Raw genomic sequence first — 135599 nt, forward strand, 5'->3', positions numbered from 1 at the left:
ATACACATTGTGAAATGATCACCACAATCAAGTTAGTTAATACATCCATCAGCTCACATGGTAACCATTTTTTGAGATCTACTCTCTTAGCAAGTTTCAAGCATACAATAAAGTATTAGTCACTACAGTCACCATGCTGTACATTACACCTCAGAACCTATTCATCTTAAAACTGAAAATTTGTACCCTTTGACCAGCCTCTCCCCATTTCCCCCACCCCCAGTTCCTGGCAACCCCTACTCTACTCTTCATTTCTATGAGTCCTACTTTTTAGATCCCACATATAAGTGAGAGCATACATTATTTTTCTTTCTGTGTCTGGTTTATTTCACTTAGCATAACGTCCTCCAGATTAATCCATGTTGTCACAAATAGCAGGATTTCTTTCTTTTTATAGCTGAGTAATATTCCACTATGTATATATACTACATTTTCTTTATCCATTCATCCACTGATGGATGCTTGGGTTGTTTCCATATCTTTGCTATTGTGAATAATGCTACAATGAACGTGGAAGGACAATTATCTCTTCAAAATACTGATTTCATTTCCTTTGGATATATACCCAGAAGTGGGCTTGCTAGATCATATGGTACCTCTACTTTTAATTTGAGGAACCTCTATACTATTTTCAGTAGTGGCTGCACCAATTTACATTCTCACCAACAGTGCACAAGGGGTCCCTTTAGCCCATACCCTCATTAACCCTTGTTAGCTCTTGTCCTTTTGAGAAAAGTTATCCTAACAGGTGTGAAGTAATAGCTCACTGTGGTTTTGATTTGCATTTCTCTGATGATTAGTGATGTTGAGCACCTTTTTAGGTACTTGTTGGCCATTTGTATGTCTTCTTTGGAAAAATGTCTGTTCAGGTCCTTTGCCCACTTTTTAATCAGGCTATTTGTTTTTTTGCTGTTAAGTTGTAAGATTTCCTTATATATTTCAGATACTAACCCCTCATCAGATATATGGTTTGCAAATATTTTCTCCAATTTGTAGGTGGCCTTTTCATACCTAACTTATGCAAAAACCAGACTTAGGAATATTAGATTCTGAATGTTTAAAAGCTGAGGCAGATCTATCTATACATGATGACTTGAAAACAGGACGAAGTCATATTAAGTGAAAAAGTAAGTTGGAGAATGTGTGTAGAATATGAGCATATTTGGGGGGGTGGTGGAATAAAACACTTGTATGTGTGTTTACATGTATACAGAAGAAATTGTGTTGAAGTAGAGAAAAATGTCTGGCAGAGTATGTCACCGGGGGAGGGGAGATAACTGTCACTTTCTTTTACAGCCTTAAAAAAAAATGCCAAGGACTTCCCTGGCGGTCCAGTGTTTAAGACTCCGTGCTTCCATTGCAGGGGGCACAGGTTCCATCCCTGGTCGGGGAAGTAAGATCTCGCATGCCTCGCAGCACGGCCAAAAAAAAAAAAGTGTCAAGTTATGGATGATTTTTACTTTCTTTTGCGTGTGATTTTCTACAATAAAATGTGTTGAATTTGTAATCAGAAAATTTTAAGAAACAAAAAAAGAAAAATGTTAAAAGTGAACGGGAGGGCTTCCCTGGTGGTGCAGTGGTTAAGAATCTGTCTGCCAAATGCAGGAGACACGGGTTCGAGCCCTGGTCCAGGAAGATCCCACATGCCGCGGAGCAACTAAGCCCGTGCGCCACAACTACTGAGCCTGCGCTCTAGAGCCCGTGAGCCTCAACTACTGAGCCTGCGAGCCACAACTACTGAAGCCCACGCGCCTAGAGCCCGTGCTCCGCAGCAAGGGAAGCCACCGCAATGAGAAGCCCACGCACCACAACGAAGAGTAGCCCCGGCTCGAGGCAACTAAAGAAAGCCCACGTGCAGCAACGAAGACCCAACGCAACCTAAATAAATACATTTATTTCTTTTTAAAAATCTCTTTATTAAAAAAAGAATTGAACAGGAAAAAATGAATTGGATGAAAATATAGGCACTGAAGAATGGAATGGATAAACCCTTGGAAGATCTGTTGCTTTGGGAAATCTCCAAACTTTCTGGAATAGGGTAGATGCCTGGTGGCTCCCAGGTCACCCACGTCCTCCGCCTGCCCCGCCCTTCTTCCTTCCCGGCCTGAGCTGAGGCTTGGCTCGGCTTAGTGCTGCCACCTGGAGGTCAGCGTCAGACATAACTTCAACCGCTATCTGTAGGGGCAGCCCCTCCAGTGGGCAGTTTACAGTTTTCATTCTCCAGTGGGCAGTTTACAGTTTTCATTCTAAGTCCTTAGGTTTCAGAGCTGAAGATGGAGATTTGTGGGAACTTCCAGAGTGAAGAGAAGACGGGAGGAAAGAGCAAGGCAGAATGAGATAGAGAACACCTGTGTGTGTGCATGTGTTCAAAAATTATTAAGCATTTCAAAAGCACGACAGTAGATCATTAAACTGAGTGTGGGGTCCCCGTAAGCGTGACGCCCTGTGCGACTGCATGAAGCCATCCCTGCTTGCACACTTGAGTCTGGATGTGTGCGTGTTTGCGATGCTTTTCTATGCCTCGTATATGTGTATGTGTGTACAAACACGTGTATTTGTGTGTAAGCGTCATGACCACGTTCAGCCATCTGTGAATACACATTTGCTCCGGTGACTGTGTATGTCCATGATGGTGTATTTGTGTGTGTTTGTGTGTGAGAGAGAGCAGGTTTCTGTATTGCAGGACACGAGAGCCTCAGGTCTCTGACTCGGGCTGCTGGGGAACGGTAAACGGGCTGGTTGGCTTCCTGGGTATCACATACAACAGGGGCAGCTGGGCTGCCGCTCAAAACTGCAGAACTCTTAGCGCATAAAGACTCGTGCAAACCCCTGCACTAAGAGAGCTGACCAAACTCTACCATGGCTTCTGGCAGAGTAAGGCTGTGCCCCTAGGATGACCCCAGGCCTCCCACTGAAAGGCCTGCCTGAGAAGTTTCACGCTGCCCAGAGAATGTACTGTCCTTTGCAGCCAACACCCAACCGTAGGTCCCTGTCCTCTGTTTCTTAGAGAGGTTGCCGGAAAGCGCTCACCATGACAAATCCCTCCTCTGTCCCTTTGAGATGTCTCTTTCTCCTACAACCCAGGAGTATCTTCCTCAAGGACCTGAATGAAAACCATCCCTCTGAAAAGCAATCACCAGGGAGGCCAGTCCTGTCTCCCAGTATCTGTGGGAGGACAGAATCTCAGCCTGTACGACTGCCCACCTCCAGGCACCCCCTGTCTCATCGCATTTACCTGACCCAAACCTTTGCAACTTTTCACTTGAGCCCCATTTCCCCCCTCCGCACCCCCTCATTCTCCCTTTAAAACGCCCAGTTGCCTCTGCAGAAATCAGAAGGGACTCAGCTCTTTCCCTACTGTCAGTAGTCACTGCGTAAAATCTGTTTTCACCCCTTTAACTAATGTCAGGCTCTGTTTATCTTTGACACCCCCCTCCCCTGCAACAGCTGCCCTAGGAGGTTTTTTTTTCTGGCTTTCCTGTTACAGGTGAGGACCCCGGGGCTCAGGGCAGCCTTAAGTAACCTGCCCAGGGGCTCACACCTGTTTGGAGGCTGAGCTGGGCATCCCAAGGAAGAATCCTGAGACCCAGCTCTGCCCGCCACCATGAGCTGAGTTAGCAAAGGTAAGGAAGGTCACTGAGAGGTCATCGCTTCACTTGATTTTGTGTGCCTCAGTTTCCCCATCTGTTAATTAAGGGGGTACAAGGGTTACCTAAAGTCCCTCCAGCCTTTGCCCTCATGCTCCTTTTTAGGGATGGAGCACAAGGTCTGATGACCTCAGGCCACAGTCCAAGATGCCCTGCCTGCCTGGTAGCCTGTAAACATAACCCAGGTTAATTTTCTTTGTGGATGTTGTCTGGCTATCATTCAGATCAAGTACTTTATAGCTCTCCTCCTCCTTCATCCAGCTTTAAAAGATCAATGGCATTTCATCATCAGGAAGAATTTAAGGACTAGCAGCAAACACGAAAATCTCTGTGTGAACTTCCTCCTCTGGACTCTGATACAAACATTCTAGAAGCCTCACTCCTGTCCACACTAATTCCTGAGAAAACCACCGTTTACATTTCCTCAGAGCAATGTAACCTGTGGTTAAGGGTGAGGACTTCAGAGTTGGACCCTCGGAATTCAAATCCCAGCTCCATCACTTACCGGCTGTGTGACCTTGGACAAGTCACTCGACCTCTCTGTGCCTCCATTTCCAGATCTGTAAAATGGGGACAATAAGGAACCTACCTGGTAGGGGTGTTGTGATTGACTGGATGCACGTAAAGCTCTCAGTGCTGTTTTCTAAATGGGGTCACCCTGGGTTTCTAGTCCCTTAAGTTCGAGGACATACAGGCTCTCCACAGTGACTCACCTTTTCTGTGGTAGACTTTACCTCCTTGTTATCCAAGGAGGTTGAGGAGTGGGGAGTTACCCTGGGCAAAGGGGTAAATAGACAGAACTGAAAGGAAAGCAAAAACCTAGGGAATATCTCTTAGGGGTCATGGGTTAAGATCTGTGAATGAAAAATGTTGCCTGCCATATCAGTAAACAAAGGGTGTTGCAGCCATCAAGCCACTACAGCTCCCCCACCCATGGTGAGCCCTGAGGGGACTCAGGATGGGAGAGAACGGGATACTGGCCCTAGATATCCAAGGTGCATATCAAAGGAATGATTTCAGTGAGCCCAGACTCTTGCATCTTCTCATACATAGAAAAATGCTAAATTCCTTAACTTGAGATGTCTGGTTTTCTTTCATTAATGCTAATCTTTCGATGTTCCGACTACCTGGTCTTCGTTGCAGAAACCCCTATGTATTCTGGCTCCTCCCTTACCTCTGGGGAGAAGTTCCTCAGAGCGATCTGAGAGTCTGTCCCCCCGGGCTTGAAGTCCTCAGAAAGTCTACCAAATAAAACACAACTCTCAACTTCTAGGTTGTGCTTCCCGCCCCCCCACCCCCACCCCAAGTCAACAGGTCAATGGAAGGAAGAACCTTCTATTCACAGGGCTTGAAGGCTTAGAGACAGCCGAGGGGAAGGGCTGCGGAGACCAGTTGGGGACCAAATAAGCAGCTGTGGAAGTCTTCACTTCTGACCTCCAAAAGATCTCACAGATTTCCTTCCCCCAGATCTGGAATGATCTACCCCACTGAGTCTCTACCAGGACCCTGGCCGGCTCCATCAACATTCACCCTAAGTCTCCTGGGGCCAGGGCAGGGCTTCATGGTTCTTCATGCTCACCCTGGAGGCCCTGGGCAGTGAGCTTCCAGCCCCAGCGCCCTGCTGCACCATCTCCTGACCCTCTCACTCTGTTCCGTGCTGGTCTCAGCCAATCAGTAACCAGTGCTGTGGTTGGACCCACCATTGTGGTTCTTATTATGTGATTCTTATTATGATTGCAAGACGCCCCTCAGCAATAACCATCAGGAAATGTTGAAGAAATAAAGATTTATTCCTTACAAGACCAGAAAATTACACAGTACACTGGGGCCATACAGCGAAGTCCTGGGGAGGAAGAGAGAGAGAAAACAGGAGGGCCTGGGGTCCTGCTTTTATTGGGGTCGAAAGTGGGGGCCTAAGGTTCGAGGACTCACTCTTTATTGGTGAATTTAAAATGCAAGAAGGGAAATTTTTTGTTTTAATTTTTTGGCCACACGGCATGTGGGATCTTAGTTCTCTGACCAGGGATCGAACCCATGCCCCCTGCATTAGAAGTGCAGAGACCCAACCACTGTATTGCCAGGGAAGTCCCCAAGAGGGGAAATTTAAAGCACGGGAACAAGTGACCCAAATGGTCAGTGATTGAAATCAGTCAAGATCTCTAAGACCAGGAGCCTCAGCGGGGGAGGTGACCTTGCTCTTTATTTAGTTGTATGGCTGGCAATGTGTTTATTTGTTATCATCTTTGAAGTTGATGCCTCTGCAATCAAAGCTTAAATCAAGCCCTTGCATTACAAAGAATAAAAAACAGGGCCTTCCCTGGTGGCTCAGTGGTTGAGAATCCGCCTGCCAATGAAGGGGACACGGGTTCCATCCCTGGTCCGGGAAGATCCCACATGCCACGGAGCAGCTAAGCCCGTGAGCCACAACTACTGAGCCCGCGTGCCACAACTACTGAAGCCCGCACGCCTAGAGCCTGTGCTCCACAATGAGAGAAGCCACCGCAATGAGAAGCCCGCTCACCACAACGAAGAGTAGCCCCGCTCTCCCCAACTAGAGAAAACCTGCGCGCAGCAATGAAGACCCAACGCAGCCAAAAATAAATAAATTAAATAAATAAATTTTAAAAAAACAAACAACCTTCAGGGCTTACCCTCTACACTCCCTAGCATTCTGCTCACCTATGTCCTCCGTTATTATCACCCCCAGCCTGGAAGCCCTCTGAGCACAAGGACTACTCATCCCTGTCTCCACCCACGGTGCCAAACACCAGCACATACTAGGTGCTCAGTAAATGCAAGCCCACTGGAGAGAGGTTAGAAATAGGAGAGACATAGCCCTGCCTCCTGGCCACTGCCTGGATCACGTCACCCTCTAGCTTGTAAACCAGGGAAGCCAGAGGTACAGGACTGGGAGCAGGAGGCTGGGCTAGCCCTCACTCAGCCTGATTCACCTGCGACCACCGTCAAACTCACCACCTTGTCCTGAGGACAGGCTCACACGCCTTCTCTTATTACTTATTTGCTCCCTAGGTGGAATGTCTGCAGGCTTGGCCAGAGGGAGGGGGCCAGGCCCTTAGGCTTTGATAATGAGCATCTTGGTTGACACATCAGTCCACCCACCACCCCACAAAAAACAAGGCTCCTCTCCCCCAGATGACTTCCCAGGTTTCTGAACATGCAATTTTAACAAAATCATTTTTATTGTCACAGCTCTTGGTGGCTTGCTCTGTCTGTACCAGCATAGTGGGGGACAGTGAACACTAGACAATAATTTGGGGTGACACAATGAATCTTAGCATATTCCAGGTCCTAAGAAGTCTTGTACGAAAGAAAACTGTTCAGTGTTATTTAAATCAGCATCATCCATTTGACAATGGAACAATTTTTTACATCATACCCATTAACATGTCCCAGTGTTTCTTGAAACATAGTTGGGAAACCTAGGCCTGAAAGAAAAGAATAAGCACTTGTTACATGCCTGGAAGAGGGCTACACACTGTGCCTTGTCCTGGATGTGCATTTTCTCAGGCAAACCTGAGATTGATATTATTACCCCTGCTGTAAATGAGAACGAGGCTCTGACAAGCAAGTTGGTCTTCCCAGGGACTCGAGTCCAGGTAGAGAGTAACTTAGGGCTGCAGAGTCTCTGGTTGCCTCTTGGAGTTCCTCTGGACTTGCTGCAGCTCCTGCTAGCTCCCATTTACCACAGAGACCATGATTCCTGGAGGGAGAAGGGGGAAAGTCTCTGCCAGCCACACTGGACCATCACTGACAGATTGGATTTGCAAAGCTGACCACATGGACTGTTCACTTCCAAATTAAACATAAATTCACTCAATTGGGCTTTAGTTTCCTCATCTGTAAAATGGAGATGAGTGGGGAGCAGGAAAGGCATGGTTAGAAAGATATAACTAAATGGTTTCTGGGTCCCCTCCTTAGCATGTACGTCCTGGATCTCTAAGGCCTAACTACTTTGCCTGCAATTTAGAGACACTGCCACCAGGGGGCAAGCTGGACCAGGATAACTGCCAGGTAAAGCAGGTCACCTGAAAACAATAAAAGTTGCTTTTTTTTCTTTTTTTCTTTTTTTGGCCGCATTGGGTCTTTGTTGCGCACAGACTTTTCTCTAGTTTTGGCGAGCGGGGGCTACTCTTTGCTGTGGTGCATGGGCTTCTCATTGCGGTGGCTTGTTGTGGAGCGCAGGTTCTAGGCACACAGGCTTAAGTAGTTGCAGTGTGTAGGCCCTGGAGCACGAGGGCTGCAGTAATTGAAGTATGTGGGCTCCATAGTTGCAGCATGCAGGCCCTAGAGTGTGTGGGCTTCAGTAGTTGCAGTATGTGGGCTCAATAGTTGTGGCGCACAGGCTCTAAGGCACACAGGCTTCAGTAGTTGTGGTGCGCAGCCTCAGTAGTTGTGGCTCGTGGGCTCTAGAGCGCAGGCTCAGTAGTTGTGGCACACGGGCTTTGTTGCTCCACAGCACATGGGATCTTCCCGGACCAGGGCTTGAACCCGTGTCCCCTGCATTGGCAGGCAAATTCTTAACCACTGCACCACCAGGGAAGTTCCAGATCCGACTTCACATTTTCTATGATATCCAAGTGCCACCTGAGGGAGGAACCTATAAAAGCAACTTCCAGGACTTCCCTAGTGGTACCATGGTTAAGAATCTGCCTGCCAATGCAGGGGGACACAGGTTCAACCCCTGGTCCGGGAAGATCCCACATGCAACAAGAGAAGCCACCACAATGAGAAACCCGCGCACTGCAACAAAGAGTAACCCCCGCTCAAGGCAACTAGAGAAAGCCCGTGCACAGCAACGAAGACCCAAAGCAGCAAAAATTAAAAGAAAGAAAAGAAAATATGAAGACAGATCTGAATCACTATGAGTAAATGAGGCCCTGCATGAACTGAAGGATGAATAACTTCACTATATGTGTTAATGCTGCTTAAAACCTGGTCCCTGTACCTCCTTGAAACTTAAGAATCACCATGAATTCTACCATCCAGTGACCTCAGGAACACAAAGAACAAGGAATGCTGCTGGAAACAGCACCAGTGAAATAAAGGTCTTATTTAAGTTTTAAAATCTATGCATGTTTTATTTTGCCAAGATTACAGCTTCTCTCTCTCCAAAATATTCAATGTTTAATTAAGAAGGGCTTCTCTTAATGTCCAGAGAGAAAATCTTTAACTGAGGCAAAGTCATAAAACGTACCACATTTGTTCATTTTGTCCAAATTGAAATTGCTCGTTTAACTTAAAATCAGTTCCCCTGCATTCTGTTACTCGGTCGCTCTTTCTAGCATCTGAGTTCTCTTGGAGGGCATTTTGCCAGCTCTCTCGTGCAGTTATAGGAAGCAAAGCTGTGTCTGAAAAGGGCTAAACTAAATATAATGTGAAGTTGAATTTCTGCAGTGTCCTTCCAACCCACCTTCCATACTCTGATGAGCGATGGAGAGGTTGGGTGTATGCTTTTTGAAGGTTACTTAAATGGCATGTTTCATACCGTAGGGCTCATTCTGCAGGCTGTCATTTCCACCCACTATGATATATTGGGAGATCCTTCCATGCTGGTGTATGTAGATGTGGTTCGGCCCTTTCCACTCATAAATTACCCCCCTTGTCCATTCTTCTCCTAACAGATGTGTGCGTCGTTTTGCTGTTGCAAAGAATGCTGCAATGACTATCTTTGCGTGAGGTTCCTTGTGTGCATGTTTCAGAGTTTCTCTAGGCTACGCAGCAGTGGAAGTGCTAGCTTGTAAAATTTAGTTTCAGCGTTGCTAAATTCTTCCTTGCTGTTCTGTACTCCATGATTCATGGAGTGTATGAGAGTTCTCATTTCTCTCCTCACCTACACTTGCATTTTAATGTTTGCCAACCCGATGAATTTATTGTCTTAATTTGCATAATGATCTCTCTGATTATTGGGGATATTGAGCATCTTTTCAACTCAGCTGCGTGGTTTCTTCTGGCATTATTAACTCTTTGTGTTCCATCCAGTTCTCAGTTCCTGGAGGCAGGGCTGGGTCTCACATCCAAAACACAGCCCCATCCAGGTATAGTTTCTCTTTCTGTGAACCTTTCCCACCTGACCTCTGTGCCCCACCTTGGAGCCCTACCCTCCAAGCTTAACAAGCCTCTTGCAGCTCCGTCATGCTGGGTTTGTGCTCACACAGTGCCTTCTGTCTGGAATGCTGTACCTCTTCCAGACCACCTGAACGTACCTACTCATGTCCCAAGATTCATCTCCAGAGCTTCCTCCTCTATGAGGTCTTCTATGACCCCCAGCCCTCCCTCCCATCTCAGCATCACCTCTGTGCTTCCACTGGCCCCGTACGAACTTCTCACTGCATGTGTAAAACTTCTGAGCATCTAATGACTCATCTGTCTCCCCACCAGACTCTGGACTCCTTGAGAACAGGTGCCATGTCTTAACCATCTCTGAACTCCTGGTTCATTGGTCAGGGCTGGACAGAGGGTAGATGCACAGTACATGTTCGTCGGATGGGTGGATGAGCCTTGAGGTCAGCTCCTTCCACATCAGTTCTCTGCAGACTGTGAAGTCCTTAAGGACAAGGACTGTATTGAATTCATACCACTGTCCCCCACGGTGGCTAATAGGGCCAAGTGTTTGTGGCACTCAGTACCTATTGTTGACATGACAGTATGATTTCCTGGTAGATCAGAAAATGACTTTGGTCAGAAATTCCTGGACTTTCCATCCCAGCTTCCTGTTGGTAAAACCCAGGGCGATTTCCTTGGCTGCTCCAAGCCCCAGTTTCCTCATCTTCATGAAGAGGATGATAATAGCTTTCAGGACTGGCATAAGGATGAAATAAGGCTGTGCATGTAAAGCATTTGGCACATAATCATATGCATCTGGCATATTATAATTTCTACATCAGAACAGGGTGGGGTCTGCTTTAGCTACAATTCTCTAGATGGCTCATTTTTTTTTCAGTTGCCACATATGATGAGTAAATAATAGCTACTCAATAAAGATGGGACTTCCCTGGTGGCGCAGTGTATAAGACTCCACGCTCCCAATGCAGGGAGCCCAGGTTCAATCCCTGGTCAGGGAACTAGATCCCACATGCATGCCGCAACTAAGAGTTTGCATGTCACAACTAGGGAACCCGTGTGCCACAACTAAGGAGCCGGTGAGCCGCAACTAAGGAGCCCGACTGCCACAACTAACACCAAACAACCAAATAAATAAATAAATATTTTTAAAATAAATAAATAAATAAAGATGAAGTCTGGTTTTTCCAGACAAGAACAGTGTCTTGCAGAAATCAGATACTCAATATTAAGGAGTGGAGCTGAGGGACTTCCCTGGTGGCACAATGGTTAGGAATCTGCCTGACAACGCAGGGGACACAGGTTCGATCTCTGGTCCGGGAAGATCTCACATGCCATGGAGCAACTAAGCCTGTGTGCCTGCGCACAGGCACAATTACTGAGCCTGCGCTCTAGAGCTTGCGAGCCACAACTGCTAAGCGCATGTGCCACAACTACTGAAGCCCACGCACCTAGAGCCCGTGCTCTGCAACAGGAGAAGCCACCGCAATGAGAAGCCCACGCACCGCAGCAAAGAGTAGCTCCCCCGCTAGCAGCAACTAGAGAAAGCCCGCGCGCAGCTACGAAAACGCAACGCAGCCAAAAATAAATAAATTAAATATAAATAATTTTTTTAAAAATAGAAGTGGAGCTGAACTCAATGCTTTACACAGTTAGGTACTCAATAAATATTAAATCAAGCCAAATTCATCTCCCTGTACTGCATCCTGCTCCAATCCTACCTTAAAGAAGTCATTCCCTTTTGTGGGAGGAGGGGCAGTCCCCCTTTTTTCTGGCAGAGATGTGCTTTTGATTTTTCCGGAGAATGATGGTCGCTGTGGCGGACTGTTAGTGTGGTGAGTCCCCAGTGAACCACTCCTGCTGATAGGAATACTCTGTGCAACCACCTCCCACCATGAGCCCGGTTTGACCCTGTGTCTCTTTGACCACAGGGAACTTAACAAGCCAGTGTTAAGACATGATAAGGTCTTACACATTGAGTCTTGTCTCCTCGAGAAGCTCCTTCTTAGAACGCAGTCACCATGCCAGGAAGAAGTCCAAGTTAGCCACGAGGAGGGGCGAGACCCGACGAAGACAAAGTGATGTCCAACCAGCCCCAAGCTGAGGCACCAGGCATGTGAGAAAAGCAGCCATCTTCACAGCAGGTGCCACGTGGAGCAGAAATGAGCCATACCCACTGAGCCCTGCTCAAACTGCACAATCATAAGTAGATAAATGATTATGCTCATTTTAAGCTACTAGGTTTTGGGTTGGTTTGGAACACGGCAAATGGTAAATAACCCACAAGCAGAGCATGTTCTGAGAGTGCAAGTCAGTGATCTGGGGGTGGGGTGTGCTGTGGCTTGGAGACCCACCAGGTAATAAGCTTCAGGATCAGATGGTAAGCATGACTGTCTAACCTGGAACCCCTTCTCTGGGGGATTCTTCCTTGGGGCCCCAATTCCCAGATCCCTCCCCTGTTGTTACCAGGGGCCCCTATCGGTTCAAGGTAAGTTTGTCTTAAACAGTAGGAAGATGCCCAGGTGCACATTATAAGAAGTCCAGAGTGGGGGGTGGTGGGCGCTTCTGGCCAGGAGGGTGGAGCAGTTCAGTGAGGTCACAGGGGACCCAGATTGTGCTGCAGTGTCTGCAGTTCCTCCAGTCACAGGGTGTCTGCCAGGAGCAGTCTGCACTGCACGGTTCTTCACTCACTACAACAGGAGCAGGGAAGGCTCCCAAGCTTTCCCAGTAGAGAAAAGAGTTTCCCAGAACGCTTCATACGCGCGCACCTTTCCTTGCATCTTACTGGTCCAAGTTGCGTCATATGCCCCTTTCTGAACCAATCACTTTGTGTGTAGGGGGAAGGGTTAGAATTCCCTGAGACCAATCAAAACTACTCCTGGATTGGAGGGGGCGTGGCTAGTTCTTCTGAAGTCCATTGGGTCTTGGGGAAGGAATGGATGTCTGGAAATGATTGGGGTTCTGCTAGGGAGGTCATGCAGGGTTAAGATCCAGCAGTGTCCACTATAGGAGCCCTCCACACAGGGCAAGGCACCCTGAGCTTGAGCAAAGTTCTACTCAGGTCTCACATCCTTTCCTGGAATTACGGGGGAAAGGTGTGTGTGTGTGTGTGTGTGTATGTGTGTGTGTGTGTGTCCCCAGGAGGGAGAGCTAGGGGGTAGTTTGGGTCCTTAGAGCGTCTATCCTTCCTCAGTAGGTCTCTGCAGCACTGCACATTGCCCCCTCCCCCAGCCTGAAGAGCGGCGCCAAGCAGAGGCGAAGGTTCAGATGTGTGCCTTTCTTTATTAGCACTTTCTCTGAGTGGAGAGCACCTCTTCTGGGTTGTATCTAGAACTTCGAGTTCTTGCTTTTGCTCTTTTCTTTCTCATCCAGTGCTTTCTGCAAGTTCATGTTCACCGCATTCTTCTGGTGCCACCGTCCTGCAGAGAGCAGGGAAGGAACCAGCACAAATCACCCAGAGGACCTCTGGAGTGTCCAGGCCCCAGTGGTAACCCATATGTCTTCTGGACCCACCCCAGAGTTCTAGCTGCTGTTGTGGTTTCTCTCTGGACCTTGGGGCCAACACACCCTGCCCAGGGAGTGCCCCCCTCCCACGCCCCCAGCTCCCCACCTACCCAGATCATCCGTCTTCCTGCCATGCCAGTGCTCTAAGTCCCTCATTGATTTCTCAATCACCTCAGGGGTGTAGGAGGCCTTCATCAGGCTCTTCATCTCCTGTGGGGCCCCTGTGGAACCCCATGAAGAAATCCCCAGAAGCCCCAAGTCAACAGAGTTCAGGTACTCCAGGGTTCATATGTCAGTTTCCCCTATGGATGGTGGATTGCGGAAGGGTGGGGTGTGGGGAGAGTTAGGCAGAGGGAGGCCGGCCTAGGCTCAAATGCCAGCTCCATCATTTATGAACAGTGTGGCCTCAGACAAGATTTTAACGTCTCAGAGCTTTGGTCTCTTAATCTATTCAAAAGAATAAAATGTTCTCACAAGATTGGGAAGATTACATTCATTGGAGCAGCTGGCATGTGGCAGTTGATACCTGTATTTTCAGAAAATGTTTATGTCTGTGTGTAAAGTTAAAACACACACACAAGAAAATAAGTTACCATGATCAAAAGTCAGAAAAATCATCAAACAGAGAACCAAATTCCAAAAGATAACAAGGATTTGAATGATCCATTACAGAATATAAAATAAGTATCATTTAATGTGTGAAGTTGTGAAAAAGAGAATAAAAGTATAAACAAAGAATAAGAAACTAACACAATATTGTAAAGCAACTATACTCCAATAAAAATTAATTTTAATTAAATGAATAAATAAAAGTGTGAGAAAAGAATAAGAAACTACCCAGAAAGAACAGACAGATTAGTAAAAGAAGCAAATGGAATTTCAGAAATGAAACATAATAGTTGAAAGGTAATGGATGGTAAGAGGCCTGGGATTTGCTTCAAAATAAACGGGTGGGAATGAATGGGTGGGTGGGAAAAAAGATGAAACAAGATTAGTCATATATTGATAATTGTTGAAGCTGTATGATAAGTGCACCATGTATTTATTAAACTATTCTAAGTTTGAAAATTGACATCATAATGTTTAAAAACAAATTCAATGAACAGGTAAAAGAGCTGATTAGATACAGCTGAGAAAAAATGGTAAACTGGTAGATATAGCTAAAGAAATTAACTAGAATGCAGCACAGAGTGGGGAAATAATGATGTGGAAAATATGAAAAAGCTGTTAAATGAAGATTAAATGAGAAGGCCTAACATTTGTCTAATTGTAGTTCTGAAGGAGAGAGAGTGGAGAAAACAGGGAGGGGCAATATTTGGAAAGCTAGTGGCTGGAATTTTTCCAGAATTGATGAAATATATGAATCCTTAGATTCAAGAACAAAAATTCCCCAGTGAGTGTAAATGAAAAGAATTCCTTACCTAGGTACAACCAAGTAAAATTTAGAACACCAGAGACAAAGAAATCTTAGAAGTAGCCATAGAGAAAAGACAGATTAGTTACAAAGGATAACAATGAGTTTGCCTAACCATCAAAGCCAGAGGAAATGAATTAACATCATCAAAGTGCTTACAAAAAGCAATCAACAATCTAGAACTGTTTACAATAACTGTCTTCCAAGAATAGGATGAAATAAAACTTTTCTGAGCTTAAAATTTACCAACAACAGAATCTCACCCCAAATATCTTCTAAACAACATACTTCAGAAAGAAAAAAATAATCCCAGAAGGAAAATCTGAGATAAAAGAAGGAATAGTAGGCAAAGAAAGTGGAAACCTTGAATAAATCTAAATACACATCAATTATGATAACAGTACCAATGTTGAATATATGGGGTAAAATGACTGTGATAGATAAGAATGTTTGAAGATTTAACATATGCTAAGCACAGTTTTCATTCAAAACTTTACAGAACTTACTCACTGAATCAGCCCTAAGGAGATGGGGGTGATTATTACCCCCATCTTGCTGTTGAAGTCACTGAAGCACAGAAAGGCTAAATCACTTGTCTAACGTGACACAGCTGGTAAGTGAAAGATGGAGGACTCAAACCCGGACCTGTGGCTCCAGAATCCACAGTTTAAACTACTTTGCTTATGTATAGTGAAAAAAAAACCTGTAAAATAATATGTTAGCTGATATGGGGGGTGGAGAGAATAAATGTGAAGCTGTCTAACATCCTTATATTGTTCAGAAAAGCTGAAATACCTCGATTAACTTTAGGATTTGCTAACTATGCATGTAAAAATGTCAAAGATAGGGAATTCCCTGGCAGTCCAGTGGTTAGGAGTCCACGCTTCCATGGTCGGGGAACTAAGATCCTGCAAGCCACACGGCGTGGCCAAAAAAAAAAAAAAAAAAATTCGGGGCTTCCCTGGTGGCACAGTGGTTGAGAGTCTGCCTGCCTATGCAGGGGACAAGGGTTCGAGCCCTGGTCTGGGAGGATCCCACATGCCGCGGGGCAAGTAGGCCCGTGAGCCACAACTACTGAGCCTGCACGTCTGGAGCCTGTGCTCCGCAACAAGAGAGGCCACGACAGTGAGAGGCCCGCGCACTGCGATGAAGAGTGGCCCCCGCTCACCGCAACTAGAGAAAGCCCTCGCACAGAAACGAAGACCCAACACAGCCAAAAATTTTAAAAAATAATAAATAAATAAAATAAAATAAAAATAAAGAAAAAAAAGATAGGCCTAAACAAACAAACAAACAAACAAACAAAAAAAGTCAAAGATAACCACTGAGAGAATAGGAAAAGTAAGGACAAAAATTGGATTGGGGAAAAAGGGAAGCTCAAATCCAAAACAAGGGAAGGAGAAAGAAAGCAGCATAGAAAAATTAGGACAAATGGAAGATACAAAATAAGATCATAAAAATAAATCCGAATATATCAGTAATTAAAATAAATATAAATGGAGTAGGCCAACTGATTAAAAAACAGATGCTCAGGCTACAGAAAATATTTTCCAGATATATATTACTTAAAGCATATTTAAAGCAAAAGGACAGAAAGAGGATAAACGTGGAAATACAGAAAAAGATTAATACCACAAAAATACAAATCAAAGCAATCTGGTCATACTATACTAATATCAGACAAAATAGACTGTAAAGCAAAAGCACTATAAGAAATAAAAACAACTCCAGTTCATTCAGGTGATATAATAATTCTAAACTAGCTGCACTGGAATAATCTTAAAATAGGTAAAGCAAAATTGACAGAGAAATCGACAAGTCTGCTATCATAGGGAAAGACTTAAAGGTACATCTTTTAGTAATTAATAGATCAAGCAAAGAATATTAACAAGGAATTAAAAGATTTGTATAGAAATAATTAGCAAGCCTGCTCTATTGGACAAATACAGAATCCTGAACTCAAGAGAGAATTTTCAAATGCATATTGATTATCTATCTATAAAAATTGACCACCTGCTGTGTTATAAAGCTCCACAATTTCAAAGGACTGAAATCATTACAGGTCGTGTTCTCTAACGATGATGCTATCAAGAAAGAAATCCCCTTTTTTTAAAGCAATTTTTATGGTGTTTCGTATTTATGGCTTTAAATGCTTACATAACAGAATGTTAAGTTAAAAACTTGGACTGAAGCCCTAAGGATGGTAGAGATCAGATATTAAAGTGAGCTGTGAATCAGACTCCTTCAGTGGGGTCACTTGGGGAGCTTGATACATAGCTCGAGAGTTTGGGGGACACCAAGGCTTGGAACAAGAGGCATTGGCCTGAGAGAGTGGGACAGAGAGAGCACCAGGGCCAGGCATACTTCCTCAAGTGCAAGGATGTACAACTGTTTCCGTGGACCAGCTGTGGGCTAGTGGAGAGAAGACCAGCCTGGAGCCATTTTCTTTTCTTTTTTTTTCCTGGCTTTTTTTTTTTTTTAACTTTTTTTAAAAAATTTTATTTATTTTTGGCTGTGGTGGGTCTTTGTTGCTGCACGCAGGCTTTCTCTAGTTGCAGCGAGTGGGGGCTACTCTTCATTGCAGTGCGCAGGCTTCTCATTGCAGTGGCTTCTCTTGTTGCGGAGCACGGGCTCTAGGCACGTGGGCTTCAGTAGTTGCGGCACGCGGGCTCGGTAGTTGTGGTTCAGGGGCTTCTAGAGCGCAAGCTCAGTAGTTGTGGTGCACAGGCTTAGTTGCTCCGCGGCATGTGGGATCTTCCCAGACCAGGGCTCGAACCCGTGTCCCCTGCGTTGGCAGGCGTCTTAACCACTGCCCCACCAGGGAAGTCCTGGAGCCATTTTCAATCCTACCCCTGATCTGATCCTCCTCAATGGTCCCCCTGCTTCTACTCCTGCCCCACTGGTAGTTCTGTCCTGTCTCAACACAACAGCCAGATGGATCGTTGGAAACATAAGTCACTCCTCGGTACAAAATCCTACAATGGTTCCCAATAAAAAGGCCAGGAAGAGCCTACATCCTCAACATGGTACTTGTGCCCGACTACTCTTCCCCAGCAAGCCACAGGCTGAGCCCCCATCCTTCTGGTCTGTTCTCAAAGGTCACCTGCCCAGAGAGGTCTGACACTATAAAGAAAAGCAAAGGGATCATCAACAAGGGTCACAAAAGTCAGGTGACACAGCTGGGAGAAATACAGGAGAGGCTTCCGAGGTCCCTGTAACACCCTCTGTTGACCTGGGAGATGGCACATGGCTATTTATTATTATTCTTTATACCGCACACATAGGTTTTATACACTCTTCTCCATGGCAGTTTTCACAATTAAAAAAGATAATGCATCTACACTGGTTTAAATGCAGGAATACAAGTTTGGTTTAATATTTAAAAATCAGTTACTATAATTTACCACATCAACAGATCAAAGGAAAAATCATATGACCATCTAAATAACAGCTATATGAATAGTTAATACAACTCAACACTCATTCATGATTTTTTTCAAAACTAAAGTGGTAACTAGGAATAAAGGGGACCCTCAGTCTGATAAAAGGTGTCTTCAAATTCTTTTTAAAATATTACATTTATTGGTAAAATGTTAGAATCAAGAAGGAGAGGAGGACTTCCCCGGTGGTCCAGTGGTTAAGACTCTGTGATTCCAATGCAGGGGGCCCAGGTTTGATCTCTGGTTGGGGAACTAAGATCCTGCATGCTGCATGGCTTGGACCAAAAAAAAAGTATTCTATCGTACTTCCCTGGTGGTCCAGTGTTTAAGACTCTTAGTGTGGAAATAAGATCCCGCATGCAAAAAAAAAAAAAAAAAAAAAAATTGGAGAGGAGGATGCCTGCTTCCCCTGCTTATTTGCACCATTGTCCTTGACAAGCCAACCAGAACAGATGTTATAAAGGTGGCGAAAAGCCTCCTGGTGGGCTTCCCTGGTGGGGCAGTGGTTAAGACTCTGCCTGCCAATGCAGGGCACATGGGCTCGTATCCCTTGTCCGGGAAGATCCCACATGCCACGGAGCAACTAAGCCCGTGCGCCACAACTACTGAGCCTGCACTCTAGAGCCTGCGAGCCACAACTACTGAAGCCCACGCGCCTAGAGCCCGTGCTCTGCAACAAGAGAAGCCCCTGCTCGCCACAACTAGAGAAAGCCTGCGTGCAGCAACAAAGACCCAACACACCCCAAAATAAATAAATTTATTTAAAAAAAAAAAAGCCTCCTGGTAATAATGTGAACTCTGGCCCCAGACTGCCAGAGTTCAAATCCCAATCCCAACTCTGACTATTCCTAGCTGTGTGCCCTTAAGGGCAAGTTATTTAACCTTTCCATGCCTCATTTTTTCTTTCTTTAAAAAAAAAGGGGGGGGCGGGAATTATAGCACTATAGCATTCACTGTATAAGATTCTTGTGAGAATTAAAATGTACATGAAGTACTTAGAGCAGGGCTTGGTGAATGTTACATGCAATGCATAAATGTAGCCATTATTATTATTTAAAAATAGTTCCAAAGAATCTACAAACAAATCATTGGAATTAATAGGTGAGCTGAGTCAGGCTTCTGGATATAAGATTAAAGAACAAAAATTAAAATTGCCTCCATGTATACAAGCAGCAAAGTTAGAAAATGTGATTTTTTAAAAGATACTATTTGCAATAAGCAGCAAAAAAATAGATAAATAAGAGATTCTTCAAAACAAGTCTAACAAAAAGCTGCATGATCTTTATAGAAAAAAATTACAAAATGTTATTGACGGATATTGAAGGAAGATTTAAATTAATGGAGTTGTAGACCATACTCATGGATTGGAAAATTCATTATCATAAAGCTGACAACTGCCCCTAAATTGAGCTGCAGGTTCAATGTTCTTCCAATCAAAATACCAACAGGGTTTTTCATGGAAATTGACAAGCTGATTCTAGAATTTATATGGAAGAGCAAAGAACCTAGAATAGCTAAGACATTAGCTGCTGCTGGTGATGGAGGGGTGGGGAGTGGGGACAGCCCAACCAGATATCAGACTACTTATAATACCTTGATAATTAAAAGTGTAATATTAAACCAGTGGGCAGAATAGAGAGCCTGGAAACTGATCCATGCACATAGGGAAACTTGATGGATACCAGCGGTACCACTGCAGGTCACTGTGGGGAAAGATGAGATTATTCAATAGAAGGTACTGAGACAATTGCTAATCCACATAAAGGAGGAATTAACAATGAATTCCTGCTTCACACTGAAAAGAGAAATCAACTCCAGATGGATTAAAGACTTAAATGTGAAAAGCAAAACTAAATATTTTAGAAGACTATGTAAAAGATTATCTTTATGACTCAGCATGGCATAGGATTTCTTCAACCCACTCCTCCTGGAACCTTCTCTATCTCAGTAAATAACAATTCCATCCTTTCAGTTGTTCAGGTCAAAAACCTTGACGTCTGGACTTCCCTGGTGGCACAGTGGTTAAGAATCCGCCCACCAATGCAGGGGACACGGGTTCAAGCCCTGGTCTGGGAAGATCCCACATGCCGCGGAGCAACTAAGCCTGTGCACCACAACTACTGAGCCTGCACTCTAGAGCCCACGAGCCACAACTACTGAGCCCGCGTGCCACAATTACTGAAGCCCACATGCCACAACTACTGCAGCCCACGCGCCTAGAGCCCATGCTCCGCAATGAGAAGCCCACGCACCGCAAGGAAAAGTAGCCCCCGCTCGCCACAACTAGAGAAAGCCCATGCGCAGCAACGAAGACCCAACGCAGCCAAAAAAATAAATAAATAAATTTATGAAAAAAAAGAAAAACCTTGACATCAACCTTAATTCCTCTCTCACACACCCCAAATCCACTGATTAGCACATTCTGTTTGCTCTGCCTTACACACGTAGCCAGACTCCTCCTGCATCAGGTCACCTTTACCATTATCTCCCTGTGCCACCATATTGCACAATAGTATCCACTAGAGTCATGCAACGCACCAACCCTGCTCTCGAGACCAAGCCTCCATCATTAACCCCACCTGGATTTTTGCAATCACTTCCTCACTGGTTTCCCTGTTTCTGCCCAGCTCCCTTACTTTTCTTCTCAGCATAGCAACAGTAGTGATCCTTTAACCTAAGTCAAACAATGCCCTTCTCTGCTTAAGACCTTCTCGTGGCCTTCCCCACCTAGCCCGTTTCCTCTCTGATTTCCCCTCCCTCACTCCTGTCTAGCCACAAGTGCCTCCCCAACCTGGAGCAGCAAATGCCAAGATCAACCTGGGCGGATGGAAACGGAGGGGGACACATGGGTGAGGCACACTGACAATTGGGTGCAGAAAGCAACGCCCTAATTTGTAGCACTTGCCAATTTGTGGAGTGTCAATGCAGTTGACCCTTGAACCACATGGGTTTGAACTGCTCGGGTCCACCTATGTGTGTATTTTTTTTCAATAAATATAGTACCTGTATTTTCCTTTTACAGATCTTTAAAAATTAACTAGGCATGGGGAAAGTTTGTGTTTGGTAGGAAGTCACAATACATGGGATCAAAAGAATTAGGGTTTGAGTCCTGATTCTACCCAAACTATCTCAGCTTCCTGGCCTTGGGTGAGTCATTTATCAGTTCTTTTGTTTTTGAGTCAGAGATATCAGTACTTGGATTTTTGACTGTGGGGCAGTGGAAGCGGGGATAGCTGGCACCCCTGACTCCCCCGTTGTTCAAAGGTCCATTGCACGACCACGGTCAATTTTAAGATCTCTCATGATGCCAACAGTTCAGTAAAATTTAACAATCGACTCTTAGAAGCTGGAGCAAGCTGGTTTGCACTGGTTCCAAGGGTTTGCCCCCTTGACACAGCTGGGCTTCTCAGGCTGGGTGAGGGGTACACAGACACTTTCTATATCATTCTTTTAAATGTATGTAGACATCACCATATAAAGGCCTACGTAAGAACTACTGAGTGATCATTGTTAAAGACAAGTGGAAGGCCGACTCCTGAGGCCCAGAACAGGACAATCTGAGCTGTATTCTCTCTTCTCTCCCCAAGCACCACCCCTTCTTCAAGCTCAAAGAAAAACCCAGAAAGGCTTCCAGTGGCTGTCTGGTTCCTCGGGTGATGGGGATCTGAGCCAGGTAGGAGGTTTACCAGGCCCTGGGGACACTGGAGAAGGCATGGAGTAAGGATGGAGGAAAGAAGCGGGCCAGAAAGACTTGACCTTTTGCAATGAGGTCAAACTAGAACGTGGGGCCGGAGAGAAGCCACCCCTTGCTGACCGAGGACCGGCATCCAAGCAATCGGTTAAACGCTTGGGAACAGGGTCCTAGCTCGGGAGGTGACCCAGTGCCGGGAAAAGACTCTGGGACTTTGGAGGCAGAAGAAAAACCTGGATTTGAGTTTCAGATCCACCTCCTAGTACTCTGGGCAAATTGTTTCCCATCTGCCTGTGATATGGAGCTAGAAGCACTCCCCTGACAAACAGGACCGAGGGGGACCCACAAGACACATTGCAGATGTCCGGGCCTCTGACCCACACTTTGGCCCAGAGGTGCCACCAGTGGGATCCGAGAAAGAAAAGTGCTGGCCTGTCAGCTACTAAGCACTCACTGTGGGAATTCCCTGGCGATCCAGTGGAATTCCATTGCAGGGAGCACAGGTTTGATCCCAAGCCTCAAGGCACAGCCAAAAAAAAAAAAAGAGGACTCACTGGGGGCTGCAGGCCAAGCTCCTCCACAGAATCCTGCCATGTTATTAGCCCCATTGTACCAAGAAGATTGGCTGAGGCTCAGAGGTTAAGGATCCTGCCCGAGGCCACACCCATCGGCTGAGCTGACCTTTGAACACAGGAAGCCTGATACTGTCACTGTAACCAAAGGTGGCCAGCCCAGGGGTGCCCCGGCCTCCTCTGGGCAGATTAAGACACCAGAGGTACAGGGAGAGTAAGGGCTGACTGCCAACTGGGAGGGACCATCTGTACAGTGAGGACAGACTCGCCAGGGGACTGGACATTCCCAGCACTCGGCACAGAGCCTGGCACAGAGGAGGAGGCCCTTGGTGGCCGTGAAATGAGTGTCCCTGGAGATGTATCCTGGGGTCTTAGATTCCTTTGGGGGTCCAAGTCCTTCCTTGCCCAGTGCCTTGGGGACTATGGGTGTTCACAGCCCCCACCCTTGCCCTTCAGCCTGACCTTGAAACAAGTTTGACCGCATGTTGTAGCCCAGATCATAGTAGTCCGAAAAGACGGAGGTGATTTCGGCGGGCCTCTGGATCCTGCTGGGCCATGAGCTTGCCCTTTTCTGGCCCTCCAAGTCTTCACCAATGGCCCTTCGAGCCTGAGTAGGGAGGGAGGGAGGGAGGAGAGACAAGGGGTAGAGAAGCAGAGTCAAGTCCCGTATCTCCCCTCTAATTTCTCCTCCCTCTGAACCTGCCTCCACCACGCTCACCCCACCCTTAGCCTGCAGCCTTCAACCAACTCCCAGGCCTGGGAGCTGGCATAGCTGAAGTCCTTCCACCCTCCCACACCACCCCACCTCCCACATGGGCCTCGGGCATCAAGGATGAGAATGATCATGAAAGCTTCTCCCTACATTGGGTACATACTGTAGAACATCACCAGGGGACATCTTTATAAGATGATATTATTCCTACATTTTATAAATAAGGAAACTGTGCCTCAGGGCAGGGACTTGCCCATCACACAGCTGGTGAACGAAGCCCTGGCTTGCCTACTACAATGGAAGCAACACACAAGTCAACTCTAGGTGGCTTCTTATATTTCACCAGGGGCAGCTCCTTCCTTGTACCAATGGGGAAACTGAGGCCCGGAGAGGTTGAGCTCAGGCCTAGGAGCCATTAAACCTGGGTTTGGGTCCCAACTCTGCTATATACCAGCTGCTGATTTGGGCAAGTCTTTGCTCCCCTCTGGACCTCAGTTCCCCTACTCATAAAATGAGTGTGGGGGCAGAACTGGGTGGCCTTTGAAGTAGCTTCCAGTTCTGATATTTGCTGGCCTGATGACACTTGTGATTTGGGTCACAGCTGGGTTAAAAAAAACAAAACAAAAAAAAACAGATCTCTTGATTTAAGCCCAGGACCACGATGGCCAGAGAGAGAAATGGCACCTTCCCAAAGCCAGGAGGTGCAGTGAGAGATAGTGACCATACAGCCAACCTCAAGTTGGGACAAGATCCTCCAAGTGGGGCAGGGAATTTAGGATTGTGACCTCCCAGACTAGCAGGTTGGTGGGGGGGGGGCGGGGAGCATCCCCACCTTAAGATGACAAAATGGAAAGGGGTCCCACCCATAGCCTTTGTGACCCTGGCTCTCCTGCTTGCTCAGTGTGACCCTGGGCAGATCATATCACCTCTCTGAGCCTCAGATTTACCATCTGTTAAAAAAGGAAACGATGACTCCTGCCTGGCCTGCTGCTCAATGTAGTCACCATGAGGGTTGAGATGGTGGCTTTGAAAATACGACTCAAGATGCCAGAGCAGGTGACCATTTGACCAGAAATGGCAGATAAGTTTCATCTCAACTTTCAGTGGATCAGCATTGAGTTCCTAGACTGATGTACCAAGTAGGAAAAAGTGCCAGAATCGATTAGTGATGTCTGCCATGAATGCAGGCTAGGACAGTTATGGAATGCATGCTCTGTATTTGCCAGCCTGATCTAGTCTAACTGCCTCACTTTACAGATGTAGAGACTAGAGCCCAGAGAGGAGAAGTAACTTATCCAAAGTCTTTCAGTATTCTGGGGCAGAGCCAGGATTCAAACCCAAGTCTTCTGATTCCCAGTCAATCCTGTCCCCTTTAGGAGACTTGAGTTAAAAGCATCTAATTCAAACACAAGACTTCTAACTGCAAAGTCATAATGGGCCAAGGCTCCAGAATCTGCTAGCCAGTTTGGATCCTGTTTAAGTTTGGTTAATTTACTTAAGCCTGCTAAGCCTTGGGCTTCTAATCCGTAAAATGAGGATAATTATAGTACCTCCCTCACTGGGAAGATTGAACAGTTAGATGTGAAGACTAAACAGTGCACAGGAGCTGGCACAGAGCAAGTGCTCAGTAAACACTACTTTCTGATGATATTGTTACAGGGACTCTGTACTCAAGAGCAGCTTCCTTAGGGGTTCTCACTGTCAGTCTCCATGCTTGACCCTCCTGCCACCCTTAGCCTCCTGTGCCCCATTCTGACACCTGCTCTTCGGAGATCAGCTGGTCCACCACGTTGCTCCCAAACTTGTGACGAATGTTGTTGGGAATACTGCTGCTACTCTGGCCCTGTGCCCCCAAGTTGGGGTCTTCCTCCAGCCCCTGGCACGGCTGAGCCCCCTCTCGGAAGGAGGCCCTGCTCTCCCTCGAGGAGGGTCTGTGGCTCTCCTTCTTCAGGGACCCCGGCTGTGAGCTCCTCTGGGGAGAGTCCTGGCTGACAGCCTTCGGGGGTGGAGGCCGGATCTCCTCCAGGGAGGCCTGCCCGAGGGAGCTGCCTCGGGGGCTGTCTCCTCGGTACATGGACGGCTGTGGGGAGACTGGGAGCTGGTACTTGAACTTGGAGGTATCCAGTGGGCTACGGGCAGTTCTCCAGGGGTCCGTGTCCTGCTGGCCTTCCTTGCTGTTGTTCAGATGGGCCCTGGTCAAAGTGGTTGTACCTAAAAAGGGAGGAGAGAGGGAAGGAAGCAGAGGAGACAGACAGATGCAGAGAGTGGAGGGCAGGAAAGAAGACGGTGATGGGGGTGGGGAGGGGGAACAGACAGACACGGAGCCCCAGAGATCCAGAGCAGGAGAAAAGACAGGAACAGAAAGAAGTCACGGGAGCCAGAAGCATGGGTGAGAAATCAGGAGAGAGACCAAGGGAGAGGGTAGTTCAGCCTGCCAAGCCTCCCACTGGACAGGGCAGCCCTCACTGTTTCTGCCAATAGGGACTGCAGCCCAAGCCTGACCAGCCTTGAGGCTAGCTGTGTGACCTTCAGCAAGGGCTGTGACCTCTCTGTGCTTTAGTGAACCTGGCTCCATTTGGTTAGTTCCCTTCCCCACCTTGAATCCCCCCAGCAATCCAGTCAGGAAAACCAGCAGCTGTGGAAGCTGGCAGAGGGCATCCCTCAGCTTGGCCAAGTTACACGGCTGGAAAAGTACTAGAGCTGGATTGAGCCGGCCTTTGCTCCCCACTTAGAGCTGCTCCCCAACCCCACTTGCCTCCTCTGTTCTCCAGCTAATGGAACGGTGTCACCGCAGCTGCTTCCGGCCTCTCACACCTCGACCGCTCCCCTCCCCTCCCCCCACCCCACTCCTGCCCTGACTCCCAGTTCCGAGGATCTCCTGCTCCCAGCTTACAGGTCTCCTCCTCATTCTCATCCCCCATCCCCGGCTCCAGCCAAAGAGACCGCCACTTCTTCCGCACCACACCCTGTGATGTCCAACCTCCCAGCGTCTGCTCAGGCTAGTTCGCTGCCCGGAAGGCCAGCCCCTCTTTTTCCCTAAGTCAAAATCCTACTGCTTCCTTCCAATGCAGCCCCACCAGGAAGTCCTCCCTGACACCCACCCCAAGCTGCCAGGGCCATCGCCTCCTCTCAGCTCCACAACTCTGTCCCCAGCACGCTCCACTCTCTGGATTTTCCCATTCTCCATCCTTGTGAACTACAAACCCTCTCATTTTCTCTCCTCCATGCAGGAGGGGAGTCACTGAGGCAGGTCCACAGGTGACTCAGTCCTGGGCCTCCCTCAGCAGCCCCCAGAGCCCTGTGTACCGGAGATGTTGGTGACACCCATCAGTGAGCAAGTGAATGAATACATGGCTGCAGGGGCGTCAGACCCAGGGTCACCCTGCACCCCATCAGTTCTAAAACGTCCTTTCTTCTCATGTGAGCATCGCTGACATCAGGCTGTGTCTGACAATCAATGGGCCCTGGTCTAACCAGCGATGTTTTCTTTCTTAGTGACAGGTAAGTAACAGTGCGTCTTACAACCCACTGGATGGAGACTTAAAATACACATTTTCAATAATGTTTTACATGTTACAATACCCAAGTAATATGTAAACTCTTTCTTACTGGGCAAAATATAGAAAACGAGTCAGTCCCCACCCTCTCCCCACTTCCAGCTGTCCCCACAATCCTCAGTCCCAGGTTGTAACTGTAAGCTTGTTTGATGACCTTCCCTCCAAAACGTTCTAGGTGGGTCCTAGCGCTCTTGAAAGATGCATGGTTTGGGGCTTCCCTGGTGGCGCAGTGGTTGAGAATCTGCCTGCCAATGCAGGGGACACGGGTTCGAGCCCTGGTCTGGGAAGATCCCACATGCCGCGGAGCAACTAGGCCCGTGAGCCACAATTGCTGAGCCTGCGCGTCTGGAGCCTGTGCTCCACAACAAGAGAGGCCGCGATAGTGAGAAGCCCACGCACCGCGATGAAGAGTGGCCCCCGCTCGCCACAACTAGAGAAAGCCCTCGCACAGCAACGAAGAACCAACACAGTCATAAATAAATAAATAAATAAATAAATAAATAAAATTAAAAAGAAAAAAACAATAAAAAAACAGAAGGCTAGTGAGAATAATGTTTAAAAAAAAATGCATAGTTTGGCTTCACTTCGGTTTATAAATGCGATCAGATTCCATGTATTGCTTTGTAACTTGCTGTTTAAAAATTTAACACTGTGCCTTGGGGATCTATTCTTGGCCACAAACACAGACCTAACTTTCCTTTCAAACCGTGCAGTCTTTAGGCGCTGCCCTGCGGGTGGATGTTCAGATGTTTCCAGGTTTCTTTTTCAGAGAAAGCTGCTGGAAATGGCAGGTTTTGCCGGCCACAGAGGTTTTTATTTCAAGCCCCCCTTGCCCACCCGTGGGGGCTGCAGACCCTTCCCCAGGGCAGTAGAGACAGAGAAAGCTGAGGTCCAGGCCTGCCCGCTTCCTCCTCGCCCTTCTCCTCCCCACCGTCCTCACCCCACGGAGCTGAAGTCAGAGTATCCTGTTCCTGCCCTTTCGTCAGCTACACAGAAGAGGAAAAACCTGTTCCCCAGAGACCAGACTGCCTACCCTCCCTCCCGTCCTGGGTTCTGCCCCAACAAGCAGATAGCCAAGCAAAGGGGCGCTTCTGGGGACAACTAAGGCTTCCAGGATGGGGACAGTGACCCTTCTCAAAAGAAGGGAGACAGAGAACCTTAAGAGCACGCAGCACCAGCCTGATCAACCACGGTCCCTCCCTGTCCTCGTGGGGAGACTGAAGCCCAGCGCAAGGCTGGGCTCCTGAGCTCATAGGTCTCAGGGCTCAGGACTCCAGGATGTGTGCTCCCATTTCTCCCAGGCTGTGCTCTGCCCGCCTCTAAACACAGTGTATGTAATTGTCGGCTCACCTTCCACCTGGCCTTTGGGCTTAGGAGCGCTGTGATGGCCAGGACCGTGTCTCGTGTCCCCTGGCTCAGAGAGCCAATACCTTCACCAATTCAGCCATCAGGCGAGCACCTACTGTGTGTCAGTGCTGTGCTAGGCACTGGGGCCCCAACAGTGAGCTAAGTGGGTCAACCCCCGTCCTCTTGGGCTTACATGTTTGTTGAATGAATGAATGAATGTCTGTAGCTGGCATTCCAAGAATCTCAGTGCAATTCCACGCTTCCTCCACTCCCTTTCCCTGTACAATGGGCAGAGTTCATCCTACTTTACTTGCTGTTGTGAGGATCAAGCGATCAGTCATCAGAGTTCTCCAAGCTGGGTCATTTTTCAGAATCCCCTGCAGGCACTCATTAGAAATACAGATTCCTGGGCCCCTCCTAGAGCTGCTGCTTCAGAATCTTCTTGGGAGAGGCTGGGATCTGAGTGTTTAACTAGGCCTCCAAGTCATTCGGGTCTTTGGAGAGAGCTTCCAGCAGGAGCCCTGCCCCAGCGTCCCTGGATGCGCCTCTCTCCACATCCCACCCTCCAGCCCCAGACGCCAGCCCCTCACCGGTGCGGACCTTTCTCAGAGCTGACCTGACCCAGTCATTCCTACATGGAAACCCTTCCCCTCATCCTCAGGGCAGAGGCCCTGCCCTTGGGATCGGTCCCAGGACCCCAGCCCAGCCTCCTCACCCACCTCCCTTCTCCAGCCTTCAAGCCATATTTAATTTCATTCAGCTTCACCAAAGCACCAGCCCACTCTCACTTCCAGACCTTTGCCCGCACTATTCCCCAGGCCTGGGACACGCTTTTCTCCCTTCCTTGGGCCATACCACTCCCTGCGTTTGGCTCACACAGGACCTACATGGACCTTCCACTCACAGAGGCCAGGTCCCTGCTGTGTTCTCCCATATCCTGCCTTTCTGGTGCACAAAGGGTTGCTGCTTTGCCTCTGAGCCTTGAGAGTGAAGCCGAGCAGGACCCTGTAGGGCCCTCCTGGGCATAAAAGCCTTTCCGGGTTCCCCATTTCTTATTTGCAAGTTAAAGGCTTCAGTCTCCCTAGACCTTCCCTGAGTTCCTAAGGGCAGATTCAAACAGCTGCTACTCAGGGACAGGAAGGAATGCAGAAACAAAAGAGGAACAATCAAGAAACAATAGTGCAGGGAATTCCCTAGCGGTCCAGTGGTTAGGACTCTGCACCCTTGCACGGGTTCAATCCATGGCCCGGGAAATAAAATCCCACAAGCCACGTGGTGCGGCCAAAAAAAAGAAAAGAGCAATAGTGCAGTGATTAAAGCAGGGTCCTGGTTCCTCCTCAAGGGATATACATAACAATATCTTCCAGTTCTTCTTCAGGAACTAAGGTGCCCACGCAGGTGGAGGATGGTAACTTCAGGCCAAGCACAAGACTCCTGGAGCACCGCCCTGTTACCTCACCACCAACCAATCAGAAGGAAGCCACACACCCTGCAGCCCTCACCCTAAATTTTGCCTATAAAAACTTCTCCCCAAAAACCATCAGTGAATTTGGGGGTTTTGAACATGAGCCACCCATTCTCCTTGCTTGGTCCTGCAATAAAACTTTCTCTGCTCCAAACTCCGATGTTTCGGTTTGTTTGGCCTCACTGTGCCTCGGGCACATGAACTTGTGTTCGGTTACAAGAGGGGACACTGCAGTGGGGTCATAATCCCCAGGCCTGGCAGATGGGAGAGGCTCAGCAATACTCCATACCCTCCCTTTTCCTTCTGTCTTCAAACAGAAGCCCCGAGGAAGTTAGGGCCACATAGTGGGTCTGGAGGCCAAAGCAAGACTGAGGGAGAGGGGGAGGGGGCTAGTCTCTGCTGTCCCCAGGGGGTCCCTCCAGAAGTCCTGCATGTGCATTCAGCATGTCCCTGGTCACCTGTCCTACCTGCTCGGTGGTCCAGCTCCATCCGCTCTTGCTCTGGGACAGGTAATTCCAAGCTTAGTTCTGCAGACAAAGAAATACACACGGTCATCTCAAATGACAGAGAGGGCTGAACAGGGCGGCCGGTGACCATCTGCCCAGCCCCTGACCAGAGGTCCCTCCGTGCTGCTTCCAGTGCTCTCAGGCACCAAGGAACCCCCGTCCCATCCACCCACCACCCCTGGCACTGGGCCTGCTTCCTGGACCCTTGCAGGCTGTGCTGTCTGTGGAAAGCCCTAGTCACCCCCATCACCTGTGCCTCAAAGACCTTTCTCAAACAGACTGGGGGCCTGGGACTCCTCTTCTTCTTTTGCAATCCTTTTCTTCTATAATATTTTCTTCCCCATCTGTACCACCCAACACTCCCCTAGGAGCCCCCAGGAGACCCCTTGCTGGGAGGGGCATTGCCCCAAGCCCCCCATCCTGGTGACTGTTTGCCTCTCTGCAAATAGAATTTTGCCCATTCTTTTACCAGCTGGTCATTCAAGGAAAGGAACCAGCTTGGCCAATGTGGAGGAGAGCCAACAGCAGGAACCGACTCTGGGATAATCTCAGTCTTTCCTCCGAAGAACAGGCCTTTGGGGCAAATTAGAATGTCAGCTCTGGCATCTTCAAAAGCCTCTGCAGCTTTCAAGTTTGGGTTCCTTTTTCCTAGGTGATCTTTTTCTTATCCATATCCTCTTATTTTATTGCAAGTTTTTTTTAAAGGCTTCTGTGACTTTTGTAATACAACTAGGATAAAACAATTTATTGTATAATTGGATAAGGAAAGCATAGAAGCAGCAAGTCAGAGCTGGAAGGGATCTTTGAGATTAGCTAATCCAGTCCCTTCGTTTTATTTATTTATTTATTTATTTATTTTTAAAATTTATTTATCTATTTTATTTTTGGCTGCGTTGGGTCTTTGTTGCTGTGCAAGGGCTTTCTCTAGTTGCAGCAAGCGGGGGCTACTCTTCGTTGCAGTGCATGGGCTTCTCATTATGGTGGCTTCTCTTGTTGCAGAGCAAGGGCTCTAGGCACGTGGGCTTCAGTAGTTGTGGCGTGTGGGCTTAGTTGCTCAGCGACATGTGTGATCTTCCTGGACCAGGGCTCGAACCCGTGTCCCCTGCATTGGCAGGCAGATTCTTAACCACTGCGCCACCAGGGAAGCCCCAGTCCCTTCATTTTACAGGTAAAGAAGCTGAGGTCCCAGGGAGAAGGAGTGACTTGCCTGAGGTCACCCAGCAAGTTGGTCTGCTGGTAAACTCAGAGCAGGTTAAGAATCAGATGAATTTTGAAAAATCACCAGGCAAAACACCCTATTAATTCTGACTTGTTTGGTGATTGTGCAGCTTCTGATATGACTTTTCATGATCCTTATCCCCCTGGTATTCATACACTATGTTCCCCACCTAACACTTGAGTGTGCGCTGGACCTAGTGACTTGCTTCTGATCAAAAGAATATGACAAATGTGAGAGGATGTCACATCCAGGATTAGGTTAGTGACTTCTGTCTTGTTCACACTCTTTCTCTGGCTCTCCTTGCCTTGTTCGCTCTGATGGAAGCAGTACCATGTTTTGAGCTGCCCTACAAAGAGACTCATGTGGCAAGAACTGAGGGTGGCCTTTGGCCAAAGCTAGTAAGGAACAGAGACCCTTATTCCAATAGTCCTCAAAGAACTGAATGAGGGACTTCCCTGGTGGCGCAGTGGTTAAGAATCTGCCTGCCAATGCAGGGGACACGGGTTCGAGCCCTGGTCCGGGAGGATCCCACATGCCGTGGAGCAACTAAGCCCGTGCACCACAATGACTGAGCCTGCACTCTACAGCCCGCGAGCCACAACTACTGAAGCCCACGCACCTAGAGCCCGTGCTCCGCAACAAGAGAAGCCACCACAATGAGAAGCCCGCGCACTGTAACGAAGAGTAACCCCTGCTCGCTGCAACTACAGAAAGCCTGCACACAGCAACGAAGACCCAATGCAGCCAATAAATAAATAAATAAATGAATAAAAATTAAAAAAAAAAAAAGAACTGAATGAATCCTACCACCTGAATGGTTCCTCCCCAGTTGAACCTCGATATGAGAATACAGCCCACCTGACACATTAATTGTAGCCTATGGCAGACCCTGAGCCAGAGGACCTAGTCAAGCCACACCCAGGATCCTGATCCATAGAAACTGTGAGATAATAAATTTGTATATTTTTTTAAGCATACCATTTTAAGCCACTAAGCTTTCTGGTGATTTTTTTAATGCAGCAGTAGATAATATGTATTTTGGTGCCAAGAGTGGGATGCTGCTGTAACAAACACCTAAAAATGTGGGAATGGCTTTGGAACCAAGCAGTCGGTGGAGCCTGGAAGGATTTTGAGCAACATGATAGAAAAAGCCTAAATTGCCTTAAACAGACTACTAGTAGAAGTTTGGTCTTAGAGGACGCTGCCCGTGAAGGCACAAAAGGAAGTGAGGCAGATGTTCTTAGATCCTGGAGTAGGACTGGTTCCTGTTATGTAGTGGCAGAAACATAGTGACCCTGTCATCAGCAGTTATGTGGAAAGCAGAATAAGTGACTAATGAACTGGGTGATCCAGTGAAGAAGATTTCCAAGCAAAGTATTGAAGGTGCCTCCTGGTTTCTTCTTGATGCTTGTAGTGAAACGTGAGAAGAGAGAGAGGAATTTGAAGGAAGGACTGTTAAATAAAAATGAGGCAGGACTTAGTCATTTTGGAAATTCTCATCCTCTCCAGATGTCAAAAGATGCTAAAATTAAGAAACAGCTTCAGAGGACTGTTGGTAAAATGTAGCCAAGGCTGTGACTGTTTGTTATATCCTTCGAAAGATGAAAGATCAGAGTATTATTCAGTCCCACAAAAGGCCCTTTAAAGAGATAAGGACATGCCTCACAAATCCTCTTAATGGAACAATAGGGCCTCTCAGAAGCTTAAGGATGCTATCCCTCAACAGAAGCCCCAGTGGAAAAGAATGTGACTTTTGTCTAATGGAGAGAATCCCTATAAGGTTCACAGCTTTTGAGAAAAGTATGTTGGTGAAAATACTGCCAGCATGGAGTGAAAGGGACAGAGATAGTACAAAAGGAAAAGAGATCAGTGAACTCCCAAATTCTACTGGCAGAAAGCAGTCTGAGAAAACTACTCAGCTGCAAACATGTGTTCCCTTAAAAAAAAAAGAAAGAAAGAAAGAAAAAAAAAGATATTGTATCAAGTAAAAGCAAGAGTCCATACATATGGCAGAGCAGAGAGCCATAGACAATTATCTCCAAACCTTGAAACCAAATCAAGGAAAGTCCAACATTTGCCTGACTGGATTTCAGAATTGCTATGAACCAGTGAATACTTCATGTCTGAATTTTCCTCATTTTTGAACAGGAATATCTATAGCTCTTATCCTATATCTGCCACACCATTGTACGTTGGGTGTGTTCAGGCAGATAGCTTAGTTTCACAGATCTACTGATAGAGAAGAGTGACACTCAAGGAGCCTCATCCACACCTGGACCTGATTTATAGGACCAGATTCTAAAATTGAAGCTGATTCTGTAATAGGATGAGATTTTTGGAGCTCTTGGGAGGGGATGAATGTATTTTGCACGTGGAAAGGATATTTATCATCGGGGGCTAGAGGGTGGACTGAGGTGGGCAGTAACATGGCTCCCAATGACCCCTATTCCTCAGTATTTACACACCTGTGTAATTCCATCACTTTAAATATGGGCTGAACCTACTGACTTGTTTCTAACCAGTAGAATATGGTGAAAATGATGGGATGCCACTTCCAAGACGAGGTTATAAGACTGTGGCTTCTGTCTTGTTCATACTCTCTCTGGCTCTTCTCGGCTCTTCTTGAACTGATGGAAGCAGTTTCTTTGTTGTGAGCTGCCTTCTGGAGAGGCCCACATGGCAAGGAACTGAGGGCCTCTTGCCACCAACTCAAGAGGAACTGAGGCCCTCAGTTCAACAATCTGAGGAACTGAATCCTGGCCATGGAAAGGGTCCTTCTCTAGTTGAACTTTGAGATGAGACCAAAGCCCTGGCCAACATTTTGATCACAGGCTGTGAGAGACCCTGAGACAGATGGCCCATTGAAGCTAGATCTGTATTCCTGACCCACAGAAACTATGAGATAATGAATGTTGTCTTAAGTCACTAAGTTTGGGGTGATTTGTTATACAGCAGGAGATGACAAATACAGCTCATGTGTTAAGTATTCTCACATCTAGTAGATTAGTCTCTCTTCACAAAGACTCAGTGAGGTGTTCAGAGAAAGTATTAACTCACCCTCTTTCACAGTTGGAGAAAATGAGCCTCAGAAAAGAAATAGGACCTCACCCAGGTGGTGCTGAAACCAAGCCCCACTTCTATCTCCTTCAAGTTCTCTTTCTGCTCCTGTCCCCATTCCCCATCCCCAGCCACCCACCTAATGAGTCCACAGGAGCTGCCCATCTGCCCCAATAGCACCCTCAGTCCAGAGTGGCCTGGACTGGCTTGAACAGAAGTGTAGACTCACTGTCAGTTTCCGACCTGGAGAGAAAATCCAAGAGATGTCAGGCAAAGAGGGAGGGAAAGTAGATCCTGTTACGGTCTGAGCATTCCACTCACAAGCAACTCTGAATAGAGAGAAGGAAGATGAAGCCTCATGTCCTGGCAGACCCCTGGCCCACCTCAAGGTCCCTGCCTCACCTCTCCACTCTCTCTCATAATGTCAGAAAACCATGAACCACCCTGGTGTGTGCTGAAGCCCAGGAGTGCAGATCTGCGCAGCACAACTGCTGCTGGAGACCAGTGGATGGTTGCTGGGGGGCAGCCCCCCACGTCCATTGGAGTTGCCATGGCAATCACTGTACACAGGGCTCTGTTACCTCATAGGAATGAGAGGCCCACCCTGGGGAACAGAGGCCAGGGAGAGCCAGTACTAAGTGGGCAACAGGGGCCTTCAGGTGTTGTTTACTCTCTCATCCACTAAAAACGTCCCCTGAGTATTCACCACAGGCCAGGTTCCGTGCCAGGCAGAGAGGGCTCAGATGCCATCAAATGTGAAGGAGGTTCTTGGGATTACCGAGCATTAAGTAGAGAGGGTGATTAGTCATTTCTGTGAAATGCCCAGCACATTGCCTGGCACAGGGTGAGGTGTCACCTGTAATTCTAAGCCAACCCCATAAGTGATTCATCAGCAAGTCCTGCAAAATACACCAGACTCAGACCGCTTTACCCACCTCCCACATCCCCCCTGGCCCCTGGTAGAAGCCAGCACCACCCCCTTGCCTGGGCTAACACATTTGCCTCCTCCCTGGTCTCCTTCTTTTGCTCTTGTGCCCTGCATTGATCATCTACTGCTCCGTAACAGCATTACCACAGGCTCAGCAGCCTAACATACTTTATCACAGTTTCTGTGAGTCAGGGTCTGGGCATGGCTTAACTGGATTCTCTGCTTTGGAGCCTCAGAAGGCTGCAGTCAAGGTGTTGGCTGGGGCTGTGCTCTCATCTGAGGCTCGACTGGGGAAGGATCTGCTTCCAGGACCATGAGGTTGTTGGCAGGACACAGTTTCCCATGGTTTGTTGGACTGAGGGCCTCAGCCAGAGGCCATCCTCGGTTCCTTGCTATGTGGGCCTCCAACACGTCACTCACTTCATCCAAGCCAGCAAAGGAAAATGCCCAGCACAAGATGAGCATTATAATCTCATGTACTATAATCACAGAAGTGTCAACTATTATAGACTAAATGTTTGTGTCCCCCCTAAATTCGTATGTTGCAGCCCTAACTCCCAATGTGATGGTATTTGGAGGTAGGGTCTTTGGGAAGTAATTAGGTTTGGATGAGGTCATGAGGGGTCCCCACGATGGAACTGGTGTCCTTAGAAGAAGAGAAAGAGGGACCAGAGCACTACTCTCCCCCTCTTCCCCTCTCTCTCTCCAACATGTGAGGACACAATCAATGAGAAGCCAGGAGGAGAGTTCTCACCAGGAACCAAATCCACTGGCACCTTGATTTTGGACTTCTAGCCTCCAGAACTGTGAGAAATAAACCTCTGTTGTTTAAGCCAGCCAGTCCTGTTATAGCAGCTCAAGATAAGACAGCATCCCACACCATTGTTGTTTTTTGTTGGTTAAAAGCAAGTTGCAGTTTCCACCCACACTCAAGGGAGGGGATTGCACAGGGGGTGGACATCAGGAGGCGGAGATTATGGGGACAACCCTAGAGTCTATCCACCAAGTCTCTTTCCCACCTCAGCAGCCAAGTGATCTTGTTAGAACTTATTGGATCATGTCAACCCTCTAATCAAAACCTTCCAGTAGCTTCCCATCTCAACCAGAGTAAAACCTGTAGTCCTTCCATTGATTTGGCAAGGCCCTACCATAGATGTCCACCCCCCTTCTCTGACCTCATCTCCTCCCCCTCTCCTGATCACTCCCTTGGCCCCAGCCATGCTGGTCTCCTCTGTTTCTTGAACACACCAAGCCCAGTCCTGCCTCAGGGTCTTTGCACAGGCCATTCCCTTTGCTTCAACTTTCTTTCCCTAGATATCTACGTGACTTACTTTTCCAACCTCCTTTGGGACTCTGCTCACCTTCCCAGACCACCCTTTAAAAAAAACAAATCTTAACCCACCCCACACTGCCCATTCCCCTTACTCTTTTTTTCCCACAGCGCTTGTGTCACCATCTTACACCATATATATATATGTATATTTGTTCTTTCCCCCAGGTAGGATGTGAAGCACACATGAGGAGGGAGATTGTGTTCACTACCATGTCACCAGCACCTGGACCAGTGCCCACCTCACAGTAGGTGCTCAGGTAAACATGTTGATGGAATGAGCTCTGGGACTGGAGAAGGAGGAGGGGGAGGAGGAGAGTCTTCATCCCCTGAGATTGGCTCTTTGGCCCCTAAAGGCTCCAATAAGGGACCTAAAGCTGGTAGGAGAAGGATGGCATGGAGAGCAAGAGGGGTCAGCTGTCCAGACTGCCCTAGCCCTCTTCCACTGCAGACGCCATGGGCCCTCAGCCCCCTGCCACTAACCCAACACCCTCAGCAGTAACAGAGCACCTGGTGGCCCCCAACGCTGGGGTCCGTCGCTGACAACCTTGGTCCCTGGCCCTACTCCTCCTGTCCAAACTTAACCCAGGATGACTGGACAGCTGGGATCAGGGAATCCCCATTAGGTGGGGCCTGGAATCATCTCGAAGCCCCAGAGGGTTTAGACAGCCTGTTTCTGGGAAACTCCAAATCCAGTCACATAGGTCCCAGTCTACCAGGTTACTTTCTTCTCCTGTAGCTTCCTGATTCCCACTGCCAGAGCTCGAAGACCTTCTCCCAGGGGCTGAAGCTGCTTCTCCAGCCCCTCCCCCCATCGCTCCCCAAAGGGTCTTATTCTGATCCAGGAAGGGCACCCAAGGTAGAGACCACCTTCCTTGGCCTACTTCTTTTTTTTTTTTTTTTTTTTTAATTTTATTGGCATACAGTTGATTTACAATGTTGTGTCTCTTTTTTTAATTAAATTTTTATTTTATTTTGGGGTATAGGTGATTTACAATGTGTTAGTTTCAGGTGTACAGCAAAGTGATTCAGTTACACATATACATATATCCATTCTTTTTCAGATTCTTTTCCCATATAGGTTATTACAGAATGTTGAGTAGAGTTCCCTGTGCTATACAGTAGGTCCTTGTTGATTATCTCTTTTACACATAGTAGTGTGTATATGTTACTCTCAAACTCCTAAATTATCCCCCCACCACCTTCCCCCTTTGGTAACCATAAATTTGTTTTCAAAGACTGTGAGTCTGTTTCTATTTTGTAAATAAGTTCATGTGTATCGTATTTTAGACTCCATATATAAGTGATATATGATATTTGTCTTTGTCTGACTTACTTCACTTAGTATGATAAACTCCAGGTCATCCATGTTGCTGCAAATGGCATTATTTCATGCTTTTTTATGGCTGAGTAATATTCCGTTGTATATACGTACCACATCTTCTTTATCCATTCCTCTGTTGATGGACACTTAGGCTGCCTCCGTGTCTTGGCTATTGTAAATAGTGCTGCAGTGAACACTGAGTTGACCTGCTTCTGAGCGTCGCCTCTTCTGAAAGGCCCCAGGGCCTGCGGGACACCTCTTTGAACACTCATTTCAAGTGAAGACCAGCTGTCTCCCCTCCCACCCCCTCCTCCTGGAGGGCTGGGCCCCACAGCAGGAAGGGGTGGTGCACCGGCTAGCCTAGGTTTCACTCTCTGTCTGGCTTCCTGGTACCCCTTCCAGGAAAGGTCCCAGCGTGCTCCATCTGACAGGTGGCAACAGGCGGCTTCCTTTGCCAAAACTAAATAATAAAGCGGTGTCCCCAGCGTGTGGGTGGGTGTGGAGGTTCCCTTCCTCGGTGGATTCTAAGGAATCTGAAGGAGAAGGGAACATGGGGTAAGGATGGAACCAAGGGAGAAACGGGCTCACACAGCTACTCGGAAAAGGCCAGGTTTATTCCAGTGTTGTTGGGAAAAGGAGCGCTCTACACATTAACTCTAAAAACTGGTTCATCTCCTTAGCCGATGAGGCATGGACCAGCTGCGGGCCACACTGGGGTCACTCCACTGGCAGGAGTTGTGGGCGAGGGTAGGAGAGGCCACTGCTCACTCCTTCCCGCCCTTCCCCTGGGACACCCGGGTCTCCGGGGGGGCCCGGTGGAACCACTCGAACCAGGAGCCGTCATAGATGGCCACATCGGGCTTGCCGCAGAGGTAGGCGGCCAGGGCGATGTGGCAGGCAGTGACACCCTTTCGGCACGTGGCGATGATGGGCTTTGCGAGGTCCACCTTCTTGGCCTCGAACATGGCACGGAGCTCCTCCGGGCTCTTCTCAAAGCCATCCTCCATCAGGAAGTCCATGAAGGGCATGTTGACTGAGCCTCGGATGTGGCCCGAGTCCAGTCCTGGGCAGGGGTAGAGGACAAAGGGAAGGACAGGGTTAGGAGCGACACAGTGGTTGGGGGTAAGTGGGGCCTGGAGGTCACAATCAACCGTGGCTATAAGGAGAGGGAGCTTTGCAAATAAAAATAACAGCTTTGCCCTTCTCAGAGCTCAATTTATTCCAGCCCTACCTACACCCAGTGCTCATGACACCACCCCCCTATGCCAAAATCTGCCTTGAAGTAGGAATGTCCTACCTGCTTGAGAGGACAGGGAGGAGTCTTGGCTCTACCATCTACTAACCTTTACCTTGGGCAAATGGCTTCACTTCTCTGAACCTCAGTTTTCTCATCTGTAAAATGGGCTCAGTGGTACGTACCTATCTCACAGGGTTGTGGAGAACAGCAAATGGGACGATGACTGCAAATGCTATGGGCTATTGCTGAGAACACGGTGGTGAAGGGGAGACACAGCCCAGGCTCTCAGGGAGGTTACAGTCTATCAAGGAAGATAGAGGTTAAACACATAACCACATAATTCACTAAATATAATGTCACTCCATTTTACAGATGAGTACACTGAGGCTTGGCAAAGTGAAAAGGCTAGTCTGAGGCCACACAGAGAGGTAAAGGCAGACCCAGGATTACACCGAGTCCCGTGGTTTTCCTGTCAAGCACACAGTGTGGAAAGAGCCTGTGACTTGGTTTTAGACATAAGTTCAAATCCCAGCTCTGCCACTTACTGGCAAGGTGACCTCAAGCAAGTCACATAACCTCTCTGAGCCTCAGTGTCCCCGTGGGTTAAGTGGGAATGAGTGTTTGCATGTGTAAGGGCTGTTGTATAGGGTAAAGCACCGACTTACTACAGCTGGCCGAGCCACCCTCAGACGCTGCTGCTTCTCTACCACTTCCCCACCTACGATGGGGGACAGGTGAGAATGGGGGCAGCGTGGTCCCTTCAGGACCTTCCTAGCAGCCCTGAGAGGCTTTGACGGAAGCAGAATGGGGGTCTAGGCTAGCTCCAGGGTCCATTCCAGAACCTTCTCTGCACCCAGTAAGGCCCCCTGCCAAATCTGGCTTCAGAATAGCCAGCATGTGGGGCAAATGGGGTTGGGCCATGGCCAGAGCTGGCGCCAAGTGCAGACCCAAGGCCTAGGTCACTCCTTGTCCTCAAGCGCCCTACACCCTGGCAGACTGGGCACTGGGATTGGGGCCCAAGGAAGGTTGTGGTGTCTATTTGGGCTCCTCTTCCTCCAGAATTCCCCACTTAACCCAGACTGTGGGGCAGGACAGGACGAGACTGGGCAGCAGTGGGAGGGAAAGGACCTGACCGGGGGTAATCAGGGCACCAGCGTGCGGCCAGGCATGCCCTGCACGTCTGAGCCTCAGTTCCCCACCTTTGAAATGGGGAGATAACCCCACATTCCTCACAGGCTTGTTGGGAAGTCAACCTCTGCAGATAAAAACCCCTAATGACCGTGGACACCCAGGAGGTGAGCAATCATGCCAGCAAAGTCCCATTCTCCTCACCCCGAGGCCAAAGAGGATTCAAAATTTGCTGGCACGAATCAAGAGTTCCTTTGATTGACTAGATGTCCTGACTTATAAAATTTTTTTTTAAAAGGATTTCATTTTTTTTTAACTTTTTCATTTTTTTTGCCTGCATTGAGTCTTCGTTGCTGCGCACGGGCTTTCTCTAGTTGCTGCAAGCGGGGCTACTCTTCGTTGCGGTGCGCGGGCTTCTCATTGCAGTGGCTTCCCTTTGCTGCAGAGCACGGGCTCTAGGCGCGCGGGCTTCAGCAGTTGTGGCACGCAGGCTCAGTAGTTGTGGCTCGCGGGCTCTAGAGCGCAGGCTCAGTAGTTGTGGGCTTAGTTGCTCCGCAGCATGTGGGATCTTCCCAGACCAGGGATCGAACCCATGTCCCCTGCATTGGCAGGCAGATTCTTAACCACTGCGCCACCAGGGAAGTCCCCTGACTTACAAAATTATAGTGATTTCTTCCTGTTGTGATTTCACTTTTTGCCTGGAAACTTTGATCTAAGATCAGATGTGTACTGACCCTACCGATGAAGTCTGTTGGCTTCAAAGGTGTTCTTTTCCAAGAAACCCAACTTTAAAATGTTTCAAGGAGTTCCCTGGCGGCCTAGTGATTAGGATTCCATGCTTTCACTGCTGGGGCCCAGGTCAATCCTTGGTCGGTGAACTGAAATCCCGCAAAAAAAAACCCCACAAAGTTTCAGCACCCAGGCCGTGGGCTGGATTTAAGTGCATTGAAGAGCACAAGTGTTTGTTGAGTCCCTGAACGCTGTTTTGTTTCTTTCCACCCATCCCTGATGAAACAGCTTTATTGTTTTCTTCGAATTAATAAAAGGCACCTCTCTGAGTAAAGAAGTTGGGGCAGGGCGTTCTGCCGACTCTAGCCCCCCACACTGGGCCAGCGTTGGGAGGTGGGAGCCTTCCCTTTCTGCCAGCGAGGGCTCAGGGCCTGTCTGAGGAATTTAAATGAGCAGGAACTGGCCGCCTTCATGGGGGGAGGGCTGAGATGAACTTGGCCAGAGAACCTCGGAGAACAGGCAACAGCCGATGAGGGGAAAGGCGCTTGGCACCCTGGGCTCCTCCTGCTCCTCCAAGTTCAGCTTCGGTTGCAGGCTTGTGGCTCTCCCTGGCCCCAGCAGGTGTGCCACCAAGCTCAAAACCTCTGGCACCAGACAATGGGCTATCTCAAGAACTTTATCCTCCTCAATCCTCACAGAGCTGGGGAGAGAGATGAGCCTCCTGGCACGAATCGGGGGGCCCAGGCCCAGAGAGGTGAGGTAACTTGCCCCATGACACACAGCACAGGTGTGATGTGCAGTCAGGTGTGCCCAACCCCAAAGCCTGTGTACATTTGACTACCCTGAGCCTTCCTGGCAAGAGTGGCTGAAGCAGGGGAATGGCTGCGATGACCTCTCCTGACGCCTGCTCAGAGGTCTGGGACTTGACGTGACGCTCCAGCTTTGGCCAAGGAGATGCTAGTCGAGTTGGTGAGCTGGCATCCCTGAGGTCACTGACAGGTATGGGTTTTCAAGGCCAGGAAACCTGTGTAGCTCTTCCTTGCTTTCGTCCTAAAGACACTAAGGAACCCAGTGCAGGCAGCCCCAGTGGGCGGCCCCCCAACGCTGGCGGCTGGGAGGCTGCCTCAGCACTCCCCCTGACCCCCACCCAGTCCCCATCCCTGGGAGGAGGACACAGGCAGGAGCCATACAACCCCATGATGCAATGTGAAGCAACACCTCGAAGCTATGACCTTTCCCCAACCCCCCCCCCCAACCCCATCCCCGTGTTTGCTTACACAGCAAGTGGCCTTGGAAATAACGCCACTTTGATCCTGCGACTGGGGTCAAGTCTTGGCCTCTGTGTCTGGATAGAGAAGTTTCTGCTCCCTTTCCCCACCTGCAAAGTGGGACCACTGTGAACCCCCGCCTGCCTCCCTGTCGGGCTGCTGTAGGTACCCGGGGGAGAATGTACATAAAGTGTCCTGCAAATAATAGTATGCATTAGGGGGTCAATATCCTCCCTCTTCACCCTCATGGACCCCCCCACCTGGGGTGGGCGGTGGGGAGGAAAAGAGAATAAGGTTTATAAAGACACTGAGCTGGATCAACTCCCACCTCTGTTCTCTCCCTTTCCCCAAGGCTTCTACAAGGTAAGCGGTGTTCCTTTCATTAGGAGGAGGGTTCAGAGGTGAAGGGGAACTGCCCGAGGCCACACCAGGCATGTAAACTCAGGTCTGTCTGACTCTCACCTTTTGCCCCTTACAAACAGGACTGAAGGCACTGGGGGCACAAAACTGAGGCCAGAGGGGAAGTTACTTGCCTGAAAGGGGCAGGAAGTGGCTGTCGGGTTTCTAAGGCCGTGTTTCCAGCTCCTCTTGGGGGTCATTCCTTCCAGGGACACCCACACTCCCCTGGGTGTTACATCTGGACAGTTGAGCCCACTGGGTGCCTCTGTGATCCCACCACAAGCGGGGGACTGTGAACTCAGCAGAGCCTCACGTGCCCTAATATTCCCCAAATGTTTTGTACGGGAGGCTTTCCAGGCGGCCCGGCCTTTGCACAGTTTCTTCAACCTTCTCCAAAATACCTTTCCAGCCACTGCTGCATTTAATAAATACACAGCCAGGTGGGTAGGGCTGGCATTACTCTTTCATTTTATAAGGGAACCCAAAGAGGCCAAGCAATTAACTGATTGAGGTCCCAGCACAAAGGAGGAGCAGGGCTCAAACTGGGGTCCATGCTCCCTGGTCTCCAAATGGGAACTGGAGGAGGGGGGAAGCGGGGCCACAGAGAGGGGGAGGGACTTTAGAATTCGGGGCTTCCAGGAGGTCTTACCTGCAGCCGCAGGCTTTTCCCCTCTCTGAGCCTCAGTTTCCTCATCTCTAAAATGGGGAGTAAGGAGATGGGATCTGGCATCTCTAAACTCTCCCCTTACTTATTCTGTCTGCTTCAGAGCAAGCTGGGGAGCAGCTAGAGAAACAATTCCACGTCTCCTCCCTCCAGCGGCAGCTTAAGTTCCAAGGAGAGAAGGTGCCTTGAACCAAGGCCAGGAGGAGGCTGCAGGAGCTCCGTGCCAGGAGTCTCTGGAAGGTGCTAAACAAACTTGAATCTTCAACTCCAGAACTTCAGAGAGCAAGCTGGGCAGGAAGAACACGGGGCTCGGAGAAAGCCACGATGGGGAGGGCAGAGCCCTGTGCTTTCCACTAACTACCCAAGTGGCCTTGACCTACTCCTTCCTCTGTGCACCACAGCCTCTCTTCTGACTGATGAGGTGACCTTTCAGGCCCTCCAGCTCTAAGAGTGTTGGAAGCAGCTTTCATAGCGCTCTCTCCTCAGAGGCGCAGAAAGGAAGGGATTTTTCAACAAGTTAGTCCAAACGTTGCACAGCAGCTGGATTCCACAGAGGCGCCCTGACTGAGGACAGAGCCGCAGCCCCTCCAGCCATCCTGAGGACTCAGCCAGCCTGGGGCCCGAGAGGCCCTGAGAGCAGTGAGGTCCTGGCCACCAGAGGTGTCCAGGCAGGGGTTGGAGGGCGCCCAGAAGGGGTGATGGCATTACCTCTGTGGTCCTCTCTGTTAGGAGTTTCTAGCTAGAACGCAGCATTTCCTCTCCTGAGACTCCCCCCCGACCTCCAGCAGTGTAGAACCCTCCCCCCCCCCCCCACACACACACCCTTTGTCCAAAGGAGAGAACGCATGAGCCATCTCCCTAAAGGTGCCTAGCGGAGGGGCTCCCTGCTGGCCCTGGGAGGTGGGGAGTGGGCAGAATGATGGTGCATCCTGGTTTAGAGCACTGGTTTGAAACTAGGCAGCACTGGGTTCAAATCCTAACTCTGCCACTTAACTGAGCAAGTAACTTAAGGAAGGTCAGGGGGTCCAGGAGAGCTGGAGGGAGGGATGGGGTGCTGGGGAAGAGCATTGTTCACGTCTCTAAGAATTTCTGAAGAACTAGAGAGGTCCTGAGGAAGCTTCTGTTCAGCGACGCATGTGTGGCTCACGGACACTTTTGGGCATGTGGTGGAGCTAGTGCCTGGGCATGGATGTGGGTGGGTATGTCATCAGTCACCTCTGCTGATGCCACGCCATGCAGATGCTAGGTCGCGCCTTAGCATGTGGCTACGGGAACACATGTGCACGTCCTCATGCATCAGAGCTTGAAAAGCCTTTAGGTTGGGCTCTACCCTTTCATTTTACAGATGGAAAGACTGAGGCCCGCATGGGGGTACTGAGGGCAAAACCTGGAGAGGGTCTCAGACATCCTACTCCCCATCTCTCCATTGGGCATTGCTCCCCAGGGACCATCCCCACCACGGGGACACCTACCTACTGCATCTGGCTCCGGCTGCGTGCCCAGGTACCGCCCTTGGGCCCGTGAATCCACCAGCTGGAACCTCTTTGATTCGAGGTTCTCCAGCACCTGCTCGTAGGTCTTGAGCAGGGAGCGGTCCAGTGTGGCTTTGAAGACAGCTGGCTCTGGGCGTGAGGGCTCAGATGTCACCGGGTGGCCCTCCTTCAGCCAGTTCCGGAAGCCACCATTGAGCACGGATACGGTGCGGTGGCCAAACACACGGAACATCCACCAGACCCGCGGCGCATAGAAGCTGCCCAAGTTGTCACCATCGTACACCACCACATGCGTGTCGTTGCTGATGCCCAGGCTGCCCACGTAGTCGGCGAAGCCCGCCTTGCTGGGCAGCATCATCTCGTAGGGCGACGCTCTGTCCCGGCACTCCTCTATGTCAAAGAAGGAGGCGCCGGGCACATGGCGCTCTAGGTATTCCTTGCGGGCCTCGCGGGTGCCCGGCGAGTACCAGGAGGCGTCCAGCACTCGAAGGCCAGGGCCCAGCTTGCCAGCCCGGACGGACTCCGCCAGCCACTTGGTGGAGACCAGCGCCCGGTACAGCACCTGCTGAACCATGGTTTCAGCTCTCCGTATCACCTGGCGCGGGTGGGAACCAGGAAAGAGACCGGCATGAGGACTGTGGGTGCAGTGGGGTGGGGCCTGGGAGGAGGAGCTTTTTGCCCACTGCACTCCCCCACGGGTGTCGTGTTTACGGCAATCAGGCAGTGGGGTTAGGTCTGCAGATTCCCTAAGGAAAGCCTGCTTCCGCCGCTCCCTGCGCCCCCCTCCCGCGCAGAAGGGGGTGGGGCAAGCGGGCTCCAGATAGGGGAGCTGGCGGGGAGGGTGTCTGGCCCCAGAAGCTACAATACTCGCCCTCAGGATCCTGCCAGAAAGTGCGGCGAAAAGATGTCCAAGATGGGGGAAGAAGGCATCTTGGGCTTAGAGCCCCCTTCCCTGGGAGGGTAGGGGAGTGGGCGCATGGGGAAGGGTTCGCACACGCCCTCGCCCCCGCCTCTCGTCTAGCAAACCTTCCTGCGGCCTCTCAGCAACCTGGGCTCGCCCGCCTCCTGAATGCCTGAGTCCGGCCCGGTCCAGTGCCCTCTGCCCCAGTTGGGTCCAGGGTTCCCGGGGCACCCCGCCCCGCTCTCGCCACCGGGACCCTCCCCCGGGTGGCAGGTGGTCCGGTCGGCGGCCCAATCCCGAGCGGCCCGGGCGCCTGCCTCCGCCCCACGCCGCCGCACTCACTCGCCCTCGCCGCCGCCCCGGCGCTCGCCCCTGCCGGCTGGAGAAGTTGGCAGGTTCAAACCCTGAGCCCGCAACTCCCTGGCCGGCCCACACCATCGCGCCGCCGCCCGGGGGTGGATCGCGCGCAGCCCGCCCTGCCCCGCGCCCCCGACGCCGCGCCGCGCCCACCCCCGGCCACCCCCCGGGCTCGTGGCGCCTCTCGGACCCCCGAGGACGCGCCGGGGGCGCCGGGCAGTGCGGGGACGGCGCGGAGCGGGGTTGGTCGGCGCGGGCATCTCCCCCCCGCCACGGCCTGGCCAGTGGAAGGCGCCGGCAGCTGAGGTTCCGAGTGGCCTCGGCGGTGGGCTGTGCCGGAGTCTCCTCCCTTTGGCCGGCCGCAGGTTGGTGGCGGGAGCAGGGGACAGCTGAGAGCGCGGGGAGGGGGCGCTCTGCGCGGGGCCATGGCCGAACCCGGAAGCCGGGAGCCCGAGACTGGGGTAACTGCTGCGGCGCTGCGCTTGCCTTTCTTTAGGGGGAGGTCGATCGTCGGGGTGCGCGGCGCCGGGCTCCCCCGCGGGGCCTGAGCGGCGCAGGGGGCCGCAGTCTCGGAGGGAAGGCACACCCCTGGCTTCACCCTAAGGATGGCTGTCCGCGGCAGCTGGGGGCGGCCCCCAGGGTGGGGTCGGGGTGAGTGGCAGGGGCAGGGGGACCTGGCGGGGGGGGGGGCGGGATCACCTGGTGCCAGCAGAGAGGGTAGGAGGGAGGAGGACTAATAAAGCCTGACGGAGAAGCCAGGGAGGCCAGCTGACCCAGAGGCTCCAGGAGGACAAACTGGCAAAGAACTTGCTAGAGTGAAACGAAACTAACATTTGTCAAGGCCTGCTTGGCGAGGCACTTTACTGGGTACTCCCGCGGGGGTCACTTACTTCCCACGACAACCCTGCGGAGTAGGCCAGAAACTTATTTAAAGACCGGAGAGAGAGAGGCCCAGCGAGTTGCCTAGCGGCCTGCGGTGGCATTGAGGCCAGGCTGTTTGTTAATCCCGGATGGGAAACCCACCTGGCAGGGGCTGCTTTTGTTTACCTTGCTCATCCCTGAAGCCACATACTTTTAAAAAACTGCCTTTGTCCTTAATTTAACCTATTTCATTGTAAATGTATATAATTTAATTTTTAACAGTGGCTGCGTTTAACAACCAGTTGGCCTAATTCCTGAAAATCTAACAACTGGTTCTTGCGAGCTGGCGGGGACACCACTGCCCCTACTCAGCTTTTACATATGCTGTTATACATGCCCGGAATGCTCTTCTCATCCCCCTTTAAAAAATTCTTTTTATTCTGAAACAATTATATTCTCACCGAAAGTTGCAAAAATTCATACTTTGATAAGCGTTTACCCAGGGAATCCTCTGAGCTTTGTGCTTTGCGGTCAAGGGAGAGAGGGTGCCAGGAAGGACGAGACTGGGGAAGGCCTTGCAGAATGCCCAGTCTGACTGGAGCCCTCTTATTCCAGGGCCCACCCCAGATGGCAGCCTGGGACTCACCCTTCCCCTAGCACAGTTGTGTACACTCTGGAGATGGGCCTGGGGCTGTCCTGCTTGTCTTGGGGTCCTCGACTCCCGGAGCAGTCCCATCTACAGCCATCCAGGCCTGCCAAGCGCATGGGGACCTGGTGCACACCCTTCAGTGACACACACAGCCTGCTCTTCTGGAACCTCCTCTACCTCCCACGGTCCTTTCTGAGAACTGCCAATCCAGCATAGGGGGCAGTGTGTGTGTGTGTGTGTGTGTGTGTGTGCGTGTGTGTGTGTGTGTGTGTGTGTGTGTGTGTGTGTGTGTGTGTGTGGCAGGATGACCTCAGACCCCTGAAGTCCCACTCAATCCTGAAACTCTAAGATTCTAGACTTGCTGCTGATGGTTCAAAGGCCACCTATGAAGTAACTTTGAAGAAATAATGGGATTTTTATGAAGCTGTTTTTAATGATGATTAAAACCAGCCATTTGCAGGGCATTATGGTGGCGCCTCAAGGTTCATTATTTAACCTTCACTGTAAGAGGTGAAGGTTGGAATCTCCACTATAAGAAATGGAAATAGCGCAGGGACCCTCACATGCCCGCTTTCACACTCCTAGTTAAGCTGGGGAGTGGGATTTGCACTGATTTGGAGGGACTCTGGCTCCAAAATCAGGGTTCTTTCCACTCTATATGGATCCTTGGGGAAAACACCAAGGAGCCTCAAGAATGGGGAGGAGGCAGGGGCCGCTGTGGCTCACAATGGGGTCTTCAAGTAGGGGCCCGCTGTATCCCCCAAAATTGTCTAGCTGCGGCGGAATCCACAGGCACTGGGACTGCCCCTTAGCCAAAGCCTCTTTGGCAGCCTCACCCTGAAGGTCAAACTGTGGTTTCCAGTTTGAGCGCATCAAATCAGTTTGGACTTCCCCCTCCTCCCACCTTCCCCAGCCTTCCCACCCCAGGCTGAGCTAGCGGCCCCCCTGTGCTCCCACTGAACTCCAGAAATTCTGCAATTACGTTGTTTCTTGAGCAGGTCTGTGGCTGCCTTAACTCCCAGGGCCGGACAAAGGCAAGAGTTTCTCAGTGTCCAGCATAGGGCCTGGCCACGTGGAAAACATGGTTCCTAAAAGCCAGGCTGCAGCGAGACTGCAGGAGGGCGCTGGGCACCAGGTAATCCCGCCGTGGACTCCTTAGGCCCTGGTCGTCCTTGACCCGGGGCTGGGGAAGAAGTCTAGCCTGAGAAGTTGCGACCTGGCTGCAAATCCTGAGGCTGCCCCTGACCAGCTCTGTGACCGAGGGCAAGGCATTTATATCTCTAGCCACCAGTGGTCTTATTCAGAAACAGGCAACCGCACATAGTCACTACTGAAGGCTGTGGTGCTCGTTAGTGTATGGCCCGCAGGGGCACTCCACAACACGCTCCGTTCTCTGCCCACCCCCTTCCCCTTGGCGGCAGGGCTGCCTGCTATGAATGCAAGGTTGCGCCCTGCACGGAGGGGTGCACAGCTGGGGGGTGAGTGGAGCTGACCTGCAGCTCACACTACACTCACCCAGTCCCATGCCCTGGTGAGGCTCTGCCTCTGCCTGGCTGAAGGGGCACCTTTCTCTACCCTGCCCAAAGGCACCTAATGGACAGGGCGGACGGTGGGCGGGGTGGGGGGGTGGGGGGAGGGGCTTGCCTAGGCGCTCCGCACGTTTGGCGCATCTCTGGAGCATCTCTGCCCTGGAAGGCCGTGAGTTGACTTGTCCAGCGGTGCGCTGGTGAACTGCTGTACTCTGAGCTACTGGCCCGCAAGGGAGAGGAGAGGGGGAGGGAGCAAGGCCCTAAGTCACTATTTCCAGAGAGGAAACTCCAGGGGCAAAACCTGACCTTGCTGGACTGCCTGGTGTGAAGCCTGGCACCACCGCTACTTCTTAGCTGTTGACCTTGGTCAAGTTAGTGCACTTCTGTGAACTTCAGTGTCCCCTCTGTGAAACAGTGAGGAGAAAAGCAACCTTCTCGAGGCTACTCATGCAGCAAATAATTGAGAGCCTACCCTGTGTCCTGCAGTGGTGTAAGGTGTGAGAATTCAAGGGCACCTAGGGAGGACTCAGTAAATTCCAGCTGCTATTCCTCTGAGGCTGCTTATATAAATGATTGATGAATGAGTGAATTCCACCAGGGACCTTGGCTGATTGCAAGCAAAGCTGAGCTACATCTTAGGGAGGGACTTTGCCCCTACTTGCCTTAAAGTGCCAGCGGGGCCTTCCCCTGCTTGGGCCCTCTCCCTATCCACCCCGAAGCAAGTACCTGTGAGGGCCCCCGCCTGGCCCCCTCCAAGGGGTCACGGTCATTCGGTCACTGCTCTGTGTATATATCCAAGGCTTAGCAGGAAAACGGAGGGGAGGTCCCGGTGACCGACGTCTGCTTCTGGGTTCACCACCGCTGGTTTTCCGCGTTCCCTGGACTCTGACCTCCCTGGGCTCCACCGCCCCTTCCGGCCCTGGCCCCAGCCCCGCCCCAGTCCCAGCGGCACAGGCGTTTCCCACCCCTGGCCCGGCCGGCCTCTTCCTCGATTCCCTCCTGACATCCTCCTTGTCGCCCAGGCCTGCAGCCCCAGTGTCGCCGCCGCCATGGCCTCGCAGCAGCTCTTCCGCGCGCTCGTGTCGGCGCAGTGGGTGGCCGAAGCGCTCCGGGCCCCGCGGGCCGGGCAGCCCCTGCAGCTGCTCGACGCCTCCTGGTACCTGCCTAAGCTGGGCCGCGACGCGCACCGCGAGTTCGAGGAGCGCCACATCCCGGGCGCCGCCTTCTTTGACATCGACCAGTGCAGCGACCGCACGTCTCCCTACGACCACATGCTGCCCAGGGCTGCGCACTTCGCCGAGTACGCGGGCCGCCTGGGCGTGAGCGCCTCTACCCACGTCGTGGTCTACGACGCCAGCGATCAGGGCCTCTACGCGGCGCCGCGCGTCTGGTGGATGTTCCGCGCCTTCGGCCACCGCACCGTGTCGCTTCTCGACGGCGGCCTCCGCAACTGGTTGCGCCAGGGCCTCCCGCTGAGCGCGGGCAAGAGCCGCCCGGAGCCCGCAGAGTTCCACGCGGTGCTGGACCCCGCCTACGTCAAGGCGTACGAGGACATCAAGGAGAACCTCGAATCCCGGCGCTTCCAGGTGGTGGACGCCCGCGCCGCTGGCCGCTTCCGGGGCACCGAGCCCGAGCCCCGAGAAGGTAACCGATGTGCGAGGAGCCCGGGAGGTCCCTGGGGTGCGGGATCAGGCGCACCCTGAGCACTGCCCTCGCCTCGCCCTTGCCTTTAAAGGCCACCGCGTGGGGTGGGGGCCGAGAATTGGTTTCTAGTCGCCTCACTGGCTTTATTCTAAAGTGGGGGCAATAATACTTGTCCCACCTCCACCCCAAACTAGTTGGGAACCCAGGGGGCCCAGTATAAGTGTGAGAACCCAAACAGCCCCACCCCAGTACTATGGATGTAGGGGTCACTGCCAAATAGGAGGGGTGGGCAGGCCCAGTTGGGGAAGAGCCCCAAAGAGAGGGGGCTTGATCAGGTCTAGGACCATCTCTGAGGTGGATGAAGCCGGGGAAGAGGAGTCTGGGGTGGAGAGTGAAAGGCCCTCAGAGGGACCAAAGTCCTGCAGAGGGCAGGATAGGGGGGCGCTAAGTAGAGAGGGAGGTAGCTGCCCCAGGTTGGAGCAGAAACTGAATAGAGCGTAGCTGCCCGCCTGGGTTGGGGCAGGGCCTTCTGCCCGTGGGCTGGGTTCCCCGGGCAAGGAGCAGAGGTGGGGAGGGGTCCCCACAACGCAGGTGGGTCAGTGGCCACTTTGGTGTGAGCTTTTTAATGATGGGTACCACAAGATGGGTACTGTTATCATACCGAAGGGGAAATGGAACCTTAGAATGGCTACCTTGCCCCAGATCTCAGGAAGCAGCCAGGCATTGAATTCCAGTACCTTTAACTGCAGTGAACAGCCAGTAATCCCCCAGCCATTTGTCTCGTGTCTGCTTCGAGGAGGGTGCAAGGATCTTGCCATTTCCTCTGGGAAGCTCTCCCTGAAGGGCATCCCCCGTTCCCCTGCGTCAGGGTTGGATGGAGCTTCTGTTTTGTCTCTAGAGTAGCTTGGGTTCACCCTGCCCTGGCACCGTTTGGGGTGACCTGAGGGCAAGGACCATCCACGCTCCCAGCACGTCCTGAAGACTAACCCGGTAGCATTCACGCTCCCAGCACGTCCTGAAGACTAACCCGGTAGCTGGACGGAGTCAATACCCCAGAGACATTTGGTGATTTCACAAGGTCCCTGCTACACGGAACCCTGCAGAGCTGTTGACATAAGGTCAAACGGCAGGAAACTGCTGATAGCCAACCTTTTTTTTTTTTTTAACATCTTTATTGGAGTATAATTGCTTTACAATGGTGTGTTAGTTTCTGCCTTATAACAAAGTGAATCAGCTATACATATACATATATCCCCATATCTCTTCCCTCTTGTGTCTCCCTCCCACCTTCCCTATCCCACCCCTCTAGGTGGTCACAAAGCACCGAGCTGATCTCCCTGTGCTATGCTAGCCAACCATTTTTGAACCTACATCGGTGGCGGTTTAAGATGGTTCAGCCTAATAGGGATGCCGCCTTGAACCCGTGGGGCACTTCAGCTCAGCCCCCTGGGTGGTGGAGCAACATAGGGCAGCGAGCCAGAGCCGCACCTGGCTTCAGAGCCCTGCCCCAGGTTGCACCGGCTGTGTGACATCTGGCAGGTCACCTAATCTCTGAACTGCAGCTTCTGCATGTCAATGTCAGGGCAGAACACAGAGCTTAAAGGATGCGGTGAGGGTCAAATGAGAGCAAGTGTGTAAAGCACTTAGCTCCGTGTTTGCACACACAGGATGCACTCAAGAAACGGGAAGTGATAAAATTAACATGTGCTTCCCTGGCTGTGGCTCTTTACAGGGGTGCTTAATGCTTACCTCAAGCGTGCTTGCTCATTCGTAAAATGGGAGGTAACAGTAAACACCCAGCAGGCCTGTTGTCAAGGTGGCTGAACTGATTTGGGTACAGGCTCCGTCTAAATCAGTGGAGAATATCACCGTCCCCATCGTCCCCACTCCACAGCCTCAGACCTGGCCAAGCGCGCCTCTAATGTGCCACATCGGTCCGGCAGGGAGGGGAAGCGTGCTTTGCTTGGTGGGGTTCGAGGTATGGGGACAGCCCTCCTCTGACAGTAGCCACCCTGGGTTGAGAGCTGAGGCCTGGGTTCAAATTCCAGGCAGCGGTTTGCTAGATGCGTGACTTTGGACAGTTGCGAACTTCAGCATCTCCGCCTGTAAAACGGGGATTCCTCTAAACAGTGCCCGGGTTTCCTGGCGGTGAGGACTGCGTGAGACGATGCTTATAGAGGGTTTAGCGCCGTGGCTGCATGGAAGGCTCTCAGTACTGCAGGGGCCATTCATACTGCCCTTGTATTTGTTCCCTGCATCTTGCTCTCCCGCTGCAGGCATCGAACCCGGCCACATCCCCGGCACTATCAACATCCCCTTCACGGAATTCCTGACCAAGGAGGGCTTGGAGAAGAGCCCCGAGGAGATCCGCCTCCTCTTCCAGGACAAGAAGGTGGACCTGTCCCAGCCCCTGGTGGCCACGTGCGGCTCCGGCGTCACAGCCTGTCATGTGGCACTGGGGGCCTACCTCTGCGGCAAGCCTGATGTGCCCCTCTATGACGGCTCCTGGGTGGAGTGGTACATGCGCGCGCAGCCCGAAGATGTCATCTCCGAGGGCCGGGGCAAGTCCCACTGAGGCGTGGCGGGACACAGGAAGCTCGGGTGACACCCAGCCACCAGCAGTGCCCAGCCTGGTGGTTCTGACTCTGCTTTGACCAGTATAGGGTTTCTTCCTCCAACCCAGGTGGCGCTTAGGGTGACATCCCAGAGGCCAGCAATTCCGCTGCCTCGCGGGCTCTCAGTGGAGGCGGCAGAGAAGGTGGTGGCGGGAGCAGGGGGAGGGGAGCTGCCCACGTGGTGCTGAGCTGGAGCCCCACCTGCCCTCTGTTGAGAAATAAAACAGTCAAGTGCTAAATCCTTCTAACTGAGGCTGCCTCAGCTCTCCTCGGCTCCTTGGCCAGTGGTTCCAACATGCCCAGCGAGGGAGCTTCGTGGAGCCGGAGGGTCTTGAGGACACTGTCCCTGCCTTCTGAGCGGTGCTGGGGTCCCAGAGCCCTTCCAGTCCTGTGACTGAATGTCTCCCAGCGAACTGTCTTCTACTTCTACTTCTATGGCTGGGGTCTCCCTTCTGGCTTCTGGGCTATTTAAGGTGAATCTGCTGTGCTCTGTCTAGAATCGCACCCAAACCCCCCACTGCAGGTAAGCCATACATCTCATTTCAAGACAGAGATGGTTCCAGAACTTAATGGGAAGCTATCCCACGCTGTGGAGTACTGTGTCAGCCCAGCCAGGATGTTCTGGAGAAGGGCAGAGTTTAGCCAAATTGGAGGAGAATCTAGCTCTCGACTCTGAGAGTCACACTTGGAGGCTAACCTCTGGGAGCTACCTGAGGGTGGGCAATTTGGGGGTTTGATCCTTTCTGCTCAAGGAGAACCCTTCCCCCAAGGCTTCCCCAGTAGGGGCTCTGTTCTTCTCCCTCTGCGTTTGTCTTTGTGCAGAGGTAGACATGGGTGTCTGAGAAGGCCCCAGGCTCCCCCTGTCAGAACCTGGGTTACCCCTCCCCATCTTCCAGCTCCCGGAGCACCTCTTGGTAGCAAAGGGCCAGGTGTCAGCCAGTACTGGGGGGAACCCTAGAAGGAAAAAAACCCAGAGGGGGCAGTGACTTACCCAAGGTCACGTGATGTGTTCACAACAGAGCTGGAACCAGACCCAGATTTCTCAGAATTGACTCTTTCTCACTTGCAGTCCCCATCACATTTCCTCTGAGGCTGAGTTGTGTCTCCTAAGACCACAGGATTTGTGGGGGACCAACAGGACAGAATCCTGGTTTTCTGAATAAGAGGTCTAAAGTAGGCCCCACCTCTCTGAGGCTCAGCTTTCTTATCTATAAAATGGGAATAATACGTACTTCAGAAGAAGGGATTTCAGACAAGGACTTGGCCAAGAGCCCCGTGCTGAGCCCCATCTTTCCAGCTCAGGGTTTCTCAACCTCAGGACGACTGACATTTGGACTGGATCATTCTTTGTTGTTGTAGGGACTGTCCTGTGCATTGGAGGATGTTTAGCAGCGTTTCTGGCCTCTACCCACTAGATGCCAGCAGCACCAACCAGTTGTGAGAACCAAAAATGTCTCCAGATACGACCAGATATCCCCCGAGAGGCAAAAATCACCCCCCAGTTAAGCACCAATGCTGTAGGAGCAGTGGCCACACTTGACCACAGCAGTCAGGACCAGTGTAGACAGGGATCCCCACGTGGAGGATCATAACCCCCTGCCCATCATAAACCCCTTCCCCTGGGGGCTGAATTTAACAGTATAGAAACTTCCTTTCGTGCTGGTTTCAGACAGACCTCATTTTCTCTGCTGGAAATGTCTCTGCCTCTTTGAGGAGCTTGGTTTGTCAGCAAACACATGTGAGGCTCTGATCTGGCTTCTGGCTCTGTTGCCCCGTGCAAGGCTGCCTGACTTTGGACACATGGCTGAGCCTCTTTGAGCCTCAGTTTCTTCATCTTTAAAATGGGAGTAATCGTACCTTCCTTGAGCAATATGGGGGTCCAGTGAGAGAATCCATAGAAACTGTTTAGCTTGGTGGCAGGCACAGAGTCAATAACAAGTGTTCTTGTTATTTTTTAAAGGGCTTTTACTTATTCAGCATGTTCAGTGCCTCCTGTACCTCCAGCATTGTGGCGGGGAGTGGGGGGGCGGGGCGGGGAACATGAGTATGAGAATTGTGTCCCTGCCCTGGAAAAGCCTCCCAGCCAGGAAGGAGAAACTGGCCCGTGGTATATTTTTAGAGAGAAATAGCGAAATGATCTATTTTACAACAGACTCAGAGATGTTGAGTGATTTGCCTAAGGGCACACAGCTATTTTGAGAGAGGAGCCTAACTGGAGTTAGAATTCTCAGGGTAGGAGCCTCTCCAGTGGGTTAGGAAAACCTGAGTTGGTTTTCCCAATTTCAGGATCAAGGCGAGAAGGGAGTGGAACTCAGGGTTTGGAAACACACATGGCAAGCTCGTGGAAGGTGGCCAAGTGTCTCCCCGGCTCCACAAGGGGACACCTTGAGCTGAGTCGTGAGATTTAAGCAAGGAGATTTGGTTAGGCTCCCACCCCCCTCCCCAGACCCACCATCCCTACCCTGCTAGCAAGGAACCCCAGCTGATTTGAGCTGGGGCTTTTTCCTCCTGGGAAGGTTCTCCATGGATCTGGACAGGTTCAGAAGCGGGAGAAGGGAGATGGAGGCGTGCCTTTCTAGGTTTCTCGGAGCTGTGGCTGGTTTAACTTTGCAGGAGTTGGCTGGGAAAGACCCAGGGCCGCCCTGAGCCCTGCCCTGCCTCCTGCATGTATGAGCTCCCAGAATAATTAATTAACCACTCCCTGCAGAGTCCAGGCCTCTGCCAGCGCCTGTCCCACCCGCCCCATGTGTTCCAGGCAGGAACTTGCAACATCGGACAACGGGGATGATGAAATTTTTGTCTACTTGGCAAATATTTGCCGAGCACCCCCTCTGTGTCAGGAACAGTTGGAAGATTGCCAACCTTGTCTCACCAGCTGCACTGGATTATGTCCACTGCCTGGCTCGTTGCCTCCAGGGATCATGGCCCGAAGAAGCCCCCACCGCACGCAGTGGGCTGAACAACAAAGCCACGTGCTTATTTGGTCCTGGCACTTCTCGAGGCCCCAGAAGGTCTGCCTTCCAGACCCTTCCTCAGTCATCGCACCTGGAAAACGGGAGCAAACTGCCCTGTCACACACAGGGTGGGTGTGATGTCAGATAAGGGAAAACTCTAAGGCGTTTTCTATTGTAGGTCATTCCTACTGGAAATAACCCCAACTAGTCATTATATAAGCAGCATGGAGCTTTATTATCCTTAACACATGGAGAATGAGTCATTCGGGAGAAGATGAAATTTTCAGGTTAACTGAAGCTTTATAATTTTAAGCACCCCCAAATTTAACAGAGGGTGGGGCACAGTGTACTGAGGGTACCCGAACTCTCTGTAGCTCTGTTTCATCACTTTATTGTGGCGGCAGTTTGCCCCTAAGCTAAATGGCCCCCATTGCTGTGACTTTCCAGTCCTCGAATCCTTGCAACTCCAAATCATCCTTGCCAACTGTCCTTCCCAGTTACTATCTGTGTTCTGCAGAGTCTCCACCTGCTTCTAGGTGGGCCCATTCTCTCTGGATAATGCCCCCTATTCTAGGCCTTAAACCACTGTGTTGAACCAGGGCTTCCAGCAGCCCGCTGGGCTCAGATCCCGGTGTCCGCTGCCTGCTGGGCCCCTCACCCTGGTCCTCTGTCCATGTCCCCTGTCTCGGTGTGCATGGCCACCACACAGGGGTCACCTGTGCCCAGACCCGGCAGCCAGTTCTCCAGATTTGGCCTCCCTTCCCCACAGCCAATCAACACCCAGGCCTGTGATTTCTGCCTCTATTCCCACTGCCTTGGTCCGAGTCACCGCCACCCCATCCCCCGGCCCTGTGCCCAAGACACATAGATGCAACCTGTCCAGTCGTTAATTCCAGCACACACCCTCGGGGACAGGCCTTGTACCAGGATCTGGGGCATGGAGGATAAAGACAGACTCTGAGAGGGGGAATTGTCCTAGTGGAGAGGGGCAGACAGACAGACAGACCATGGCAGGTATGGCGAGGGGTATCAGAGATGAAACGGAACAGGAGAGGGTGGAGTCGGTGGTTCTGGGTCTGAGAAGCAGCTCTGCACAGGCCAGTAGCCCCTTTCTGAATCCCCTGGACCGTTCCCCCTCGCTCCATGTAGAGAAGCAGCAGGGGGTAGGGTTTAAAGCCCAGCCTCTGGAGGCATCTGGACCTCCAGGTCCCTGGCTGTGAGTGTGCTTTGATTTCCTCATGTGTAATGGAATAATCCAGTACCCACCTTACAGGATCAGATTCATACAAGCACTGAGAACAGAGCCTGCACAGTAAGCCCTACATACATACATTATTCATTACTAAGATTCTGTCCTACTCAGGTCGCTCCTGCCTCCCTGTGCTGGCCTGGACGCCCTTGAGAGTAACATATTTTATTCATGGTTCTCTTCCTGGCCCAGCACAGTGACAGGTCAGGGCTTCACAGATGTTTGACGTATATGTATTCATTTATTTATGTTTTGGCCGCGCCGCATGGCATGTGGGATCTTAGTTCCCTGTGCCCCCTGCAGGGGAAGCGCAGAGTCTTAACCACTGGGCCTCCAGGGAAGTCCCTGTTTGACATATACATAAATATCCCAGCCAGGCTAAGAAAGACCCTAATAATCCCTCTTTACCTAGCACTTTCCGTGTCCAGGGAGGATGCTAAGTGTTTTGTACCCACTTAATCCAACAACCCTGAGAAATGGGAGTTATTATATCCCCTATTTTACAGGTAAGGAAGGTGGTGGCTTAGAGAGGTCAGGTGACTCGCCTGAGGTCCCAGGAAGGGTAGGGCTGGGATTGGAATTCTGGATGGCATGATTTCAACATTGTGAGACAGAACTGGGGAGGGGGTCATAGATGCGGGAGTGGGGGTTCTGTCTGGGGTGGGGGGTTTCAGAAGCCCCGTACAAGCGCACTCACACATGCACACATGCTCACACCTCTGCTCACAGGTGAGGAATAATGGAACCAGAGCCTAACTGGCTTGCCAGGCTACATGTGCACTCTGATACGTTTCTCCAGGACACTATAAAAGATGTACTTCCCTGGCAGTCCAGTGGTTAAGACTCCACGCTCCCAATGCAGGGGGACCAGGTTCAATCCCTGGTCAGGGAACTAGATCCTGCATGCCACAACTAAGAGCCCTCATGCCGCAACTAAAGATCCCGCAGACCACAATGAAGATCTCGCGTGTTGTAACTAAGACCCGGCGCAGCCAAATAAATAAATAATTTTTTTTTTAAAAGATGTACTTCCTCTCTTTAAAGAACATAATAGCAGTTGGCAGAGAAGAATGCAAGGAAGGAGGCAATCACTGAGTGCTAAAAACCATGCACAATAATTAGGTGCAAGCATGTGATAAACTGCAGAATTTTGTGGCCCAGAATGAGGTGGGAGGGGCTTCCAGAAGTTCCTAGGTGAGCTGGGTACCAGGGAGGCTTCTGGGAGCCAGTGCAATGGTGCAGCCCCTAGGGAGGCTGGTTCCTGTCCACTCTTTCTTCTCCCCTTCTTCCCCTGTCAGCCTCCACTCCCTCTCACTCCTGCCTCTTGCGGCTTTTCCCCACTTCTGAACCATGAAAGGCTTGAAAAGTCACATAGATACTAAATGAAACTGTATATGCCTTTACCTTGTGAACCAGCCATCCCACTTCCAGGAACTTTCCCTGAAGATACACCTCCAACAATATGAAAACACATGCATAATTGGGTTACTTATTACAGCAGTACAGTATTTGTCATTGTAAAATATTGGAAACAAACTAAATATACGTGTATAGGAGAATGGTTGAATAAACTCTGGTACATCCATACAATGGAGAGCTGTACAGATGTGAGAAGAGTGAGGAAGATCTCTACAAAATGATGTGGCCTGATTTCTAGGCTGTATTGTTAAGTGCAAAAAAGCAGTGGAAAAGATGCTACTTTTTGTGTAAGAAAGAAGGGGCAATAAGAAAATATGCATGTATCTGTAATTCCTGCAAAAAGAATACAGGAAGAATAAACCAGAAACTTTATTTAATGAGACTGACTACCTATGGGGATGGGTGGGAACAGTGTGGCACAGATGGGGGGGACATTTTCTACTTTTCTGTATACGATTTCTTTTTTTTTTTTTTAATTAATTGATTTTTTTGGCTGTGTTGGGTCTTCGTTTCTGTGCGAGGGCTTTCTCTAGTTGTGGCAAGCGGGGGCCACTCTTCATCGCGGTGCACGGGCCTCTCACTATCGCGGCCTCTCTTGTTGCGGCCCCTGTATATGATTTCTTGCATTGTTTTGACCTTAAGAACTATGTTATGTTTTGCACACTCAAAAATTAATTTGGGGGCTTCCCTGGTGGCGCAGTGGTTGAGAATCTGCCTGCCAATGCAGGGGACATGGGTTCGAGCCCTGGTCTGGGAAGATCCCACATGCCGCGGAGCAACTAGGCCCGTGAGCCACAGTTACTGAGCCTCCGCGTCTGGAGCCTGTGCTCCGCAACAGGAGAGGCCGCGATAATGAGAGGCCCGCGCACCGCGATGAAGAGTGGCCCCCACTTGCCGCAACTAGAGAAAGCCCTCGCACAGAAACGAAGACCCAGCACAGCCATAAATAAATAAATAAATAAATAAATAAATAAACCCAAAGTTAAAAAAAAAAGGTGTCAACTCAATCCACTAGGTAAAAAAATAGACCTTTAAATAATTAGTACTGGGACACTGGATAGTGATTTGGTAAAATAATGAAATTGAATTTATAAAAAAAAAAATTAATTTGATTAACAAGTATGGGTGGAATAAAATGTTAATACCAATAAAACAAGTAAACCTACCTCTACTTCAAATGGATAATATAACCACACTGAATAGGGGAAGAGAACTAACCCAGTAACTCCCCCCACCCTCCAAGTAACTCTTGAACATGGCTTTTTTTTTTTTTTTTGGCCGTGCCACGTGGCTTGTGGGACCTTAGTTCCCTGACCAGGGATTGAACATGAGCCACTGCAGTGAAAGCACCGAAACCTAACCACTGGACCGTCAGGGAATTCCCTGAATGTGGTATTTTGGCTATTTCGACTATATATATCCTCTCAGTCAAAAGGCAGAAGAAAAAAAAAACCTGAAAATAAATATTGAACTTTTGTTAGTAAGTTTGTTTTTCACAACGTTATGGGTTACCAGTTATGAAACTATTACAATTGAGCAAATAAGGAAATATATTGCAGATACGGGGAACTGACATTTTCCCTATTGGAGAGAGGAAAACAAACATGGAAAGTCTGAAGGCTAGAATGAAATCCGTGGTGCTGGATTGGAATTGGAGGTATCAGTGTGAACTCAGGATTTCTGAGATAGAGATACAAATAGACATGTGTGCACGCGTGCACGCATGCGCACATGTTTCCTAACTGGAACTATTCCATGAGACAGCCTGGAAGCAATGACACCCTAGTCCAAAGAGCCTAGCTAGCGCTTACCTTGGTTCTAAATACTGTTACCATAGAAAGGAACTGGAGGTGCTGGGGTGGGGAAAGTCCAATATGAGCCTGGATCATTTTGCTGTGCCAGAAGCTAAGGAAGTTCTGGTACAGCAAAAGTGAAGGGCAGGTGTCAAAAGGATACAGAAAAGGTGGGGGGGAGTTATTGCTTAATGCAGGGGTCGCCAACCCCTGGGCCATAGTTAGGACCTGGGCGGCACAGCAGGAGGTGAGCGGCGGACGAGCCAGTGAAGCTTCATCTGCCTCTTCCCATCTCTCCCCATCACTCGCATTACCGCCTGAACCATCTCACCAACCCCACCCCACCCCGTCAGTGGAAAAATTGTCTTCCAGGAAACCAGTCCCTGGTGCCAAAAAGGTTGGGAACCGCTAGTTTAATGGATACAGATTTAAGTTTTTCAAGATGAAAAAGGATGGTGGTGATGATATGGCTATAATGTGGATATACTTAATGCCACTGAACTATACACTTCAAAATGGTGAAGATGGTACCAAGGAAAAACTTGTCCTCTACCCGCTCAGGTTTGTGTTTTGGGGGCCAAGACAGATTAGCAAGAGAGAAGAGAAGAGAGTTTTGGTTGTTTTTTTTTTTTTTTTTTTTTTGCTTCGTGGCTTGCAGGATCTTAGTTCCCCGACCAGGGATTGAACCCAGGCCCTGGCAGTGATAGTGCCAAATCCTAACCTCTGGACCACCAGGGAATTCCTGAAAGAAGACAGATTTTAATCAGAGACATACATATGGGAGTTCACAAAGAAGTATGACTCAAGGAGGGAATTTGGGGCTTAAATACTATTTTAGTAAGGGAAACGGAAGGGAAAACAAATTACTTTTTTTTTTTTTTTTAATAAAGACAGTGAAATAGAGAGAAAGTCTTATTTATTTATTTATGGCTGTGTTGGGTCTCCGTTTCTGTGCGAGGGCTTTCTCTAGTTGCGGCAAGTGGGGGCCACTCTTCATCGCGGTGCGCGGGCCTCTCACCATCGCGGCCTCTCTTGTTGCGGAGCACAGGCTCCAGACGCGCAGGCTCAGTAATTGTGGCTCACGGGCCTAGTTGCTCCGCAGCATGTGGGATCTTCCCAGACCAGGGCTCGAACCCGTGTCCCCTGCATTGGCAGGCAGACTCTCAACCACTGCACCACCAGGGAAGCCCACAAATTACTTTTAAGAAAGATAAATGGGTCCTTAGTTTTGAGACAATGTCTGTTTAAGGGGTGGTTTGGACTTGCAGTCTGCAAGGATAAGAGTCAATTTTCCCTGGTTGCTCCTGGAGAGGGGATTTACGACAAGTTCTTTTGAGATTTTGGGGAGTCTCTGCTTTTGGGCTGATAAAGTAGTTCAGGAAAAAAGCCTACTCTCAAATGCCTTCAGCTCAAAATAATTTTTCTCCCACAGTGGCATATTCTGGACCACGTCAATGGTCAGTTTTATGTTAAGTGTATTTTACCACAATTTTTTTAAAAGGTGAAGCATTTTATTTAATAAAGTATTTTTAAAAAAAGGATACAGGATCCAGCTTAGAGGAGTTCCTATTGACCAACTCAGACTTTCAGCATCAAAATACAGAATAATAGTAACAGTGCTAGGGCCCCCAAGGACCCGGGCAGACTGGTGTGCCCCCTGCCGGTGAAGCCGAATCGCCGGCCACAGTCCCGCAGGGTCGAGACCGGCCGGGAGCCCACTGAGCCCCCGCCCGCTGGTGGAAGAGAGCAGCGCGCAGGCTGAGGGCTTCCAGCCGGGCCCCAGGCTGGGAAAGCGGCACGTTCAAACCCAGCTGCACTTTTGTGCAAACTGGAGAAAGGCATACCTCCCTCCAGACCCTTGGCTGCCCTTCCGCGATGCGAATGGCGCCCCCTGGAGTCTGCAGACATTACAGGCCCACAGTACGGGCTCTTCAAGGGGGGTAGGGTCCGCATCTCCATTTTGGAAACGCTAAAATCGAGCACTTGGGGCAGGCTCTGTGAATATTTGTTGACAAATTAGAGGAAGTTCCAGGTAAATGCATTGTGGCATACTTGTTATCTTATAGATATTCAAGTCTGTGGACCAGTTATCTCTGAGCCCCGTCTGTAAAATGGGTATAATAATACCCATCTGGGCTGGAATACTTCTAGCCCAGGTGTGGCACATAGTAGGTGCTCAGTCATAATAGCTAACATTTACTGCATGTAATAACACTAAGAAGTATGAATAATATTATGATGTAAATATTGCAAATTGTGTAAAGTGAGAGTTGAAGAGGTTACATAACTAATTAGGGAGGTCTCACAGCCAGGGAACCATGGAGCAGAGATGCAAACTCTGGACCATGGGCCTCTGGAAGCGTGTTTGAATACTTCTGGCTGGTCAGGACACACTCTCTTTCACTGGATATGCTGTTCTTCTGCTCAGGTGACCTGAAAAGGTGCTGACTCAGAACCAACAACCTCCACTCCAAGATAAGAGGCAGAACTGTCAGCCAAGGCAGTGATAGGATTGGATTTGATGTAAAAGAAAAACCACACACAAAAAAGGAAGAGTTGAGACTAATCAGAATGTTCTAACATTCTGAACGTGGGGAAGAGGAGTACCGAATCCAAAAAACCCAGCAGGGATGAATGACATCTTAGTCACGGAACTGACAGCAGATGTGAACAAAACCCTCAGATGTGGGGGACGCTGATTAGAAGATGAAAATGTTCAAAATAGGACACAGTGATGTGCTCAGGTGAGAACTTCAGGATGCATTTTCTGTTCCTTCAGCTCTATCCGGCAGTAGAGAGTTTCCCAGGTCCATTTAGGTCTTGGGGGTTTAGCAGGAGGAAATGGCAGCCGATCTGCTCTGGAAGCTGGGTGATTTGGGGTGGCCTTTCTCTCTGCCTCTCCCTCCGACCCCAGCAGGGAAGTGTTTGTTGGGTTGGTTCATCCCTGGCCGATGGGAAATGGATCTTAAGGGGCAGCCTTTGGCTCAGTCTCTGATCTTTGGCCCAAACGACCATAGACAGAGTGGCGGGATTGGTTTCACGAAAGCCAGTATTTACTGAGGCTTTGCCCAGACAGTGTGCTGAGTGCTCTTCATGTGGCTTCACATGTTAGCTTATTGAATCCTCACAACAACTGCATGAGCTAGGTACTATTATTCCCAATTGAGATATGGGGAACTGAGGTTCAGAGAGGTTAAGTAATTTTCCCAAGGTCACCCAGCTAGCAAGCCACAAAGCCTGGTCTGGCATCCTTATCTGGGAGCTTTGTGCCCCTTAATCACCTCTCTGTCTGGTCTCACTTCCAAGCTCTCTTCAGAGCCATGTTAAAAAATTACCACTGGCATTTTTCACAGAACTAGAACAAAAAATTTCACGATTTGTATGGAAACACAAAAGACCCCGAATAGCCAAAGCAATCTTGAGAACGAAAAATGGAGCTAGAGGAATCAGGGTCCCTGACTTCAGACTATACTGCAAAGCTACAGTAATCAAGACAGTATGGTACTGGCACAAAAAAACAGAAATATAGATCAATGGAACAGGACAGAAAGCCCAGAGATAAACCCACGCACATATGGACACCTTATCTTTGATAAAGGAGGCAAGAATGTACAGTGGAGAAAAGACAACCTCTTCAATAAGTGGTGCTGGGAAAACTGGACAGGTACATGTAGAAGTATGAAATTAGAACACTCCCTAACACCATACACAAAAATAAACTCAAAATGGATTAAAGACCTAGATGTAAGGCCAGACACTGTCAAACTCTTAGAGGAAAACATAAGCAGAACACTCTATGACATAAATCACAGCAAGATCCTTTTTGACCCACCTCCTAGAGAAATGGAAATAAAAACAAAAATAAACAAATGGGACCTAATGAAACTTAAAAGCTTTTGCACAGCAAAGGAAACCATAAACAAGACCAAAAGACAACCCTCAGAATGGGAGAAAATATTTGCAAATGAAGCAACTGACAAAGGATTAATCTCCAAAATTTACAAGCAGCTCATGCAGCTCAATAACAAAAGAACAAACAACCCAATCCAAAAATGGGCAGAAGACCTAAATAGACATTTCTCCAAAGAAGATATACAGATTGCCAACAAACACATGAAAGAATGCTCAACATCATTGATCATTAGAGAAATGCAAATCAAAACTACAATGAAATATCATCTCACACCGGTCAGAATGGCCATCATCAAAAAATCTAGAAACAATAAATGCTGGAGAGGGTGTGGAGAAAAGGGAACACTCTTGCACTGTTGGTGGGAATGCAAATTGATACAGCCACTATGGAGAACAGTATGGAGGTTCCTTAAAAAACTAAAAATAGAATTACCATATGACCCAGCAATCCCACTACTGGGCATATACCCTGAGAAAACCATGATTCAAAAAGAGTCATGTACCAAAATGTTCATTGCAGCTCTATTTACAATAGCCAGGACATGGAAGCAACCTAAGTGTCCATCGACAGATGAATGGATAAAGAAGATGTGGCACATATACACAATGGAACATTACTCAGCCATAAAAAGAAACGAAATTGAGTTATTTGTAGTGAGGTGGATGGACCTAGAGTCTGTCATACAGAGTGAAGTAAGTCAGAAAGAGAAAAACAAATACCGTATGCTAACACATATATATGGAATCTACGAAAAAAGAAAAAAAAAAGGTCATGAAGAACCTAGGGGTAAGACGGGAATAAAGAAACAGACCTACTTACTAGAGAATGCACTTGAGGATATGGGGAGGGGGAAGGGTAAGCTGTGACAAAGTGAGAGAGTGGCATGGACATATATACACTACCAAACGTAAAATAGATAGCTAGTGGGAAGCAGCCGCATAGCACAGGGAGATCAGCTCGGTGCTCTGTGACCACCTAGAGGGGTGGGATAGGGAGGGTGGGAGGGAGGGAGATGCAAGAGGGAAGAGATATGGGAACATATGTATATGTATAACTGATTCACTTTGTTATAAAGCAGAAACTAACACACCGTTGTAAAGCAATTATACTCCAATAAAGATGTTAAAAAAAATTAATTAATTTAAAACAAAAACAAAAAACCATCTGAGAGAGCTGCTCTTCCCAGAAGGGGACAGCAGTGGGCAGTGCAAGCAGCCAGCATTTGAAGTTCGGCTGTCCTCCAGGGTAACCAATCTCCAGAGAAAGTGTCTAAGGGATGTTTGGTTTTATCCTCTAAATGGAGAATACATGCATAAAACTATGAAGAGTACCAGTCTGTGATTACAAGCAGAACAGTCTGGGACTCCATGTTTTGTCAAAACCTCTCAGACTCACCTCCCCCAAACCGAAGCCCCGTCTAGGGCAGGGACCGCCTCTGGCGCCTTCATCTCTGTGTTTTGATGTCTGTCACCTAGTTGGTGCTCAACAGACAGTCATGGCACTGAAAGATGGTTGGTGGGAGGGAGGGTGTTGCTTCAGGTGGGAACATTTTAGATGCTTACTGAGGGGATGCTGGTGTCTAGGGATAGCTGGGGGTTTCTGAGGCAGGAGGTGGGTACGACTGGCTCATCCAAAGCCTTCCCCTCCACCCTGGGACCAAAAGTGCTGGCCTAGCCTCCCCGACACTTTCAGGACCCCAGCCCACGATGGTGATGAGCCCTGGCACTGGGCTAAGAGGGTCTGCCCTGGACCAGCCACGTGAGTGCGGTTTCCTCATCTGTACCTGGCGAGGTTAAGAACACCTGTGCAAGGGTGCATCGGGACTCCATGTTGGCTTGGACTTCAGAGTCAATGAGACAGGCTCGGAGGCCGGCTCTGCCCTTGGTAGCCATTCCCAGCATCACTTAGGGAGGCCCATGGTCTTGTAGCCTCCGTCTCATCTTCTGTAAGATGGAGGCGGGAACAGGATCAACTGCATGGGGCTGTTGTGAGAATTATGCACGGGCTTGGCCTGGTCCAGAGTAAACCCTCCATCGGTGACAGCTGCTGCTGCTGTTACAGAATGCCTGGGACACGGTCTCTGGCATGTTAGATGAGTAAAGGGTAGCTCCTGCTATCACCTGTCTCCCTGAGCACACCTGTTACATGGGGTGATGCGCTTAGAATGGCATCTGGCACATAGGAAGCACTGAAGCAGTGAACTAAAATACAACGGAAGCCAGTGTGAAGGAAGAAGACCAATCCCTGTCCTAAAAACACTCCCAGCATTGTGGGGTTTTTGTTCCATTCGCCCCTCCTGAGCCAGGACCAGTGACACCCATGATACAGCAGCCCAGGGATGGTGTCTGTCCTCAGAATGATCACTGAGCAGTGGGGGAAACACAAGAAAACAGGGTATGAGCAGGGAGGAGGAGGGGGCTCTGGGCAGGTCACCCCCATTTCTCCCTCCCGGCCCCAGGCTCTCACCCCAACCCGACTGTGCACCAACGCCAGATTAAACTTCCCCACGTGCCACATGGATAACATGCCTCCTTAGCTTAAAAGCTCCATGCTGTCCAAGTGTGCTGCGTGGTCCACACTCCTCGCCAGGAGAGGCAGCCCCAGGTGGGCGAGGGCTGGCCCAAGAAACCTGGGGCTGCTCCACATCCGCTGAGTAACGCCGTGCAAGTTTTCTATGCCTCCGGCCACGGCTTTGTCACATCTGCAGCAACACGTTGGGTCAGGCAAGCCCTGGGTTCCCGCGGCTCCATGATGCTACACTTCTGCCTTCTCAGCTTTCACTCCTCATATGAACTTGTTCATTCAAACTGGCCCCCTCTTGGTCTCTGGAGTATGGCTCTTGTTCCTTGCTCTCCAGACTTTGCCCCATCCTCTTCATCCACTGGAGCCACCCCCGGGGAGGGCCTTCCTAGGTTCCTCCCCACCCTAGGCTCGGGACAGCCCCGCCTCTCCTCTCCAGTCCATGCTGCTTTCCTGAGTATCACACCTACCAGGACAATTTTTGCTTGGCCCACAGGCACTGCAAATACAGGCTCCAAACCGACCTCCTCAACGCTGGTCACTCCCCATATCTGCCTCTCCTGCTTCAGGGAAACACTGTTGGTTCAAGCCGGAAGCCAGGGCTGTCAGTGTGGCCCCTCCTCCTTCCTCCTCCTCCCTCCTTCCCAGTCCCTTCAACCTTCACTTCCGCCTCCCAAGTATCCACTGAAGCCGCCCACTCCTGTCTGGCCCAGTTGACAGCACCTTGGTGGGGGCTTCCCCACTTCTCACCCAGGTGGCCTCCTGGCTGGTCTCTTGGGGCTTCGAACCATCCCCTCTGCAGCCCCCAGAGTGATCCAAGTTACGTATCTGACCACATCACTCCCTGCCTACACCCCTTAAGTGGAAAAGAAATATTCCCTGCTCTGGTTTTGTTTTAGCTGACAATGCTTGAGGACTCACCAAGTGCCAGGAGTGCCGCTGATCTTCCAAGGCCAGTTCATATCCTATAACCCATTTCATTCATTCACTCATTCATTTACTCAGTATACTAAAAGCCATGGACTATGCCAGGTGTTTTACCGACATAATTTAATCTTAACAACAATGTTCTCCAGTAGCAACTATTCTAATTCCCACTTGGCAAAAGAGAAAACCGAGGTCCAGGGAGGAAGTTGCTCAAGATCACACCTGAATTTGTGTTTAAGGGAACACAAGTTCCCAGCAGCAGGAGTCTAGCAGCTGTGAGCCATTCCCTGCCAAGGGGAAAGGTTTATGGAGAAAGCAGAGCCCGAGGGGTAACAGAACCCGCCCCCCGCCACTGCCATGCAGGGCCAGGCTGCCCAGTGTGTGGGGCCTGTGTGTGTGACACTGAGATCACTGAGGGGAGCCTCAGACCCTCCCCCCTTAATCCAGGACCAGGACCGAAACAGTGAGAGGGAAAGGAAGTTAAGGAGGACAGCTTCCCTTCAGCCCTTGTCCCTCCCTGGTCCCAAACCACATGAGGAGCCGCTGCCTTCCCACATCCTGCAGGGCCCACGATAGCAGTCCCACCTCTGAGTTATCTGGCTCAGAAGGGCACCCACAGAACCAATCCCTCTTCCCCCTCCTGAATTACAGATGGGTAAACTGAGACCTCTCCCAGCACTTCACCCTACAAAAGCCAGGATGAAACCCCAGTTCTCCAAACATTCATCCAGCACCCTCTTGACTCTTCCTCCCGAGAAATCTTTCCCAAGGAGCAGGAAAGGGGCCTTGGTGGTGGAAATGCACTTGGAACCCACCTGGGCTCATGCCAGCCTGCCACTCACCAGCTGTGTGAGCCCAGCAGGTCACTTCACTTCTGTGTCCTCATCTGTAAAATGGATACAGTAACAGCGACCTCACAGCGCTGCTAAGAGCACCAATGAATAATATTGGGTTGGCCAAACAGTTCATTTGGGTTTTCCGTAAGATGTTACGGAAAAACCCGAACGAACTGTTTGGCCAACCCAATATAATAGATACATAAAGCATCTGGAATATAGAAGGTGCTGAGCCAACTTTCAAGCCCGACTGTGCGGTCCTCAAAGAATTTATGCGGGGAAAGAACCCAGCTCTCCTCACCCCCTCCCACCCCCAAAGGCAGAATGAAAGAATATTAGAAAACAGATACAGGTAAATGCTATAGGAATTTGGGGAGGGAGAAGTTTCTTTTCCTGTCAGCTGTTTGATAACCCAAACTGGACAAAGGGAAAACAATGTGGAGACCAAATGGGAGGATCGCTGATTTGGGGTGTCACTATTTTCCCAGTGACCTCGAACTGGACCTTCCCCAAACACAGAATAACTTGGCCAAAGAGCTTTTTAAGAAACTCCCGTTTGTAGGCCTCCCAGGAAGGGCAAAGTAGGGTGGGGCTGGAGAAGGCGGGATAGAGGGCGTTGGCTGACCCTCACCCCTGGCCACACTCAGGGGCTGTAGGCGGGGAGGCGCGGACTACAACTCCCGGCAGGCCCAGCGCGCGGTACATGCCCGCCTCCAGCCGCCTTGCCGGGAGGATGCAGACGCTGGGAAGAGCGATGAGGATGGAGGCCCGCGAGGCAGCGCCGCCGGCGGGGGCGGGCGGCTGGAGCAAGTGGGTGAGGCTCAACGTGGGGGGCACGGTGTTCCTGACCACCCGGCAAACGCTGTGCCGCGAGCAGAAGTCCTTCCTCAGCCGCCTGTGCCAGGGGGAAGAGCTGCAGTCTGACCGGGTGAGGCCCGCGGGGTGGGCGGCGGTCGGGGATCCTTAGCTCGCCGGAATCTGGTTGTCCAGCCTGGCCCCCCCGCGGGGCTGGAAACCCGGCTGGGTTTATTTCCGTAGAGCTGGAGGCGGGAAGAACTGGCCGGAGGAAGGGAGAAGGAAATGGATCGGAGAGTGAGGGATGTGCCCATTGCCGTGGCAACAGGACAACGCCGGGCTGCGGCCATTTGGAGTTTTTGAGCGCTGATCTGAGCTCCCAACCCAGGAGGCTGATGGATGGGGACTCTCCCCCTCCTTTGGGGCTGTGGGGAGAGACAGACACCTAGGGCATTCTCTCCTGCCCAAACTGGACTCCTGCACCACGGAAGGAGTTACTGAGTCTGCTTCTCCCCACCTCCCTGCCCTTTGGGGTATGGGTAGCCTTGGGGTACAGGGAGCTGGGTGGAGAAATCCCGGGGTGCCTTCTCAGCTGGGCTTCATCAGGTAGGAGCGTTGGCCTGGGGCACCATTTGTGGGTTCCCATCTCAGCTCTGCTGCAAACCTCCTGCATGACCTTGGGTCAAACCCTTCCCTGCTCAGCCTCCTGTCTGTAACCCCAGTGGGCTGGCCTGGCGATGACCTCTAAGGTCCCCTCTCTCCTGTTTCCTGAACCTCTGATGCTGTGACCTTGGGCAAGTCCCCTCACCTGGTGAAGTCTCCGTTTTCTCTCTGTAGAGTTGTATTGATGCCTGCTCTGCCTCCCTGCAGGCTGAGGGTATCCAATGAGATAGTGGCTCTTTTGGAAACTTGTAAACATCCCCAGAATGACAGGGGATCTGGTGGAGACAGTGTAGGGCTGGCTTCAGGGAATAACCTCTAAGAGGGACAATTCCTGAGCCCTACGCTGGGTCAGGTGCCACTCAGACCTCACTGGATGCTCACAGTGCTCCCCAGTATGGGAAAGAAGAGGGTGGCTCCGAGAGGCCAAATCACTGGCCCAAGGTCACACAGTCAGGAAAAGGCAGAGGCAGGATTTGAACCTAGGTGTGTCTGACCCCAAAGCCTTTTTACTCCATCAGGACACTCTGTTCTGGGGAAGAGCAGACACTCCGCCCCCTCCCGCCCTCCCTCTGATCCTTTACTGGGACTGAAGTGAGAGGTCAGGCAGGGGAGCGGGGCTCACTCTTCTCTCACTGCCTGTGCCCCTCGCCTTTGTAGGATGAGACTGGGGCCTACCTCATCGACCGTGACCCCACCTACTTCGGGCCCATCCTCAACTTCCTCCGGCATGGCAAGCTGGTGCTGGACAAGGACATGGCTGAGGAGGGTGAGTTGGTCCAGGAGGCTGGCCGGGGCCCACGTCCTAGCCCTGCCCTCTGCAGTCTGCCAGGGCCTCCTGTGGAGGTCCAAAGCCATTTCTGCCGTCCTTAGGGGACATCTGCTTTCTTCCATGTTTCCTGCTTCTTCTCATTCCTGACAGGACTGAATCCCAAAGCCTGTGCCCAGGCTGAGCCTAGGGACTGTGCCAAGGTGACTGGCCCATGCTTCCACTGGGTGCTGCTGGGGAGGTGACAGAAACACCGAAGCAGAGGATAGAGGGAGCCAGTGAGGCTGGGCAGGGATGCCCTTTCCCCTGGCCTTCTGGGAAGCCAGCTGTGGGTGGAGATGGCCATGGGGAGAGGTGTGGCTCTCTTTCTCTGGGTGGTGGGGTATCTCAGATGCCTGGTGAGGGCTCACGGTCAGCAGGTGGGTGGAGTGGGTGACTCCTCGCCCAGATCCGGCAGCCCCTGCAGCACAGTTGTGGGTGGAGGCAGGGGTGGGCGGAGCCTGCTCTCCAGCAGGGGTTTGGTCCCTCCCAGGCCTGGCTGGCTGAGGCCCTGTAGATGCCCACTTCCGGGCCCAGCGGACAGTGGGGAGCCATGCCTGGGAGAAAGGCTTGTTGGCAGAGCCCCTGCCAGGAGCAGGGGTGCCAAGTCCACTTTTCCTTAGGGCACAGGGTGTGGCTCTGGGTCACCTGACCCAGCCAGGCCAGCTTGGACATGTCACTTCTCCTTTCTGAGTCTCCACTTGTGTATATAAAGGAGGGGCGGTGATCTACATTAGGGACATGTTCTGGGAAAACAGATGTCATGAGTCCCGGGGCTTGTACCCTGGAGGTGTCTAGCACAGCCCCTCCCTCCTCACTCGGGCCCACGGTCTTCCCTCCTGACCCCTGTGGGACACAGTGATCTAGAAGCCAGGTAGCTCCCCAGAAGGCCACAGCTTCAAAATCAGAGCCCACTGTAGGCGTCAGCTCTGCGGAGCCCCACAGCTTTCCCGGCAGCCCCTGGGACAGCAGCTACCATGGGCGTGGCCTGGGCCCAGGAGTAGGTCCCATGGGGAGGGGAGGTAAACACTCCAGCGTCACGGCCAACACCTGTTTACAGGTTCTGGGTTTGTCAAACCTTGGCACTCCCAGCACCTTTGGACAGGGCTAGAGCCCCGATCCAAGGGACCAGGGGATCCAGGAGGAAACTGACTAGTTGTGTGACACCTGGAAAGTCACTTATCCCTCTGTGCCTCCATGCCTGCATCTGTGGAACGGGGTGACAATAGCACCCACCTTGCTGAGCTGCTGTGAGGATAAAAGGAGCTAATGCAAGTGCGTCACTTAGCACGGTACCTGGCACTGAGGACCCGTGATGCAGAGTTAGTTGTCTGTCATCTGCAGGGCTCCACGGGGGGCATCCTGGCAGTAGCACTCACTCACTGCCTCCTCTGTATTACGTGGGTGTGGGCGCCGGGGACATCAGACATGGGCCCTGTCCCCGGGGAGCCCAGAGTCCAGTCATGGAAAGGACAGGAAGTGTCTCTGCCCTGCAGGAGCTCTGGGGAGTCCGAAGGCCGAGGGCTGTCCCCTTCACTGGAGAGCGCACTCGCTCAGTCTCTAAGACTCTCAGTCTCCTTAACTGTATGGGGACAATAACGCCTGCTTCCTCCATGACCCTGGGGCTTGTGGCGAGCACAGGAGGGGCTTTGCAAACTGTGAAGTGTAGTGATTGGAGAGATGCACATGCACAAAGATCATGCATTTAGAAGGCAGGGGAACTTGAGTGTGAATCCCAGCTCTGCCGAGTGCCAGGTGTGTGGCCTTGCACAGCTGCTGCTTTGCCTGGTCCTCGGTTTCCCTGTTTGTTCAGTGGGGGTGATGAAAGTACCTACTTCTTGTGATGAGAATTAACTGCGGTAAAGAGTGTAACATACCTGGTACGGTGCCTGGCACTTAGCGTGTGCTTCATAAATGGGAACACGTAATTGGGGGCCAGCCAAGCCCCTTCTCACTGTGGCATAGGGTCCAGTCCCAACGGGCCCACTGCCTCTGGCTAGCCCCAGACTAGAGGACTGGCAGCCATCCCTGGGTCACGTTGCTCAGCACAGCAGGGATATAGTGCCACTGAATGGCAGCCTCTCACCCCTGCTACAGAGAGTGTGGGGCCCAAGGAAGGAAGTGTTCCCTCTTGCCTGACCCCTGAACTCAGAGGCTTATCACCCTTGTGTGACTGGAGCAGGGGGTGGAGGTGGAGGGGACAAGGTGAGAACGGGGCGCGGGGGCAGTGGGAGTGACGGGGGTGGGGTGCTGCTCTGTCTGTGCCAGGGGTCCTGGAGGAAGCGGAGTTCTACAACATCGGCCCGCTGATCCGCATCATCAAAGACCGGATGGAGGAGAAGGATTATACCGTCACACAGGTCGGGGGGCTGCAGGGCAGCGGGCCAGCATCCCTGGCCAGGGCAGGGGGTGGCGGGGACGGGGGAGGGGGGTCAGGGGGAAGGTTGGGAGAGGCAGAGCTAGTTTTCCTTGGGGAGGCCAAGCTCTCCTGTAAGGGGAGGAGTGGTTGTCCAGCTCCCAAACCGTTCAACAAAGCCCCAGACTGGGAGACAGACTCTGGGTTCTTTCCCTGCCTCGGCTCTGTTTGCTGTGTGACCTTGGGCCAATCACACCCCTCTCTGGACCTTGATTTCCTCTTGTGGAATATAGAGGTGCTGAGAACTGCCCACCCTTCCCTTCCTCCCAGGCAAAATGGGGTCATTGTGGAGGTACAGGGGGCCCTATGGGAGGCAATGTGGGATTATTACATCGTCCACTTCATGGGCTCAGGTGGTCCCCTGGAAGTCATGGCACAAGCTTCTGGAGCTGGCGTTTCTGAGCTTGGACCCTAGGCCTAAGTGGCCAAGCTGTAGGAGGAGCTGGAGAGATTCTCTGCCCACCCTGGGGGAGACGTGGAGGGTGGGAAATGGGTAGTGAGGCACCGTCTCCCAGCCCCAGGAGATTAAAGAGAGGGTGCCCCGCGTCCCCTGGAGGACCTGCCTCAATTAGTGCCCCAGGATGTCCCCTAAGCCCCTCCTCCTTTCCCACTTGTATCACCTCTGTTCCAATTCTGGCTCTGCTACTCTTTAGCTGGGTGACCTTGGGCAAGTAACTGACCCTCTCTGAACTTCCATGAACATCCCATAACTCCAAGGGTTTTTGAAGGGATTAAGTGAGAACATGCACGTCGAGTGCCTGGCACATAGTAGGTACTCAGAACATGGCTCCCATCTCCCCTCCCCCACTTCTGTCCTTCTTAGGGGTAGATGGTGGGGGGAGGACAGGTGCTCTTCCCACCCCCGGGGTGCCTGGCGCTCCCACAGGTGCCCTCCACGTCGCCCCTCTGCCTGCAGGTCCCACCCAAGCACGTGTACCGCGTGCTGCAGTGCCAGGAGGAGGAGCTCACGCAGATGGTCTCCACCATGTCCGACGGCTGGCGCTTCGAGCAGGTGGGCTGGGCCACACCCCCAGGCAAAGCAGGCCCCTCCCTTCCCGCAGCCCCAGCCTTGGGGTGCCCACTGCAGCCCCCACCCGGGGTCTTAAGAGAGACTAAACAAGATTAAGAAAGGCCGCACTTGGCAGCAGACTGACCAGGAAGGAGAGAGGCGGGAAGCCCCGCTGGCCGCAGGGCAGCTCCCGGGAATCATCTTTAATGGGAGTCCTCCCAGCAACCAGGTAGTGGTCTACACCGTAGTGTGTGAGTCTCTGGCCCCCAAGCGACAGCTCTGGTGCGAGGAGACAAGATCCACATAGGAGAGCGGAGGTCCCCTTGGGGCCACACCTCGTGTAACAATTCCATAGGCATAGATTCCAGGTCCCCACGAGGGACATGCCCAGTTCCAAGCATTGCCACATTCAGGGGAGCCCAGAGCAGCGGCTTCCCATGAGGTATTTATGGTGACCTGTACTTCCTCCCAGTACCTATGTAGTTTACCACCAGGAGAGATTTTTATCATAAACGGTGTTGCCCTGGTAATGCAGCTGACGTCACACCTCTCTCAGGTTTCCAGAGGATCAGAGCCAGCAAGTTAACCCAAGGTCAAATTTGCCCTTAGAGAAGGGGAAGGGTTGGGTTACCCTTTATCCATACAAGCTCCCTTGCACCTGGAGGTTGAAGAAGGCCAGGCTTCCCAGGATGGCCGGGCAGGATGGAGGAACAAGCCCAGTCCAGGAGCTGGAAGCCTGGATTCATATCTAGGCCTCACCACTGACATGCTGTGTGATCTTGAGCAAGTCGTATCTCTCTGGGCCTCAGTTTCCTAATCTGTGACATGGACCAGTAGTGCTTCCTTTGCAGGAATGTTGCGTAGATTAGAAAGACCATGGATAAAGTCCCTAGCCCAGGGTAGGGCTCTAAACATTGGAGCTAGCTAGCATCCTGTGAATTATTAGAAGCATTTAAGTCTATAGGACCCCTGAGAGGACTCGGGGTCCCAGATTCAAATCCTGAATTTGAATCCGCATTCAAATTCAGATTCTTCCTGGCTGTGGGACTTTACCACCTCTCCAAGCCTCATCTGCCAAAGGGGCTGATTTTTCCTCTCTATCTGCAGGATGAGGGTTCCTGGGGGCCGAATGAGACCCATCATGTGCAGGGCCTTTATCAGCCAGAAGGGGCCCTGCAGGTGTGGTTATTTTAGGGACCCCAGAACAAAGGTGGGGCCACTCTTGAAAGCCTAAGGGAGTCTTTGGCAATTGCATGGGCTCTCAAAGGCTGAGCAAGCATGTCAGGGACCACTGGCGTAAGGAACGGGCGACCTGTTCTACCTCTGCTTCCAACAGTGAACAGAATATTCTACGGAGCTCCACCAGGTCATGCCAACCCCATCCTGCAACCTGGTTCTGGGGCTGCCTCAGCCACATCTGGGACAGAGGGAGACAGCCTGCCCGTTACAGGCCTCTGCCTGCTTTTAGGACGTTGCCTGCGAGATATGGGAGAGGAACAGCAGTGAAAATCCTCCTTCTCTAAGGATCAGGTCCAGCCAAGCCATGTGGGGAGGCTGGCCCTGGAAATAGACCAGAGGCATAGGTGTGGCGGGGGGGGGGTTGGGGGAGAGGACTCTGACTTTGCGCCCGAGGTGTCCTCTGGAAACCCAGGGATGGGCCTGAACGGAACAGCAAGATCAGGGCACAGTTGACAAGTGCCAGTGTCCGCCCACCCCGTCCCCTCAACCCCATCCTATCGTTTTCTCCCCATGCTCCGTCCCTCCAGCTGGTGAACATCGGCTCCTCCTACAACTACGGCAGCGAGGACCAGGCAGAGTTCCTGTGCGTGGTGTCCAAGGAGCTGTACAGCTCCCCGCACGGGCTGAGCTCCGAGTCCAGCCGCAAAACCAAGGTGAGCCCTCTGCCAAAACCAAGGGCAGCCTCTTCCCTGCCCCGACCTCGGCCTCCCTGCCTTTCCTCCCTCCCCTCGCTGCCCTCCACCTAGCCATCCGTGCTTCTTTTTCCCTCCCGCTGCACACGCCTGATCCCCTGGTCACAGCCGATGCCATCCATCCCATGCCACCCACCGTCCTGCCTGCTCACGCCAGTTACCCAGGCCCAGACTTGGGGGGCAATGAGATGAGATTATCCCCAGGGCGCGGCGACAGTGGACTTAGATGCCACTTGGATGGTGGTCACATGGTGGCCACGGGGCAGCATGGCACAAGGGGGAGTGCACTGGACTAGGGGTCTGGGCGTTGTGTGAGCGCTCTGTGTGACCTAGGACAAGTCCCGCCCCCTCTGGGCACCTTGGTTGTGTTCTCAGAGAAGTGAGAGGGGTGGACCACCAGCTTGGAACTTCTGGGATCCAAAGGGCCAATTTATTTCCCAGGGGCCTGGGCTGGGGCAGGGAAGCCGAATCCGCTAATCCTGCCCCTCCCGCAGGCTCCCTCCTAGGACTCAGCAGCAGAGGAGTCTGGAGCCCTTGGGGTCCGGCCCTGTGTCTCCACCCTGGCCTGTGAGGCAGTATCAGCTGGCTGGGGGGAGGGGGCTAATCGGAGGTCCTGCCAGCCTGGACCCAGAGCCGATCGGAAGCCTGAGGGGCCTTTGGTAGGACCAGTGGGGCAGGCAGCTAGGCAGGCTGGGAAGAAGGGAGACCGTTCCTTCTAGGAGCCTGTCCCTATGTGCTGGAGACTTAGGAACTCCGCTTCCTGTCTGGCTGTCTGCCTCCCTGGGCTGTGACTTCCCCTGCCCACCCCGCCCCCATCGGGGCCAGTGGCCGGCACGGCCTTGCAAGGGTGCAAGGTGAGCTTGCCGCTCCTGCCTCTCTGGGAGAGACCTCAGGACCTGGGATGCCAGAGCCTGGTGCTGACATCTCAGATCTGGCTGGTGTCTGCCCTGGGCCTTCCCTGGCCTCACTTCGACTCTGGGTCGGTCCTCCTAAAACGAGGCCTTCCCAGGCAGCCCTCAAGGCTACCCTAGCCACACACCCACCCCCTTCCTCTTACACCCCTCACCTAGCCTTGCTCCACGTCCCAGCAGCCAGGCCGATCCGGGAGCATCCTCAGCAGGACCCCACGCTCTGCTGGTTCCCCCAGGCCCCTCCCAGGCTTCCCAAGGGATCCGACAAGATGCCCCAGCTTCTGTGGCTGTAGCGCTCCCCTCCCCGGGAGGTCCCCCTTGCCCATCCCCTTCACGCTGAGATGGGGGCCTGCGGGGACGGCCACCAGCGGGCCCTGGCCCCCTCGTTAGCTCTGCGCTCTTTCTTCCCTGGGTCTGCCGGCTGGTTCACAGCGCGCGGAGGAGCAGCTGGAGGAGCGACAGCAGGAGGTGGAGGTGGAGGTGGCACAGGTGCAGGTGGAGGCAGATGCACAGGAGAAAGGTGCAGCCAACCCCCAAGGAGAACGATTGCTAATAAAAGCCGGTGCCTCCCGCCCGCTCCCGGCTGGAGCCCGCCGCAGAACCTGGGGTCCCGGGACGGCCGAGGGGGGCGGGCCCACCAGGGTTAGCTCAGCCGCGTGCCTGGTGCCTCACCTGCATAACCATCCCTTCTCTCACTTTCTCTTTGCAGCCCAGCCATCTCAGGATCCCGCTAACCTTTTCTCCCTCTCACCACCGCCTCCTCCTCCTCCTCCGCTTCCCGCCGGAGGTCCTGCCTCATCTTCATCCACCTCTTCTTCCTCCTGGATCTCATCTACACCCTGCCTCTTCCCTCTCTGCCCCTGTCCGGGTTTTCTCTCTGCCTGCTCACACCTCCATCCCGGGGCTGCTGTGGTCCCAGCCTCCTGTGCCCTCCACCCAGGTGCCCCGGCCCCGCATCCCAGAGCATCCCGCCTGCCGCCTCCTGCACCCCTTCTGGCACCTCCCGCCTCCGGGCCCGGGGAGGAGGGGCACAGCTGCACCTCCTTGGTGCCGGCCGACCCCGCCGGGCACATCTGAGGTCGGGCCGCCCTGCTGCAGCGCCTCACCTCCTCGCCTCCTCCTCACGTTTCCTCCTTGCAGGTTCCTGTCTGCACCCCCTCAGACCTGAGGCTGCGCTTGCAGTAAGGGCTTCTCCGGGCCCCTCGCCCGCCCCCAGCGCTGCCATGCCTGGTTTGTAGCTTGGCAGAGCTGGAGGGAGGGGCGGAAGCCAAGAGGGTGCTCAGCTCTTCTTTTTTGGACTTGAGCCGGACTTCCGGCTGATTTTCTCCCCTCCCCCAAGTTTCTCAGCCTATCTTGGCCTTGGGGATGCAGCTCTGAGATGAGACAAAAGGGGGAGGAAATTCTTTCCCACCTGCCCATCAGCATCAGAGCCACGCTGGGAAGGAGGGAAGGGAGACGGAAGCCAGGGGCCCTGACCTCATCCCTGCACGCTCAGGAGCTTCTGCGTCACAGCCTCGAGGCACTGGGTTGCCTATTTCTGCGGGGGTGGGAAGGACAGGCCACACTTGGATTCCCTTGGCCTAGGAGGAGTCAGCCGGAGCTGGCTGAGGATCGGGCTGTGGCAGAAAAAGCCCTGGCCAGGTGCCCACAAGCCCCCACTCAGTCTTATCTGCCTGCCGTCTGACCTTGGGCAATTCACTGTCCCTCTTTGGGCCACAGTTACCTCTAAAATGGGAACGGACGGCTGCTCTCTGTGACCTTCTGCCTGAGACAGTGCTGACCAGCCTCTGGGCCTTGACCCCCTGGCCAGAGTCTCGGCAGAACGTGTCCTAGGCAGCCACCCCCCGGCCCAAGATGGGGCGCGGGGCTCCCGGATGGGCGAGCTGGGGCCTCTCCCTGCTCCCCCTCCTCCTCAGCTCTGAATCCACTTTTTCTGGGCCTCAGCCCCCCTCCTTCCTCCCAGAAAGGACCTCGTGACTCACCTGACTCTTTCTCTCTCCCTCTCTCCCCACCCCTCCCTCCCTCCATTCCAATCTCCTCTCTGCCCTTCTCCTGGCCCTGCACTACCCCCTCCTCACCGGCCTCACCCTCTCATCCTCCTCCCGGTGTTCTGACCACCCCCCACCCCGTCTCCCTGCCCCCTCTTATTTTCTAGCTGTTACAAGCCAGAGGCACCCGGATGTGAGGCCCCAGATCGCCTCCAGGGACTTGGGGTTCCGTTCTGAAATCCTTTATTTTTGTACCACGGGGTGGGCCCCCAGCCCGAGGCGGAGGAAGAGCTCTCCCCGCTGTCACCTCTGTCTACACCTGCGGGGCTGTGACTTACCCCTGCCTCCGGGGGCCGGGTGGGGGCCCACTGGTACCTCGCAAGGCCTGATGTGGGCCCTGGGACCCCTGGGCAGAGCCACCTGCCGGTGGCCAGAGTGTGGCGCTGTCCAGCTGTATCTCCCAGGCCCCTACGTCCCATCCCCCAGGTCCCCCAGCTGCATGGCAGATACGCTCCCCTCCAGCCCAGTCACATCACCTCCTTCAGCCTTAGTCTCCCTGTCTGTCAAATGGGTTCACTTCCTGCCCTACCTACCTCAGGTTTGTTGTGAGGTTACCAAGAGGAGCAAAGGTCCGCGAAAGCCCTCAGGGAGGGCACAAAGCGCAGACTCGGACCTGCCTGGCCCAGGATGGAGGTTGAGGGATTGGTGGGGCATGAAGGGTGTGGGGTTAGCCCTGTTGAAGGAGGGGATGGGTGACTTGGCCTTCACCTTGGCTGCTCCCCACCCCCCTGCTGTCTGTACTGCTGGGTGCACAGTGCCCTGGCCAGGAGGAAGGCAGGCATTGGTTCAGCAGGGGCAGCGGGGCCACTCAGGACCGGTCACAAGGGAAAGGGGGACACTCCTCCCTCTGCCCAAGGGAGAGTCTGGGGTGGCAGGGGCTGAGCAAGGGGCGCCTCCTGCGCTTATGGCCTCCCCAGCTGGATACTTGCTTCTTGGCGGTGTCCAACCCCACCGTGTAATAAAACCTGAAGAAACAGCCGGCCTGGCTGTCTCCCTCTCTTTCTCTGGGCCACGTTTGGGGACAGGGGCTAAACTTAAGGTGGTGCAGACAACCCAGAGGTAATGGGGCTTTTTCATAAAGCCCAGGGACCCTGCCCTGTTGTCACTCTCCCGGGTGTGTTGGGGGGAGGAGCATCCCGGTTGGATCCTGTGTCCCGTGGCCGGACACCGAGGGTACCAACTCTGCCTTGCTGGGTGGACTTTGGAAAGTACCTTGCCCTCTCTGGGCCTCAGTTTCCTCAACAGTAAAGTGAGGGGTTGGACCAGGTGACTTCTAAGGCCCCGCCCCCTGGAGTCACGCAGGTCTCTTCCGGCCTCCAGGCAGACCTAGATTAGCTGGGGTGCTGAGGGCTAGGGAACTGGGCCTCTGGGAATCAGAATACCAGGTCCTCCCAAGCCTGGCTCCCTGCGTCCCAATTCCCAGTCTCACCTCACCATTCAGGTAAGGTGCTCTGCTTCCTGGCTTCACCCTGCCACCTCTGCTCCCTCCTAACCTAGCAGGACGTCCCCTCTGCTTCCTGCTGTGATACCTTCGGGTCACCTCCACCCTCTGCCCCAAGTCCTAGGAAGTACAACCCCCAGTCTCCCCTCCATCTTCTCTCAGAGTCTGACTGGACCCCCACCCCACCTGGCCAGTTCCTTCACCTCCCGGGTCCTACTGAGTGTCTGCCTTGCTCCCCAGTCCCGCCCCCCAGCAATTCAGCGCTGCCGGGGGACATCTCTGCAAAGCAGTGCTCCCCTTGACCGAGGTCCTCCCCAGCCCACTCAGCAGTCCGGGGGGACCTCACCACTCTCCCTGGGGCCACTCGGCTCTCTGAAGTTGACCTTGCTTTTTGTGTCCAGCTTTGCTTGCAAAAGAGTCACCAGGAGCTTTGTTAAAAGGACAGATTACCCCCTCCCCCCTAATTCCTACTAATTAAGACTGGGGTAAGGCCATGAATTTACATTTTAGCAAAGCACCCTCCAGCAGTGTTCTGCTCCCCCTCTGAGATCCCTGAGAGGCCACCCGGGGTAGTCCTGCCCCCACCCCAAAGGTGTCCCCCCATAGCGTCTGCTCTATCTCCACAGGCAGGACCCAGCGGGTGGAGGGCTCTCCACACATGGATGCGATGGCCGTTCGCTGTCTACCTTTGAAAACCCTCTCGACACTAGGTCCCCTCCAAGGTTCCCCCATTCCTTCTCCTCCCAGCTAGGCTCCAAGAAAGACTTGTCCGCCCTTGACATCCCCTTCCTCGCCTCCAGCAGGGCCCGGCCCTGTAGGCCTCCCTGACCACTCCCACTCAGGCCACAGCCCTGGCCCCTAAGACTCCACCCCCCTCAGTTCCCCTCAGCCTCCTACTCCGGACCCGCACGTCTGCAGTCTGTGTCTCCCCCACCTCCTCGGTCTTCCCTGGACCACCTTCCTTGCAGGGTGGCTCTAAAATCCCTCCTCCAAACCTCTCTCAAGCTCCGCCTGCCTCCTGGACACCTCCCTCCCAGAAGCATCCCAAGTTCATGACACCTTCCCAGAGCTTTTCCCTCCCCAGGTGCCCTGGGTGGGAGTGGTTCTGGGTGACTCCTCCCTCACATCACCCCATCCACTGAGGCACCTGGAGGACAGTAAGGGTCCTTCGACCCTATGTCCATCCCCATCGCCCTGCTCGGTCCAGGCCCCATCCTCTTCTCCCTGGAATTCTGCAGTGGCCTCCTTACTGGCCTCCCTGCCTCCCACTTCCTCCAGGCTGGTACCGGTGGTGGTTCTAAAATGGGAATCCGTCCTGTGTCACTTCCCTGCTCTAGAGCCTTCCACGGCTCCCCAGAGCGCCCAGGGTCAATTCATAGCTCCATTCCAAGCTCTTTGCCATCTAATCTCAGTTTGACCCTCCCCATGCATTCCTTTTTAGCCCCACCACCACCCCTGCCAACCTCTGTTCCAACTAAAAACAACTTACTATTCCCTAACAGGCCACTGACTTTGGGGACTGTTGCCTTTGCACATGCTGTTCCCCTGCCTGGAATGCTCTTCCCCACCTTGGCCACCTTTGACCCCCAACTCAAGTCTCCTCCAGGCAGCCTTCCCGAGTTGCAGGCTACCCCAAAGCCCCTTCACCCTGCATCAGCATCCCCACCCCTCCCGAGATCAGGAGCCAAGTTCTGTGCAGCTCTGTGACCCCAGTGCGGCCCTTGGCACGTGGTAGGAGCCTGTGAGCTGCTTGCTGAATAAATGACTCAGAATGCAGAGGCAGTGCCGTGCCGGAGGGGAAGTGGTAGCCTGGGAATCAGGAGATAGGGCTTCCGCTCCAGGCTCCACTCCTGACCCCTCCCTGGTGCGATCATGAGACTCTCTGCCCCTCAGCTTCCTTCCAAGCTTCCAGAAGGAGCACATCACTTGTCCAGCCCTCACTCTGACCCGAGGGGCACCAAACCATTGCCTTCCTGGGGTTGCTCCCTGGACCTAGGCAGCTGCCCTGGAGGCCACCGCTGTCCCCACTGACCCCCACCGCCCACCCCCCCCCCCCCCCGCCTTGGCCTTCTGGACGCTTAGCCAACAGGCTGAGCAGATAACAGGGGCTGCTCAGTCAAAGGCATGAGATTGGTGCCCAGGGCCCCATTCAATCCCCAGAACAGGACCTCAGGTCAGACAGCTTTATTCCACAGGGCAGCTGAGCTCACCTCCAGGTGAGAATGGGCAGTGAAGGCCCGAGGAACAGGTAGGCGTGGGAGGACCCTGGACCTGGGGCTCCCCACCCTTTGGCCTGCAGTGGCGGCTGGCCCACTTGGCCGTCTCCAGGGCTCTGAGGGCCCTTCCTGCGGGGGCACCTTCCTCCCCCACCCCTCAAGTTAGGCCAAGGGCTTCAAAGACTGGAATCTGCTGTCTGGAGAGGATGCTGTCCCAGCAGCCTCTGCGCTGGGGCGGGGGCAGGCGGGGGGCCCGGCAGCCACATGATTGCTGCTCAACTCTTCCCCACCAAAGTCAGCAGCGGAGGAAGGGGAAGGAGAAGAGAGAATCAGGAGGGGACAGGCTGGACGCGAACCCCCCCCAGCCGGGCCTGGTGACCATCCCAGGCCCTCAGGGGAAGTCTTGACCACCAGCTGATGGCCCTTCTCCCTCCTTGTGTCCTCACTGGGGCAGATGTCAGGCAACAGGTTGGGGGAGAGGAGAGACACCACCTCCTGTCCCCACGGGGCCCTGCCACCGGCAGAATACTTGCTCCCCTGCCTGGTGGGTGCCCTGGGCTCTCTGAGTCCAAGAGGTGGGCCCTTGCTCTGCGGGGGGGCAGCTCCTCAGGTCAGCACCTGCTGGATCCAACCAATCACACCTGTGATGCGGGTGTAGACGCCAAAATAGTTGGGCCGGCCACAGCCCAGACCCCAGCTGACCAGCCCCGCCAGGAACCAGCGGCCACTGGGCTCCTTGCACACCAGCGGGCCACCTGAGTCACCCTGTAAGAGGGGAAGAGACAGGGCCACGTCAGGGTAGAGGCAGCCCCTTCCAGGCAAGGGTCCCGACCGCTGGGGATGTTCTGAGTGACACATCCCCTTTGGAAGCCTCCGATAAATGGAGGGAGCCCAGACCAGCCCAGCCTGGCCTCCAGCAGGGCCTGGCTTTCGTGGAAGCGTGGATGTGTGTCCCCATGCCCTGCCCAGCTCCGCCTGCCTTCTGTGGGCTCCGTCTAGTCCTCTCTGCTGGGTCACTTGGGCAAAGTGCCTCGCGGAGGGCAAGGAGCAGAGCTGGGGTTGGGCCTCAGACCTGCCCCACTGGGGTCTCTTCTGATCTGGGGCCTGCAACCTGGAGTAAGTCTCTCAACCTCCCGAGCCTCAGGTTCCTCATCCATAAAGTGGGGACAGCCAAGCCCACCTTTCCGTGAGGCTGCAGCAGGCTACTGTGGGCAGAAGGCCAGGCCCTGGGTGATGTGAGCAGCGCCCTCCCTCCCCCATCTGGCCCACCCCGCAGGAGTCACCTGGCAGGCATCCTTCTCGCCCCTGCGGTAGCCGGCGCACAGCATGCGGGGGGTCACCTGGTAGCGGTAGGCCTCGCTGCACAAGTCCTGCGGGATCAGCTGCACGTCCACCTTCTGCAGACCGTTGCTGGTGGGGCCTGCCCGGTGGGGTCAGGGACAGAGGTGAGAAGATCTGAGGTGCCCGGGGCCCCCACTCTTCCCTTGGCTATTCCTCTTGCAGCTCGGGAACCCCCTTCCTCGCTCCTGCTCTGCCCACCCTCCCATCCCCGCCCTCCACCTCCATCACTCTGTTCTGGCTCCTTCTCCGAGTAGCTCATGGTGACAGACCCCACCCCAACCCTGCCCAGGGCCTATCTGGACTAGGGTCCTCCTTAGGTCCTCCCTCCCCCCACCCCTCCTGCTTGAGGCTTCTTGGCTGCCTCGCCTCCGCTCTGTGACAGCCCTGGGGGATTTTTCCAGAACACATATCCCACCCCTTCACTCCCCCCTAAAACTCATCAGCGTCTCCCCACTCTCCAGCCAGCACTTCTCCCTAGGAGCTTCAATCGATACCGTGCCTAGTCCCACCCGGAGATCCGGTCTGTTCAGCTGGGGTGGGCCCAGACATCCGTGCTTTTTCTCAAAGCCCTGATGCTTCGAGCAGGTCAGGAAGAGGACTCCTGGCTCCAGATCCTCACCCAGATCCACCGGCTCCCCTCTGGTGCTGGGTGTTCTCAGGGCTCCCTGGGTTGCCACCTGCGCTCTCATCAGAAATGCCTTTCCCCTTCGCTGAGACACTGCTGACCTATCCTCCAAGCCTGAGCTCAGCCCGCCCTTCCTCTGGGCTGCCACTGCCCCCCCGTACCTCCCCATCCGTGTCAGCTCCCCAGAGAATGTTTCCTGTTTGTCTTTATATTCCCTTTGTCCAACTCGATGCCTGGCATATAGCAGGTGCTCATAAATGTGTCATTGAATGAATGAATGAGGAAGTGGACCAATCCTTGTTTTACACTCTTCTCTATCATCTTCTTGGACATGTCACTTTTCACCTGAGCCTCAGTTTCTCCGTCTTTAAATTATCCCTCAGTCCTGCCCACCCCCAGACTGTAAAGCACAGTACGCATTTTTAAAGCCACCACCGCGAAGGGTGCAGGGCATGGCTGTAGTTACGTACAGAACTGAGAGGTGGCCTCTAGGGATGGCCAGCTCTGGTCAGTGTAGGAGGGAAGGGGAGAAACTCATGTTTCTGAGAGGCAGCAGCCAAACAGCAGGGGCTCTGGGGTCAGATAGTCCTGGGTTCTAGTCTCTGCTCCAACCCTCTCTGGCTGTGTGACTTTGAGTCACAGCTAAATGTCTCTGAGCCTCCGTTTCCCCATCCTTAAGATGGGGCCCATGATAACCAATAGCTAGGGTTATTGGATGGATTAAATGAAATCATGTTCCCCTAAAATCTAACCTCCACGTGGTGTTAATAATTAAGAGCCTCCCCCCAACACAGACACATACCCCTCCACCCCCCGCTGTCCAAGGAGCAGAGGGTTGGATCTTGCCCACGGGCTGTGGGGTCCCTGGCCTGCCCCATCACTCCACACATATCCCCTAGGATATCCTTCCATGACCTTGGTTCTCCTTAAATGCCCTTCTGGCAGGAAGGGAAGGGGAGAGGCCCACGGCCATAGTTAAAGGCTGTTTTTTTCCATGAAATCCAGCGCAATTTAATCCCAGGATTAGTGGACCTCTGGAGTGGAGCCCCAGGGCCCCTTGCCAGTTCACCTCCAGGCTCAGAAGCTGCGTGAGGGGGACCCATCCCATCTCCCCTGCCCGCAGTCCAGCTCACCACCCTCGCGCAGGGCACCCCAGCCCGTGATCCAGCAGTGCAGGCCCGGCTCGAAGAAGTGGGAGCGCGCGGGCAGGCAGACGGGGTGCACGGAGGCCGAGCGCACCACGGGGTGGTCGAGCTGCAGCAGGGCCACGTCATAGTCGTGGCTGTCCTCCTCATGGTACGGGTGCAGCAGCAGGCGGCTCACCTTGAAGGACACCTCACCCGGCCAGCGAGAGCTCTGCCACACTTTGCCCAGGAACACGGTCCACAGCGCCGGGGACGCCATGCTGAGGGCAGGGAGGGGGACTCGCTCAGCGGCCGCCTCCCCGATCCCATCCCAGGTTCCTAGGGTAGCCAGCTTTCCCCCGGGACACCAGCCTCCAACCCATCCCCGCCCTGCTCTGGAAGGCCAGGCAGCTGGCGGTACGGTGTTCAGTGGTGGCCCTGGAGCCCTCCTGCCTGGGTTCCAGCTCCAGCGTCATCCCTCCCGAGTTGTGTGTGTGCACCTCTCTAGGCCTCAGTCACCCCATCTGCAAAATGGGAATAGCATCATCTACTCATATGTTCCTGAGGGAATTCAATAAAACTGTGTATGTAAAAAAATTAGCACAGTGCCAGGCACTGGCAGATCATTCTCTCCTTTTTTTCTGTGCACTTTCTAGATGGGGCAGCTGGGAACGCCCTGAAACTTGCTGGTCCTCAGGAGGAGGGGGAGGGAGTTGAGTGTGGAGGAATTGGCAGAGACTGGGCTGTGCAGACCCCTGGAGGCCAGGTCAGCATCCAGGTCTTTCTCTACCTGTGGGCAGTGGGGAGCCAGGGATGAAGTGAAAGAAGCTGGGTAGTCAGACCGCACCCAGAAGGGCACCCGGGCACCTGGGCAGAGGATGCAAAAGGGAGCTGGGCTCTGGGCTGCCGAGGTGACCCAGGGGTGATGGTGGCAGCGTGGACAGGCAGTGGCTGAAGATGCGTCCAGACCACTGGGAGGGCTTGCGGCCTGGCTGAGTGTGAGGGAAGGGGGAGGGGTGCCCTGGTGGCTCCAGGCCTTTGGCTCGGACCCTGTAGACCCAGGACGGAGGAGAAGGTGTGGGGACAGAGTCCGCGACTGGCCGTGCTGGGGGCAGGTCTGGGGCACCAGACATCAGGCTAGGGGTGGAGAGGGGGTGCTGTCAGCCCACCACAGAGATGAGGAAGATGTCTGTGGGGCAGGGTGAGATGTCCCTTCTTGTGGCCTTCTCTGCCCCACCTCTCCCGCCCCAGGTCACAGACAGGCATGCCTGGAGGAGGGGGGTTCATGGCCTATGAGCAAGTCAGGCAGTTCTGTTTTCTACTGTACCCCAGTGTCTAGCACAGCCCCTGGCACATAGTAGGAGCACAACAAATATCGCTGAATGGATGAATGAGTAAATAAATGAATCACTGACCCAGCTGAAAGCAAGATATGAAAAGTAGAGCACAGAGAGGTCGAGCGGCCTCTCCAGGGGCACAGAGTGTGCTCGTGGTGGAGCCAGGGCCGAACCCAAGTGTCGGAACAGCCGGTCTGAGGGGCTTCCCACCGCCCTCCCCTCTGTCTGCTTAGGTTTCAGACACACTGTACCCCGTCACAGCCTTCCCTACCCCACCTCTCGCGGCCCACGTTCCCGTGCCGTCCCCCTCACCTGTCCTCCTGGAAGCAGTGGGCAGCTGTGATCACCCAGCGGTCGGCGATGAGGGCCCCCCCACAGATGTGTCGGCCCCGAACCTGGAGGCTGGCCTGCCAGGGCCACTCACCCTCCGAGGACTCGGCCCCGCCCACGATGCGGCCCGAGGGGCCCTGGAGGCCACAGTCTAGGGGTGGAGGAGGGGGCAGGGATGGACAGAGGGCGAGAGGCCGCAGAGAAACAGACGCAGAGAAAAAGAGAAGGGGGAGGCATGAAGGGAGAGCAGAGGAACGACATGAAGGGGACGGGGAAAGAGAACGAAAGGGCAAGGGAGGGAGGGAGGCGGGCAGGGCCCACACCAGGGGGCAGAGGCGGGGTAGAGAGACAGATGGACAGACGGTGAGCTCCCCCTCCAGCTCAGCAGGGCGGGCACCTCCCTCCCTCCCACGCTGGAGGGCCGAGCAGGTGGAGGGGAATGCCGCCCAGCCCAGCCTGTCGGAGCCCCCAGGCCTCACCACAGTACTGCTCGTCCGAGCCGTCCTTGCAGTCGGGGTGCCCGTCGCACTGTGGGTTGGGCTTCTTCACACAACTGCGGTCCTCACACTGGAAAGTGAAGGTCCCGCAAGGCACCCCTGGGATAGAGGGGGTGGGGGCAGGGCTTAGAGGGTGGGTCCCTGAGCCCAAAGGAGCCTCCAAAACAAGGCCAGGGAAGACAGAGCCTGGAAGAGGCCAGGAGGCGACCGGGGAGGGGTCTCTTGACCGCACTAAAGGGTTCCCTGAGGCTCCTTTAAGGTCCCCTAAAGGCAGGCCATGTCCCCTCCGCACCCCTCGCCCCCTACGCTGGTCTGTTAAGAGAAGGCAGTGTCTCACCTCTCAGACCTGGGCTTCTGACCGTAAGGTTCTGCCTCCCCCCAGGTATGGTACCTGAAGGCAGACCCGCGCCTCCACTTTCAGCCCAGCGAGGCTCCCAAGAGCGCGGCTATGCCCCTCCCGTCAGACTAAGCTCCCCTCCTAGCCTGGCAGCCCTGCAGGCCCTGCCCCGCCCAACCACACAGCAGCTCCTCACCGCCTTCACTGCGAAGGGCTTTCTTCTCCACCAGTCTTCGCCTGGTCTCCTTTCCTTCGCTACTTAAATTTTACCCCTCTTCAAGGTCCAATTCAAAGCCTACCTCTTCTAGGAAGCTTTCTCAGCCTGATCTCCTCCTCCTCCTCCAGTCTTCTTATGCTACTGGACATGATGTCCAGAAGGTTTGGGCCAGAGAGAGTCACCCATCATTTTTTTTTTTTTCTACTATCAGATAATCCCCAGAGGGCAGGGACCACTTTGGTGTCTTTTATTCCCATTTCTCAACTCTGCCTTGCATATCACTGGGTAGTCTGTGAGTGAAGGCTGGTTGGTCAGATGGATGGATGGATGGATGATGAATGGATGGATGGACGAATGGATAAAACACTGGAGACTCAGATAGGAGATTGGGCAGACCAACAAATGGGTGACTTGATGGTCTGGTAAGAAACTGACAAGCAGCTATTTGGATGGATAAATGAGTGGATGTAAGGACCAATGGACAAACACGTAGTTAGAGAGATCCATGGATGCATGGATGGAGGATGGAACAATGGACATACAGAGAGGCAGTTGGGTAAACCAGTAAGTGAGTAGATTGATGGCTTAGTGGATAGGGAGATAGGTGGTTGGACAGGCCGATGGATGAGTGAGTGAGTGGATGTATGAATCAATGGACAGACAAGATGATTGGGGAGACCAGAAGATGGATGGATGGATGGATGGATGGATGGATGGATGGATGGATGGATGGATGGATGGATGGATGGATGGACGGACGGACATATAGGCATACTTATAAATGGGTTGGTAAGTATTTGGACAAGAGGGCAGAAACCTCTGCGGAAGAAGCATGCAGAAGGGCCGGGCTATCTGGCTGAGCCCATTCTGTGGTTTCCCTCTAGATACGTGGTCATTCCCCGCCCTACCTTCCTGGCACTGCTCTTCATCACTCCCATTGAGACAGTCAGGCTGCCGGTCACAGACCCTGGACAGTGAGATGCATGTGCTGTCCTCTTGGCACTGGAATGTGGCTCTGCAAACTGTATGAGGACACAGGGAGGGGACAGGTGGGAGGAAGCCAGAGGCACCAGGCTGGGACTTTGCGCCGCCTGTGACTGTGCATTGTATCTCATGTCATGATCACAAATCTCTTTCTCAGCTACTTTACACCTGAGTGTCACTGCAACCCTGTGAGATACTCCATTTCATCGGTGGAAACAGAAATGAAGTGACTTTTCCAAGGTCACCTGGCTGAGCCAGAACTTGAAACCAGATGTTCTGGTTCCAAATATGAGGCACCTTCACAAGTACGAAGGCAGGATCAGCTCAGAGGCAGGCACATCCCCCTTCCCTCCCGCTTCTCTCCCCACATATGTAAAACTTTGATGGGATGCAGGTGGTCTGGGGAGATCAGACTGGAACAGGCTGTACTGATGGTGACTCTGGGGGCCAGAAGCCAGGATTCAGAGGCAGAGGTATTAATCCGAGAGAGCCCTGGCTTGGGGACCATCAGGACCCTGAGCCCCTTCTGCCGGGGCTGGGCAGTGTGAGCACACCCCAGGAAGAGCTGGCAGCTCCAGTCTGAACCCCTGCAGTGGAGGACCCCACTCAAAGGAGGCAGATAAAGGATCCTCTCCTTGGCCAACCTGGGTCTGCTGGGCTCTGCTTGACAGCCTTCCCCCTTCTGGTCCTACACTCCCTCATCTGCTCTGTTCTTTCTTGGACAGCTGTCCTGGCAGAAGGCTGGGGGTGATGGCCTGGTGGGGAGAAGCCCTGAGCTGGGAGTCAGGACACCTGGGTCCCAGCTTGTCCCTGTCACTGCCCCACTGGGTGGCCCTCACGCTGTGCTTCCACCATGCCATCTCAGCACAGCGAGGGAGCCTTACTTCCTGGACACTGCTAATGGGAGCTGCCTGTGGGGGGCGGGTTTCGAAAGGGTGGGCTCAGCCCAGCACAGAGGTGAGGAGAGAGGAGCGACGGGGTGGGCGGGCTGCTCACCGCAGTTTCTCTCATCCAGGCCGTTGGGGCAGTCTTTGACCCCGTCGCAGGCGGGCACACAGAGTCCATTCACAGAGCAGAGGAACTCTCCAGGGCAGGCTGGACAGGGAAGGAGCCATTAGGACACGCGTCATCATGGAAACACGTGCAGATACGAGGCACCCGTGTGCTCACGTGTGTACCCACACGCCTGAGTACATGGTCCATGTGGGCATACGTGTCCGGGCTCATGCACGCAGCACACACTCGGGTATGTATGAGTGTATATACCTCATGAACACGTATGACTGCCTTGCACACGTGAGCACACACAAAGCTGCATATGTTCGTGCACACATGCGCACGCGCATGCACACACACACACTCCTTTTGACCAGCCTCTTGGTGCTTCCAGGGACAGCTAAGAGGCAGAGAGAAGCTGCGGGGGCTTAGGGGGTCCCCGCCCCAATCCCCAGCCTGCCACACTCACGATCTGACTGGTTGTACAAGCCGTAGTGCACCTGCACGCCGGGCCCGGTGAGGGAGATCTGGGACGTGAAGTTGATGGTGATGCCAGCGGTGGCCACCACAGGGATCCTCTCGGCGTAGGGCTGCAGGGTGCGCAGGCCACACAGCCTGGGGGTGACCAGAGACAGACTCAGGGCCACACGGTCTGGTCTAAGGTGAGGGACAGCCTGGGTCCCCGTGTACAGACAAGGCAAGGACAGGGCAGTCGGAAAGGAAGGGGGAGCCACAACCCCAGCCCACCCTCACCTCCTCTGTCTTGATTTCTCCCTTGGGTGGCCACTCACCCCCAGAGTCATCTAGAAAGCAGCCTGGCTATGTCACTCCCCTGCTCAAAAACCTTCAATGGCTCCCCATTGCCTGCAGGATAAAATTTAACATCTGGATTCTAGCTCCAGTCACCTAGGAGCTGTAAGAGTCTAGCAAGTCAGAGTTCTTCTCTGAGCCTCACTTTCCTCCCTTGTAAAACAAGGGAAATTATCACCTCTGTTGACCTGACATCTGACAAAAGGCTCCAACGTGTCAGTGGAAGCAATAGTCCTTGACGGGTCTACTCTCCATAGAGAGGAAGGGATGTTCCTCCTGTGCTCGGTGTGGTGTGAGAAGGCAGCCTCGCTCCCCATTCAGGCCTTTCGCTCCCACTGAGAAGCCTCCACAGCCCTGGTGGCTTCCCTGTGACCCTCTGGGCCTGAGGGAGGCACCAGTCCCGCTCCCAGGGTCCGCAGTGCCATGCTGACGGGCAGCACCTTCTCCGTGCATGGCCACACTCGGGTGGGACCATCCCCCAACTGTGGGCGCACACTCACATCCCTGTTGGACCCCCCCCAGTCCCCACCAATGATGCTCTTGTTCCCACAGAGCAGGTGAAATTCCCCGCAGAGAGCAGGTAAGAATCCTCCCGACTCCAGGGTGAGGGGCACGGGGCTCATCCGCACAGTGCCTGGGCACACCTGGCCTTACAGAGCAAGAGGCCATGCTTTCATGGAGCAGGCGCAGCCACGCCCCCCAAGCAGCGGGACCCTCCCCAGAGAGCAGCCTGGGGTTCCCTGCCTTCCCAGGCGGGACACCCTCAACAGAACAGATGGGTCGGCCCCATCAGCTCCCAGGAATGCCTCCCACAGGGAAGGGAGTATCCTCACAGAGCAAGCAGGAATGCCTTTACAGGTGAGGGAAACACCCAGAACACGGGTGGAAAGGTCTGCAGAGAGAGGTGAAAATGCCCCCGGCAGAGAAGGTAGGAGGAAGTCAAGAGAGCAAGTGGGAGTGCCCCAAAGCATGATGGGAACATCCCGCAGCAGATGCAGCAGCCCACAGAGCTGGTCCCCTAATTCCCAGGGGCCAGAGGCTTCCTCAGAACTTCCAGAACACAGCAAGCATTTAATAGGTCAATAATAGTTGGAGGCCTCATTGCATGGGGATTTTGAGGTCCTCATAGCAACTCCACCCTGTGAGGAGGAATTGTTCTCCTCCCGCTCTGCAGATGAGGCTCAGGAAGGGAAGTGCTGAGCTGGACGAGAATCCAGCCTCCTCAGGACCCAGGAGGCTCCACCCAGCCTCCACTGTGGGGAGGTGCACCCTGACCCTCCCTGCCACATGAGCTCTAGGGGCTGAGCCCTCATGTCCCCATGACCCCCCTCAGACCTGGCCTGAGGTTTAGTTTCCCCATACTGTTTGCCTGCAGTGACCATATTCTTGCCCCCATACCAAGAAACAGTTCTCGAAGTATGGTCTGGGGACCCCTTGGGGTCCAAAGTAAAAATTATTTTTATAATAATTCTCAGGTATCATTTGTCTTTTTCATTCTCTTCTCACACAAGATAGAGTGGAATTTTCCAGAGACTATGTGATGTGTAACCCATTGAATGCGGAAGCAGGTGTGGGGATTCAGTTGTGGTCTACTAATCCAATTAGTAAAGAAAGTTGCAAAAATGTAAAACAGTGATATTATTCCTCACCAAATGTTTTTAGTTTTGGAAAATATAATTAATTTTTCGTAAAATATGGCCTTTATGTTAAAATGTAATGGGTTTCTTATTATTTTAAATGAACTGATAAATATTTTTAAATGTTCTCAGTTTTCATTTCTCATACTGTAAAGATAGGTTACAAATATAGTTTTTATACAAGGCATAAAACTCTCTGGGGCGCTCCGTAATTTTAAAGAATATAGAGGGGTTCTGAGATGGAAAATTTTGAGAACCACTGCTCTGCAGCCCAGGGGGACCAGAGCGGGATGAGGTGCCACCAGGGGGCGCTCCTGAACAAGCCTCGTCCTTATCCTTTTAAAACTAAGGAAGCACGGGGGGCGGGTGGGGGGGGGGGTTGTGGTTTGTTTTTAAAGTAGATAAACAAATGCTATCATGGATTACTATCCCCAGAGAATTGCCCTGGGGAGTGGACAGGGGATCTGGGGGCTGGGAAATACCGGGCAGGGGGAAATGAGGAATCAGGTGCATTCCTGAACATGCTTAAGGTTCAGGGGCCTGGGGCAGTGTCCCCAGACGGTCACGGGAGACTGTGGAGAGACAGGGAAGGAACCAGAGCCGGGTTGGAGGGCAGTGGAATGTTTCAGTTTATAAGAATTTGAGGGCTGCCTGGTCACCTCAAGCCTTGGCCAGAGGCTCTAAGGCACCAGCGTCTGCCGATAGGACATTTCTCTACTGGCATCCAAGAGAGGATTCCAGGATCAGCTTGTGGCTCAGCCTGGTACTCAAGAACCTGCTCAGCCTGGGCAGCATTTAGTTCTCACCCTGGAGGCCTCAGGCAGACAGGAGGTGGCAGAATTCCTGGGGCAAGGCTCTTCGTTATCAGGAGCCAGAGAAGAATTCAAGGCAGAGGCTGTAATCTGGCAACTCAGGCTGAATCACTCAGCCTAAAGATGATCTATTTAGCCTATGCAGTATTAAAAACTTTTTTTCAAATGTAGTTGCCAGCTAATTTCACATAACATCTTAGATTCTTGCTTCTGAAAAATAAGCCCTAGAAACACTGGCTGGAAGTGATCAGAGGCTGCCGCAATTAGGCAGGGCACGTGTGGCCCAGCTAACCAGGTCCCTCCCTCCCTCCCTCCCTCTCCCCCACGCAGCCTGCTTCAAGGAACTACGCACTGGCCTGGCCCCTTTGCACGTCATCGTTTCTGGTTCTTGCCGCAGTGCCTTCTGCATGAGGGTTTGCGTCCTCTGGCTCTCCAGTCCCTCCCCATCCACCAAATGCTGGCCCCTCCCCACAAACCCTCTCCAAGGAGCACCAGAAGTCTGAAAGCTGTGGAGTCCACGTCTCATCTCAGCTACTAAGTGCTGGGGGTCTGAAGGCACATTTTTGCACCAGGGCCTGCCTTGTTTTCTCACTTTTCTGGATTTGGAGAATTTTCCTTCTTGCCTCACCTAGACAAGTAAGCAGGGATCCGGTCAACCTTGCATGTCAGCAACTCTACACATGGAGGAGTTCAAGAAAGATTGGATGGTAGATGGATGGATGGATGGATAGAAGGAAGGAAGGGTGGGTTGGTGTATTGATGGATGGATAAATGGATGGGTAGATGGATGGATAGATGGATGGAAGGAAGGATTGAAGGATGGATGGAAGGATAGATGGATGGATACACACATACATTCATTGCCTTCCCTAAAGACAGGTTAAATGGGAAAGACAGTCAGCGAAGGCAAGCACTAAAAAAGGGAGGACAGCAGTCTCACTTGGTGGCCAGAGTGGTGGACCTGAAGCTGCAGAGCTGAGGCTGAGGCTGGGCTCTGCCACATGAACCAGCTGTGTGACCTTGGGCATCTGGCTCAACCTCAGCAAGCTCCCATTTTCACGTCTGTAAGATGGGGTGATAGCTCCCTTGTAGGATGTTTTATGGCCTGTGTGAGAAATGATTTCTTTGAAAACCAGCTGCTATCGTAGGGCTGTGAGCTCACCAAGGGCAGCAGCTGGAGCTCCTCCGTCCTCATCGCCAGCACCCGGCAGTGCCCGAGGAGCCTCTGTGGCCGCCCAGGGGATCAAAGGAGCAGAAGGGCCGCCCCATAGCCAGGCCGGGCCTGAGGGGCTCCAGCAGGCCTGAGGAGCCAGTGGCTCTGCCTGTCCCCATCGGTGAAGTGGAAATGGTTGGGCTGATCACAAGAAAAGTGACATCACAGGGGAGGAAGCTGGCAGGAGGCAGGTTCCCGGAAAGGGGGAACCCTGTGCCGCACTGACTCCCAGCCAGAGTGGATTCCGCGAAACCCAGCAGCTGGTAGCCGGATTTCACAGGTCAGCTCCCTCCCACGCCCCCAGGCCACTCAAAGGGCATGAGGCCTCTGCTGGGGAGAAACTGGGGAGAAAACAGGGAGGTGGGGGGAAGGCAGAAAAGGCTCAGGGGAGTGAGGTGACGTGCCCAAGGATGCCCCGTCCGTGGAGGGAACCCGGGCCAGCCTCTCCTCATCACTGTGCTGGCACCTGAGGGCTGAGACACCCTCTCCCCACACCCACCCTCTGTCGCTCCTCGTCAATGGCCATTCTGGGCCCCAGGACTGTGCCTCCCCCCCCCTACAAATCCTGTGCCTGGAAATCTACACCCTTCCCCAGACCTCTTGTGTCTTTGCCACCCACACAAGCAGATTTTCCAACAAATGCTTATTCAAAGAATTTCCCAGCAACTACATAGGCTGATGGTTATCAAAAAAGATGAGAACTAGAGGAAACGGTTTGTCCGGTGCTTACAGTCTGGAGGTACACCTCTGCCTTCCCTTCCACACTCAGACACGGGCAGGAGCCTGGGGCCAGGGGGCCACGAGTCCCCACCGGGGGACCCCGGACCCTTAACGAAGGTCTGAGAAGACAGGGATGGGACTTCCCAGGCTGCTCTCGGAGCTGGCGAGAGGAGAACCCCAGAAGCTGTCTGTCCCCTCAGCAGGATGCCAGTGCGTTAGTCGGGATGGCTTGGCCAAGGGAGGGAACAGCCGGCACAGCTGCTCGGAGGCTCTGCAGGAAGATTCTGCTTGAGCGTGAGCACACAGATGAGCACGCGTATGTGCGTGGACGTGCGCACACAGGCCCGCACGCCGCCACACACGCTCTGGATCACACTGCCTAGCTCAACTCTGGTTTCTCTAGTCACGAGCTGGGTGACTTTGTGTGAATGCCTTTGCCTCTCTGTGCCTCAGTCCCTCATCGGTCTATGAAGGAGGCAGTGCGGGGCCTGCTTCCTCACCACGTTGCTGAGGATGAAGGAAACGGCACCTGAGCTCTGGGCCTGCCTGGTGCAGAGTCCAGAGCCACTTACGAACTCATGGCCGGTGCCTTCTGGAGCTCCTGCCTATCCCGGCCTGCAGGAGCCGGCGTCCTCCACCCACGATCTCATTTACTCCTCCCTGGATGGGGACCTGCTTCATGCCCACTTTCCAGATGAGTTAGCTGAGGCTGAGAGGGGTGAGTCCTTGCTGAATAGAAGAAGAGGAGCCAGGGTTTGAACACTGCTGTGTCTCATTTCAACAGCTAAGCTCTTTCCACCTCTCCAGCCCAACTTGGAATGACATTTCATTAGGAGCTAATAAACACAACTTATTGGAAGACATCTTTCAGATGGGTAAATAATAAAAAGTTGGGGCCCTGGACCCTGGGCAGGCCTAACCCCCTTGTTTTACAGATGAGGAAGGGGGTGTACCCAGAGTTACATGCAGAAACCAGCTAACCAGACTCCCACAAGCACATCTTCAACCCCCCAGCAGGTGGGGGAGGCTTGAGAAGAGAGAGGAGGGGGTGGGAGTGCCGGGCCTTGTCAGGCCTCACCCTCTCACCCCACCCGCCACCCAGCTGCACCCTGGTCCCTCGCCACCACTTCAAAAGTGCAAAAAGACAAGGACAAGAAGCCAAGTCTTTAGTCCTCCCTAGACCTCAGTTTTCCCACCTGTACAATGGGTGAGGGTAGGGCTCGATTATCAGCCCAGTCCACTTTCTATAGCTCAACGGTGCTTTGAGACAGTGGGGAGGGTGAGACCCCTCCAACCCCGATAGACTCTGTCACAGTGCCTGAAATTTCACCCTCGCACTATCATTCCTTCTGATGAAGACTCTCCCCATCTGCGGTCCACACCTGAAACCCAAGGGTAGCTCATGAAGTCCCAGCACCCAGTGCCCACACCTCTGCCCGACCCTCCCGGCTACGTCAGGGAGGCAGGAAGAAGGCCCTGCAGGGGAGCACGTTGTGGACCACCGTGTGTCCTGCTGTTCATGGCTAGTGGTGGGCATGGGAGAGAGGCCCTGACTGCGGACCCATCTGGGTACTACTTAATCCCACTGAGCCTCGATTCCCTTCTCTGGGAAATGGAATGTTGATGCCTCTGACATCACAGGCTGTCGGGCCATGAACTGATGCCCTGTGCTGAGCACCAAGCAGGTGGAATGGGGCGCCTGGTGCCAGAGCCCGGCTCCCAGCTAATGGAATAGCCATGGCGGTGGGGGGTAAGTGTGGGAGCATCAGACCCAGGCCCTTCTCACCCCTTCCTAGCCCCTCGTCGAGATATCAGATTCAGCTCTGGGGTTGAGAGGGTGGCGGGAAAAAACGTTATCATCATGTGGAGAACCGTGAATCAAGGACCACTCTCAGGGTCACTCTGGGCTCCTGACACTGGGGGGTGAGCCCAGCCATCCTCAGTCTGCGCAGCCCCCAGGCAGGTGGGGAGGGGCCCTGAGGGAGCACCACAGAGGATCAAGGCAGCCAAGCCCAGAAATGCCACCCACATGCTGGGACCCGTGGAACAAGATGCCTTCTGCTCTCCAAAAGGCACCGGGGCAGAGTCACAGCACTTGACATCACCCCCAAACGGCACAGGCCTGAACTCACACCCTCAGCATGTCTTCTTTTTCCTTTTAATCATGGTCCCTGAGAAATTGCAAAATCCCTGGAAAGGATGATGACGAGTCGACGAGCATCATCAATCCCTGTCCCCTTTCGTCTGGCTGATGCTTTTCAAAAGGATCAACCGATAAGCAAAATACAAGCGTTGGGCTTCCCTGGTGGCGCAGTGGTTAAGAATCTGCCTGCCAATGCAGGGGACACGGGTTCGAGCCCTGGTCCGGGAAGATCCCAACATGCCACGGAGCAGCTAAGCCCGTGCGCCACAACTACTGAGCCCGAGTGCCACAACTACTGAAGCCCGCAAGCCTAGAGTCCGTGCTCTGCAACAAGAGAAGCCACCCAATGAGACGCCCGTGCACCGCCACGAAGAGTAGCCCCCACTCGCTGCAACTACAGAAAAGCCCGCGCGCAGCGACAAAGACCCAACGCAGCCACAAATAAAAGACAAATAAATAAATTTATAAAAAAAAAAAAATACAAGCATTGGTGAACGTGGACACCAACCCCAGAATCCAAGAATTCCAGAGTCCTAGAACTTTCCAATTTTAGTGTATTGGAATCTTGGATACTCAAAATCTGTGAAACCAAGAAATCAAGAACCTTGCGTATTAGAATCCCAGCCTCTGTTAGACCCCTAGGATCTCAGGGTTGGAAGGCGAGCAGAGGCCCAATCTGCTACTAGATGTAGAATCTTCTCTTCAGCATCTCTGGACTGCAGGTGGGGAGGGGTCTCCCCAGTTTTGCAAGGCTACTTTGAGATCCCTTCTCTCTCCCCAAGCCTCTGCCCCCCTGCAAAAATGGAGCCATGGGAGGGTGTCCTGCTTTCCCTCCATGCCTCCCACTCCCCTCCCGCCCCGTTATCCCCTGTGCCTGACCCATCCTCTCTGCCTCTAAGGGACGCTCCCCCACAGCATTTAGACACAGAGCCCCTCCCATTGTAAATATCCCCTCCCTTGAATGCCCTAGTTCTCTCCTTCACTCCCCAGACCAGGGAAAGCTCGTCTGCACTGCCTCCATTCCCTGCTTCCCTGCCCACCCGACTCCTTTGCAGCCGTCAGGACCACCAGTGGCCCGCAGAGTGCCAGCCGCAGTGGGCATTTCCCAGCCTTCATCCTACTGATCAAAATGCAGGCACGCTGACCAGAGGATGGCCTGGGCACGCTGTGTCCTGCCCACCTCCCCAAGGGACTCAATTCTTCCTCAGGAACTTTGTCACCGGGGGGCCAAGGGCAGGACAGATAGCAAGGGCTGGCGCCCCACAGGGGGCACGGGTGATGCAGGGTGGCCCTGGGAAGTGGTCAGGTTAGCAAAAGCGGCATGGACACCGGCTCTGCAGCTTCACAGTCGGGAAGCCGCTTGAATTTGGCCAACAGCAGGGAGCAGGCAAGAGATGCCTCCATTTGCACTTGGGTGGGTTTAGGGAAAGGCACCCTAGCACTGCTGAGTCCTGTGGCTCTGCATCATCTCATTTAAGGATTTGGGGTGACAGCACCCAAGGAAGTGAAACCATTTCACTCTAACTAGGATCAACATCTAAGGCGGCTGATGACAAATGTGTGCCTGAGACTTCTGGGTGGCAGGAGGGGAGGCTGAGGCCCGGGTTGGGGGCCGGGACAGGGACTGGGTCAAGGGTGAGGCAACAGGCCTGACCTCTGCTCTCTTCTCATGATGCCCCTCTGAGGTCCCGGACTTGGGCTCCCAAGGGGGGTTACCTGCAGGGACAGGAAGGGGGTTCCGGGCGGGTACCTCCGGTTCTGGATGGTCCACTGGCCCTGGGTGCACGGCACGTCGTATTTCTGCCTCCGCAGAGTGTAAGCATCAAACCAGAGGGCCAAGCCGTAGTCCAGGGAGGGCACCTGGGACAGAGGAGCTAGTCACCAGGTGGCCCATGGGCTGCGGCCAGGCGGTGGTCCCACCCCCCAGGACAACAAAGCGGGGAAGAGGCCTGCCAACACAGAGTGCCAGCTGGGGCTGAGGTCTGTCAGTCACTCAGCAAACAGGCATCGCCATGGCAACAGAGCCATCCCACCCACCCTGGAAGGAGTGGTACCCAGAGCTCAGCCTGTGGGTGCTTCAGCAGAGGCAGGACAGTGCTCCCCTCCCAGCTGGGATCCCCGGAGGTCTACAGGGTGCTCTGGGAAGAGGGTAGGTGGGCTCACCGTGAGGTGCCAGGAGCAGTGGGTGCTGGGTGAGTAGTAGCTGGGGAAGTATGGCGTGCTGAGGACGCCCTGCAGCTCCAGCCGGCCCTCCAGGGTCAGATTCACCTCACAGGCTTGGCCCGGAGAACAGAAGTTACACAGGGTGCCTTGGACCCACCCCGCTGCACCTGCCAGCAGGTGGGGGGCAGCTGAAGCCCACGCCCCCTACTACAACTAAACAGTACAGCCTGATGACTGAGTGTGAATGTGTGACCTTGGGCCTCAGTTTCCTCATCTGTGAAACAGGGACAATAATAGTACATACCTCATAGGGTAGTTGAGTGGATTAAACAGACGTGGTATGTAGTAAGTGCTCAATAAATGTTCACTACTGACATCAGCTGTGCAACCCTTCACGGTTTACTGAATGTGTTCACTGCTGCGCCAGCCTCACAGTTACGGGGGTTGGGGAGGGAGACTCGTTCCCCTTTTCAAAGATGAGGTTTGGGGAAGAGGAGCAGCTTGGCTGAGGTCACACAGTGAGAGGGCGAGGCATGGGGAGCAGGTGTGTTCCCAGCTACCACAACACCTTCTATGGAAGTCAGGGGCCCTAAAGCCCCCCATTCCCTCCCCGTAGAGCTATGTCAGAGACGCCTATGAGAACGGGCAGCTCTGGCACCTCTTTAGCTCCAGGGACTCCCAGGGGGGGTCACCTGTGGACCTGGGTCACTAGCAGGAGACCAATGGGGTGGACACCAGGGGAGGGAGGGGAAAGCCGGTGGGAAGAGGTAGACTGACGGCAGAGGCGGGGAGAGGCTCTTTGTGTAGCTCCTGTTTGTAACCCTCCCTTCCACTGAGCCCAGGACAGCCCAGGACAGCCAGCCATCGGGTGTGAAGGGTGGGACGTGCTCTTCCTGAGAAAGGCGGTGGAGGAGGGGGAATCCGGAAGCAGGAGGAGAGTGGGGAAGTCTCAGTGGGGCAGCCTGGGGGACCCTTTCCCAAGGAATGCTGTGAACCGCCCTCCCCTGAGCATCCTACACCATCTCCAGGGACGACTGTGTGGCTGACCTTTGGTGTGAGAGGGTTGTCTGGCGGACCCCACGCTCCAGGGCTCAGCCAGGGTGGGTGCAGAGGGAAGAGGGGCAGGGGAGGACAGAGAGAGGAGGGAAGACAGACAGTAAACTCAGGAAAGAGAATCAGAAAGAGGGCAGGAGAGAGAATGAGGGGTGATGAGTGAGGGAGGGAGAGAGGGGCAGGGGAGGGGGTGAGGGAGAAGGTGGGGGAAATGGAGCGAGAATAGAGAGAGATAAAGGGGGTCCACGGGTGGGGGTGAGGTTGGAGAGCAGAGGCGCTTCCAGAACCTTCCCTCCCCCATCCCATCCCCAACCAGAGCAAAGAGGGTGAAGGCAAGCCCGAGGAGCACCCCTGGCTTCTGCCACTGTGCCCCTCCCATCCCCTAGGGACCCCTGACCCCTCACCCTGGAAGGCCACGGGCTGCACGGAGAGCACGAAGGGGTCATAGTAGCTGTGCAGGCCCTTCTTCCAGACCACCGCCATGATGGCGCCCGATGCCAGGACCTCCACCACGGGCTCCTGGCGACTGCAGCCATAGACACTGGTGGGACAGAGAAAGGTGGCGAGGGGGGTGGCGGGGTCTGAGACAGGCATCAGGGAGGGCAGCGGGTTTCCGGGAGGAGCAGAGGAGGAGGGACTGGCAGCCTATATATCTGGGTCTTCGGTTAGTCCGCTGTGTGTCCTCAGGCAGGTGTCTGACCGTCTCTGGCCCAGGGGGCTGACTGGAGGCCCTGTAAGGGTCAGGCCAGCTCCTCAGGGGAGAGAAGCCAAGAGGTTACCCAGACTTCTGGAGCTTACAATTCGACTATGATGGCTGATTCCAGTCCCATAGCACCCCTCCACCCCCTCAGAATCCCTGTGACCCCTGAGTGCCCAGCAGGCAGACCAGACTGGCACTATGCCTGCTGGCTGGCCACACCTGACCCCTGGCCCTGTTCTGGGCTGGAATAGAGAGAAGACAGGTGTGCCATCTGGTGATCCCTTGGGCACCCCAGGATTCTACCCAGAGCTTGCCATGGGGAAGGCACAGAGGAAATAGCAGTATCTTAGAATTCTAGACTCTTAGAGGAATGTCAGCCCTGAAAAGGCTTTTCAGAGATTGTCAAGGTCAACAGCTTGGTTTCCAGGTGGGGAAACCCAGGCTCATGAACGTGCCAAGGCCCCACCCTGGGTCCACAGCAGAGACAGACCCACACTAGGCACCGCCTGTGACAGCGCCTGGCACCCCTGCTGTGTCCATGCCCATGGTCGGCCCATCTCAGGCGGGGTGCTCCTGGCTTCCCTCTCCCTCACTCTTTGCCAACCTCTGCCAAACTTCCCCTTGACTCCGACAGAATTCTCTGGAGCCCTTGCTAATCGGTAGACCAATTCCCAGAAAGCTAATAACCCTGCTTCCCCCGCAGGGGGCACGCTAACATCCAGCTGCAAGGTACTGCCTGGCCGGGTGCCGGCTCTGGGGCTCTGGCCCTGACCAGTGGGAGTGGGCGGCCATGCGGGGGACTGCAGGCACCCAGCGAAGTGCGAGAAATCCAAGCACAGCCTCAAAAACACCACCCACAGCAGCCCCGGCAACCCCGGCTGCTGTGGAGGGAAGACTGAGCAATCCCAGGAATTTCCCCAGGAGGGTCCTGGTGCCCCAGGGTCCTGGGAAGGGGCATTTCCCCTGGCCTCCGCCTGCCCAGGCACTGGTCCCCACTTCCTCGTCCTCCTGCTTCGACCACCGCTGGCTTGATCTCACTGTGGAGGGCGAGGGGAGGGGTCCACCCTCCGGTACCAGGCCCTCCCCGCCTCCACTGCGCCTCTCCTCCAGCAGGTGGTAGGTAAGATATTCGGATTAAGAGGGACCTGAGGTCGCCTTTAATGGTTGCTTTTAATATTGGGGATTTCTTTTATTTACTTAGCCTCCACCGCCGCCCCCCGTCTTCCCATTACCACCGAAGTTCCCCCTTCATGGTCTGGGGTGCAAGTCTGAGGACCCCCTAGTCTTGTCTGACCCATCATTTTACACCTTCTCCAAGGGTCTGAGATGGAGTGAGCCACTTGGTGCCACAGTGAGTAGGGACAGAGCTGAGCCGGCAGTCAGGTCCCCTCTGCAACAGCAGGCTGCAGGGGGCACTTGGAGAAGCCCCAGGAAAAGGGCTGAAGCGTCCCCACCCTCATCAGGCCTGGAAATGAGCTGTGTCTAGCTTCTCTGCGCTCCCCAGAGCCCTCCAGGAACCCAGCCCACGCACACGCACATGCCAGATTGCGGTCAGCACGTGGCAGGGCGGGGCGGGGGTGGGGGTGGCTGCAGATGAGACCGCAGCCTCAGACCCTGGAGAGTCAGAGAGGCCCCGGGGGAGGGGGCCAGGGAGAATCTTCACCCAGCTCGCCCTTCAGGACTGCCCTTGATCTGAACATGCAGGTCCCACCCCCATCCCGAAAGCTGAAAGCTGGGTGCCTGAGAAAGACAGAGAAGGCAGCAGCCCGGTGCACCAGGGTCTCACCTGACCTCCTACAGACCTACGCCCCTCTCCCACCCCGTGGGGGTGTGATCAGGCTCCTGGAGGCCAAGGCCATTTCCAGCCCCTTCATGGTCTCCCCACGGCCCACCACCTGCCCGCCTTCTGCATTCCATGTCATATCCTAAAGCCCTTCTCCTCTGCTCAAGAACTTTCTGTTAGTTCCTCACTTAGCAAGTATTAAAGTTCAGATTGCTCCTGGCATTCCATGCCCTTCGCGACCCAGCCCCAACTCGACTATATAGAATGATAGTAGTAATGGATAGCAGTTACTGAATGTTTAATGGATACATTTAATGTATAGTAATAATGGACAGCATTACTATGTGTGAGGAGCCTGGCCCAGCAGGTCTGATTTAACTCCTCACAATAACCCTGCAAGGTAGGCATGGCTGTGCACCCATTTTACAGGTGAGGAAACTGAGGTGCAGAGAGGCAAAGTAACTTGGCTTAGGGCACACTGCTAGAAAGCAGTAGAGTATGGTTGGAAGTCTGGGGCTGCCAGACTCTGGAGCATTCTAACAAGATCACGTCGCCTCCCAGAGCTGACCTTAGGGGTCATCTAGCACACCTGTTTTGTTACAAATGGGGAAACTGAGGCTGGGGGAGGGGAAGGGGATTGCTCACAGCACATAGCCATTTCCAGTCTCCCCTCACCATCTCCCTCTGGGCTGGCCTGTCTCCCGGATACCAAATACCAGGGCCTGGGGTCACACAGCCCCTTGTCTCAGAACACTGGGTGTGGCTTTGACCCCACACCGTCACCCCCTTCCCAACCTTCCCCCCACTGCCCTCCCAGGGACTCACGAGGTGATAAGCCTCCTCTCGAGGGGCCCAGCCACATCATACATGGCCAGCCGGTCCCGGCAGTCAGCCAGCATCCACTCGAGCCGGAGTTTGAGCATGAGATCCTCGGGGCCCTGCAGGTGCCACAGGCAGCTGGAGGCCAGGGGGTCGGGCCCCTTCAGCCGCAGGACCTGGCCCTGGCCCACGTAGCTGTAGCGGTAGCAGCCTGGAGTGGGGAGAGGGGCAGGCCCCCTGACCCCTGTTAGCTGGGAGGAGAGACCCGCGGTGGGCCCAGCCCTGTCAGGTCCTCACGCAAGCAGGGGTGGGGTGGGGAGAGCAGCTGGATGGCGATCAGCCCAGATATGCTATATCCCAGCTTTCTGTTTCCCTCCTGCTTCCATCCCCAGCCTCCTCAACCATGCACTCATTCATTGGTTCATTCATTCGTTCCCTTAGCACTCACTGAGCTCTCCATGCCAGGCGAGTGCCAGAGAAGGGTCCCGTCACTTCCCGGGAGCAACGAGAGTAGCAGGGAAAGATGCAGGTACTGGGCGGAATAGCTCGGAAGGGAGGGCTCCCAGGGAAGTCCTGGGAGGTCACAGAGTGAGGAAGGGGCCGCAGGCCGGGGCGGACAGGGGACTTTGAGTCAGGAGGGCAAGTGGGAGGAGGGAGGCAGGGCCCAGATCACACCCAGGAGAGAAGCCTTTTCCTCCTGTGGCCGTGGGAGCCATGGAAGGTTAGGCAGGGCTGGGACACGGTCGGGCTTGGATCACAGACTCCTCTGGCTACTGGGAGCAAAGCTGAGGAGGCCGGGAGACCAGTGGGATGGCCAAGCAATAAGGGGAGCGGGCTGAGGGCTTCATGTCAGGTGGAGAGAAGGGAGTGTGTTCCAGTGGGGCTGGGAGGCAGCCCGGGTAGAGGAAGTGAGCTCAAGCTAGTATGCTGCCATAAGTATGTCGTTTAAACCTCATCATGAGCCTGTGAAGCAGGGAGGATGGGTGCTCTGCCAGGAAGCAGTAAGGATTCCGGAGTAAGCCCCGGATGTGGGAGGCAGCCCGGTATGCGGGGAGTCCAGACTCTGCATGGTCGTCCCGGCACCACCTCTTATCAGCTGTGTAACTCTGGGCCAGTCACTCAGCCACCCTGAGTTCTGTCAAATGGACACAGTACTAACCCCTGTCCCACCTCCTTCTCTGTGTGGGTCTGAGGACCAGGAAGGGAATGGAGGTGAATGAACAGGCTTTGCTCTGATACTGCGGCCTCTTGCTCAACTCCCTCTTCCCTGGCCATCCTGACTCCAGCTGGGGAGCTGACCTCCCCAGGGAGAGACCTCTGACATCTGCAAGGGGAAGGGTCAGGACCCCTGGGGAAAGGTGCTTGGCTGTTCCCAGGTGTTTATGTTCTTTAAATCTTGCTCCAAGCTGATGCTTTGCTTTTTCCATTTTAATAGTTACTTTTTTTGTGAAGCAAATTAAGTGGAGAGGGATGTGCTGGTCTCTGTTGATAATCAGAAACATCTTTGGGGAGCCTGGGAGAAAGTAAATGAACCTGCCTTCTGTGTTCTCCTCACCTGGCCTTTGCTCATGCTCCTCCCTCTGCCCAGAGTGCCCCCTCCCCGCTGGACCTGACAGACTCCTACCTATCCCCCAATCCTGAGTCTGTTGCCCCCTCCTCCATGAAGGCTTCCAGGACCCCCCGGTCAGGAGCAACTCCTTCCTCCCTCTAGAGGCACGTCCCTTCCTCCGCTTTGGGTCACAGCCCCCAGGGTCCACCTCTGTCCCCAGGGCAGAACGATTCCCTTCCTGCACCGCCTCCGGGACCTCTATTCTAGCCCTGGCACTTGGTGATGTGAGATTCTGTTTACGTGTCTGTCTCCCTCATGGGGCTCAGAGCTCCTCCGAGGGCAGGGGTGAGGACACGGTCAGCTGGTGTCTTCAGAGCAGGCGTGGGGCCTGGCATGGACAAACTGCCCCAAAAGCCCGTTTAGAGGACTTGAATTGTCATCCTCGCCCCATTAGACATTGCGCTCCAGGAGGGCAGGGGCTCTGGACATGCACTGAACTAAATAAGGATCATTATAAAGCAACTGCCAGAAACTTGGGGACACGTGGACACCCAGCACAGGCAAGGGCAATGGAAAGGCCCATTCCAGACCAAGGGTCAGGGCAACATGTGCACCAATGCAGTGTTAGATGATAGACAGATGATAGATAAGCACAAGATCTGTTTCTTGTGCTCTCCTTTGGACACAAGGAGGGAACATCCTACTGGTCCGTTCATCAGTGAGTTAAATAAATCTTTGACACGTGCTCATATCTTTGTATGAGAATCATGATTTTCAGTATTTGAAAATTGTCCTTTGACTCCACCACCTCCATTCACCAAGGAAATAAGCATGTGAGCAGCCACATGGGAGGAGAGGAAGGTCAGAAAAGGTATAACCAGAATTTCAACTCTGCCTCCCTAGGTAGTCTAGGAAGAATCTGGGAATTTTGGAGCTCACGCTCAGAGCCACAGGGTACAGTAGCCTAGGTGATACACTGCACAAGTGCAGCAGTCTCCAGTCACACAGACCATAATGGGGGCAGTGCTCCCTGGTGAGGTGCAGCATGGTGGCCCTGCTGGTGCTTTGCTTCCCAGGGTTCAGTGGGAAGACTGGAGCCCCTTGGAGAAAAGCAAGGTGACTCTAGCAATAGGGCATGGGGGCGGGGTGGGAGGAGAGGGCAGATTAGCCTGGCTGGCTGAGAAAGGGAAGGAAAAGGTGGAGGGAGTATATCCTTGAATGTGACAGAAATATCACCCAAAGACCAAGTTTTAAAGCCAAGGTGATTGATATACCTCGAATTGGCAAGATTATTTTCTGTCATCAGTGGAAATGGTAGATTGTGGGCAAATGGAATTCCATGATAGAAAAGTAGGGTCACATTGATGTGCAAATGAATCTGCTACTCGCTCACACCCCCCACACGCAACACACACACACTTTTGTACAAGAGACACACACACACGTGTTCACACGTGCACAACACCTCCTCCCCTCCCCCCACAAGCTCCCAGTCTTGCTCAGGACCCATCACTGAGGCCACCGTGGTGCCCCCTGGGTAACCCCAGACCATGCCCCCTGCACCCATAGAAGCCACGTGGACCCCTGACACCCAACCAAACCAAGGAAAACACCAACTCAAAAGGAAACTGGGGAGGAAAAACCAAAGTCGCGTACCCAGCGTGGAATTCAGTGCAACTATGTCTTTCACACTGGCTTCTGTTAAAAGGAAACGAACAAACAAATAAACAGAGATCAAAAATAAATAAATAAAATGAAATACAAAATGAAAATAAAAATAGAAGAGACTACCAGAGCCAGCCTGTCTGACATTGACCCTGACTGCCCACCCTCCCCCATGCCCCGCCCCTCAGTCCTGGCTCCTGGCCACTGGGTGGGGGGCCCATCCCCGGAGAGCATCCCAGCCCTGGCGGCAGCCTTCCCAGGCCTTGCCACACCGTCCCACCTTCCCCGTCCCCAGTACTGACCCAGGATCACCAGGCCCTCGGGGTCCACCTCATACTCGGCCCTGTAGGGAACAGGGGCCGAGCTGTTGGCCGTGGACAGCAGCTCCTCCACCAGCAGGGCCCGCACCACCTCGGAGCTCAGCATCGGCCGGCGGTGCTCGGGGATTTGGAGGATGAACCAGAAGAAACAGGTGAGCGGTCCCTCCCTGATGTGGCAGCAGTGAGAGGGGCTGGGGGCGGAGCCTGAAGTGCGGGCCCCTCCCAGACCCCTGCTCGTGATGGGAGCTGGGGGAGGACACCAACTGCGGCTCATGCGCATTGAGCGCTTACTGCTTGCCAGGCTCTGCTCTCCACTATCACGTGGAAGCCTCCTAACAACCTCTGAGGGAGGGGCTGTCAACAGCCCCATTTCACAGCTGAGAAAACTGAGGCACAAGAGGTTAGGTTGTGTGCCGCAGACCCTGTCATAAGGTCTGAATGGGACAGCTGCCTACCACTCCTCCATGTCCTCACCTGATACCCGTCAGGCCGTTGCTAAGGGCCCCACAGCCACTGTCTAGGGTAATCCCTACCACACCATTGTGCCTATTCTCCAGATGAGAAAGCCAAGCTGGGTGAAGGGAGGTCACACACAGGAAGCCAAGTTTCCTCTCCGTGCCTCAGTTTCCCCATTTTAAAACATGAAGCCATTGCCTCAGAAGCCTACAGTGTCTTTCATTCTTTGAGTCTAAGGTTCTAGCAGGGGCCGGTCGTGGGGCCCGGGAGACTCACCCAAAGGAGTAGACGGAGCTGGAGTTGTAGTAAGTACCCAGGCAGGTGCTGGCAATGAGCTCCTTGAGCTAAAAGGAGGGGAAACAAGCAGAGCCTCCTGGTGACCCTCCGTAGAAACCCCCTCCTGCCCTGGGATGCCCTTTGCCCCTCCCAGCAGCCCTGCTTGACAGAGGAGCCTACGGGGTAGAGAGGCTTGCCCGTGGTCACACGGTGGGCAGTGGCCACGCCGGGAAACAAACCTCATTCCATCTTTTTACCCCTCCCCCTACACCCGGGCGCTGCCCCTGACACCTCCACGTCTACCAGCTCTGACCTCAGTCAGACCACCAGTGGCCTCTCCCCCTCATCAAAAGTCACTCCTCGACTCTGAGAAGCCCCACTGGGCTCCCCTCCTCAGCCCCAGCCACCAGCCATGGGAGCTCAGCTGGTTGGTCTTTGCACGTGTTCAGTGGCAGTGCCGCTGGCAGGGTGGAATGGCAGGACCGTGGGTTCTTAAAGCACTCTGAACGGCACAGAGGTAATGTCCACACTCTCTCCTCTCTCATTTCAACCCCACGACAACCCTGCAGACAGGCACTGTTGTTATCACTCCACTTTACACGAAAGGAAAGAGAGCCTTGGGTGGGTCTCCCAGAAGCGGGTCTTGAGGCAGGTGGTTTATTTGGAGGTGATTCCAAGGAACACCAGTGGGGAAGACAGATGGGCAGGGAGGCAGCCGTTCACGGCTGTGAAGGCGCCGGCCAGAGCTGTGGGCAACTGAGGTGCCATCCGACAGGGACCTCTGAGTGACTGCGGGGGCATCTTCAGAACTGCTCCCGCCAAGGGCCAAGGGAGCCGGGGTATTTATCCACCTTCTCCATCTCTCAAAGTCTGAGGCTTGCTGCTGGGAATACCTCCTCAGCACTTCCGGCCCGCCCTTCAGGGTGCTGTCCTGCGGCCTAAGAGTGGCAGGTGCTGGCCGTGGGAGACCATCCCAGTGAAGTAAGCCATTGCCCGGCAAGAGACGGTGTGTGGGTGGGTCCGGGCAGCATCCCTGCACTGCCCTAATTTCCTAAGGTCATGCTTCTACTAAGTGGCACAGTCAGGATTTAGTCCAAGTGCATTTGACCCCAGAGCCCATTAACTTTCCCACCACGCTACATCATCTCCATTCCATCGTGCCTGGAACAGGGCTCTGATCCCAGTGAATATTCTGGATGGACTAACCCACTGACTTGACATGATCAGGCCCCTCCTCTCTCCCTTCTTGTCCCCACCATCCTTCCCTCCCGTCCCCGCAATCCTTCCTACCATCATCTGAGCTTTGGTGGTTTCACTGCGGAAGGCACTGGACTCCCGGCGGGCAAGGTCCTGGGAGAAGTGGCGATTGAGCACACGGAGGCTGCCTGAGTACACCTGGCTGACCGTCACCTCTGCCTTGTACCCTACCCAGGAAGAAACCAGCAAAGTTAAGCAAGGGAGCAGATGGGGACGGCTCCTGTGTCCCCCACACCTTCTTCTGCCACCCTGAACCCCCAGCTCAGCCTCCAGCATCTTGGGCCTCCAAGGCACCACCACCATCATCATCATCATCATCTTTGTCATTGTCATTCAGAGTTTGTGTAGTTTGTGCAAACTGGCCCCACAACGCCAGGGAGGAGAGAGGCCCACTGATGAATGGTGTCCCAGAGGCTCCCAGGCAGAAGCTGACCCAGTGATCAGTCCAGGACATAGATGCCAAGGAACCCACATGGGCCCAGAAGGTCAAGTTCTTGGTTTAGCACCTCTGTGTTGTCCAGCGGGTTGTTCAGGTTGCACCTACTATGTGGGGTACACTAATAAACCAAGACAGATGGGTCTCCCTGTGTGGAGCTGACAGTAGTGGGTAAGGCAGATGTTCCCCCAGTAACCATACAACCTGTGGGATTCATCTGCCAGCAGCATCTTGAAGAAGCACAAGGTGCTATTGAGGGGGGGACATGACAAAGAAAACCTGGGCCAGGGTGACCCTCCATCTGAGATGGGAGGAGTGGAGAGTAAACTGGGAAGAGGGGAAAGAGGGAAGTGCCTTCAGGGCAGCAGGAATAGCATGTGCAAAGGCCCTGCGACAGAGGGATCATGGTAAAGACCACGGCCAAAAGCTTGTTTGGCTAGAGCAATCAGTTAGCGGGGAGGGGTAATAAGAGACTGAGACATCAGCAGGGCAAGATTTTGGCCTTTCCCTAATGAGCAAGGGAAACCATGAAAGGTTTAAAATCAGGGATGATGTCATCAGATTTCCGTTTTGCAAAGATTGTTTGGGCTGATGTGAAGACAATAGATTCACAGCCCAGGGTTTATACCCCTATTCAGTCATTTATTCATTCATTCAATAAATATTTATTGAGAACCTGCTATGTTTAGGGACTGGCCTAGAGCACTTGGGAATATACCAGTATAACAATGAACAAAATAATAAAGAAAAAACAAGCCTGTCCTTCAGAGCTTGTAGTCTAACGAGAAAGACAGACAATAAACAACAAACATAGGACATGACACGTTAGAGGTGTAAGTGGCGTGGAAATCAAGGGCTGGTGTGGGCTGCAACTTGGAGGCCAGAGAAGAGGGAGATGGTATCAGCCATGTGGATGTTAATCTATGGGACGAGCATTTCAGGCAGCAGACCGGCATGTGCAAAGGCCCTGAGGCAGGAGCTTGTCTGGATGTTTGAGGAACAGCAAGGAGTGGGCTAGGGGAGAGCAGGAGGAGATGACATGGGCGAGGGGGAGGTCACGTAGGGCCTTGCAACCCTGGGAGGACTTTGATTTTTGCTCTGAGTGAGACGGGAGCCCTGGGAGGCTCTAAGCAGAGAAGTTAGATGATTTGATTTGCTTTGTAAAAATATCCCTCTGCCTTTGTGTTGAGAACAGGCTCTAAGGAGGCAAGGGCAGAAGCAGAGAGACCTACAGGAGGCTCCTGCAGTCGTCCGAGTGAGAGTGGTCCAGGGGAGACTGGACCAGGCTGCACAGTGAAGAGGGAGAGAAGTGATTGGAGTCAGGGTATATTTTGGGGTTAGAGAGGACCAGGTGTGCTGGTGGAAAATTGGGGCTGGGGAGTAAAAGAAGGAGAGCAGTGAGGGGAGCAACGGGAAGGATGGAATGGCCACCACCTGGGATGTTCTCTCCATTTTTTTTTCAATTTTAAAGGATTTTCTTAGGTCACTATTGATGATACCCTAAAGTTATATACCATTTTCTCAACATCTCGAACTTCCAAAATCTTATATATAAACACACATTGCCTCTGAAACATGGAAAATCAATAGTTCAATATCATTTTATATTAACAACTGGTAAACATCAATTAAAAATGAAAGCCCCTTTAAAATATACTCAAAAGGTAGACTGACAATTCACAAGAGAGTTAACTGTCAGTGGGGTCTGAGATGCACTTAGACATCCTGGAGGAGGGGCAGGCCCTGGTGATACAGTGGCGCTCAAGGGAGAGGCCCAGACTGGAAATGAAAATTTGGGAATCTTCAGGGGATAAGGGAATGTCGGGGGTGGGGAAGCAAGGAGGAGGAGGGTCCCTCCACCAGGAAAGGACATGGAGGAGAAGCCACCATGAACTGAGGGAAAAGAAAGTGTGGGCGCCCTGGAAGACAAGTAAGGATAACGTGTCAAGGAGGAGGCAGGGAGGCACCCGGTCATGTGCTGCCGATGGGACAAATGCAACGAGGACTGACCGCTGGATTCTGCAACGTGAGGACTAGTGACCCTGACAAGCACCGTTGGAGTTTCGGGGGTGAGGGGCAGGGAGTCAGATCGGAAAGGGTGCCCGAAAGAGGCGTGGAACGGGAGACCAAAGCGTTTTCAAACAACAGGGGTTTGCTGCAGAGGGGAGCAGAGAAATGGCTGTGTGTGTGTGTGTGTGTGTGTGTGTGTGTGTGTGTGTGTGTGTGTGTGTGTGTGTGTGTGTGTGTGTGTGTGTGTAGGCACGAGAGGGATTCGGTACAGGAGCAATGAGAAGCGCTGTACAGTGACGGATGATGCCACCGGAGGAGAGAGGGGACATGGCAGGAGCCCGGCCACCACGAGGACAAAGGGAGTGGGATCTGGGCCAGGAGGACAGCTGACTTTAGATGGGGCAGGGTTGGTTCACACGTGGGGATGGGCGGAGCGCCGAGCACGTGGGTACAGCTGGGAGGGCATCTATGGGGCTTCTCTTCGGAGTGGTTCCGTTTTCTCATTGAAGCAGGGGGCCAAGTGGGTGGGGGGTGAGGGAGGTTTGAGAAGAAAGCATAAAACTGTGGCCCAGGAGAGCAGGAGAAGGAGAAGACCAGGGAAATACAGCTGGGCGGCATGAAGGGCCCCACTACAGGGCTCCAAGTGGACCAGCCCAGGGCCCACCGGCCTTGGGAAGCCGGCCCCCACCCTCTCGTCTCCTGGGCCACTTTCTGGGTCAGGCTGCCACTTAACCAGTCATTCGCTCCTTCAGGCTCATCCTGTTCCAGTGTAACAGGCCTCTCGTCCAGCTCCCCTTCCAGACCGGACACGGCGTGTCTCTGATCCATCACCTCGCCCAGTGCCCGGTACCCGGAGCCCAGCCTGGCCCAGCGCGGGAGGAATCGTTCAGATATCTCCTAAAGTGCCTCCTCTGTCCTCATCCCTTTGGGGAAGGGGTTGGCTTCCCCCAGTGGAGGCTTTGGGGCACTCACCCCCTGGGTCCTCAGCCCCGCGGAGCACCCACCCCCAGGGGAGTGATTCACTCTAGGAGTGTAATCAGGAGAAATCAGACTCTGAGAAGAAAGACAATTGGCAGGTGAGTTCCTGGGCCTCCAGCCTGACTCCCTATGGTTTCCCCTGAAGACTAATTATCTCGCAGCCTAAGGAGGCCTCGGCAGCCCCGTGTTATCTGGGGCACTGGCTTCCTGCCGGTGGTGAAATACACACAGCTTCCACTCCCGGCCTGTGTTGCTTGGCTCTGAACGGAATCACAATCCATCCGGCATCACGGCAGGTGGGTCCTCATCAGACCCAGGTTTCCTAACAGCTTCGACCCGGGGGTTCCAGAATAACCCCCCACCTCGACCCCCTTTAGAGCTGGGCCGAGGCTGATCTCCCCAGTGGCTGCTCCAAAATGGGTCCCCATTCCTTTCAGTGGACCTGAAATTCCACCAGGAGATGCAGTCAGTAAGAAAATGATCTAACTTTTGCAGAGTGCTTAATGGGAGGTCTCTGATCACTTGGGCAAGGTGGGCTGTCCCTGCTAGGGTTCCACTGGGGCCCCATCAGCTTTCTCTGTCCTAGCACATGCCAAGCTTTATGGTGAGAGCAGAACTATCTCCACAACCTGGCACAGAGCTGGCATATAGGAGGTCCTCAGTACTGAATGAATGAATAGAAGGATGGACGAATGGACCCAGAACATGGGCCAGTTGCTCCTGGGGTTCCAGGGGACTGGTTGAGGGCTGTGATACCAGAGAGGGAGGGCCAAAATTCAGGACATGGGAGACGCCTGAGCTACCTGCTCTGGACATTCTTGCCCTCCCCTGCCCCCCGCGCCCACATTCCCTCTGGGTTGAATTCCACATGTGCCCATGCTGGGGTATAAAGCCATCTGTGTGCATGGACACCCCCCTGGACACCTGAGTTCTGTGCCTCCCTCCCCTTCATTCCCACTCATGCTGGGCCCTGGAGACCCGGAGGTGATAGAACTATGGTCCCCACCCTAGAAGAGCTCCCAGGTCGGGCTCAAGTGAACAGAAGCACTAATTGGTGCCAAGCACCACCGGCACCACTGGGCCTCCTCCAGCCGAGCCAGGTGGCTCCAAGCCCCAGGGGCAACCCAGGAGGGCTGCAGGCAAGGGGAGGCAATGTTTACACTCCTTCAGCTTGTCACTTTACAAGAACTGGGTACTGGGAGAGCACTCCTTCCGCAGCTGCTGGGAACTGGGGGCACTAGGCCCCAGCAAGGAACTTGCACTCCCATCTCACAGGACAGGAAGGGAGACTCAGAGAGAAGTGCATGTCCAAGGTCGCACAGTGGTTTCTAGGCATTGCTGAGCCTGGAATCCTGATCTGTCCTGCTGTGCCCCCTCGACCACCCCAAGTCCTCCCCAGGTACCTCTCCCAAGGGCCCTGCACTTACCTAGGAAATACCAGAGCAGGACCCCCACTGAAGCCAACACGACCAGGGCCAGCCACAGGGGAGCCAGGCGGAGGTAGTCGCGGACTTTTCTCTTGGAGTCCTCAGGGGCCTTAAACATCCCCTCCGGCTCTGCCTCTTCGCCATCACCTCCATCGCCCTGCCCGCCAGCCGCCTGGGGGGCCTCGGCCACGGGCATCCTGGCAAGGAAACAGACCAGGGTTGGAAACAGCCTGGCATTTGCAAGGGAGCCTTTACTGAACGCCGACCTTGCACAGAAGTAAGACGGCACCCCTGCCTTTTGGAGGAGGAGGAGGAGGAGAATAACGCCAGGTAGCAGTAATTGAAAGTGAGCACTGAGCCATCTCACAGAGGAGCGAAGCACGTCTCAGAGCAACTCGCCCAGATGACCAGCTGGACCTGGTCTGGCTCCAGAATCCCCACCTTTGCATCTGCGGTCAGAGGAGAGATGGAGGTTTCACTGCCTGAACCCCACCCCCCAAGGTACCCGCAGATGGAACTGGGGTGCACACATGGAGCACACGTTTCTGTAAACCAGCTCCTCTTGCCCTCAGCTTCCCTCCCATTCAGGGGATGTTTTTTCCTTCCTCCTGTTTCTCAACAGCAAAGCTTCCACAACATCGATTCAATCCATTCACTTCGCCCTCCCCCAGAAGCCCTGAGCCGGCTCTGTGCTGAGCCAGGGACTGCCTTCCAAGGGGCGCCGCGCCTCTTGTCTCCCCACTGCCCCAAAGTCTCTTAGGGGCAGAGGAAGGAGAAGGAGACAAAAACTATATTTATTTAGTGTCTGTGCAAGACATTTTACGGATATCACCCCATTTAATCCTCTGGTCACCAGGATGTGGGGACCATTGTCCCCGTGCTCTTCCTCAGCCCACTCTGTGTAGACACTTTACATGTATTATCTTGCTTAACCTCCAAAAGCCTTTCAAGGTTCTGCACCCATTGAACAGATGAGGAAACTAAGACCCAGAATGTTTTAGCAGCAACTCAGTCCAGGGTTTTCCTAGCCTCGTTTTCCCAATGTGATTTGAATGCCTGGCATTGACAACCAGCCCCATTTTGCAGATGGAAAAACTGAAGCCCAGAGAAGCTAAGCCACTCGCCAAAGATCACACAGCAGGTAAGTGGGGGTCGAGCCCAGGTGTCTGACTCCCTGCTCTTTCCACTACTCTGGGCTACTTCCTGTAAATGAGCTGTTAATTAACAAATCATGATGAAATAATACCTGAATCCCACCCTGGTCAGTGCCCCAGACCTGCGGCTGTGTCTCTAGACCCTCAGGCAAACTTCTGAGTGCTATTTGGCTTCTCTGGCAGGTTTTCCCACAGTCCAGAGAAGGTCCTTCACTCGCCCACCCACCAGCAGAGCAAGTGGGAAATTAGCCTCCTCTTACCACATCCCAAAAGGCCACTGCTGCTTTAAAATACATCCCCAGGTGTGCGTGGGTGGGTGGGCGGGGTGTCCTTTGCTTTGAGTCTTGGATTTTCACACAGAGGGTTTCTGAAAACGGGGATCTTTTGTGATGCTCAAAGGTTCTCAGTCAAGGATCTCTGGCTCCAGCCACAGGGATCTCCTGAGTGGCCCCCGTGGATGCAAGGAAGGGAGGCGACTGCTGGTGATTCTCACCTGGGTATAGGACTCCCCTCCACCCCAACCAGAGGACATCTGGACATCTGTATCAGGCCCTGCTGGCTTTCACGGGGCCAGGGCCACGGATGGGAAAGATCCTGCGATGGGTAAGGCAGCCCCGCCATCCCCGCCCACTGTCCAGAGTGTCCAGGGCACCCCTGGTGAAACTGGCTGTCCCCCGTGAGCTGAGTGGGTGGCTAGAGCCGGGAGAGCCCAGTGACGGGCCGGCTTCTGCCTTCTCTCAGCCCCAGGTCCACTCCCTCTGCCAGAGAGGCACATCCCTATTTTACTCTGAGTCTGGATCACCAAGGAGATACTGGGGACTCGGGGAGCACAGAGGTGATCACAGCTGACATTTATTTGAATTGTTTCCCGTGCTTTATACGCACTGTCTCATGTAAGCCTTCCACAGGCCTGGGGGGGGATAGGTTCTCTTATTATCCCCATTTTACAGATGAGAAAGTTGAGGCACAGAGAGATTGAGCAACTTGGCCGAGATCCCACAGTTGGTTAGCGGCAGAGCCAGGCTGCAAACGCAAGCAGTTTGTCTCCAGAATAACGCCTTGACCACTATGCTCTACCGCCTCACAGGGTACGAGGGGAAACTGAGGCTCAGAGAAGGTCATAGGTCCATTAGAGGAGGCATCTAGGAGAGCAGTCCCAGGTAGGATGCTCAGTACGCCTCACCCTTCCTCTCCCCATCCCCCAAGCCAGGCTTTCACTCCATGGATTTTGCCTCCCTCATAAATGGCTCTCACATCCATCTGGGAGAACTTTGAGTATTACAGAAGGTCCCATTTTCAGAAAACCTAAGATTAGACACAGCCCAAATTGGTGGGGGGGCCATACACCTGGGGTTCCCATTGCCTCCCACCTGGACTCCTGGGGCAGCCTCCCAACTGCTTTCCTGCCTCCCAGCTCCTCCTCCAGCCCCTCCTCCACGCTGTCACCAGAGAGCTCTCCCTGCCCACCTCCAGCCATTCACCTGCGCAGAATCCCCTCAAAGTTCCCAGCCACCTCCAAACCCCTTGCCGTGGTACCCAAGACCCTCCATGGCCAGGCTGCTGCCCTCGCCCCTGGAGCCCTACCTTCCGTCACGCACATCACCCTGCAGGTCCACAAGATGCACCTTTGTACAGACACACCCTCTGCCTAAAGGACGGTGGGACCCTTAAAGGCCAGCTCCAAGGCCACCTGCCTAGCGATGGGGCTCTGGGCCCTGGAGAGTAAGCCACCTCCTTCCCCTAGGCAGCCCTTGGTCAGACCAACAATCGGACTGGCTTTTGGCTTCATTTCTCTCCCCCACAAAAAAGGCGGGACTGTGTCTTATTCACCTCTGGATCCCCATAGAACCCAGCACAGGGCCTGCCACGTGAACGAATCCTCCGGGAAAGGGTGGATGAGTAGAAAGTAACCTTTAAAAACTGAATTAAAATTGAAAAACATACAATTAGAAAAAAAAAAATAGAAGAATGGGTGAGTAGAGCCCCCACGGCCCCAGACTCCCAGTGCAGTGTTCTCGCCTACATCTTGCTGCCTTCAGGAGCAAGGGCATGGAAGACGGTGCTGGTCTCTGGGGTCCTAGATTCAGTCACCAGGCCCCTCCATTTTTATTGAGCACCTGCTTGGTGCCAAGGCTCTGTGCTGGGCATGGGGGTCACACTGGTGAATATAAGAGACCTCATTCCCATCCTCTTGGGGCTGATAGCCCAGCAGGAGGTGGACAGTTGTGACAACTGACAGTTGTGAAGATGACCCCAAGCTCCTGTCTTTTATTCTTATTATATAATGGTCCCCCCATTGTTTTGAGGGTCTAGTCACCAGAAAAGTCTGTGCCTCTACCTTCCAACTACCCACAGAACCCAACCTCTTCTTGACACCTCAGTGGCTCCCACCATCATCCAGGTCAATATCATCTGTCGCCTTGACTCCGGTCCGGCCACCCTCACTAGCCAATTCCCACATGACCTCCAGAGGGGTCTTCACCACGTGCCCTGCTCACAAGCCCCGCCTAGAACAGAGCCCAAAGCCCTCGTCACAGCCCACCAGGGACTCCGTGATATGGCCCTTGTGCGCCTTTCTGTCCTCTCCCTCCTTCTACTGTAGCCACACCCAGCTCCTGACCTTCAACAGATGGAGTACAGGTCGCCTCAGGGCCTTGGCACTTGCTGTTCCCTCTGCCAGAAATGCTTTTCCTTCAGTCTTGCCTCATGACCTGCTCCTTTACCTCCTTCAAGTCTTTGCTCAAATGTTACCTCTTCAGTGAGACCTGTGCTGACCACTCCCCTCTCTCTGCTACATTTTTCTTTATCGCTCTTTTCAAGACTAAAATGGCAGGATATGCTTCTGTGTCCTTGGTCTGTGTCCTCCCTGGCTGGAAGCTGCACCAGAGCAGGGGCTCTATTCTGTTCGCCCTGTGTGCCCTGCACTGAGAGCAGAGTGGTTCCTTCCTGCTGGGCCAGGGCTCTGGGTGCACGTGTGGCCTGGCCAACTTCTTCTGCCTCCTTCTCCCCTCTCCTGCTCTTCTCTTGCTGCACCCCAGCAACATTGGACTTCTCAGTGACTGATTCTAAAAATGAAGATGGTAGAAACCTTTAACAGATCTAGGGTTCTTAGCCTGCGCTGGGTGAAGAGCATCACACAATTGTTTCTTGAACCCTGAAAGTTTTTGCTTACCACCTGCTTTCTTCCTTCTGCCTGGGCTGCCCACCTCCTGACCTGGCCCCTTCACACCTCAGCTCAGCTCTCACCTCCTCCTGGCAGCCCTCCCAGAGTGCCTCTGGAGGGGTGGCTGCTTCTCTGAAGCATCCTGGGCCACGCCCATCAATGCACAGCTCATCTTGGGGGTATTCTTTCTGTCCCCTGTGTCCCCCTGAAGGTGAGCGCCTGGAGGGAGGGACTGCGTGTACCCCCAATTTCCACAAGGGCCTGAGGCTTCTCGCCTGATCCAAGAACCTGGACCCCAGCCTGGCACCTGCTCCTCACCCCCTCCTGCCCTTCTGACCATTGGCGGGTCCTCGGTCTGTGCGCAGGAGGCTGAGCTCACTGGGGCAGAGCCGTTCCTCCTCCCGCGTGCCAGCCCGTGCTGCTGGCTGTCGCCACAGCTGAATTCCATTTCAACCTCCAGCAGCCTTGCTGTCTCTACTTAATGGTTGGGGAAACTGAGGTACAGAGAGAGAAAAGGACGTACTCGAGGTCACTCAGCCAGGGTAAGGCAGAGCAGAGTGGGGTAGAGCCGGGATTCTTATCTAGGACCTACCAGGGAGGCCATTCGGGCCTAGAGTCAATCCCTACCATGAGCTGCTTTGACTCTGAGTCCCCAGGCGTGGGGGGAATGGGTGAAAGTCCCTTCCATACACAAACTCATAAACTCACACACGGATGTACACAGATGGAAACACTGCGCTGAAGTACACGCGCAGCTATCTGTGACATACAAACTGCTAGATGCATGCTTGCTCACACACACACACACACACACACACACACACACACACACACACACACACACAGCCTCATTCAACTCTGAGCCTGCCCCCTGTATAGTGCAGTGGCGGGGGGCTCTGGGCCTGTCTCCCGCACCAGAAAGCCCAGGTGGGGTACCTGCGTACGGAGGGGGCAGCTTGTCCAGCCCAGAATCAGGATGGGGTGCTCAGACTGGCAGACCAGGCCTCTCCCCTGCCCCGTCCCTGCCCCAGAGTCCACCAGTCCCAGCTGAGCCCCAGGCGTCCCAGCCCCCGGAACCTGCAGCCCCTCCACTGCCCCGTGCCTGTCCACACACCTGGCCTCCGACCCCAGCCCTGTGGACCCCTCGCCTTCTGCGCACTGGGTCACTCTCTGGCCCGTGAGGCCCAGCAGACCAGGCCTCGGAGCAGGGTAGTTGGCTTAAGCCCCAGGCTTAAGCCAGGCCTGGCTCTCCGGGTAGACGCTGTCACCGGGTCATTCATAGATCCTGGTCCCCTGGCCTGGAGGTCCCCGCTTACCTTTGGGAGTGGCAGGTGGGTGCCGGGCCTGCTGCACGCAGACCTCGGAGCCTCTGTTTGTCCAGACCAAGGTCTCCCCACCCCCTACCCAACCAGCCTGGGCTGGATCAATGGCCCACAGCCATGGCCGGGCTGTCTGGCCCTTGTCCCCTGTGGCCTGTGGCCCCAGGCTCCACGGGCCTCCTGTTGGGCTGGGGACAGCACTGCGACTGAGCACGTAAACAGGCCGGAGGCAGGAGGCAGGCAGTGCCCCGCCCCGCCTCGCCCCGCCCCGTGGGCACCCCGGAGGCTGGCGGGCAGGTGCAGGAGATCTGAGCTCTCCCCCGAGGCCCGTTGCCTGGTTACAGCCCCTGGTCCCCTAGAGCATGAGGTGGGGTGACCAAGGACTGGGGGCTGTGCGGGGGCCCGTGCAGGGTGGGCAGGGGCTCACGCGGGTCTCCTTACCTGGACAGGTGAGACCAGAGAAGCCAGTGGCTCCGAGAGAGACAAGGAGGCTGGGCCCCTGTGCTCTGGGGATGGGAGGGGAGAAAAATGGAGTTGGGGTGACGTTGGTGCTATTTTCTGTTTAACTGGAAATTAGTTGAATTTCTACCTGATTCTAGAGAGCTGTACTGTCCATTTCGGTGGCCTCTGGCCACATGTAGCTCTTGAGCCCCTGGGATGCGGCCAGTCTCCACTGAGACGTGCCACACGGGCAAGATATATATACCAGGTTTCGAAGACTGAGCGCAAAGAATGTAATGTAAGCTCAAGAAGCATTTTTTATGTTGATCACATGTTGAAATGATAACATGTTAGCTATATAGGGTTAATAAAATATGTTACTGAAATTCATTTCACCTGCTTATTTTTACATTTTTTAATGTGACTACAAGAACATTGGATACTTCAATGAAATTTTTTAAAAGTATCACATTTGTCCAAAACAGAACACTGCGATCGCAAGTGTGGTGTTGAACGGAGCTGCAGCAGACTTGGTGAGTTTAGACATGACCGTGCTCCAAGTACGTGTTGGGAACCAGGGTTTTCTGGGTATGGACAGACTGATGGCCACCTCCAGGCAGGGGAATGGCTGGGCTCAGGCTCAGGCACGGGGCACACTGAGGGGCTGGGTGGGGAACACCTTAGAGATTCGGTGGGTGGGAACACCTTCCCCCTCTTCTACTACCCCTCAGCCCTGCCCAGGGCCTAACCCTGACCTGAGGCCAAGGACCCCAGCCTTGCCCCCCCTCCATCGCCCCCAGCCCTGTACAATTTTCCCTACTGCCGCCAGTCTCCCCTCCTCTCAGGCCCGGGCCCCGCCCCCCTGCAAACGTTCCAAGGGACGGGTGCCTAGGATGGGAGCAAGGAGCACCGGGGGGCAGGTAGAGACACCCACAAGCCTTGCCTCTGTCCACCTCCAAAGCAGCCCGGGCCCCCGGACCAGGCAGGCTGGTAGCTGGACAGTCTTTGAAAAGCAGAAGATCTTGTGCAATCACGTCCTCTGTACTTATCTGCCGCCCAGCCATCGATTGGCCACAGCCTGGGGGGGAGGGCTGGCATGGGGGGGGCAGCAAAGGGTTAAGGGAGGCGTTTGAAAGCAGGGGCAAGGGTGCCAACCGCCCCGTTGCTCAGAGAGCCGTGGGTGGAGACTGCCACTGAGACAGGCTGCCCTCTGTCAACGGGGCAACCATATGGCCTGGAGACTCTCGTCCCTGAGGCAGCGGGACACGGTCACAAACAGGAGATGAAGGCCTTTCTGCTCCCTGGGAATCTGCATTTCACACTAACACTGGCTCCCCTTGGTCTGCAGGGACAGAGAAACCACCTGGAGGCCTGGCCGGTGAGGCTTGGAGGCCACGGGGCACAGCAGGCTGACCCAGCAGGACAGGGAGAGACAGGCTTAAGCATGTGCCCCACACTCAGGCGACAAGGATCCAGCTGGGGACTGGAGAACAGAGGACCTGGCCCGAAGCTCAGTTCTTCCACCTGCTGTGACCTGGCAAGACACATCGCCTCCCCAAGCTGCCGTCTTGTCACCCGTGGAACGGGGATGATAAGGCTGGGTTGTGGAAGGCAGAAAGACGGAACTGGATGTGAACGGCAGACGCTGTGCCTGGCATGCGGGAGGCCCTTAAAAAACATTAGCTGCCTTTCTTTCCATCCAAGCTTAGGGTGGAGTCAGGGGCAGGGGCAGGCAGCTACACCCTCCCTCACCCTCCAGGTCCTGGCCGATGCTGTGAGGAGGGCTCACTATGGACCAGGCGTTGTGCCCAGCACTTCTTGCATTGTATCATTTACTTCTCACAACCACCCTTTTGTCGATACCATTTTTAGCCCCAATTTGCAGAAACTGACGAGGCCCTGGTGAAATTTGAACTCACGACTCCTGGTTTGTTAATCACGCAAATGTATTAAGCACTTACAAAGTGTCAGGCTGTGCTGGGTACTGGGGACAGGGACATGAAGGAGACACGTCTGACGTCTGCTCAACAGAGCTGGATGTTAGGTAAAAGTCCTCGGTTGGAAAGGAAGACAGTTGGACATCAGCATCCCCCTTCAAAAGACACTCTGAAGATGAGTTGACACTCCAAGAGGGAGGCCAGGGGGCGGCAAGTCACAACCCTGACCTCAGCCCTGGGTGCCTCCCAGCGGGATGGGTGCCTCCCAGAGGGATGGGTGTTGCCTGCCTTCCCGGTAGTCCAGAGAAGATGCTTGTGATGTGTTGCCCTCCCCCCCAATTCATATATGGAAGCCCCTGTACCTCCGGATATGACCTTATTTACAAATAGGGTTGTCACAGATGTAATTAGTTAAGATGAGGTCACACTGGAGAAGGGTGGGTCCCTAGTGCAATATGATTCATGCCCTTATGAAAAGGGGAAATTTGGAGACAGACACACACACACAGAGAATTCCACGTGAACATGAGGGCAGAGATCAGGATGATGTTTCTTCTGGCCAAGGCAAGCCAAAGATCGCCAGCAAACTAGCAGAAAGTAGGGAAGAGCCGTGGAATGGATTCTTCCTCACAGCCCCCAGAAAGAACCAACCCTGCGAACTGATCTTGGACTTCTCACCTCCAGAACCGTGAGACATTACATTGCCATTGTTTAAGCTGCTCAGTTCCGGGAATTTCCTGGCGGTCCAGTGGTTAGGATTCCGCGCTTCCATTGCAGGGGGCATGGGTTCAATACCTGGTTGGGGAACTAAGATCCCACATGCCACGAGGCCGGAAAAGCTGCCTGGTTTGGGTATTTTGTTACACAGCCCAGGCAAACTAACACAAGGTGCTGGGCAAGTGCCACGGCAACTCTGTTTGTGCTGTGTGAACACAGCAAGTGCTCACAGCTGGCCACCAGAGAGGCTGAAGAGGCAAATATCTGCATTTTTAGCGGTGTCTTGAGCTCAGTCATGGTGGAGGAGGCTGGGGAAGCTGACCTGGTCTGAACACAGGAAAGCCCCGCAGAGAGAACTCCAGCAGCCCAGATGCAGCTCGCGTCACAACGTGTCTCTGACATTATCTCCCCCTGCTCTCTCCACCCCTAGACCGTGAGGCCCGTGAAGACAAAGCATTCGTCTGTCTGGTCCCCTGCTGGATCCCAGCCTAGAACACTGCCTAGCACACAGGACAAACAAACATTTGTTGAGTGAACAAATAACAGTTCCTGTCTACTCCATTGATGATAACACAGTATTTTGAGCTCTGGGCCCCCAGTTGGGCCCTTTACAGTGAAGCCTCAGGTCCAGGCTTGGGAGTGGGACTATATGTCTCCACTCAGCAGAAGAAGAGACCAAGGTTCTGAGAGGAGAGGTTGGCCTGCCCCAGGATGCACCGCCCAGGGCGGGTGGAACTGGTCTTTTTGATGGGAAGTGTATCGGTTTCCTAGGCTGCCATAACAAATTACCATAAACTGGGTGGTCTAAAACAACAGGCATCTCTTCTCTCACAATTCAGGAGGGGAGGCCAAAATCAAATGTCTGTCCATTCTCTCTCTGAAGGAAGAAAGAATCCTCCCTGGCCTCTTCCTAGCTTCTGCCTGTTGCCAGCAATCCTTAGCGTTTCTTGGCTTGGAGAAGCATCCTTCCAAACTCTGCCTTTATCGTCATGTGGCTTCTTTCCTGTGTGTCAGTGTCTCTGGGTCCAAATTTCCTTCTTCAGATATGGACACCAGTCATAGAGGACTTAGGGCCCCCTCTAATCCAGGATGACCTCATCTTCACTGGCTTACATCTGCAAAGACCATGCGTCCAAACAAGGTCATGTTCACAGGTTCCCGGTGGACATGGGTTCTGGGCACACTGTTCAATCCAGCACAGGGGTGATGGTGCTGTTCCAGGGGGGTCAGGCTGGGAGACAGCGGGAGAGCTCCCCTTCTGGTCCCACCCTGGAGAAGGATCTCAGCCAGCTGAGCCTCCCCTGAAACCCTCGGAGGAAGCACAGGGCTCACAGCCCTGGGGCTGCGGTGAGGGGTGAGGGGCGGGCTCCGGGTGCCCCTGCCAGACGCCGTCTAGACAGTGTCTAGGAAAACCAAGCTCTTCTAGGCCCCGAGGTGGAGTAGTTGTTTCCTAGGACTGTCCTAACACAGTACCACCAACGGGGTGGCTGAAAACAACAGAAATTCATTCTCTCACGGTTCTGGAGGCTACAAGTCCAAGATCAAGGTGCTGGCAGGAACACGCTCGCTCCCAAGGCTCTAAGGGAGGACCCTTCCTGCCTCTTCCAGCTGTGGTGGCTGCTGGTCTCCTTGGTGTTGCTTTGGGTTGTGGCCACGTAACTTCAACCTCTGCCTCCTTTACTGCGTGGGCTTCTCCCTGTGTATCTTTCTCAGTGTCTCTTCTCTTCCTGCAAGGACACCGGTCATATTGGATCAGGGCACACGCTAGTGACCTCACCTAGTCGCAGCGGCAAAGATCCTTATATCCAAATAAGGTCACATCCAGAGCTACTGGGGCTTGGGATTTCCACATATCTTTTGGGGGACACAGTTCAGCCTGTTACAGGCAGGGTGAGAGGGTGGGAGCCAGCTGGCTAGTGACAATGCTGTGGGCTGCTGTTCCAAAGGTCCGAGTCACCCTGAGTCCTCACGTCACTTCCGAAGCCTATTCTCTCTCTACGCCTGAGCTCCTACCCTCCTCGCCCTTCTCCTACACAGACACAGGTGCGACCTCTGGAGACTCCATGTGGCTGGGAGGAAAGGAAACCCCGTGAGCTGCACACACCTTTCCCGTTGCCTTGACCAAGCCTTCAGAGGCTGCCCAGGCAGGTCCCTCCAGGGACCCTCGGTCACCTCTGTCCACTCGCTTGCTCCTTCTTTAAACAGGTGTCAAGCACCTACGCGGTGCCGGCCTATGTGGACCCCAAGGCCATGATAACAAGCAAGTCTCAGTGTCTGCCCATGAGGGATGCAGCCCAGCCCGGGGGGACACAGGCAGTGGGACACACGGCAGACACTCTGTCATCACAGCAGTAGACGGAGGACAGGGTCCTCGGTAGACTTAGGGACGCTCCTTAGTGCCTCAAGGAAGGAGAATCCGTCAGGATGGGCTACCATCTATTCAAATGCGAGACCTCTCAGGAGTCACCGCCTCGGTGGCCTGAGGTCCCTCACCTGCAGAAGGATTCAAGGTCCTAAGGGCCTCCGAGACCCTTACAGAGGCTAAGACTCTGTGACTTTATGCTACTGCTAACCAGACACAGGGCTGGTCTCGTCCCCTAATAAGAAAAATGGTCCCATTTGCCCCATTTTACGGGTGAGAAAGTGGGGCTCAGAAAGCAATTGTCATTTGCTCTTGGTCACACAGCCAGGACCCCCTGACTTCAGAGCCCTCTGACGTCATCCCCTCTGGGTGTGTGTCCCTCCCTCCTTGCCACCCCTCCCCTCCTGGCCCTCCTGGCCCTCCTGGGCCCTGGACTCTGGCCTCTGGCCTCTGTCTGCTGGCGGAGAACTCACGGGCCCCTGGCCTGCCCTCTCGCTGCTTTCCCAGCGGGCCATCAGGGGAGTGGCTTCTGATCGGGGGTTTGAGGTTTGAGAGGCGCTGCCTCAAGCCAGGCCGCTGGGGACCCAGAATGGAAACTCTCCATGTGTCATTCAGCCTGGCCTCCTCCACCGTGGGGTCCCCGCAGGAGGGGTTCCAGGCAGGGGGTTGTGGGGAACTACCCAAGGTCATGTGGCAAGGCTGAGGCAGGGGTGGGGCTGGAACCCACATCACCAGGTTCCCAGTCCTGTGCTCCTCCCTGCATCCTGTCCAAAACTAAACGTTTAAAAATAAAGTCGAAGGGCAATATCATTACTGAACATGCATGTCCTTAGGTGGAGAATTAACAAAAAGTGCCAAGGCACACAGAATTCCAATTATACATATATTATATATATATTATATATGTATTTCTATGTATATATTTTTCTGTGTGTGTATGTGTATATACATATATATATATATATATATATATATATATATATATTTTTTTTTTTTTTTTGCCTCAAATGTTGTTGCAGCTGGAGCTCCTCCCTACAGGCAGTTGAGTTTGAGGGTCCGGACCTTGCTCTCCAAGGAGCCCCTTTCCTGCTGCCCTTCAGAGGCAGCCCCAGCACTGGCTCCGGCCTTGGATGGTGCCTCTCTTCTGATACTCCATGTCATCAGGGCAGCTGTTCGTGCTGGTGGGGCTGCGTGAGGTCCTAATGCCTGTGGGCTCTGTCCCTTTGGCCATCCACGTTGGTTTCTGATTTCTATGCAAGTCCAAGTTCTTGGAACCTCTATGTACCTGCCCCTCCCTCCCCTCTCCCCTTCACAGTCTACACCTTCACTCAATGAACATCCTGTGGCAGGTGCTGGGATGCGTGATGGATGGGACCTTGAGGATCAGGGCCAGCAAAGGCTCACAGAGTGGCTCAGAGCACAGGGGCAGGAGGATGGAGCACCCAGCCCCGTCGAGGTCAGGGGGAAGCGACCTTTTGCAATAAATCCCAGAGGATGGCTTTCCTTTCTTCCTCCTACGCAGACACATTTTGCTTGGCCTGCTTGTGTTTTAAATTTTTTTTAAAGTTAGTTGCCAATATTTAAAAATCAGGACACTACACATAAAGAGCTGAATTTCCAGCTTCCCTTAAATGTTTCGAAGATCTGGTCGACCTCCCAACGTGGCAGCCATCAGCGGTGGCTGCCCTGAGCGATTTCAGTACAGCACAGACCCCACCACTCTCAACTGTCTCCACTGTATGGGCTAAAAACACAGGTACTGAAGTCAGCAGCCTGGGTTCAAGTCCTGACTCTGACTCTTATTATAAGCCACATGACCTTGAGATACAAGTTATTGGATCTTATTGTGCCTCTGCTTCCTCATACATAAAATGAGACAATAACCATAGTGGTGTGAAAATTGAAAGAGATAACCTACTTGGGGAACTTAGAACAGTGCCTGCACCTACTAAGTGCTCACTGCACTTTGCTGGCATCATCTTCTATACTGTTGCTATTATCTGCCCCCCTCTCCTTCTCACATCAACTTCAGCATCTGGGTTGGGATCCTAGCGGTAATGGGTTTCATTGTTAGTTTCACATTTGCATAAATCACAAGCAACAGACTTCACTTGCTGACTTAGCTCCTGGCTGCTTGCTCCGACTGCTGCATCTGGCGCTCTCCTGCGCCTATCTTTACAAGAGTCACTGGACCCTCGGCCAGGGGCACCCTCTCAAACACTGGGGTTGACCAACAGCAAGCCCTGACCCAAGCAATCGCAACTCCCTCCAATCCAAATGTCTACTTTGAACAATGCCATGCACACAGGAGGAGCTCAGTGAGTTTATCAGAATGCATGAGGCATGGGTTGCCTGCTGCAGAGTGGGCTACCAATCATGTCACATGAGGTTTATCTAATTAGTAGCTCCCCCAGGCATTTAAAATTGAGGTGGGGATCGGGGAGGAAAATTGCAATGGCAGATTTTCTGGGTCATCTTAGCCGAGTGAGTGGGGACCCCATCCCAATCCTTCCGGAGGCCACAGAACAGACTGGTTCAGCCAGAAGGAAGCTTCAAGGTAAGACAGTTTCCCCTCGCCCACACCTTTCACCCCAATTTACAGACGAAGAGACTGAGCCTCAAAGGGGACAAGTGGCTCAGAGTTGGGACAAGTGGGACAGCCTGAGTGCCCTTGGCTCTGGACTAGGCTGGTGGCAGCTCACATGGATGGATTTGAGAGGCAGGCAGAAGATGCAGTAGCTTTCCTTCTGCCTTTCTCACACCTCCTGGAATCCCCCTGTCAGAGATTCATCCCTTTGGGCATTTGAGTACCCATAGGGAGGGTCACACTTTAGACCACTATCCCCTGAGACCTACGCAGGTGCTTGGGGGGAGATAGACACTGCAGTGGCATCCAGCTCAGCCCCGCCCCAAACAGCACCACCAAGACAGCAGAGAACATCTGAGAGGCTGCCCAGCAAGCCAGCTGCCTTCACACCTGCGGCCCTTGGGTTTCCCCTGGTCACAGCCCTGTCCCTGTCCCATCTCCCCTGAAGCCAGCTCGTCTCTTCTAAGTACTTTATAGGCACTCACTTCTTTAATCCTCACAATAGTCCTGGTACTCCTCCCTTTTTACAGATGAGAAAACTGAGGCACAGAGAAGTTTAGGCACTTGCCCAAGGTCACAGCTGGTAGGTGGCAGAAACAGGATTTAATCCAGGCCACTAGGTCTAGAGTTAGTGCTTTAACCACCACCCCGGTTGTCCCAAAGGGGCCGCAGGGGCCTCAGGACAGGCTGGATGGTGTTTCTTCCACTGCTGCATCCCAGGCAACTGGCACCATGCCCTGCACATAATAAGCTCTCAGTAAATGCACAATGAGTGAATGAATGAATCTCAGAACAATTCCTCCCTCTTCCAAGAGCCAACCTCGACCAACTTCAGAAATCCCCCCTTATCTGAGGTTTAAGTTACCCGCGGTCAACCTCAGTCCAAAAATATGAAACGGGAAATTCCAGAAATAAACAATTCCTAAATTTCCAATTGTGCTCTGCCCCACCCAGGCCGTGAATTACTCCTTTGTCCAGCATATCCTGCCTGTTAGTCACTTCATAGCCACCTTGGTTATCAGATGGACTGTCGCGGTATCTCACAGCTGTGGTCAAGTAACCCTTATATTACTTAGTAATGGCCCCAAAACTCAAGACTAGTGACGCTGACAGTTCAGATATTCTCTTACTGTGCCTCATTTATAAATTAAAATCTACCATAGATATGTAGGTATAGGAAAAAAACATAGTATATATGGGATTCAGTACTCTCCTCGGTTGCAGGCATCCATTAGGGGTCTGGACTGTGTCCCTCTCGGATAAGCAGAGACTACTATGTGTGTATCTGAAGCTAGTCGAATGCGGCTGAGCCCCTCTTGCTAAAGCCCCGTACAACGTTCCACCCTCCGTGCCTGAGTTAGGAGACTCCAGAGCCTTCCCAGGTCGGGCATTTTCAATAGAGGCTCTGATTGACTGCCTTGCGCAGCAGGAGGCTGTGACGGTCAGTTGGCTTATCTGTGTCCTCCGTGGTCATGCCCTCCCCCACAGGGCTGGGGGCTCTTTGCAGACCAGGCAGCAGCCAGCCTCCTCTCTGTGGCCAGGGCTTGGCGTGTAGCCAGGTGCACAGAGGAATGGAAGATGATGCATCTCCCGCCAGCTCCTCCCTCCCCTCTGCATCCTGACTTCCTGGAATTGTAGACTGGGTACCTTTTTTCCCCACAAGCAACTCTCCCCCCACTCAGCACTTCCGGCCTTGCTTTCTCACAGCTTTGTCCGACACCCTCCCTCCTGGGCGCTGCGATGGGATGTGTGTCATACCTGCGGTGGTGGAAAATGTCTCAGAGCCAGCCAAGGGGATGTCCCGGGGCTGTCACAGGGGCCAGGCCCAGGCTGCTGGTGCTGAGCTCAAGTTTAATCAACAACCCAACCCCCCCCCCCCCGCCCCCAAAGACAGTGGCCATGAGACAGCAAGATGTAGGGGTGAGACAGCAAGATGTAGGGGTGAGACCCCAAGTTTCTAGTCATCCCTCCACCCACACTTACTGTGTTGCCTTGTACAGGGCGCCGTCCTCTCAGGGCTGCCTGTCCAGATCTGTGACGCAGAACCCAGAATCTTGGTCATTCCTGTCTTGCCAGGTCGCTGAGAGATTGTATGAGATCCCTGAATGACCACACTTTAAAGCAGTAAAGAGCTTGCCCCCGTGAGTGCTAAAGACTGTCTGGGTTCAAATCCTTGCTCCACTGTGTTCCATCTGTGTGGCCTTGGGCAAGTCATTAACCACTCTGTGCCTTAGTCTCCTCATCTGTAAAATGGGTAAGAAGAGCCCCTCCCTTGTGGCATTGTTGTAAGGATCAAGTGAGTTAATAACACAACGCACTTAGAGCAGAGCCGGATGCCTGCTAAGTGCTCAAATGCCCCTCTTGAAGAGACTCTGAAGGATGGAGAACATTCTACCGTGGCCCTCACAGGTCCTCGTCCCCATAGCTGTCCCTCCCCCACTGCCTGTTGATAAAATCCAAATTGCCAAACGGTGGCTACTGATCTGTAAGAACAATTTCTCTCTCTTCCAAGAACCATCCTCAAACAATTATTTCCAATACAAGCTGAACTCTGGCTGCCCCTTACTACAGCCCTGCACAAAATTTTGTCTTCCTTCCCCAAGTTAGAAGCTCCTTCAGAGTCTTCTCACGCCTGGTATTCCCAAATAAAGCTTGTGCTAATGGGGCTCTGGCTGATTTTCTTACATAGCCATTACTATCACCCCTGTATCCCCAGAATCTAGCACAGGATCTGGCCCATAGCACAAAAGATGGTTCGAAAAGAGCAGTCTCAGGAGGAGACAGTAGTAGGAAGTAATTAACCCTAATTGGAATGAATTAGAGGGCCTCCGACAAGTGGGGATGCTTGAAGGTCTTGAGGGATGTGTAGGAGTCCGGGAGTGGATTGTTTGGGTGGCAGGACTGTTTCAAACCCAGGGAGCAGCACGTGCCAAAGCAAATGAGTCAGTTGCGGTCCCTGCTCTCATGCCCACCCCCCGCAGGCCCAGCCTCCCACTCTTGAAGTGAAATATGGCCACAAGCCACATTCCATGTGGCACCTGAAACCACAGGCTATCAGGGCTAGGAGAGCACTTAGAAATCACCCAGTCTGACTACCCCATTCACTGATGGAGCGACTGAGGCATGAAAGCAGATGAGACCTGCCTGAGGTCCCCGCGGCACTGACTATTTCATTAAGGAGTTCAGCCAGTGTCCTGAGGGTTTAGGGAGTCACTGGGGGTTTCCCTGGGGATTTAGGCAAGGGTGTGGCATGGCCAGATGTGACCATGTCTTGAATCCTGGATCCACCAACAATCAGCTACATTTCTTAACTTCCCTGAGCCTCAGTTTCCTAATCTGCAAAATGGGGAGTATAACACCTGCCTCACAAGGTCCTTGTCAGGTGATGAAATGATGCTTGAAAAGTGTCTGGAACATAAATATTAGCTTTCTTCCCACTTTTTAAATGTGCTTCTTGATGATCTTTGAAGTTATCCTGGTTGGCCCCAATAATTAGGAGGCCAGTGGTAAATTATTCATCCTAGCTATGAACTGGTTCACCGTAATTTGCTTGGTAACTGCAGACATTGGAAGTTGCTTAGAATGGGAATTGAGAGGTAGGAGGAGAGCAGAGATAGTGGGGGACTGAGGAAGTGAAGGAACAAATACAGCTCAAGAAATTGGAGACCTGAGGGGCTGGAAGGCCCTCCCACCTCTCCTCCCTTTTCTTTTATACCCCGATCTGCCCTGGCTGCCTCCTGCTTCCTGCTCTGCATCTGACAGCTCTCCAAGGCCCTAGGCTGCCTGGTCCCCAGCTGGTGCCACTCTTCTCTCCTGCAATCTGACCCAGGCAAGCCTGTCTCTCCTTCATTCCTTCCACCCCTGCCAGCTGCTCCCTCCTTGCTCCATCTCCCACGGCCCATACTCTAATCCACACTGGACATTCACACTGTGGCTTCTGGCCCATCAGTCCATCTCCACTTGGTGTAAGGCAGTCCCTTATGCCACTCACTACCAGCTCAGGCCTCCCATCAGACACAATAAGGACAGCTGGGTTCCCTGGGTGTACCTGCTCAGAGGGCCCTCTCAGCTTTCCAGGCTCCACCATATCAGCCTCAGTTTTCCCTGCCTAGAAAATCGGAGTCAGGAACAATAGTTTCTGTTGTGGAAGGAACCTGAGGGATTATCTGGCCTAGACACGTCACCAGGTACCAGCTGTGATCAATCCGGCCTGCCTACAGAAACTAAGGCTGCATCCAAGCTCCAGAGAAAGGAGGAGTATGGTCAATTAGCAATGTCTGCCAGGCACCCCTGCAATTGATTAGCAATGTCTGCCGTGAGTGCAGATTTATGAATGCCAGATATTGCTATTCATGATCTGGTCCAACTTTTCAGAGTCAAGGATACTTGAGATAGATAGATATAAAATCAAGAGCAATATTTTCCCATGAGACCATATCAGATGGTGCCTGGACACCGAATAAGATGAATCTGACTCCTTTTAGTGAAAAAGATATTTCCCTTACAATCCTTCTGCATTTTCTCAAGGAAGAAGTCTCTGTTTGGTTCTGGCATGTCTTCATCAGCTTCCCAGCACTTGCTTATCTCCCCTTTAAACTAAGAGATAGAGCCGATTTCCAGGAGGCAATAAATTGAAACATTTTGATTTACTGTACTTACTTTGTATCATTACCTTTTATTTACAGTGAATATCAGTTTTCCCATTTACAGAACCAATATAAAATTTTTTCTTTAAATAAAAGTATTAAACAAAAAGTGAATTGATTTAAAGAAAAATATTAAGTAAACAATAACAAAGATGGTACACACAGATCATTAAAAAAAAAAAAAAATATATATATATATATATATATACACACACACACACACATGACCAAAGCCTGAGAAATGTAACTCTCCCAAGAATTCTACAAAGTGGAAATTCACTTGCAGAGAGATTTCCTGGTTTGCCCGAGGACACACAGCAAAGCTGTGGGCACTGAGCTTGGGTCTGATGCTCTCCTCAGGACTGAGGAGACTTATGGCCCAGAACACACAGCATCATATGGCAGGAGGTGGGAAGTGGGATGGCCCGGTAATTAAGCTATTCCATGGTAAGGATCCAAGACTCAGACAACCTCAGGAAAAGGGAGTTTATTTTGGACATAGAAGAAACAGGAATCCTGAGTGAAATGCAGTAACCCCCTGGAGAGCAGGAGTATTGGTAATAGGAGCCCAGGCCCCTCTGCTAAGTCCTCTCTAGCCTTTTGGGGCTCTTCTCCGCATGCACCTGCTCCTTGGGGCCACCCTCCCGCCCTGTGTTCAAATGCCCAAGAATGAGAGAAACCTGATTGGCCAGCTCAGGCCCAGCCTCCCTGATTGGACAGAGCTTCTGTTCTAAGCCATCTCATAGGCTGCTGATGAACCTATGGGTGGGCTTGTGTCAGGTGCCCAATCAGCTGCAAGCATGGCCTATAAGTGCAGGCACTGTTTTCACACCTTGGGGTTAGCTGGGACCTGCTGGGGTCCCTGCCTTCCAAAGAACTCCAGTCAAGAAGGGAGGTTGTGATAGGCATCACAGGTGTGATCAGTGCCGGGGACAGGGGGAAGAGAAGTGGATGGGTGGTGGGGAGCACCGAGAAGGAAGGGGCTAGCTGTGTGTGGCGGGGGAGTCTGCCACGTGAGGGGATGAGCCTCTCGCTGAAGCAGGCATGCTGGAATCTAATGGGCCTGGATCGCAACCTCTCCAAGTCTTGACCTCAGAAATGTCAAGGCGCCAGGGGTGCTCCTGTGAGGTGGATGGTACCCCCTGCATGAAGGCAGCTGGGCGCAGGGAGCCCAGGCAAGGTGATGCCAGATAGTTCATCAATTCACCCAGGGAATATGATGGAGTGCCAAGTGCACTGTGCCAAGTGTAGTGAGTGGAGCTGCCATCTGGAGGCGGTGTGCCAGCCCCCGAGCTGCAGAAAAGACCAGTGGAGGGTGGAGCAGGAGGGGCCCAAGGGAGGGCTCCCTGTGACAGCATCAGGACCTGCCACTAGGAGGGGTTTACTTTCCAGCCGCATGCTACTGTGAAGCCATTGTGGAAAGATCCAGCCGGTGTCCAATTTGCTGGGGCATTTGTGTCCATACTTGGGCCACAGCGTTAAGGATGCTGTAGCCAAGCATTCAAAGGTCACAAGAGATCCCAAAGGGGAAGTGACAGGGCCACTTTGTCCAGCCACCCTGTGACCCTGAGAGCCTGTCCCTCCAGCACCGAATCTCAAAGTTTGGGCACATTGAAGGAGGTGGTGTTTCCCTCCCAGGGAAGCAGAACTGACCCTTGCAGGATAAAGGGAGCTTGTCACCTAGGTGAGGGAGGAGAGGGCACCCCAGGCACAGGGAAGAGCATGTGTAAAGGTGTGGGGGAATGAGGGAGCTCCGAGTGGCTCAGTAGGACTCTTGGGAGGCTACCAGAAGGGAATGTCCCAACACGATGCTGGAGGGGCAAGGGGAGGGCCAAGAAGTGGTGCTGAGGGCAGTGGGGAGCCAAGGCAGGGTTTTAAACCCAGAGCAGCATAGCCCTATTTGCGTTCTGGAAAGAGCACTCTGGTTGTCGTGTGGTGGGTGGGTGTGAGGGCGTGTGACTGGGGCAGGAAGCCCTGTGAGGAGCCCAGGGTGAAGGCCCGTGGAGAACCACGAATTCTCCCTGAAGAGTAGCTGCAGGACTGGAGAGGAGGGACGCTTCAGAGGCAAAACCCGCAGGACTCCACGATTGATGAGGGAGTGGGGAGTCAAAGTGCCTCTCCCTGCAAAGTTCTTGGCTTGGGCC

The 135599-nt window shown here is 53.3% G+C and overlaps 5 protein-coding genes and 1 non-coding gene across 19 annotated transcripts; 2 read left to right on the forward strand and 4 right to left on the reverse strand.

Annotated features, from left to right (window-relative positions):
• Nucleotides 1-13055: 13055 nt before the first annotated feature.
• Nucleotides 13056-29919, reverse strand: CIMIP4 (ciliary microtubule inner protein 4). Its single transcript, XM_068561883.1, has 5 exons — nt 29898-29919; nt 24821-25272; nt 22812-22956; nt 13343-13453; nt 13056-13147 (listed from the first exon to the last, which is right to left on the reverse strand). Exons 1-5 carry the CDS (start codon nt 29917-29919, stop codon nt 13056-13058), a joined length of 822 nt encoding a protein of 273 aa, XP_068417984.1.
• Nucleotides 29920-38387: 8468 nt separating this feature from the next.
• On the reverse strand, nt 38388-49886 carry TST (thiosulfate sulfurtransferase). Of its 5 annotated transcripts, none has more exons than XM_068562075.1 (3): nt 49736-49886; nt 44692-45307; nt 38388-38857 (listed from the first exon to the last, which is right to left on the reverse strand). In XM_068562075.1, exons 2-3 carry the CDS (start codon nt 45284-45286, stop codon nt 38559-38561), a joined length of 894 nt encoding a protein of 297 aa, XP_068418176.1. In that variant the 5' UTR covers nt 45287-45307; nt 49736-49886; the 3' UTR covers nt 38388-38558. The 5 variants fall into 5 exon arrangements, with proteins under 5 accessions (XP_068418176.1, XP_068418178.1, XP_068418179.1 ...); XM_068562077.1 differs by lacking the exon at nt 49736-49886 and adding an exon at nt 49316-49334; XM_068562078.1 differs by lacking the exon at nt 49736-49886 and adding an exon at nt 47478-47496.
• On the forward strand, nt 46211-53507 carry MPST (mercaptopyruvate sulfurtransferase). Of its 3 annotated transcripts, none has more exons than XM_068562072.1 (3): nt 46211-46335; nt 50032-50653; nt 52930-53507. In XM_068562072.1, exons 2-3 carry the CDS (start codon nt 50059-50061, stop codon nt 53226-53228), a joined length of 894 nt encoding a protein of 297 aa, XP_068418173.1. In that variant the 5' UTR covers nt 46211-46335; nt 50032-50058; the 3' UTR covers nt 53229-53507. The 3 variants fall into 3 exon arrangements, with proteins under 3 accessions (XP_068418173.1, XP_068418172.1, XP_068418171.1); XM_068562071.1 differs by lacking the exon at nt 46211-46335 and adding an exon at nt 46342-46431; XM_068562070.1 differs by lacking the exon at nt 46211-46335 and adding an exon at nt 48494-48615.
• Nucleotides 53508-61349: 7842 nt separating this feature from the next.
• Nucleotides 61350-61421, reverse strand: TRNAD-AUC (transfer RNA aspartic acid (anticodon AUC)). The gene has a single exon. It is a non-coding gene; the product is annotated as a tRNA-Asp (tRNA).
• An 8180-nt stretch (nt 61422-69601) lies between these two features.
• Nucleotides 69602-85354, forward strand: KCTD17 (potassium channel tetramerization domain containing 17). Of its 7 annotated transcripts, none has more exons than XM_068559963.1 (7): nt 69602-69807; nt 70995-71103; nt 73411-73502; nt 74475-74570; nt 76334-76459; nt 77842-77929; nt 84391-84523. In XM_068559963.1, the coding sequence occupies exons 1-7, from the start codon at nt 69613-69615 to the stop codon at nt 84426-84428; spliced, it is 744 nt and encodes a 247-aa protein (XP_068416064.1). In that variant the 5' UTR covers nt 69602-69612; the 3' UTR covers nt 84429-84523. The 7 variants fall into 7 exon arrangements, with proteins under 7 accessions (XP_068416064.1, XP_068416063.1, XP_068416060.1 ...); XM_068559962.1 differs by lacking the exon at nt 84391-84523 and adding an exon at nt 81525-83319; XM_068559959.1 differs by lacking the exon at nt 84391-84523 and adding an exon at nt 79565-81517.
• TMPRSS6 (transmembrane serine protease 6) lies at nt 83708-115325 on the reverse strand. Of its 2 annotated transcripts, XM_068559958.1 has the most exons (18): nt 115130-115325; nt 110312-110445; nt 109022-109089; nt 108272-108456; nt 107961-108002; nt 104762-104966; nt 101858-101994; nt 100401-100513; nt 99988-100097; nt 91372-91517; nt 90903-91001; nt 89831-89944; nt 88351-88467; nt 87854-88022; nt 86214-86485; nt 85721-85753; nt 84398-84534; nt 83708-83879 (listed from the first exon to the last, which is right to left on the reverse strand). In XM_068559958.1, exons 1-18 carry the CDS (start codon nt 115323-115325, stop codon nt 83721-83723), a joined length of 2436 nt encoding a protein of 811 aa, XP_068416059.1. In that variant the 3' UTR covers nt 83708-83720. The 2 variants fall into 2 exon arrangements, with proteins under 2 accessions (XP_068416059.1, XP_068416058.1); XM_068559957.1 differs by lacking the exon at nt 85721-85753.
• Between the last annotated feature and the right edge of the window lie 20274 nt (nt 115326-135599).

This window comes from Eschrichtius robustus, chromosome 13, assembly GCF_028021215.1.
Source record: "Eschrichtius robustus isolate mEscRob2 chromosome 13, mEscRob2.pri, whole genome shotgun sequence".
Classification (NCBI taxonomy): domain Eukaryota; kingdom Metazoa; phylum Chordata; class Mammalia; order Artiodactyla; family Eschrichtiidae; genus Eschrichtius; species Eschrichtius robustus.

Excerpts from the sequence above, each read along its gene's own strand:
- TST (XM_068562075.1), bottom strand. The coding sequence starts at position 45,286 with ATGGTTCAGCAGGTGCTGTACCGGGCGCTGGTCTCCACCAAGTGGCTG. Across the intron at positions 38,858-44,691 it reads GCCGGAGCCAGATGCAGTAG|GACTGGACTCGGGCCACATC; the intron begins GTAGGTGTCCCC and ends ACCCCTGCCCAG.
- TMPRSS6 (XM_068559958.1), bottom strand. The coding sequence starts at position 115,325 with ATGCCCGTGGCCGAGGCCCCCCAGGCGGCTGGCGGGCAGGGCGATGGA. Across the intron at positions 100,098-100,400 it reads ACTGCTCCTGGCACCTCACG|GTGCCCTCCCTGGACTACGG; the intron begins GTGAGCCCACCT and ends CCTCTGTCCCAG. Across the intron at positions 83,880-84,397 it reads GCGAGAAGGATGCCTGCCAG|GGTGACTCAGGTGGCCCGCT; the intron begins GTGACTCCTGCG and ends CCCCTCTTACAG.
- CIMIP4 (XM_068561883.1), bottom strand. The coding sequence starts at position 29,919 with ATGGAGCTGGACCACCGAGCAG. Across the intron at positions 13,454-22,811 it reads GCGGTCAAACTTGTTTCAAG|GGGCCCCACAGGAGATGAAG; the intron begins GTCAGGCTGAAG and ends GGGGTTCCACAG. Across the intron at positions 13,148-13,342 it reads CAGGAAGACGGATGATCTGG|GACGGTGGCACCAGAAGAAT; the intron begins GTAGGTGGGGAG and ends TGCTCTCTGCAG.
- KCTD17 (XM_068559959.1), top strand. The coding sequence starts at position 69,613 with ATGCAGACGCTGGGAAGAGCGATGAGGATGGAGGCCCGCGAGGCAGCG. Across the intron at positions 73,503-74,474 it reads AGGATTATACCGTCACACAG|GTCCCACCCAAGCACGTGTA; the intron begins GTCGGGGGGCTG and ends CTCTGCCTGCAG. Across the intron at positions 74,571-76,333 it reads ACGGCTGGCGCTTCGAGCAG|CTGGTGAACATCGGCTCCTC; the intron begins GTGGGCTGGGCC and ends CCGTCCCTCCAG.
- MPST (XM_068562070.1), top strand. The coding sequence starts at position 48,562 with ATGGTTCCTAAAAGCCAGGCTGCAGCGAGACTGCAGGAGGGCGCTGGG. Across the intron at positions 48,616-50,031 it reads AGGAGGGCGCTGGGCACCAG|GCCTGCAGCCCCAGTGTCGC; the intron begins GTAATCCCGCCG and ends CTTGTCGCCCAG. Across the intron at positions 50,654-52,929 it reads CGAGCCCGAGCCCCGAGAAG|GCATCGAACCCGGCCACATC; the intron begins GTAACCGATGTG and ends CTCCCGCTGCAG.